Source organism: Diadema antillarum, unplaced genomic scaffold (assembly GCF_040938485.1).
Source record: "Diadema antillarum isolate AM-2024a unplaced genomic scaffold, OU_Dant_1.0 seq00001769_RagTag, whole genome shotgun sequence".
NCBI lineage: Eukaryota > Metazoa > Echinodermata > Echinoidea > Diadematoida > Diadematidae > Diadema > Diadema antillarum.
The window spans coordinates 66,075-208,579 of NW_027272450.1; the positions used below are offsets into that span (position 1 = coordinate 66,075).

Here is a 142,505-nt window from a genome sequence, read left to right on the forward strand (position 1 = left end):
TTGAAAATTTCGTCATGAAATGCAAGTTGGCGAGCGTTTGAGGTTGTTTTCTTTAATTAAAGTGTTTGGATTTGTGATTGTTTAGAGTGCTATGGCACTGTGGATTGAATTTTATGATACCCAGTGCTACAAATGGAAAGATATAAACACGCAAATTCTGGAGATATTCTTATTGCTCCCAAGGTCAGAGTTCAAATTGCTGACTGTTGTGGTAATCAGTCAAGCCACAAAATGCCAAAAATCTAGGGAAGTAACAAAAGTAGTCATCTACATTTAACTGCCAACACATATCATTGGTCTTATGCCAAAAGGGCCTTAAACCTCTTCCACTGTTATGCCAAAAGGCCCTTAACACTATAGACTTTGTACACTATTAGTGCCCTTTTAATTGGCACAACAGGGGAAGTTCTTTAAGGCCCTTTTGGCATAAGGCCGACGATATGCTTAACTGGGAAGCATTACAGATAAAACACAGTGTCTCCTGTACAAGTGAAGCAGTCACCTGCCCTATACAGACTTTTACTTCTGCTCTATTTTCTGTGCGGCTGCCATAGAAATGTTTGCAAACAACATTGCCTACATGGATGTCATAATTCGGGGGTACTGTGAACCCTGCAAGGAAGTAATAACTCAAGTTTCCCCCCAGTTTTTCCCCCCGTTTGATCTCATGCAAATTCAAAATCATACAACTTGTTAATCGTTCCTTCAGATTTTGATATTTGAAGGATGAGGAATGTGAATTGCATCCGTTTTCACATTTTGAATGATGCATCCCTTCATTTTCGTAATGTGCATGGTTCTACAATAGTGTCGAAGTCGATTTGGCAATGAATGAAAAAAAAAGATTGTGGTCTGCAAGTGTAATGCTTTAGGAAGCACCCCTTCCCCTCCCCATGGGCTACATTTGTAGGTAGTGATATTTTCTTCAACTAATGGACCCAGAAAAAATAAAACTGTCCATTCTTTTATATTCTTTCCCACAAAATTATAGAATCACTGAATAGCAGTCGTTGACTGAAAATTGATGATATTATGATGGCAGTGGTTGATCCTTGTTACGAATGTTTTTAGTTGTATATATTGCTGACAGTAGTGCCTTGTAACGTGATTAGAGGAGGGCCCGCATGTTTGAAATAGTCATATATTATATATTTTCAACTCATCTATTTATTGCACTCATCACAAATGTACCTCCTCTCACCTGATGTCATCTCACAAATGTACAGATATTGTACTTTTCAGAGTTATTTCTGTACAGAGACCAACAGTAGCTCTTTCAGTCAAAGTAAATTATTTTACAGATTATATGATCGACATGACAACTGTTTTATGTGTAAGTGTGTGTGTATATTTATATCTATATTAATTATCGTATGCTGTATGTGAGGACAAGCAATTTAGGAATTCCGACGTGATTAAGAGGAAGTTGCAAATTTAGAGATGCACTCATACTATGTTCATGTTTGATCTGAGATTACAAAACACTTTGGCCCGAATTCACGAAGGTTGTACAATTGAAACCATGGTTTAAACCATGGACAAAGACCGTAGTATTGTATGAGGCGCCAAGTGTCGCATGACCTATTTCGTTACGAAATCAGTCATTTCATTAACGAAATAATCATTTCATCGACGTAATGTTAACATTACGAAATGACTGATTTCATAACGAAATAGGCCATGCGACACTTGGCGCCCCATACAAAACTGCGGTCTTTGTCCATGGTTTAAACCATGGTTTCAATTGTACCACCTTCATGAATTTGGACTTAAAGGAGCATGGAAGGTTCTCATTCTGTGAATTATATTAGCCCGAGACTCATCGACGAATATGCTCTGGTGCAATTTTGTTTCTGATCAGTGAGAAACTCTTTCATACACACAAGAATTCTAAGATATGATGGATTCATATGAAAGCATTATTTTTATCTCTTTTTCCCTATATTGTATATTGTTTACTTTTACTGCATTTACTTTATAGGAAGGGCATTTGTCAGCTAACACTCATTTTGTTGTTTTGTTTTGTTTAATCAGAATTGTTATTATACTTTTGTTTGTGTATGGACTTGGTTGCATGACTTTTATGCAGAAAGCTAATTTCATATCAGCTGTACAATTGATGGAAAAGGTTTTGAGGTATTGTATTAGTGGACACACTGACTGCTCACAAAGTCACTGTAGTTCAAGGGTACTTCACTATCCACATTGTTTGTCATAATCCAATTCATGAAACGATGGTGAATATTGTGGTTTCGTGAGGACAGCGAAACTTGTGACGAAATATGATATGCTTTCTACATGCGAGACAAATTCATTATTTATGGACAGGTGAGATCTTGTTCAGCATTACTGACATTTTTTTTTGGTGTGTTTAATCATGACATGTGCACATGGAAAACCTAATGCCTTGAGAAGCAATGTACATTTCATGTACTCCAAACATTTTCTCATCCTGCAAGCAAGATTTTTGATGGGGTCTGAATATAATGCCGGAAAGCACAGTACAGCATAGCTGAGGATGCTTTGGTGTAGAAATTAAAATAAGATCACACTGGAGTAGAATGAATCAATACAATATTTGTTCAAAGAGTGCAGATTCTGAATGGTATAATGCATATGAACATGTCAAAAATTGTTTTGCAAATGTAATCATGTACTAGGCATGTTAGGGACATTCTTCTTAAACTGTAAGGGTGTTCCATATCTGATAATTGCAAAATGTACTGTCTGTCATAACCATTGGAATGATGTAAAGTGTGGTACTTTGATAGCAGTGATGATAAAGAGGATCGTCGATCAGTCCTGTGTCTCTACACCTGTCCCATTAGTGAGACATTCAGGTCCTTGCAGACCTTGTTCTGTTAATCTTTTCTGTGACAGGGACTTTTGATAGATGTGTGCAACGAAGGCTGTGAAGTTTTTTTTTTTTTTTTTTTGCCAATCAGCACTCAAAGCACACATAGGGTCATTACTTGAAGAAAAAAAAAAATCAGTTGTCTTGATGCCATCGGAATGACATACACTGTAATCATCTCATTCTTCTTCACCCCTCCCTTTATACTGGACAACAAAGTACATGCGTTTTACTCAAACCTTGACATTTTGAGTGTGAATGATGCAACTGATTTTTACTTTAGTTGCTCATAGAAGCTGTATGTGGAGGGTAATGATTTTTTTGAAAATAGTCCGGTCTGCTTAATCTTGTATGCCCATGCATCTGCAAGCTGTACCTTGCACGAGGAAAAGACGCATTTGGTTACTGTAATTGTTTATATCCGTCAGTTTTGTATGTGTTCTTCAAACATGCATAAACTCTGCGATTAGGTTATGAGAGTAACTACTAATTGTTGTATGTTACCCAGGAAGTACAGTTTATGGTCTGATATATTTAAGAGGAAAATGACAGGGACTTTTACCTACAGAGGAATCATGGGACATTTTTTCCGTCTTATATGTATAGTATTCTACACAGTCATACAAGCACACATTCACATCTTTGTTTTTCCTATTGACCTTTCGTACTACACGAGCCCAGACAACTACCAATATACCAGGTGATAGAGATTTGTATGTGTAATTTAAGTCTGTATAACTGATGTTAGAAGGAATGGTTATCTTTCAGAGTAGGAACAATCACCACCTATTTTGCACCATTTCTATTCTTACCTCCGAGTTAATTTCCATATCTTTGGCAAATTAGCATTTTCAAAGGACAGTGGTTGTAGGTTTGGGCCTCACGTGTGTAACACTGGTCTGTGGGAGATTATATGGTTTACCGGCATTCCACTTTGCAAATGAATTCTGCACTGTGTGATAACACAACAAAACACAAAACAGACAAATCTGCCCTGAAACATGTACAGTATTACACTGCAAGGTGATTAGTAGGTATTGCACTAGTATGCTTTTGCACTTCAGTATTCTAAGGTCATTGTATAGACTAATAAAAATACACTGTATGTCCCTTTTTTTTTGGTGTAAAATAGAATCACTCGATAACTGAAATTACTGTAGGTCATAGTCAAAGCTTGCATGCTTGTATTCATGTCCAAGAAAAGTACTTCACAGATCCCGTCTGATCAATAAATGTACATCGTATGTACGTACGCAGGTATACGCATCAAGTTGTGTGGTTGTCTTGCAACAGTCAGCATAGTAGCTTTTGAAAACAAGCAAGAGTATCAAAATGAGGAAAATTGTGATGTGTGTGTAGAAACAATCTTACATGCATTCCAAACAAAACAAAAAAGTGAAAAATGACTATGTGTGCATGGAAATATGTTAATGTGTGTATGTGTGAAAATAAGGTGTGTGCCCATGTATAAGGATACGGTAAATGGTGAATATAGTTATTAGCAAATTTTACTTTCTACTAAACTACTGCAAAAATAATGTACAAAGATATTGGAGAGATGTTGAAATATGAAAATTTATGATTAATCACCATCATAAATGCAACAATATTATAGCATCCAAACTGTCCTTATTATACAGGTAGTGCAAATTGGCCCTTGTAGCATCCAGACTCCCATCTTTTTGGTACATACACAGTATATAAGCACACACACACACACACTCCCTCGCTCTCTTGCAGGGCTATGTAACACAAGGAAGCATGTACAGTGGAACTTTGTAGAGATCAGATACGTATAAATATCAATCTGTAATAAAACTAGGTAATTTTGCAGGTCCAAACTCTTTATATTGCTTTGTCCTTGTGTGTGTGTGTGTGTGTGTGTGTGTGTGTGTGTGTGTGTTTTACCTGACATAGTGTGAAACTTGATATAACAAGGTAATTGTCATTGCTTTTAGATCTCTTTATAACAAAGTTCTCCCGTACAGCCAAACTGGAGAAAGACAAAGAGACTGTAAAACTCCATTCAATTCAAGAGATTTATTACAAACCATACAAATTATAAATTTACAATGTTTCTAAACTTCACTGGGTCATTTCACAAACAGTGAAGAATTTGGAATACTGGATTCAAGACATTTTTATGACCACAGACAATTCCTGTCTCCTCTTTATCTCTCCCTCAAGTTCACTTAGAGAGCATGTGTTCACAGTGACAATAAATTTATATACATGTACAGTATACACTCACACAGAAAGATGACTAGTCCCTGCTAATTTATTTACATTTCTATACATACCAACATATTTGTACACTGAAAAGTATCCCACTTCTTGTGCAACACAGTTTCCACAAGTACTGTACGTGTGATCTGGCAGAAATTTTTTTTTTTTCGGCTAAAATGTCTGGGAAATTTTGTGGAAGGAACTTGTATCAACCTTTAACATCTGCACAAATTTGCTTTCCGACAGGTGGTGAAATTCAAGATCGTAACGTAGAGCAATGGAAGGAAAAACGCTATCATTCACTCATTTTGAGGAAGAAGCATGCGCATCCATTCACACAGAAGGTAGGCCAAGACTTAGACCAACTGAACTGTGTTTTTTTTATGTACTGTGAACTGCGTAACAGTACACATGCATGTGCATGTTGCAGTCATTTAGGAAGCACAGATATCTTCGCATGTTGGTAAATTCGAGAATAGCGCCTGACATGCAAAATTTGTGAAATATATGGCGTACACAGTGGCATCTCTGCACAGAAGTAACATGCATCACATCTCAAGGAGGAAAATAATTTTTGTCCAGCTTCCAAATGTCACTCACTTCGAAAGAAGTTGCCCACGGCAAGGTGCTACAAAACCACTTGCCCACTGGCCCGGGGCAATGAAATTCACTGGCCTGGGGCAAGTAACATGAATTGACAGTTGCCTCTTAAAAACAAGCAGCCATGGCCAAAACGTCCATTTGGGCAAGTGGAAGAAATATTGTACGTAATACCCTGCATTACGTCAGAGGTTCCATATCATACAGGGGAAAACCCTTTCCAGTCACTATGATCATCTTGATGGCAATCATCTCGACGCTTGATACTCATCACGGTCCTCATAGTCTTCCTCATCTCCTTCCTCCTCGCTCTCCTCCATGTTGACGTCGCCATGGTAATGATGGATGTCATCCTCTCCCTGGCCCTGCACGTACTCCATCTCCGGGCGGGGCTTCATGACGTCCGCCTGCTGCCTCAGCTTCTCGATGTCGTACTCCAGCTCGAGGCAGGCTCGCTCGATCTCGTAGTTCTTGGTCACAAGACCGGCCCAGCTGCAAAAGGAGGGTCAGACTAGTGTCAGATTGGTTATCTATATATTACAAAGGTTACGCAGATACTCAGTGTCTTTTGTCCAGTCTAATTTCTCATTTTGGTCACATGTGTACAACATCCAATATACCACAAAGGTCACAACAATTTCTCTTGCTGTAAAAGCCCATTAAATAATTCCTGTACACAACAGCTATCTGTCTCATAGCACTAGCTGCAACCTTATCGTGATCCATAAATCAGTGAGTTTCTAACCACACATGATAGTGTATGAATGGGACCACTAAAATATATATATATGTGCAGAATAGCTACCAATACTGTGTACACTAGGTTCATCTTTCCATAATTGTCATTGTTATATTTTCCCTTCAATGGACTTTCTGTGCACATTTGACTGTTTATTAGTGAATCCATTTACTTGTAAGCAGTTATCATTTAATGAGTTTGATCAAAAGGCTTTTAGCCATTATGCCCAAGTATTTCACACTGTAGTACACTGTAATAACAGTACCAAGGGACAAGAAACAGACTCATAACTGTAATAATAAATCATGGGGTGTTTACCAGCAAATTTTGGGTCTAGGTAAATAGATGTAGTTATCAGGCATGCAAACATGGCTGTTTTACTGTATCAACATGATAGTGTTTGGCTTGATGATCATTAAAAACATACTTTTATCAGCTTAGAAGAGCTCGCAACTGAGACAGTTCAATCATGATTCCATCATCTGGACGCCATGATAACAAATACAACTTCTTATCTGCATTATTAGAAAATCATCTATGCCATCTTACCTCTCTTGCAGTCTTGTCAATTCAGGCCCAGATGCAGTCTAAACAACACAGAACGAGAAAAAAAAAAAGAGAAAAGGAAGAGAAAATGTCCTCAGTCAATTATCCTTGATATTTACATTGCTTTGTTCTTCTAAACCTCTTTGCTCAAGCTCTGCTTATCAATACAATCTGATTTATTCAGCAGTGACGATAATAGGAAGATTAAATGAGAACTTACCTGTTTGAAATTTAATTTTGATTTTATAAGTAAGTCGTAGAGAAGAGACTACATGTCTCATCGGGTGTAATATGAGATCCCGCTGGTCACGTGTGTGGCAATTTTTTAAAGTTGTACGAGACTACAGGATATATTGATAGGAAGATGAAGATGTTGAGAACTATACCTGCATAAGGCTACGTAAGTCGCAGGGTGGGAAGAGGAGGGATGTAGTCTCTTCTCTACGACTTACTTATAAAATCAAGATTAAATTTCAAACAGGTAAGTTCTCATTTAATCTTCCTATTTTATTACGTAAGTCTCCGATCGAGACTACATGTCTCATCGGGTGTAATATGAGATTTCAAAGCCCTGTAGTCACGTACAGAACAATACATCTGTAAGCCATCAACGGCATCACTACAGACAGACATACCTGTGCACTCTGTGCAGACTGCCATTCCATATGCAGACTGAAGTTGCCAAGTCACATTTTCAGTAAAGCCTGGGCAAATTGGTTAGTATCTTGTAAGGGCTTGCAATAAAACTTGCGGAATGTCTTCTCAGCCATCCATCCAGCCCTTGAGAGGATTTCTGACACAGGCACCTCACTCCTTTGTGCTGCTGACGTAGAGGCCGCCCTTGTGGAGTGAGCACTGAAGATCTGTGTATCGACACCAGCGTCATGTAGGACAGTCTTAATCCAACGTGCAATTGTTTGCTTTGATGCACGACGGTGAGGCTTCTTATAAGCTACTAACAAATGTCTCTCCATCCCTCTTAGATTCTGTGTCCGCTGCACATACTCTTTTATATAATTCACTATGCACAATCTCCTATCTGGAGGGTACGCATTTAGTGTGACACTGAATCCCGTATTTCCAGGCTTGTTTTGTTTCAGTGTGTTCTCAAAAGAAATCTCAACAGATGATTTTTTCCACCTCATCCTGTCCAGGTGGATAACATGAAGAGACTGCACCCTTTGTGCAGAAACAAGTGCTATCAGCATAGTCAATTTCTGAGTAAGTTGCTTCAGATTAAGTGCCTTGGATGGAGACAGCTTTCTGAGGTAGTCCAAGACGACTTTAACATCCCAGATAGAAGAGTAGCGAGGAGCAGGCGGCTTTAAATGAAAAACTCCTTTCATAAACCTATTTACAAGTGGGTGCGACCCAAGAGGCTGTCGTCCACCATCAACTATGAGAAACGTGGAAAGGGCACTCCTGGCTGTATTCAGGCTACTGTATCCAACTTTTTCTTTGTCTAACATATTTGTAAGAAATGCAAGGACATCACAAACTTGGACATTCAAATAATTAATGTGTCTCTCTGCACAAAATCTTTTCCATTTTCTGATGTACACCTGGTACTGTGCTTTAGTGGATCCTTTCCACGACGCAGCTATGATGTCTATTGTCCTTTGTGTGAGGCCCTGCTCTGCGTAAAGTCCCTTCCAAGCCTGCAACATAATAGAGACAAGTGATTATTCAAAGGATGTGGGGTGCCTGAAACTGGTTGACATAATAATGTCTTACTCTTTCGAATTAACATGGGTTCCTCAACCAGCATACTCTTAAGGATAGGGTACCAAACCTGTGTTGGCCAATTGGGCACCACTAAAATCCCACATTCCTTATCCTTCTGAATTTTCTGCAAGCACATTGGCACTAGATTGAATGGGGGAAAGGCATAAAACTCCCACTGACTCCAATCAACTGTGAAGGCATCTACTGCCCAGGCCTCTGGTTCAGGCCTCCAAGAAATATATCGGTCTACCTGTTTATTCAGGCGGGAGGCAAACATGTCAATTTCAGGCACACCAAATCTCCTGATTATTCGTTGAAATATGCTCTTATTCAACATCCATTCTGTGCTGTCCGAGAATTTTCGAGACATGCGATCTGCTTCAATATTCAATCGCCCAGGTAGGTGAGCAGCAGTAAGCCAGATGTCCTTACTAATACACCATTCCCAAATATCAATGGCCATTTGATTACATTCAGGAGATTTTGTGCCACCCATATTGTTCAGATATGCGACAGCCGTTATGTTATCTGCTCTAACAAGTACATGATTGCTCCTTTTCTCTGAGCAAAAGGCTTTTAGCCCATGACTAACTGCTACCATTTCTAGCAGGTTAATTTTATTCTGATTTGCCTCTTTCAACTCATCACTATTCCATCTGCCACCTGTTGAAGTGCACAGATTTGTTGCCCCCCAGCCTTTACCACTGGCATCTGTGTGGATTTCCACATCTGGTTTTGCCCTCTGCATTGGGCTAAACTGTGACTCAAGGTTCCATATCCACCACTGAATTTCATGGATGCTTTCTCTTGACAAGGTCATATGCCTATCGAAATGTCCCTTGTTCCTTGCAAGGGCAAGAATCTTGTCTTTCTCTAAGGCTCTATAATAGAGAGGGCCATATTGTACTGCTGGGAATGATGCCACTAGTTGTCCAATAACCTTTGCAACTGTTCTGATAACAGGTTTCTCAGTAGCCAACAGTTCTTTACAAGACTGCTTTATGTTCTCCTGTTTTTCTTTTGGAAGCCTAACACTCATATCCAGAGTGTTCAGATTGAAACCCAGAAAGGTAATCACATGAGTAGGCTCTAAAACTGATTTTTCAGGGTGAACAATAAAACCCCAAATTTGACAGCAACTTAGTAGTTGTGCTCACTGCTGCCTGCATTTCCTCGGCAGTTTTTGCAATGATAAGTGTATCATCTAGATATGCAATTACAATGTGGCCCTGCTCCCTGAGCGTTGCCAAAACAGGCTTTAGCAGTTTTGTAAAGAGCCTTGGTGCTGAACTAAGCCCATTGGGAAGTGCTTGAAATTGCCATAACCTTCCCTGCCATGTAAATCTCAGGAATTTTCGAGAATCTGGGTGGATAGGAACCGTGAAGTATGCGTCTCGGAGATCGACTGAAGCTAAATAATCTCCCGGAGAAATAAGAGGTAGAGCTGTCTTGATATTATCCATCTAAATGCTGATACAAAATACTCTTGTTTAATTCTGTCAAATCCAAGATGACCCTGAGGCCACCATTCTTCTTTGGCCTTGTGAAAATATTTGATATGAATTCCCCTTCTACATGTTCACATGCTTCTATGACATTTTTCTCAACCAGCTTGTTGATTTCTTCCTGAATCGAGGCCATTTCCTCAGAATTTCTTTTGAATTCATGAAGGGGTTTTTCCCTACAAGGGGGATATTTAGCTGGGTCAAATTCAAGCTTGTAGCCCTGTACAGCTTGCAAAATATATGTATCAGATGTAAGCTCTCCCCAGTTGTGCATATGTAGCTTCAGTCGACCTCCGACTGCAATATCATTGACATTAGATGTTATTGTCTCCCTTACCTCATCACTGTTTGGGAGTTGCTCTATTTCATCCTGCCCTGCCCTTGGCCGAGCTTCCGGTACTGTGGGGCTTGGCGTCCCTCTCTAGACGCTGTCGGGGTAAACGTATGGGGAGCTTGTTGTGGGGTCCTCTTCCTCCACTGGTTTCGTTGGCCTAAAAAAGGCCTAGATGTGCTCCCTGGCGAATCCGCGTAGGATGTCCGCGACACCCAACCAGCTTCCTTGTATCTGCGTTGAGACCCCTGGCTTGGGTAGGGGTGATAGGCCGGCTTGGGTCTTTTAAACCCGCCTCTCATCACTCCGGTCTTGCAAGTCCTTTTTACTTGCTTGCCCAAGTCATCCCCAAAGAGATACTTGGTTACAGGGTTTGTTGGTTTCCAGAGATGAGTAAATTTCGTGTTCAGGTCCGGCTTGATCAATTCTTTACGAAGAGCATTCATCTCAAAGTTTGCGTTGCACAACAAAGCTAGAACGTCTTGCTGTTCGGGAGATACGTTGCTTGGATCGAGCAGGCTGACATAAGCCGAGATACCTCTTGTTGGGGATTTTTGGACCCTCTGAAGTTTCACATCCTTCGTACGAACAGGGGCAGAGAGGTTTTCCCAGATCGTCTGATTCACTTTCAGGGTGTCGATCCCTCGACAGTTCGACGGCACTGGGTATTTGCTACTTGTCTCATCGAGCACTTTCTCTTCCAGATGATGGCTCATCAAGTAGTTGACAGAGCTTGCTAGCTCCTCATCAAGAGGCTGTCCAATATCTGATGCCACCGCAAATTTAGCAGCAAAAGCTGGTACTGTCTGTGCTTCTGCCCTATCCACGCACGACTCCAGCTCTGAGCTATGCCCTGCACTCAAGGCATGCACCATGTCATCATCCTCAATATCCATTTCTTCTGTATGTGCCAAGTCATAATCTGCACTAACGCTAGAAGTTGAAGCAGAGGCTGAATCACTTCCACTGCGATCAAGATGTCGGTCTGGCTGTGCATGTCCCATGCCTGCCACCCCTTCCCTTTTACTGGGAAGAGCCTCCATGAACTGACAGAGCAAGCCTTCGAGTCTATCAAGACGACTGTTTACGGTCCCAAAGTTATCATTTGTCAACTTTGACGAGTTGGATTTCGTAGCAATCCGAGGCCGAGTCGCCGCTACCGCCGCGCGGTCGCCAGCCTCCATCACCGCCGGTACTCCCCGTCCACGGCCCGTGTTGGCAGCCGTACCTTTCGCTGCCGCTGCGCGGTCAGCTTGGCTAGCACTCACCGCCTGTTGTGACTCCATTGCTGCTCTGTTTTCACCCGAAGATTCTGCCGCTGCGCGGTCAGTTTTCTTCTCTTTGTTTTCTTTTTCCGCGGCCACGCCAGCGGATCTTCTATCCTTCTGTTCTTTCATTATTCTGATAAGTCCGAAAGGAAGAATTTCCGCGAAATTCTTGAATATTCGAGGGTTGTGAAAAATACTTTTCACACACACAAAACGCGCCAACGAATTGCCACACACGTGACCAGCGGGATCTCATATTACACCCGATGAGACATGTAGTCTCGATCGGAGACTTACGTAATAAAATCACTATTATGAGTCTAGAAGAGTGCAGGAGGAATGTACACATAACACATAAAGTGAAAGTGATGCCCACCAAAGATCTCATGAGAAAGAATAGATTAGAATGGTATGGTCATGTATGCTGCTATGAAAGTGATGAAAACATCAGAAGAGTGTTCGAAATGAGAGTAGAAGCAGGGAGGTGGAAGACCAAATCAGAGGTGGTCTGATACTATAAACCCTGACATATGTTGGCCTGATCTGGACAGGAGAACTGTAAATGACAGAAGCAGATGGCACAGTCTGGTGAAACTGGGAATCAGGCAAAAACCCGCTACCCAAACAAGCTGTGGCAGTGAAAGGTGTGGAAAGGTGTGTAATGATACTCACTAACGAAACACAACAGAGGACTAGCACTGTAAAGAACACAGATTGAACAAATTCTTGTTATATCAACAATTATTTTTCTTGTCCATATGTTCAAAGCTTCTTTGTATGCAATTACTTCTCTGATGCTCTTTTGATATGTACAGAATAAATTCGCTGGTCCCAAGGAGTTTTTATAATAATACAAGTAGTCCACCTTACAACCAAGTAGCCAGCCATCTATAGTGACCATCTGCTTCATGCAGCCACTTAAAAAAAAACAACAGCAAAACAACAACAACAACAGCAACTGTGAGTTATTACAAGGTCACATCCCCATTTTCTATTAAGCATTGCTACAAGGCACACAAATAAATGAAGAAAAATCCAGAGTTAAAATGCATAAAAAGGTAGCCTGCATAAATCACCTGCTTATTTTTTCTCTTCCAGTTGACTTCTTGGATCTGTTTCCTGACATCTTGGAGCTGTCTCTGTGTGCTGTCCACCATCTTCACAAGTGTTCTGAGTAAAAATAAAATACCGCGGTAAACAAAACTAGAAATGTCGCTACAGTGACTGGTTATACCCCCGCCAAACAACATTTCATAAGCTTTGGTCAAAAAACTGAGGAAGTAGTTAAATCTGCAAGATCTTTCCTTGATCTTCTGCCATTAATATGCCGTTACCATGGCAACGTACTTTCGGGTACTGTCAAAAAATGCGTCTTGCACATCTACAACCAAAGGCACACATCTGTACCAAGTTTCATGGAAATTGGGCAAAAACTGAGGAAGTAGTTTGCAACACAAAATTTTCCATCATTTTGGCTCATAATATGTGAGCTGTTACCATGGCAACATACTTTTTGTCACTGTCAAGAAATGTGTCATGCTGACCTATATCCTAAGACAAACATTCAATATGAATTCCATGAGAATTGGAAGAACACTGATGAAGCAGTTTTGCCATGAAGCATTTTGCCCTATATTTTACCAATAACATGCCGTTACCATGGCAAAGCACTTTTTGCCACTGCGGAAATATGTGTCTTGCACATTAACATATTCAGATGAACATCTGTACCTAATTTCATAAAAATTGATCAAAAACTGTGGGAGGAGTTCGCGACGCAAGATTTGTACCCATTTTTGCCCATAATATGCCATTACCATGGCAACGTACTTTTGGGTACTGTCAAAAAATACGTCTTGCACATCTACAACCCAAGGCACACATCTGTGCCAAGTTTTATGGGAATCGGTTGAAAACTGAGGAAGTAGTTCGCGACGCAAGATTTGCAACGGACCGACCACCCGACCGCCTGACCGCCCGACCGCCCGACCGCCCGACCGCCCGACCGCCCGCTGATTCCTATATACCCCCTTCAAACTTCGTTTGGCGGGGGTATAATCATGGTATTCCACTGAAAAAAAAAGGAAGATGGAAGCATCATGTATACTGCAGTGCAGGAAAATACTACTGGGCAAAGCTAAAGTCCTTCTGCAGAAGAGACAGTTGCCATACAGCAGGTCGATTCCATTCAAATGCCTAACAGAAGCATTTGACTTCTTCTAAAATTCATTGAATATGAAGGTTTGTGCATCATGTTGCACATTAATTGCTATATTTCTCTCTTTTTAATTACCATATTTCTAGGTATCTCAGTTTTGACCCTATCTCCTTAGAATTTCAAAACCGTTTCATTTTTATTTATTTATTCATTTTATTCATTTTTTTTTTTGGGGGGGGTCCATTTTCTATAAAACTTTCAATGCTCTTGTTTGATTGACTACTTTATTTGATGAGTGAACAGTCAGCTTATACATGGAGATGGGTTTCATCCTTTAAAGGGGAAGGCCACCTTGAAAATTATTTAGCGTGAACAGACGAAAACTTAGAGGAACAAGTTAATAAAAGTTTGAGAATTATATCAAGGGTGACTGCACGGGACATAGTGGGATTTCCAACTTGTTTTTGATTGATTACAACTTCAAAAAAATCAAAGCTCTCTCAGATTTGATCAGTATTTGCTCAACTTCAACTGTGCTGTTCCTCTAATTCTCCTTCTATTCACACAAACTAAATTTCAGGTCGGGCTTCCCCTTTAAGGTTGTTCATGCACTGCATAGCCAGTGCCTCTTACTCGTTGTGTGCCCTCCAGGCGCGGCTCCCAAACTTCTGGAGCAGCTCCAGGTTGATGACTCTCTCTGCCTGGTGCTCCAGCTGTGCCATGGAGTTTTCCACACACTCCGTCCACGCAGTGATGTCATTCTGCCTACCAATGGGAGGGGGAGGCAGCTCATATCTAGCAGAAGTATAAACAAGCATTCCATTTAGTCTTAGCATCTTGGCAGACATCTTTTGATTTACCAGTAAAACATAATACCTGTACATAATGAAACAGATATCCCATAACAGGTTACATTCATAACATGCTATATTTGTATCATACAATGTTTAGAACATATAAAAGACTTAATAAACTTTCTCAAAACCATGTTAACAACATTTTTAGACCGGACATCAAATAAGCAGCACTAACATACATACACATACGCAAATTAAGATGTGCATGGGATTTACATCTCTTGCTTTAATCAATACAGGAAATTTGGCATCAGTCTGAAAGCAAAAGGAGCCTCAGTCCAAAGCACAAAGGGCATGATAAATTCATGCAAGAAACATTTAATAAAGTTTTCATAGTTACTAATTCTAAATCATCATGATGAGGATATGTACCTTGGACACATAAATGATGACTAGATGAGGATATGCATGTACACTTCACACAGGAAAAATCTTTCCCTTGATCTTCAGACAAATGGTATGCAATCACATGGCATGTAGGGTAACATGATATCCATTTCCATGTAAAAGACTCCCACACAATATTCATAATCTGTTCTCTCTGAGTAATTATTAATTTGGATAAGCATTGTGTAAATATTTCTTTGATCCCTTTTCTCATGTCCCTCTTTATAGATATTTTCTATTGCCTTTCTCAGCACCATGAGTACATATTCATGATGGATACTGGCACATTACAAGTGTTCATATTAACATTATCATCATCATAGACAGTCATATCTTTGAGATCACATACCTCTTCATGCTCAGCATGTCCATGGGTTGCCTCATGGCCATTCGCTCAAACTCGTTCTTGAGGACCTCGGTGACAAAAGGAGTGCTGTCGATGCCAGGCAGATGCTCAAGATAGTTTTTGGTAGGCCGGTAACGACGCGTTTCTTCCTCCACCAGAGCATATGCCTGCAGAAAACATTGGAGAGAGAGGTGGCCATGTGTTGTAGAATTACACTTCTAGTTTTGTCAATCAAGTATGGCCTCACAGTGTCTAAATTCTAAAGCTCAGCTCTTTGAGTTTGATCTCATTTTCTTCTTTCGAGTGCAAACTTGTGCTTGAAAATGGTCAATGCTAAGTAATAGAATGGATTTCAGATATGCTAATAGAATGGTTTTCATGAAAAGTTAATTCATGAATGGAAACTTACAAAACTTTTGCTATTGAGAATACATCACATATCTCATAATGGTGATATTCAAGTACAGTCCAACCTCAATTGCTCTTACTCAGACTTCTCTATTATCTGGACGCCTGAAAGCAGTGAAGAATAAAAAAAGTGATTTCGGACACAACTGAAACTCCTACAAAACTATGGAAGGCAATATACCTATGATATTCCTTACAGAAACACATGAAATTTACACTATTTATCAAAATCTACACTACAGTTACGGAGTACACAACTACATGTACCTGTACATACATGTATGTAGCGTAGCTACCATTGGGTCAGCAGCTTATTTGCACTCATTACCATGTATACATAAACACTGTTTCTCCCATATATATCCGGCCAAATCACTTACAAATATATCCGGGCGAGTGCCAGTCCCGACTCCCGACATGGCCATATAACAAAAGTTTGGACTGTATTGTATAAATCTTTCAATTTCTTCATGCCTCAATTCTCATCATAATAGTTGTCTACTATCTCCTTTGTCTACTGTAATTCTTCTTCTCTTTTTCTTTTTCTTGTTCCTATTATTCTTGGCTTTAGGGGTCTAAATTAGGCTGCCAGCTTGGCCTCTGGAGACTTGCCTGAATCTGCATGGAACACCTCTCCAGTAATGACATCAACTGAAATAAAAAATCCTACACACTAAAGATGGTCAACTCTCAGTCGAAAAGTGAAACGCTGCCGCTTGGAATTGTGGGATTTTTAAGAAGTGCGGCACTAGCGCTGAGCGGAGATAGTTTCTATATAAGCTGACTAGCTGTACTTTCCCCACTATGTTTGTGTAGGACCAAGAGATCTGGAGGCTACAAGAAAGAAGGAATTTTCTGTAAGAATCATGAGTAAACCCAAGAATTAGTACAGTGCATTTAACTGCATCAATAGCTATACACTAGCTACACCAAATCATCAGTAGATTTATCATTATTTCAATTTCCAAAAGACTGTGCACAGCGAGTTTTCATTTTACCTCCCTGGTCACAGCAAGCGGCAGAATCGCACACAGCTGGCTCAGCCTGAGCTCTGCTCGCAGGTTGCGACACTCGCTGTGACTGTGCACGTCCACAAATTATTGCAAGCTGCCTTTGCAAAAGGCTAACGTTTGTTCGATTTTGGTTATCAAGCGGTGGTCACGGACGCCGGACGTGTCCACCTCTAGCTCCGAACTTGGAATCTCTGTTATTTGGATAATTTGGATATTTTGATATTTTGGACTCACTTTGCATGTTTTTGGGCCATAGTTGAGGCATATGGAATATACGTCTTTCTAGAAGCACGCCGTCGAACAGTTTTAAGGTAAGCAAACATCCGGAATTTCGCACTTCGCACCAATATAGATATAACTCAACTTTCCCGCCAATTGGCGTCTTGTGAAACCATGGCGGTGGCTGCCGCCTCACGAGAATACGATAGAGCTGTAGACCCAAAAGGGGCTTTTGACCCCAAGGGGACAGACAGCGACACTAGCTATGATAAAGTTCATGAAGAAGATTACAGAGTTGTTTCAGGCAGGCGTAAGAAACGCAAGTACAGAGAAGGCTCAAGTACGGTGGAAGAGATAAGCACCAGAAGGGACTCTATGTCAAATTCCACAGATTCCGAAACGGACTATGACAATTACGAAAACGTCTTTCGTACGCCAAAAGCAAATCCTCCAGATCTGAAAGTGTTTATCACCCCCATCGAGCGTTCCAAATCTCTTCGCAACATAAGTTTACTGGTAATTGCCAAATCAATCCAAAATGTGTCAGGAAGCCCGCCAGAATTCATGAAAAGTATGAACGCAGGAATCTTAGTTAAATGCCGCAACGAAAAACAGCTCAGACAAATTTCCGATATTCAGCAAATCGGTAATGTCCCGGTCAAAACACAAAACCAAAGGAGTTATCTCAGGGGTACCCATAGAAATGGGAGAGGAAGAGATCAAGTCAGAACTAAAAAGACAAAAAGTGATTAATGTAAAGAGAATAACTAGAAAAACCTACAACCAGGAAAAGAAAGATACTCTCTACACCCCAACACGCAGTGTCATTTTAACATTTGACTCAAAACAAATCCCTGAAGAGGTAATTCTCTGCTTTCAATCATTTAATGTAAAACAGTGGATTCCACCTGTTGTAAGATGCTTTAAGTGTCAGCGTCACGGTCATACGGCAGCCAACTGCCGTTCAAAGACCCGATGTGTCAGATGTGGGGAATCTCACTCTTTTGAGGAATGTCCCAGAAAAGAAAATCCCAAATGTGCTAACTGTGGCGACGACCACTCGGCAGCTTACAATGGATGTAAGATTATAAAGAGAGCGAAAGAAATACAAAAGCTAAAGACGGTACTGTAGTTTGTCATACGCTGAGGCCGCAAGAACGTATCGGGCAAAAGAAGAACAAACAAAAGAAAAGACACAGAAAACTTCTCTTCCCAATCGAGTGAGCTACGCCTCCGCGGCAACCATGGCAACCAATAGTGGCAATCTGCCGGTAGCCGGTGCCGAAGGGTTGGCAAGAACAAAACCACAGAAACAAACGGCGCCACGCATTCTCCCATCTCTCCCTTCCAGTACTGTAAGCCAAGCTGTTGAAACTATCAGCAATCTGATGGTGGGAACAGACAGAAAAACAGATACAAATAAGGGTGATGTAGTGGAAAGCCAAACATCGAACTCAACTATTGACAAAACTGAACAAAAAGGAAATCCACCTGGAAGTAACTTTCTTGTGAATGCTTCAAACGAGGAAATAATTTCCTTTGTGGTCAAAATTGTTCTAATTTTCGTAAGTGAACAAACGGAACCAGAGATACTCGCACTCATTCGTTCTCTTGTGGAACAGGTATTGATCGAAAGATCAAAATGCAGCAGTTAAACAGAAACCATTTCATGACTGCGCTGGTCATTCTCCAGTGGAACGCCCAAGGGATGAATGCTCATGGAGGGGAATTGATTAGATATATAAATTCTGAACATGTAGGAGTAATTCATTTGATATGTATACAAGAATCTTGGTTTGCGGAAAATACTGAGTTAAATATTCCCCAATACACCACACTGTCAAGAAACAGAAAAAATGGACAACGTGGTGGAGGGGTAACTATATACGTTCATGACTCAGTAAGTTTTGAGGAGGTTCGAATTTACGAAGAAATAGAGATGCAACTGATTGATATATATTTGGACGATTATGTGTTGTCGGTAGTGAATTATTATAATCCTTGCAAGAAATTGAATGATGATACTCTGAATATGTTACTTTCGAAGGTGAGAGATGTATCGAAAGTATTAATAGTTGGTGATTTTAATTCTCATAATGTATTATGGGGTAGTTTACGAACAGATCTCAACGGTAAATTACTTGAAAAGTTTATGATGTGTAATAACTTAGTTGTTTTAAATGACGGTTCTGGAACAAGACTGGATAGTCACACCGGCAAGACATCTTGTTTAGATCTGTCTATCACATCGGCAACCCTGGCCGGTAAATGCATGTGGCAAGTGTTAACAGAATCACTTGGAAGTGATCATTATGTAGTGTGCACTCAGTTATACATTAGTGCAAACCCTTTTCATTTACGTGAAATCAACACAGGAGGCGAAAACCAATCTTTCAGAAAGATCAACTGGAAGAAATTTACCTCCTTATGTAATGATCAGTTAACTGTTGATTGTGTTGACAAATTCGAGAAAGATGCCTCTCCAACAACGTTGTTTGAAGAATTTATGGTACGCTTAACCAAAATATTAGGAATATCAAGCTACCGCCCAAAAGACACAAAGCGCAACCCTGTCCCATGGTGGACGAAGGATTGTACGGACAAAGTAAAACAGAGAAACAAAATACAGAGAAAGTTAAGGAGACAATGGTCAAAGGCTTTGCAAAACGAATTCAGACAAAGGAAAGCAGAAGCACAGAGGACCATCCGTAAAGCCAAACACGACTACTGGCAGTCCTTCAGTGCGAAACTAAACTGCTTCTCCTCAGTTTCAAAGGTATGGCAAACAATAAAGAGGATAAACGGAATACCTGTGAAACAAAAAAACATGCCTGCTTTACACTCCGAAGAGGACATTATCATCAACGATAAATGCAAAGCACATGTTTTAGGAAAATATTTCGGTAGTGTAGGCGGGAAAGAGGAAAATGATGAGAATTATAAGGATATATGTGAAGTTTGGGGATCGGTGAGGACAGATTCTGACAGCAGTCGTGAATTAGTTTATAATGAACCTTTTCAGTTCCGGGAATTAGAGAGAGCACTTAGTTCAAGAAAAGGCACTACGCCTGGATTGGATGGAATAGGATATGAGGTTTATTGCAACATGCCCATACATTCTAAAGAACTTTTATTATTAATTTACAATCGAATTTGGGAAACTGGTCTTATACCACAAGCATGCAAACACTCAATTTTGATCCCAATCCTGAAAGCAAATAAACCCCCCACAGAATTGAGTTCTTACCGACCAATTACATTATTACCCTGTTTTATGAAAATTATGGAAATTATGGTTAAAGAGAGGATAAACTTCTTGGTGGAAAAGAATGATTTATTATCTCCGATACAGAGTGGATTCCGTAAAGGCAGAAGCTGTGTGGATAATATAATTCACCTGGAAAATGAAATACAGAAAAATTTGAAAGTGAGTATTAAAACAGCCGCAGTATTTATTGATCTAGTTAAAGCATATGATAGACTGTGGCCCGAAGCCGTCCTCGTCAAACTGTGGAAGGCAAACTTTCGAGGGAATTTGCTACATTTTATAGCAAACATGCTGTCAAAGCGCACCTTTCAGGTGCGTGTGGGCAATGCACTATCTGAAACAATGGAGATGGTTAACGGATTACCCCAAGGAAGCCCTTTGAGCCCCATTTTGTTAAACCTGATGCTCAGGGATATTCCAGTTAGGCCTAACCCCAAAGTCCTATTATACGCCGACGATTGCGTAATATGGCAATCAGGTAACGACATCACCGAGGTTGTGTTATGCCTACAAGGATACTTGAATATACTTAACGAGTGGTTCAAAAGATGGGGCATGCTCATCTCATCCCCCAAAACAGTGCCAATACTGTTTTCACGATCCAACAAAGAAGAGCCCATTTTACTCTATCTAGACAAACAACCACTTATTCAGAGAAAAGAACACCGATATCTCGGAGTTATTTTAGACAAGAGGTTAACGTGGAAATCTCATATACAAGACTTAGCATGTAGAAGTAAAAAGAAAATAAATATACTTAAATGTTTGGCATATGCAAAATGGAGTGGTGGAATAAAGGATTTGATAACAGTATATAAATCCCTTATTCTTTCTTTATTGGATTATGCATGTGAAGCATATGAATCGGCATCTGATTTTGTCAAAAATATACTCAATTCAGTTCAATATCAGGCTCTGACAATATGTTTGGGTAGCAAAGTCGGAACCTCCCTGAGAACTCTCCAAACAGAGTCAGGAGAGATGCCCTTAGATATGCGGAGAAACTTGCTGAGTGCAAGGTATATCAAGAGAATTGAAACAACTCCCGACCACCCCTTGCTGGAAGATGTAGGGGACTGTTGGCAATATAGATTTTATGATACCAAAACTTGTTCAAGTAACTCCTTTGGAAACAGGATAAAGCAGATGAAAGAGGAAGTCTACCTTGATATGCCTGTTGAGCCGGTAACTCCTTTAACTATCCCACTTTGGCATATCCCAAAAGTGAATGTCTCAACTGAGTTAAGTGGATTAATATCGAAGTCAGATAATCCATTGTTTCAAAATCAAATGAGTTTAGAAATTACACAAAAGAAGTGGAGTCACTACTTGCATGTATACACGGACGGATCCAGAAGTCAAACAGGCATAGTGGGAGCTGCTTTTTTCGCACCCTATTACAAATACAGTGAATCGAAAAGACTGCAGGATTTCACGTCATCATATAGGTCGGAACTTGCTGCAATTTTTATGGCATTAACCTGGTTGAGACAACATAGTAATGTGTATACAGAAGTAGTAATTTTTACTGACAGTTTAAGTGCTCTCCAGGCCCTTGAAACATGTAATTTCGAGGATGCTTTTGTGAAAGAAATACACGTTCTTTCGATGCACCTGCTGTTCAGGGGTATGATAGTACACTTTGAATGGGTGCCCGGCCACTGTGGCATCACGGGCAATGAGACAGTAGATAAAGCGGCAAAAACAGCCCTACAAGAGAAACATATCGGAACGAGACATGAAAACTCGTCACATTGAGGACGAGTTAGGTGATACGCTTGTGGTCATGAGATGACAGTCATCTGTGATCGACAAAGAAAAGAATGTGATATAGGCACCTTGAAGTTATATTGAGCGTGCATGCGAAACCGTATCTGTAACCACTCGACCACGGGTCATCCACGGAAATGGTAAGACAAAAAAACAACAACAATGTATAGATATAACGGGGGGAAAGTCAATGCCCACTCAACTAACGTGGCCGTGTGAACATCTATTGCATTGCTAGACGGAAAAGCGGCCTTGTAACGACTGAGGTCGCTATGCCATTTCTGGCAACTTGGGAAAAATACGTCCCGCAGACATAAAACCTATAATCGGCTGGTTTTGATACCTTGCCTTTAATCACAATTTTCAGTGTAATGACGTCATCAAATTACAAAACAATGACATGGTCTTGAAAGAAAATTGTTCAAAGTACAACACCTCAGTCGTCGTCATTACATACTATGATCGGTTTGACAAAGTCAACCTGCAAAATGTTGCTGCAGTCGAAGCAATGTGGTCTCCAACACACAAAAAAGAGGGATATGGCGTGTGTGTGTGTCTGTGTGTGTGTATAGGTGCGTTTATATACGAACGTGATTTCTACATGGACGAATATGTAATACAAAATTGAAGAAAAAAAAACAGTAAAGTAGCTAATTATTTTGTTTCGTGATCTTGTGGGGTTCGAACCCGCAACCTCACGTCTCTGAGACGTCGCCTTTAACCACTCGGCGACACGTCTCGACGGGAAAATATGGGGAACGTTATGGACTTGAAAGACAGTTGTTCAATATATAACACATTCATCGTACGTTGTCAGTTTGCTATTGACATGACGATCTATCATTTGAATATGAGGCAGGCATTAGTACCTGTATGAAATTATTATAGGCATGGTTATCAAATTGCCCTAAAATATCCTTATAATTGCCTTATTTTTACACACAGTTACGCTATCCCTTTAAACTCGTCACAGTTTAATCAGAATCATTAACATCATACATTAGTACCATATTCAGTTCCATAGCTGATCACGTTTGCTAATCAATTAAGAGTAATTGTCTAGCATGTGTCATATGGCCAACCTGTATACACACGTATATACACACACACAATGCTAAATGTATGTATCAAACATCTGTAACACAGCTTTGAACTAACTATAGGAATTATCGCTGCACTTATCATCCATACTTTTTATCACTATCTGAAACTCCACAAAAACCACTCATTGACAAATAATCATCAATACAGAAGACTGAATACCTTTTTTACAATGTATAGCTTGTTACATGTATAAATCAGCACAAAGTAACCACGACTACATTGTCTTACTGAATTAATATGAACAAATTTCATGTTGTGACAGTATACTATATCAGTTTGAAAAGCCCAACCTGCAAAACTATAATTTTGCAGCAGTCGAAGTAATGCAGTCTCCAACGCAAAACAAAGGTATACTGTGTGAGTGTGTGCGTATAGGTGTGTTTACATGCAAACGTGATTTCTACATGGACGAAGGTGTAGTACTCTATTGAAGAAAAAAAGTAAAAAAAAATATATTATTTTCTTTCGTGCTCTTGTGAGGATCGAACCCGTACGTGTGCAACCTCACGTTTCTAAGACGACGCCTCTAACCACTCGACCATACGTCTCGACGAGAAAATTAGAGGAACGTAAGCTTATGTACGTGAAAGATGAATCAGGAATCGTTTGGTCCGCATTCCATTCTCATTTTCAGTTTTAAATTGCAAAATTGTCAACCTCATGAGGAGATTTCAAAGAATAAAATGCATGATTACTGCAGCTTATTGTCACAGCTACAACATAAATAAGTTTCAGAGGAAATGAAGCAAAATCAGCTGAGATAAAGGTGCTTAAACGTTGTCAAGTCAATGCATGGTTTCTAAAAAAATCACCTCCCATAGACATAACACGTAAACTTGTCCGATTTTGCGTCTTTACCTTTAAACACAATTTAAAGCATGATGACGTCATCAAATTTCAAAACCATGACATGGACTTGAAAGGTAAATGTTCAAAGTACAACATATCTGAATTTGGGATAATATTGAGCTTAAACAACAGAGATACGAGCAAATGAATGTCAGAAACAGTACCTCAAAAAAATTAATTCCACTTTTTTGATTTCAGATGACGATATGATGACGTCATAATGTAATTATGGAAATAATGATACTTGAAACGTCATGTCCAATTTATATGCTTTTGTAATATGCAATAAAAACATAGGGTCACCTGACGTTTTAAAGAGCTATGGCGAAATAAACAAAGACATGTTTTTTCACTATATTTGCACATAGACGCGCACGCGAAATTTGAACTTTGACGCAAGTGCATTGCTTTGTTATTTGTAGGAATCGATTAGAAATCAATGGATATTGTTGCTCAAAGTATCAGGAATCCAAATCTGTCAAAAAAAGTGTATTTTCATGTTGCTGACGCGCTGTGCGCGCGAAAATGCGCGGACGGACGCGCACGCGCAAAATTGTTTGAAACGCATAAAATTGTCTGAAACTTCGAGATTTCCCATTGGAAAGTTGTTTTGAGCCTTTTAAAATTTTGACGCGCGCTTACGCGCACTTAATGATGTCCTAGGTAATTAGCATCAAAAGAAGTAAGATAGAACGTGACCTGAACTTTATGTCCACAAAAAATGATACAGAAATGACCTTTAGTTATGAAGTTATGATCGATCATGTAACATGGTCCAAAAATCACAAAATGGCGCCTAGACGACGTCATAGATATGTTACTGTCATGAAAACCTTATTGTGGCTAGATATTGTCATGAGACATGTTCCCTGAAAATGTCATGTTATTCCGTAATGTCATTCTTGAGATATTGATGACACAAAATTGTCCAGAAAGAAAGAAGAATAAAAAGAAATAAAGAGAGATTTTGACAATCACAATAGGTGATACGCTGATAGCGTATCACCTAATCAATAATGGACTCAACTAGAACCGGAATTTGTCAACACTGACAAATTAGGTGATCCGATCTCTTCGAAAATCAATGATTTGAGTCATGATCCATATATTCATGACCACACAGGTTTCATCTGTGTTGACGGGACATTGGCCGAGTGATGTTTGGATTCTCATTTAGAAAAGGGAGTGAGACCTGCCATCTTAGGTACCGAATTCCGTATACACTAACGGAAATACAGAATGAAGTATATTTGACCTTTGACCTCACTTTGCACACCCAAGATGGCGTCTAAGCAAAAAGTGATTATTTTATGAAATGATTCTTGTAACATGGTCTTTGCGTGTGCAAAATATGGGAAAGATAGGACATGTATTCACCAAGATACAGGATGAAACATTTATGACCTTTGACCCTAATTTACATACCCAAGATGGTGTCCGATCAAGTAGTTGTTATTTTATGAAATAATGTATGTGACATGTACTACATGTAAACATGTGCAAAATATGGGATTGATAGCAATTGTTGTTGTTCATCTATTGCACAGAAAGTAGTAGAAAGAAAGAAAAATAAAGAAAAAATTATGTTATTTTATAGAAATTTGAAGGAGAAGCATAAAAAAATCAGAAAAAGATAAAGTAAGGAAAGGGAGATTAAGATTAACTAAAGAAAAAGAAGAAAAAAAGTGTTCAAAAAATTAAATAAAAAATATTGGCAGGGGTGAGCCTCGAACCAGGGACCTTAGGATTACGAGTCGGATGCGCTACGCAATGACCTATTTCATTCTCCATAGGCCCTGTGTATTAAGCAAAATGACGCTGCATCGAAGCCTAGTGCCATTTTCAACCAAGTTTTTCGACGTGATGCCGACATCGTATGAAAAAATGGAGGGCACATTACGATAGCCCAAAGTCTCAGCTACAACATACTAAAATCTGGGAGAAATTCACCGAAGCATAAGTGAGCTAGTGCTAAAAAAAGAGAGTCATGTCAATTTTAATTGCTAGAAAAACTGCTCTCCCATAGAGATAACACGTAAACTGGTCAAATTTGACAATATTACTTTCAATCCATTTTTATGAGGTGATGCCGTCATCCAATCAAAATGTTGTAATTTTATTAATGAAAGATCATTTAATAAGCTACAACATACTGAAATCTGGGAGTAAATTGGCAAAGGATAAGTGAGATACGCTCGAGTGAACTTGAAATTTGATGACGTCATTTTGAAAATTTATCTTTTTTACTTTATTAAGAAATTTGATATCTTTTCATCATTTTGCCAGCATCGCCAACCCATGAAATAACATGTCCAACTCATCAGCTTTCAGAATATGTAAAGAAAATGGGGGGTTACCGTCCATCCTGACGAGTAAAATCGGATTTAAAATTGGCGTTTTTTTGGCATTGTTGCACTGTATATCGCCATTGACGCGCGCGCGGAATTTCAACTTTGACGGGCCCATATGACGTCATATTGAGTCGGATTGACTTGGAACTTGGTAGAAATATTCCTTGACATTTTAGGCATCCGATAAATGTAAAAAAACGGGAAATTTCCATTGCATATGAGCTGTGTGTGCAAATATGTGCGCGCACGTACGCATCCGTCCAATTTTTTCAATTTTTCAAAAAATGCTCCAAATGGTCTGAAACGTGTGCAAAAAATTTTGAGCTCGATTTGAGCATACAAATATTTCAACGCGCGCGTACGCGCACGTTTTAAGAGAAAATATGAATTTTGAGAATATGAGTAAAATGCGCATAACTTGAAATGTATGTGACGTAAATTTCATTGCAAAATTCTATTCTATTAATGAGATATGAATGAAAATGTGTTTTCATATAATGACGTCATAGTGACGTCACGGTCGACTGATCACTATGATTTTACTTGATCTGTCGTCTTTGGGACATGATACATATATGGTATAAGTTTGACATTGAAAGGCAATGCACTTTCTGAGCTAACCACTGCACAAATTTTGCCCAGAAATAAAGAAGAATAAAAAGATGAAGAACAAAGAATCAGTACAGATACAGAAGGTGATCCGAGAGGATACTCGGATCACCTAATAAGATGGAAGTTAAATGTGTTTTGAGTAGTTATTTTAATAAGAAGTGGCAAAAAAGATGGGAAGAAACACAGTCCCCCTTAAAAGAAGTACAGAAGTATGTAAGTGGAAAATATGAATGCAGATTAAAAAACAGGAAAGAACAAATCCTTATTCATCAAGTCCGTATGGGTAATATTGGACTGAATTATGATAAGTGGAAAGTAAATTTGCATGAAACAGGCAACTGCCCTATTGCCCCGAAAAGGAAAATTTAAGTCATTTTTTATATGATTGTCCAAAATATTTGATAGAGAGAGCCATGTTGATCGCAGACATTGGAGGCAAATATCAACGGGATATCAGAAAAGTATTATCCACAAAAAATGTTGATCATTTGAGGGCATTAATCTCATATGTGAAGAGAACAAGGAGGTTTTCCAAAAGACTTATATAAGTCTTATAGAGTTATACAGATAATTATCTTTTGAGTTTTATTTAATTTAGATTTGCACACTGCACAACCGGATGTTTGCTTATTACATAATGAAAAAAAAATGAATTATTTGTAAATTATATGTTTATTTAATGGAAAGTATATATGAAATAATAATATAATTTTGATGTTTATATATCGCATTCGGGAGTCTGCTTGTGCACCATATATGCGTTGGGCAGAGGGTCCTGAGTGCGGCAAATGAGGGATCTAGGTCTGTGTGCGCGACCGAGAAGCCTGCTCAATGTAACAAGCCGGGCTGATCAGAGTTTGCCATCAGCATGCACCAGAACTTATTTGCCCCAACCGTATAACAGCAGACACATAGTGCGCATAAAAATGATAGTAAAGAGTTATTATTTTTCATTTATTTATTATATGTAAAATAATCATATTATAAAGATAAAGGTGTAAATATTCATATTTGAATGACGCGCCTCAAATACAAAAACAACAACATTGGTTATATCCGCTCAACGCTAGCGCGCAACAGCCACTTCTGTTTCACCAGCGGCTGTGTAAAATCTGGAGAGATGATCATCTTATGTAGAGTAGGATCTTCGCTGACATCATCAGACATTCCTTTCTGAATAAATCATGTGTAAGTTTTAACGTTAGATAGATCAGGATCCACGAAACTCTTTTGCACTCTCTGTGTTTCACTTAATTGTTTACAGTCTGCTTTTATCACAATCACATAAGACTCTAGACAATCTAGTGTCTCATAAGATAGTCATACGCCACTTGCTCTTCTTCTTCTTCTCCTCCTTTTTCTTCTTCGAGTTTCTCGTGGATTGATTGACAAGACACCATCTCTAACAGCAGCATGCATGCAGCACCAACAGCAACACTACAAATACACGGGTCCCATTCATTTATTTTCACGTTTGTCATGAAATTTCAATGGACTGTCAAAGTTAAACATTTTGAGCTCAACACAAAATATACTTACTGCTTCCCTCACGCCAGGCTCATCATATCCTTGATCAACATACGGTAAAGCATCGACAATTACTTCTCCGGCCATGCTTGTTGGCGTTTATGGATGTTTTTTTATAGGTTATTATATGAGAGAACTGTACTCAGCTCACACTCACACTACTCACTAGTCACAGGTATTTGTACACCGTTGTAACTAACTGTGTTACACGCACCGTGAACGCGTGCTCTGATCCTGTGCACTGCATGTGCACTGACAACGTTGACGAACGAACCGCCGCGGAGCTCGGAGCTAGGCGAGGTAGTACAGTGCATAGTACGCAACGCCAGAAAGAAGAAGCGGCTGCTTCTGCAATTTGAGTTGATCGCACACAGACCAAGTTGTTAGAGTGTCTCTATACTGGGCAAGTTCGTGCAGAATAACGTGATTCTACGTAAGATCCGAATCAGGAAGACATTTATTTGATACCAGTAATTTGCGGTAGTGTGTCGGGTGTGTGTTTTCATACAGACTATTTTTGCAGGCCCATACATTGCATTGGCCGTGGTGAAAACTGTGTGTGCGCTGTGCTGTGCTGTGCTAGTACTGTACTACTATGTCTGTAGAGTGTGGATGGATCATGGATACATACCACGGCACTGGCACTGACTGTACCAGTCAGTGCTGGTAGTGCACAAATATAGTGGATCACATGTGCAGAGTTTTGAGAGATATCCTGCCACTCTTCGCTCCTTAAATAGTCTTAATTGTAGAATGTAGCACCAAAATGAAACAATGACAATATGATATGACATGAATGATCAATATTAATGTCAATAATGAGACCTCTCAGTGCTTTTGATGTATTTGGGGTAGACCCTCTATGGGACATGACTTGGAGATCTACCTCTGTCGACTGTCATTTTGAAAAATAATGCCACTAGGTAAATTAACAACATGTAGGGTCCTAAATTTACACTCTTAAAGGCATATATAGGCCTACCCGGTGTATGCGGGGATGCTGTTGGATGATACTGCCAATCACCGTTAGCATTGATACGAAGATTGCCAAGGTTGAGCGGTCATCAAGAGTAAAGCGCGTAGGTGTTGCTAGGTAATGCGCCGTTACTTTCATTGTCATCTCTGTGCATCACACACTCACAGTCTGTAGTGATGCCATGCATGGTCATTGATAGTGCATGCTTATGTGCTTCTATTAGTATGACGTCACAAAAGAAGTTTGCTAAAGCTGGCTTTCATCCCCCTTAGGCCTTAGCTGAATCATGAGCCGGACTGTGATCGGACCACCACTGACTACAGTGGATCGGACTTCTTCGGACCTGTGGAAATGGGTCAAAGCGTACAAGCGCTAACGAGGAGTTGATAGGAAACTTGCGCTTTGCGAATGAGATTAAGTATACACCTCCATGTCACTGTACAAATACTAAATGTTGTGTGCACAGCACAGTGTCTGGTCCGGCTAAATAAAAAGATGAGAGAAATGTGTGATAAACATGTGATGCGTAGTTGTGTTACTAGTGTGGTAGTAGACTCATTACAGCAGATGTCAAACATGAAAAGACAGAGGACAGCCATCCAAACCCCTCATATACTATGGCAGGGGAACCTCCCAGAGATGTGTAGTTGCTGCATCAACAACCCCAGTGATCTTAATTAAAGTTCAGTGTATCATCATCATGAAGTTGCTGCTATATTCTTCCACAGTGTGTATCGAAGTCATTTAAAATTTTTAAGTTAATATTTTGGCCTCATACTTTAATTTTTTTTTTCTTTGAGTTTCATGCTTTGATAGCCAATGTTGCAATAATTAAAATGAATAGTTACATCCAAAATAGATGATCCATAAGCTGTGTCACAGATGTGAAAGTAAAGTAGGCCCCAACAAAGCCTCTAACAACAAAAATAAAATTATGTTTACCCCAACCTAGATATATATATTTTTAGGTTTCCTTTTTACAGTATTTCCTTTCAGTGATTGTACTTTTCTCCGTAATGTAGCTTTTGGCTTGCGTCATGGCTGTGGAGTCGGACCTGGCACGCATTGGTAGATTGAAAGAGGAGGAGGAAAAGGCACTCTTTGAGACGTTGGAGAAGGTTCGTCAGTGGGAAAAATTTGATGAGGATTACACCGCACTCAAGACCAGATTATCAACTCTGCCCGACAAGGTGTCACACCCAATCATGGTGGGTTACGGGTACTTGGGTAGTTTAATTGTTTCTCTTTAACACACACATACACAGTACAAGACACACACAGAGCAAGCAATGAGCTGAAAATTTGAAAATTTTGGTTTTATTATCACATTTTACAAGAATATGAATTCATTGCTAAAATGCAGTCATGTTGGAAAGGACTAGATGTTGGAAAGGACCAGATTATGCCTATTCTTATTCAAGTGTAGATTTTTAGATGGTAAAGGAATTCCTTTCTGTCCTCTTTTGGATTCCCAAGGTGTAGATTCTCAGATGACAAAATGCCTATCTGGACTACAGATTTATATCTCATTGTAAAATGATATTCCATGTTTTTATGATGGAAATGATATTGATAGCATTATCAGAACAAAACAGAGTTTTTGTGTTTTTCCATGAAGGAAATGAGGCTAAAATAACATGTTTTCATTTAGACAGCAATTATACACCTTTATTGTGTGATTATTGATTATCATTTTTTTTATTTTTATTTTTTTTTTAAGGGGCGGGTAGGGAGGGGAAATGATTATTAAACTTGACATTAAACTCCGCTATTGTTTCACTGACCCATAGTGTAATTGTTCAGCTACTAAAAGAACCAGTTCAATGTGCACTTATTAATACTGCTGAACGTATTTACTTCTCGTGCAGCACAGGCACCTGAAAACCTCTAAACTTGTTACAGCCAATGGTTCTTATAATCATGTCTAGGTACCCTTTGGGAAGCTTGCCTTTATGCCGGGCAAGCTTGTTCACACCAATGAGATACTAGTGCTACTTGGGGACAACTGGTTTGCCGAACGATCAGCCAAACAGGCATGCGATGTCATTGACCGGCGGAAAAAATGTAAGTTGGCAGTCGATAGCCCTTCCACCTACATGTATCTGTGCCACTCAATTTTTGAGTTATATGCATTCTTGCCACCAGATTTAAATTGCAGTTTCATATGTCTCTTCCACAGAGCTACCAAGTCTCACGCATTCTGCGTGAGACTCAAGCATTTAGGGGCCGTCTCACGATCTCACGCATGGCACCCATTTTTCTCACGAACCGCGCGAAATCGGCAACTTGGGCCTATAATAATGAGCATAGCTCAAAAGATTAAAGTGATAGTTGCCATTGAAGGTATATTTTCCTTTTGTCTTTCAAAATAAGTAAAAAATATTGCACAATTGAAAGCTAAAAATTGAAAAAGCACCCTACCGTGGGAGGCTACAGGGGGAAAAACCCCTCCCACACCCTCGCTCGTGCGCACATTCGCTCGCCGAGATGCCGAGTCATGAAAATCTCACTCATAAAAATTTTGTGAAATTGGCATCCCTGCTTCCATACTTGGTTGCTCACTCTCTCTCTCTCTTGCACTTTCTCTCCCCCTCCTCTCTTTCTGTCCTCCTTATCTATCCTCTCTGTTGTTGTTTTTTTTTTACTTACTTAATATTATGTTGATGCAAGGCATTCCTTGGCAAATATCTTCTCCAGGATATCTTTTTAATGCATTCCTCCCTATCAGGCTTTGTTGTTTGTCTGTCCGTCCATCCATGAGCAAGCATCCTGGTACCAGATGAAGCTCCTTATATCTTCAGCCCTATTCACTATGTAGAGGAAAAGGGCTCGTCAACGATCACTCCAAGAATTGTTAGCATTACCCATTTCTCACTCTTCTCCAGTTTAGTTCTTGACCCTCCACCCAAACAAAAGACATGTTTTGTTGTTTTATTAATCTGCTAGACAGTGATCTGTATTTATTATGGAATAGATATATAGCCTAAAATAATTGTGTTTCTCTTTTTCGCCCACCCTGTCCTATCCCGATGCCTGCGGATGTGATTCTGATAGACGTTGGAAAGATGATAGACGACCTCAAGAAACAGCAGTATCTCCTGGAGTCGAGACTAGGCTTTGTTTCGGACCTTAAGAGCACCACAGAAGGTCGGGGAGACGTGGTGGAGATCAGGGAGGACTATGATGCAGAGAAAGAGGCTAAATGGAGAGGTACATTGTGACAGCAGGATCCTAATTACCCATTGCTTTTAGAAACCATGTCAGGAAAGGATTTTAAATAGAGAATTTTTTGGTTGTCAAGCTATTTGTCATACTGCCAGTTTCTGGCCAGTACCAGTATTTTTATTCTCTCTCTTTATGATTTATTTCCCCGTGTAAGAAGAAATGATTAATGTACTCCTTTAAGTATCTTTGTAGTAAGATTGGTAGAAACATTCTGCTTATGTCCTGTAATCACTGTTTGGTGAACTCTAGAATATTGATATGCCCCTCATCATAACCGAAGATTTTACATTCATTGTGACAATCTGAGAATGCAGGTGTAGAAGTACAGTGTTTGCAAGTCTTGTATCATCAAATCGTCACCTGTTTTCAATGGCAGGCCTCGAATTAACCGACGGCCACCTCTCGTTGGCCGCAATGCCTTTTTTTCCTTGATCAAAGTTACGGCCAAAAATAATGTACCCTTTTTCTTGTGGCCGTGGTGCCCTTTTAGAATGAAAGTTATTATTTATGACGTATCTTCTATAATATACCCTTTCTCAAAGTCTACACTTTAATAAGCTTGAACAACTTTCCTGATCTCAAATATCATACCTTCAGTTCACTTGCGTCCCAATAATTATATCTGATTCAAACTCAAAGTATCTTTCCGAGATACGAGACGACGTGTAACGTTAGAAGTCTACGTACATGTACGCCCGACCGGCTTTTACCATCCCGACTGCCTCCGCAGCGCAGCGGCCATAGAGTTACTAGCTAGGCAGCGGCAGGCCGGAGCAAGTGGTCGCAAGCCATGCTAAAAAATGCCAGGCCTGTCGGACGGCTGCGAGCATTGCCATCTCTCTCGCTCTGCATTCATGCCCGCATGCTCAAAGCAAAATGGCACCGGAAGTGCTCCAAAGCGAGCGCGGTGTACGTGTTGAGAACGTACTGTATTACAGAACTTACATCGTATTGTGTATGGCCTACTGCCTAACATCGTCTGCTGCGGAGAGATCTTATGCGTGCGTGCGCTGCTGGAGTGTAGCAGCACGGTCAATAGCATACAGCTCTATGGGGCATTCACATCACGTATAAACACCCAACATGCCCTTTCCAATGTGGCCTTGGTGCCCCTCTGACAGACCTAAGTGCCCTGGCCTCTTGGAAAAAGTGCCCTTTTCTAAATGGCCTTGCCCCTCCAAAATCCTATTTCGAGGCCTGCAATGGTAATGATGCAAGACATCATTTTCATGATATAGCATTGTATGAAGTGCATTCACTCAGAGAGAAGATGCATCTTAATTCACCGATTTCCAGAAGTCTGTCCTTTTCTTCCAGTATTTACTGTAGGGATTGTTTTCCACCAAGTAACTATGGCCTTCGAAGTGCCAAAGCATAAAACTGAAGAGATTGGTTAGAATCAACTTCTGATGCTTTTATAGATTTGCCATCTGAATGGACATCTAGGTTTGGGAAAATTATCCTATAACCGTAGAGCCAAGGTAACTGTAAGCACTAACAAGTGGCACACCACTTTCATCTTTTCCTACATCTGGAAACTTCAGAGCAGAGGAGAGCAAACAAGAAGAAGAAGAAGGCTTCTGCGGAGCCGTCACCACCACCACAAACTACGGCAACAACCAAGCCATCTGGAGGCCACCAGAGTCTTGGGAGTGGAGGAGAGGAGGGGGCTGGGGAAAGTGGTGCAGACACCAAAGCGATGAGCGAGGAAGAGGAGCGCTTGTGGGCCAGACTGGATGAACTGGAGAGGCAGGAGGAAGAGCTGGATGAGATGGAGTAAGTGTATTATGCATTCCATTCATCACTCTGTCAAGATATTTTGTGTTGCTGACTTTGCTGAAGTTGCTTGGATGTTACTAGGATGTTGCTGAAGTTGCTGAAATTGCTGAGATGTTCTCCAAGTTGGGTTGTCAGACACCTGCAGTTTTAGCAGGGTCCCCTTTATCACAAGTGCTTCATTATGGTGCAATTTCTAATATCTGGGGGGCATTTCACGAAGCGTTTGGTCAGATATTTTTTCTGACAAACTGTTATAAGCTACTGAAATCCTTGCATCTAATTGGCTGAAAGCAAATTTGCCGCACAGATTTGTCGGACAAAACGCTTCATGAAATGCCCCCCTGATGTCAAAATTGTGGTTTTCAGATAGAAGGTAAGGAGAATGTAGGAGTGTATATGCGATGTGTTTTTTTTTTTTTTTTTCTTCAGTCTAAGGAGGTTTATCCATACTGAATTTGTACGTTAGGGGAGAAAGGTACAGGTTCGTTTCTCTTCACAATGCATGCATCATCTTCATTTCTATCTATGCAGCATGTTGGATGAAGATTATGAGGAGGAGACAGTAGCGTCACACAAACAAACCGCAGCAGCTGAAGAAGCTAAGCTCCCAACAGTGACGGGACCAAGTCAAAGGCACGTTCATTGGGGCGATGAGCAGACACCTCCCACGTCAGAAATGACTCTCAATCTCGGAGAAGATGACAGCGATGACGAGGATGAAGAGGATGGCGATGATGATGGACCAGGTTCGACATCGGTCATCCACTTCACACACAATAAGGGGCAGGACAAGCAGGTATTTGTGCTTTTCAATGTAATGTTAGTTAATGGTAGCAGCAGTAATGATAATGATGGTGATGATAATTACTGGTAATCATAATAATGATAATGATAATAATGATGATGATAATTATCATCATCATCTTCATCATATGAATGTTGTCTTATTCATCATAGTAGGGCAGATATGTAACAAAAATTGGTCGAAATGCTCACACCCGGCGGAGAGTATGAAATTTTGCATATAGGGGTATTTTGGGGCGCTGATTTCAAATATTGCGGGATCCAAGAGATCTGATCACGGGGTCGGCCGCCATTTTGAATTCCAATATGGCCGCCATCGCAAAACAAATTCAAAGATCCCTATCTTCAGTTCTGAATGACCTGTGGCACCAAAATTTGGTACACATGAGCGTTTTGACACATTGAATTTGATGACAGATTGATTTGGAGTGTCTGACAAACATCGAATGGCCGCCATTTTGAATTCCTATATGGCCGCCTCGACGAAATATTCAAAATCCCTATCTCGATTTCTTAGTGGTGAGTGACCCTGAAATTAGGGGTAAACAAGTATTTTAACATACTGAGTTAAAATATTAACTGATGTGATGTGTCTGACAAACGCAATACCTGCTATTTTGAATTCCAATGTGACTACGAAGACAAACATCATGACTAACATTCACGGGCATGTCAAAAAGTGCAGCAAAAAGGAAGCATAATGCACCTTTCACTGACGTCACAATGTAAATACAGCAGCGCGCACTCTATCAGTTACAAACGCGCTCTCAATCAGGTAGCCTAATTTACAAACCCGAGATAGAGATTTTCAACACTCCACCATGGCAAATATGTATAAAAATTCAAATTGACTGCTGTGCAGCTTGTCAGACAAATCAAATAAGTCTGTTATTGAAGTCATCATATCACCATGCTTTAATATATCAAATTCCAATGGCTAATGTCATTCAGAACTGAAGATAGATATCTTTGACGGCGGCCATATTGGAATTCAAAATGGCGGCCGACCCCGTTGTCAGACCTCTTGGATCCGGCAATTTTTGAAATCAGCGCCTCAAAATACCCCTATATGCAAAATTTCATACTTTCCGCCGGATGTGAGCATCTTTTTCATGTATCTGCCCCACTATCAGTCCTCTTCACTGCTGTATCAAAATTATCATTCCCTTGCGTCATGTACTTTGGTCAAGATGGACATTGTGGAGAAAACCTGAATGCCCTGGGTGGGATTCAGACCAAGTACTCCCCTCCCTGCTAGTAATTCTCCTGTGTGGAAGCATTGACCGTTACAAGTAACACATAAGATTGTTAGAATTAGGGGCTGCAATACTGCTATGAGTAATGGACACCAAAATGTGGTGCATTACAATGTTAAATGTCCATTTGAGTCACTAGATAGCACTTACTGTATGTGCAATGCATGATTTTGTTTCCTTCGCTGTTTAGGAACCACCCATGACGGAGAATGGCAAAGACATATCGCCCAGATCTCCCGGCGATATCTATGAGCTCTACCATTCCAAGAGCAGTGGTGAGGGTGGGAAGTCGTCAGAGGTGCAACCCAGGTCCATTCTCAAGCACTCGCGTGAGTCGTCAGAAGCACAACCCACGTCTGTTCTTAAGCAGACGTCTGTCCCACATCAGGCAGAATCTACATCCAAGAGGAAGGAAGAAGCTAAGGGAAAGCGTCAGCCTCTGCCTGCGCCTGTGTCTGTAAGTTTTTCTTTTCTCTTTTCACATCAATCAAATTAGTCCAATGCAGAAAACATGTCATTGCAACTAGGTGCTGAATAACAGCAGCAAGAGAAGTAATTTAGTATGGAGACAATAAAGTTGTACTGGCTGCTGTTCCTGCTTCATTATGTGAAATAAAAGTGGTTTATCATCAGTCTCCTCAAATGATACGATTTTCCAGACTCTGTGCTTCCCATGATGTAGAATTTGTGTCATTAAATTTCCAAATGTCAGCCACAGACACACTAAAAGATTTTGAAAAATTTTATTTTGAACTTAACCCTAAAATGACCAGGGGGTGGTATCAACCCCCTCGACATTAGTGTTCAGATTCATCAGGCATGCAGGAGATGTGGTATTCATACACAAACAGTCAATTCACAGCATATCAGCAACATGCTTCCCCAAACCTGACATATTTTGAAACTTTTCAATAGTCTGGACTTTAATAACAGGAGTTAGATAAGTTATCAGATATGTAATTTTCACCCCCCCCCCCAGCAAATATGACATTTTTAAAATGTTTAGCCAAATCACCTTATGTGGCAGTTTACCTAGCTTCAATAACTTTGACTCTGTCAGTATAATGTGATTATGGGTCATATAAATTGGATTCTTTCTTTCTTTCTTTCTTTCTTTCTTTAGGAGACAAAATGAATTGAAACAATGAAAAGGTAGCTTAAAAGGTCATGGGATAAAATGTACTGATGCTAAGGTGCACTGATGTTAGGTGGTTATCTAACATGTGGATGTATACCTGCTTCATATGATATTTGAAATTGGAGAATTTAGCCTAATTTGTGTTTTGATTGCATCAAAATACAACAAGAATCTTGCTTCATTTCCATTTTTCTTCTGCAGGCATTTACAGGAAACGTTGTTGAGCACAGCCATTCAGCAGTACCCAGTGCAGCTCCCGTTCCTTCAGAGCAGGGTCAAGGATCAAAGCGTGTGTCAAAGTTCAAAGCAGCCAGACAGGGGAAGAGATGATAGAGACCCTGGGAGGGATGTAAATGAACCGAGAGCATTGATGCATTCTAGGATCACGATTAACCCACAGCTTTGGGGCCAAGTCATGCACATTGCCGAAATCATCTAAGCCTGAGCCTAAGAGTGGCTTGCAGTAGGCTGTGTGGTCACTTCCTGATAGGGATGCACCCCCCTCCCTTCCCCTCTGCAATATGTGAGCAGCAGTGCCACCCTTCAATCATAGTCATATGCACCAGACAGCACTGTCACCATTCAATAGGTGTCTGCACCCATATATCTCATCGTGCGGGTGAACCTATATCACCGTGTTGTCAATTTCAGTGACTACCTGACTCACCTAGGCTTGAAGAGTGCCATGCTCATCTTTTGGTAGTCAATCTGTGGACGCCCATGGATTTGGCAATAATTTGATGCTTGATTTCCAGTTATAGATCTAAATTGCCGTCTTATGCATGTTGATATCTATCCAATGTGCAATCACAGCATTATGGTTGGGATTTGTCTCAAGGCCCTATAGTGATGGGCATAAGTGCCTAATAACTTAATCGTAGTTGTAAGATCTTGGAGAAAGAGAATATGATTTTTTGCATGGAATTTAACACAAAAACCTTTTTAACGTCAAGTAAATGAAAGCTGGCTGAATGAAAGAACATAATTGTGATAGAAAATATGAAATTCAGATATGAATCATGTGTTTAAGTGTTATCGTCCACTTTATTGTGTGTTTCCATGAAACGTTAGATCATGGGTATGAAAGGATAACATTGCAATTCATCTGGATGTAAAATGAGATACAACAATTGTAGGTAATCCTTGACATGAAAGCAGAAAGTTGAATGTAAGTATATAAACTGCTTGGCTTCCTTTAACCGTTCAAATCCCAGGGATATTTGCTGGAGAAAAAAAAACACCTTGTCATCACCAAATTGGCACATCTGAATTTCACAGCATATAGTATGTGGGAGAAAGATTAGATGGAAGTATTTAGATTCATTAAATCCACACAAAATCAGGAAAAAAACACAAACATTTGCAATTTGACACTGAAACAATAGCTTTTGCCTCAAATAAAAGGTAATGTTTTGTTGTACCTGATGAAATCCTAGCAGTGGATGATAGAAATTGTAGTTGAAAAAAAAAAATAGTGCAGCATCAAACCACTGAAATATTCTGTCTTTGTCTCGATGAGTTAAACAAATTCACTATTCAGACTTATTCACCAACATGAAGATGGTAACAACACTTACACAGTATCTTCATATGACAGCCTTGATGGTCTGTGTGTATGCATGTGTGAGGCTGTTTCTCTGTCTGTCTGTGTGAGTACATTTGTGTATTTGATTCATAGAGTTCCTCTTGTGTTCAAATCATATCTGGACATTAAAGACTACCAAAAAAAAAAGAAAAAAGAAAGAAATAAAACCTAAAACTTAATTTTGTTCTCTTGTTGAGTGTCTATGTTGTCTGTGTCTATGCCTGATTTATACAAACACACAGGAAAGGGTAACATGGTACACTTTTACAATCTTTCATTATACATTTTGTATTTCTTTTGCATTTGTGAAAGTGTGTAATATCTCCCTGTACTTACAGACAATTGCACTTGGACCTGAGAAATATGCCATGACAAGAAAGATGTAGGTAAACTAAAGTCATAAGTGGATGCTTGCTAGCACCAAACCTTATTCTTTTCATCCACTCAATTTTGAATTACATTGGTTCCTAATTATCTCCTTTTCTGAGAAAAAAAAATGCTAAGAAGCTGAGCACTAACAAAAATACCATGGGCATAGAAATTATGCATTGTTCCATTCATTTGCTGGTCAAGCAATTGAGACCTATTTTGTTTTGTCATGGTGAACTGCTATCCAGTTGGATCTGCATCATGTAGCTACTGATTCAAAATCCTACATGCATTTTCAATAACGCTCTGTAACCACAATATTTGATACAGTATCAAAGAACTTTTTTAAATTCCCCCAATCGTATTAGTGGCTTACTTTATTTTTTATCAGTTGCTTACTTTATTTTTTATCAGTTGTTCCAGGAATGCACACCTCTGTCTGTTCTTTTCATTTCTTCTGAAAGTAATACCTATCTGTAAATTGAAAAGTTCAAGACCAATGTGATTCATATTTATAGAGGTATACACTCATAGAAATATATGTACCACTCTCGAATAAGTACAGGTGATGCCTATAATAATCAGAGTCCCTTGGGACTGACTTTTTCTTTTGTTATAGCAAAATTTGTTGGAATTGAAGGGAATTATGCGTAATGACTATGGACATTAGTTGTATCAATTCGGGGACCTGGACCCTGTTTTATGAAGACTTACAATTGATTATATAGTTGATTTCTATTATAAGTCTATGGCAGCCTGTGTGGTGAGGAAATTTATAATCGATTATATCTGTGATGAAATGGGGCCCTGAATGTTTACTTCATTGTAATAAAATTGCATATAACCAAAGATCCTACTGTAGTGTGTAGGATCTTTGATATAACCATGTTCATTGTAATGGGAGCGCCCTGTATACAATGTATATCTCTATGGTTCCTAATACATTAGTGATAGCAGTAAATTGTGGATGAAAGGAATCTTGATTTTTATGGCATTGGGGATGATGGCAGAGATAGCCGACATGACAACTTTATCAGTCAAAGAACTGAACTGAGATATTTGTTAAATTTGGAGATTCCCTTGAAATATATGCATTTCCTACCGAACAGAGAAAAGGAATATGGAAAATGTTTTAACAATACATTGATGCATTGCTGTTTTGCAGTTTGGCGATACCATACATGTCATTGGATGCCTGTTGATTAGCTGAGGTCAGGCAGGATAGGCGTACGTAGCTACGCACCGTAGCGAAGTAATTAGACTACTACTACTGAAGTACATCGACCCTCGTTCATACGTACACACACTGATGAGCAATGCTAGCACACCGTCCCCGATCTCCCCCGATCCCACACACACGCACATCACACACTGAGCGGCTTGATACACACAGTACAATGTATTACCATATACACGGCGAAACTAGGTTTTTCAGTAGGAGCTCTGTGTGCGGCTAGTTACAAAACTACGAAAACACCGTCGAAAGCCAAGTCCTGCTTTGCATTTATCACATAATATCAAGCACCAATCATGACCGACACGAAGCAAGACCTAGTAGATCCAGCTGATGGCAAGAATGTGCAAGACTTGACGCAGTTTGTAAGTACATTTTATGATATCAATCATTCGCATTCGCCTCATCTCACCACCTCTCTCAATCGTTCGGTACCGTCCGTGTAGTGTCCGTGGCGGTCTGTACGTCTACGGCCGTGCAATACAGCAAGGTCCTGTATTCTGTAAACTCATTAATTTAGTTGATGGGGCAGAATTAATTTCAGGTAGATCATGTCTAGTTTATTCTGCAATAATCTAAGTAAAAGGTCTAGAGGCATTAAACGGACAAGGTTGCCAGGTACTAGTAATCACTCATTAAAACTTTATGTCAATTATGAACAGTGCAAACTCTCGAGCTCTCCTCCCCCCCCCACCCCCCCCCCCCCCCCCCGCCATCTCCATTCTTTATCGTCGCGTAGCTGCTACTCTTGTCTCTGCTCTGACTCACTGACACTGAGTGAGTGCAACTGTACTCCTGTAGTACTCGGTAGTAGCCTGTGGCTAGCTGTACAACGCTGTTCTAAATTTCTAGTATGACCATGATGGATATGGGGAGGGGTGCTCCGTTGTAAACTTGATTGTAGTTGTACACATGTATTCCACGTTGTCTATCTCTGACTCTTAAACTTGTAGGGTCTATAACTATGAAGTATAGGCGGTGTATGATCCATGATGTTGATTAGACAGAAAAATTTGTTTGAAGGTTTTGCTTTGACACTTCTCTGAGGTTTGCAAGGAGATAGACGGAAGCCTCTCATGCACTGGCACTGGCCACTGCGGATACTCATCGCAATTGGGTGAGGTACAAACTACCCCACGGCCCATCGGCCATAGCCCATCCGCCTTGATTATGTCTAATTCACAGTCCTACTCCTACACATTGTATTTGTAGATCAACAAATTTAAACTTACATAGTAGAATTAACATCTAATAAATATATTGCACTCACCAGCTGTTTGACATTTTAGGGCAAGTGTACTTTCGCACCTGTTTGTCAAATGATCTCTAAACATGCACAAACTCACTCTAAACATCCAACAGCCTCAAATATTTGCATCTGAGTGAGATTCAAGGCCCGTGGAAAAGGAATTTTTACCGTTTTGATACTTTTACACTTGTCAGAATATGTCGATCACAGCTAGTTTTCTCTGCGATAACTGTGTTGTATAGGAGCAGACAGCACAGCACGGTGTGCAAAACACATTCACAGCAGCGAGCAGCGCCTTGATTGATCTGAATGTAGCTATTTCATAGCGATCTGAGCAAGTTCTGTGGTATCTGTAAAAAGATAATACTTTTTCTGCCTTTCTCAGCTTGTACCGAGTCGTGGTACTAGCGATTGATTGAGGAATGGGTTTTTTTTGTGTGTGTGTGTGTGTGTGTGTGTATGTGTATGTGTGTGAATGAAAGAAGATCGTGAAAAATGTGGTTAGAAGACAAGGGTGAAAGAATGTAAAGCCTATACGGCAAGGATTTTTAGTAGGAAAAGGGGGAAGGAAATGAAAGAAAACATAAAAAACCTAGAAAAAATTGAAACAAGTTTTACAAAAGAGAGAGTACACTAAAAGATGATGGAAGGAAAGAAAGAAGAGAAACTTGCATCATAAAGCAAAGCAAGGGATACGTTTGAAAAGAAATGAGGGAAGCAAAGAGAAAATATAGATTGAAAACAGAAAAGCACTAGGTAGATTAATAGAATGAGAGATGAATCAAAACTTGATGAAAGCAAAGATGAATAGGAAGGAAAGAAAGAATTATCCAGGTTGAAAAGGAAATAAAGAAAATGATTCATTAGAACGACACATTGGAGAGGATAGAAAGGAAAGACCCTTGTAGTTGGAGGGAAAAACCCATGAAGGAACCACACAGCAATTAGGCAGAAGTACAGTAAATAGGAAATTTGAGAAAGTTAGACCAGAGGGAAACCACAAAGAAATGATTGATTGGAAGGAAAGGGAAATTTAGATATAGATTCTACCTGTTCAAAAATGAGAGAAAGAGAAAGATATTGTGGCAGCACACACTCGCGCACGCACTCAACTGCTTTGAAGCTACAACAGCTAATGCAGGACTTGGCTGAGGATAAGAGATAAACAAATTTTAGCAATTAAACAACACCATAGAAAAAGTCACTGTGTGGCTACATTCAGACCAAATGATCAACCCTTAATGCATGCGCTGAACCTATTCATACTGTGCTTGTGTACAGAGCAGCATTTCAAGTGATCAAGATTTTCCAACGATTTTACGACACTCGTAAATACTAAAAGTGTTAAACCTTAACTTCCATTCGACTTTGGAGACTCAGAAACAAGTATTGTACATTACTGAATAACAGGGGTGAGTTTGTGCATGTTTGGAGATCATTTGACAAACAGGTGCAAAAGTACACTAACGCCGACATATCAAAGATTTGGGTGAAATTTTCATGAGAAAAATGAAAAAGAAAAAACACAGCTACAGTACCACTACCAGCTTGTCGACATGTTAATGTGTAATTACCTAACACTGGTGATAACCAAAGAGTATAGGATCTACAGTAGAAGCGCATGAACCGCATGCACTTCTAATACTGTGGTGATAACTGATTGGCGGTAAATTGGTTTCCATGCGTGAGCATCCCCCCCACCCCCAACACTGCCACACTATCACGTATGAGAGCCTTCAGTGTCTATAGGAGAGGGATTCTGTGAAGCCAGACGTATGGTAGTCTCAGACTCTCCGTGGAACAAACCCCTGGCAGATCTTTTGGTTTAGCTGTTGATATGCTGTCATTTTGCAGTGAATTCATTACAAACCTCACTCAATTGAATTAATCAGCTTCAAGTTCTACTTACAATAAAAAATTACAAATACATGGAGGTTGTAGAGCCTATATATGAATTTACTTTGTATTCAGGTCTTCATTGTGTGTCTGAAGGTGCACATGTACATTTGTAGTTTAGGTTCTACAATGTAAGTACTACATGTATGACAATGTTTTATATTTAAATGTACGTAGACCACATGATTGCACATGTATGTACAAGTGTGCATGTACTATAAACACAATTTTTGTGGTGCATTAATTTTCGCTTATTTCGCTCTACTTTTGGCTAGCGCCAATTCTAAAACCTGCAAAAACACCTGCACAATTTTCTCTGCATAGTTTAATGGGTTGACAATCGTGCAGTGCGAATTCAAGAACCCGCGAATATGTTTTTGAGTCGCTCAGTGGGAAAAATGAATCGTGCAAAAATATGGATGTTTACAGTACTTGTACATGTACATTGTAGGTGCCATCATCAATCTACAGCCATCACTCATCAGTTCAATCTACACTGTATGTGTAGAAATGGTCTCGCTTATTTTATGTAAAAACTATCAAAATACAATCATGGTATATCATATTATTATCCTTTTTTGTTCCCAAGTAGATATATCTGTATATCAAATTTGAATAATTCATGTAAAAGTTGAACCACATTTGATTTAGATTTTTCGTCCTCACCCAGTATGGCATGATATGCAAAAATTTACCAAATCTTGAAAATGTTTTAAGTGTTTCTCAAAGGGCACAAAATACTGATGGCAACTTTTTTTTTTTTTTTTTTTTGCTTCTTTAGAGTTGATGACTTCTTCCATTTTATATTAAGCAATGCTCATCAATATTGTTTGGATTGTGAAGTGCTATCAAGTGCACTATTCATACATTGGGAGAATAAAGTAGTCTAGAGGAGGAAGGGATGAGTACTGTTCAATGCTTCAAAGCATGTAAAACTGATGTACAAATAGTCGGGGGAGACACAAAACTAACCAGTAACTCTGAGGGGGGGGGGGGGGGGGGGGATGTTGTTAGAAGATACAAGGAGGAAAAAAAAACTACTGTATAAGCTGTTATTTTCACGTACAAATATTTCCGCGAATGCGGAGGTCACAGCCATTTTCGCGAGATGTTGTTTTCGCGAATTGACACCGACACTATCATTAATGCGTAGCATCAACCCAGTGCATGGAGATATTTTCATGTGTTCCTAAATTCGCGATCAAACTGTGATTCGCGAAATACGCGAAAATTACACCCTCGCGAAAATAACAGCTTATGCAGTACATGCTGACTTAGTATTTTATACAATAGCTTGTTAATGTCTGTTTTGCATCCTTTGACTCTAAGTATGTTTTGAGTTTGGTAAAAAGGGATGAAATGGAATGCAACCTGAAGACCAGCTATACTTTTAGTGCATGTTGTACTCTACTGCATGATATTCAATGTGGATTTGTATCAGACTGACAGCAATGGGTATAAAGTCCTCTAGCTAAAAATCTGTATAATTTGTAATTTATCCAGTTTTGGAAATCCTACTGTACTTGCCTTTTGAGGACTGGTGAATGCGCTTGGTATCACTTTCATTCATTCAACTTTTTGAAATACAGGAACAGTGAAGTAATTCTCAAGAATTCTCTGCTTGTCTCTCCCTTACAGGTCCAACAACTTCTGGAACAAATGCAGAACAATTTTCAGGCAATGTCTGACCGCATCATTGGACGGAATATCCTTTTGCAAAGAGTTGACTTTGAAAAAAAATATATATATTGGACATATTTCTAAGCACAACAAATTTTAAGCCAGAAGTCTACAGATACCCAACATGTAAAGCATTCATATTGTTTGCCCAGCTGTGCTTTTAGTTGCCCCAAGCAATGGGACAAGGGGATTTGTGGTACCCTACATTAGCATTCTAGACAGCTGTTCTTGAGATGAGCTCAGAATTGGTACCTGTGTGCTGTTTGCAATATATGTACAGTGGATATTGCAACTGAATTTTGACCATTCCCAGCTCCCGTTTCATCAGGAGTTTCCTACTTTTCTTGATAATTTTACTACATTCTCCTATGGGAACTGCTCTTTCTTTCCTACATTGTACTATTAAGCCAAATCATCCCCCCTTTTACAGGTCATAAAGGTTGGGATGTCTGGTGTAGTCATCTACTGTAGATGAAACTACTCTACAATCCACTTATTTACAAAAGTACTACAGGGATACTTCTGTATTGGAATTTGCTCAAGGTCGCGCTGCTGTTAAACAAGATGAATTCAGCAGTTTTCTAGTTTTGTGTTTATTAGCGGGTCTCATATTCAGTACATTTACAATGGAGTAATGGTTAAAATGAGATGAAATCGGCAGTCCCGATAACCTTGTTATAACAGGGTTTCTTTGCACTGCATTTATGCAATCTGCCTTCTTCCTTGACCCACAAGTTTTCACTAGACGAAATGGGGAACAGGATTGACGACCTGGAGAAGAGCGTGGCTGACCTCATGATGCAGGCAGGCGTGGACGAGCCGGAGAAGACTGACAAGTAGGTTCCGTCGTCCACCGTCTCGGGGAGGAGAATGCATCGCTGTCCATTGCACAGTTTCAGGAGTCCAGACGGTGTGCTTCAAACCTCTTTATGACCAAGTCACTGTCACATTACTCCTCTGCCCCCTTGTCCTAATCCCTCAATTTCACAGAGGTGTGAATCCATCACACCAGGTTTTACAGTTTCCACTGAACAACTATCGTTCCGTTCAAGGTACATGCATCGCATTTGTGTTTTATGAACGTTGTAAGTGCCCATGGTACATATGTTTTTCCAATTCCCACCATTAGTAGTCAGGAATGGCCACATGCCCGCCATCAAAGGCCCTCTGCACAACAAATATGAGCCAAAGAGAAAGGCAGGCAGCTATATTTCTGCATCTCGTTGATATGAGAAGTATCAGGTTTCTGGCAGACTTACATGAATACCTATGTGTCTTCTGGCATAGAGTGTGTACACAGTATGCAGTACAACAGTCAGTGCCATCAATTGTCCATAATAAGCAGTGTTGTACCAACACAGTTTTGTGTGCTCAGCTTCTAATAATTAAATGAATTTAAATACAAAAAATAAATAAATAAATAACATTATTTGAAATACTGGGGTCGTGCCCAAGTTTTTAGTAAAGTCCATTTTTCAAAAGTTACTGAATTTCAATATTCCTTTTGTGTGCCCCTGCCCCCTATTTTAAATCCCTGCCAACAGTATTTCACAGTGCTTCTTATTTACATGCCTGTGAATGTGACAGTGTCATGCTGCTAAAGCATGCATCAGTGATACATCAGTGATACTTTGTGTCAGTACCTGGTGGAATTTTTCTCCATGAGCCATGTGCCAGTCAACCCACATATGCATTATTTGTTTACCATCCCGTAATTCTTGTTTATAATGCTCCATTTAAGGAAAGTCAAAATTGTGCATTGTTCCCAAATGATTCTCTTGACGTTATTATGATATGACTGAGAGTTTGATGTCTAACCGTTGCAGGGAACATTAGAATTTTGTGTGCCTTGAAATTGATTAACCATTTGTTATCTCTGAATGTTCTGTGGTGATGATATGGACATTTAAAGAGAGAAAGACGTTTTTGGACTGGAGTCATAATAATCGTGCATTGCCAAGTCGCGTTGTTAAGTCTGTAGTGTTTGGTTTGTTTTTGCTTTTGGGTGGCAGAAGAGTTTTAGTCCGTGTTCCCTACAGTTTGTATGTCCAAGTATTGGCAATAATAACAGGAAGCATCAGTCTTTCTACCAACAGTCTGTGCTAACCCTCCTTGTTGACTTCTGGACCCCTCCCTGGCAGGCATTCTGTGCTATTTCCTAGCTGTTTGTAAATGTGTGAATACATAGTACATGTACCTGTGTGCTTAGTTTATGTTAGTCATGTGTGCCTTCATTCAATTTGGTCCTAGCTGAGGAAAGTTGTTACTTAATCGTGTCAATCTCTGAGAATAGATAGCTCCACTTCCCTGCATGAAAGCGAGAAAGATTGTATGCGACATACAAATAATTCGTAAAATGTGGTCTGCCAAAATAGAATGGTATACTAGTTAGTTGTTTTGCCTAGCAGTTGTCAAGCGTTGCTGTGTACAGAGATGTTGTCAATGATTCAGAATTTGTTTTGTGTGTGTTTATGTCTATATGTGTACATTGAGCCAACATGTTTTCTATTTATTTTTTGCTTCTGTAGATTTTATCATTGAATCTGTACATGAAATAGGTGTAAAGAATATAAATAATCATTCTAAGAGACCATGGTTAATGATCATGTGTGAAAAATTTGAAGTGTTTGTGACAATGCTGTTAATTTGTCCAAGAATAATAATTGTACAATACAATCAAAAAGTTGCCACATGCATAATTGATTATGAAATCATAGTGTTTTTAAATAGGTCTCATGTTGATTCTTAGCTCATCTAATATTGAACTAAACAATGGAAAATACAGAATGCAGGAAGAAAATAATACACTCCGTACATTGTAGATGTGAAAATACAATACAGTGTATATTGCCACATCCCCTTGGACAGAATCTGTTTTGCATCCATACTACAGTTGTTGAAAAACAGTGCTGCTGTAACTTTTTTTTTTTTAATGAACTGACAGCGTACAGTGTAGGGTGTTCTTCATCATTGTTGGGGAGGAAAAAAAGGGTTGTTGATTCAAGATGAGAGAAATTGGTCTCATGTGCAGTGTTTTTCACATAATTTCATCTTCATGTGCATCTAAGGTTGCCCTCATTCCATGACCAATTTGCTTGAGCCAGTCTCATTGAAGAGCACATCTGTTGCTTCTCTTTAGTGTCTGATACTCAGCAAGAACATCATCATTTTCATCACACATGTTGGCAATGAGTGTTGCTTTATTACAGAATAGGTACAGAACTCCCAACATTTTGCAGGTAGAGATATTATTGTATTATACGGATATTGTGTATTGGAAGTGTAATCAACACTTGGCATTCCCACAAGTTATATTTTCACCAAAAGATTACCAGTATATCTTTCCCTGCACCCTGCAGCAATGTGGGAAAATAGTCTTGTAGGGAAAATATAACTCCTAAGGGACTTTCAGGTGTCTTACTGTATGACAATAGACAAGGTAATATTTGTTGTATTATAATGGTCACCATAAGTATGCAGCATTTCATTTGAGCCCCATCAGCAGACAGTCAAATTCTGAAATTATCTCATGATGTGACGTCATTGCTTGCAGTACATGGGTGATTAATTTCGACCCTCATTGAATGAGTCATGATTGAATTATGTCCAATTGCTGACCAATATTTGTGTAGACCATTTGATATTTCATCAGATGTGAAGGGAAAAGGGATATGTACATGTACATGTATGTCTAGTTTTCATTCCTCCCGATGTACATTGTGTGAGCTGTAACTTCCAGAAACAATCGACCCACTGAATGCTTATTGTAAAAGCTTGACAACACACTGCCGTAAAAGACCCCTTACGAGTAAGACTACTTAAAGGACAAGTTCACCTTCATAGACATGTGGGTTGAGTGAATGCAGCTATATTAGTAGAACACATCAATGAGAGTTTGAGGAAAATCGGACAATCCGTTCAAAAGTTATGAATTTCTGAAGTTTCTGCTCAGTCACGGCTGGATGAGAAGACTACTATAGCTTGTGATGTCATATGAGTACAACTATATAAAGAAAATTCAAGATATTCTCACTTTTCTCACATAATAAAAGAACACTCGACTTCTCTCTTTCAGAAGTCAGGGGGAATAATATTACCCCTAACATAAGTGAGTAACAAGTCGAGGAAGTGCGCACTTTATTCAAAAAGTCAAGTTTTGTGAAATCCTCCTTTTATTTTCCTTATATCGTTGTACGCATGTGACATCATACTCTGTAGTAGTCTTCTCCTCCAGCAGTGTTTGCACAGATATTTTAAAAATTCATAACTTTTGAATGGATTGTCGGATTTTCCCTAAACTTTCACTGATGTGTTCTACTAACATTGTTGACTTCACTCAATCCACATGTATTATGAAGGTGAACTTGTCCTTTAATAATGCATGTATCATTTTGTCATGCATTGGTGCAATTGAAAATGATCATTTTAGTTGATAGACGTTTGTGTAAACATACATGTCATCCTCATGCAGTGTCCATGGAGCTCAATACAGTATTGCTCTTGAATCTAAAAGTTTTACTATACATAGGTCAATTGCTGCTGTTAGAATGATTTGAAGAACATTCATCACCATACTTTATTCACAAAGCTATCAATGGGTCCATGCTGGCTGGATTATAGACCCAATCAATAACTGTCTCTGTCCTGTAGTGCCGACCAGTTCTTTTTAGTCATTCATGCATTTGAGTTGGTTTTTTTTTTGTTTTTTTGTTTTGTTTTTTTAATGCAGTGTACAGCTTGTATGATACAACTATATTCGTTATTTCTACACAGTGGCAGTCATTAACTTGAGTAGATGAACTACAGGATTATTCTGCATGTTGAAGAGTGCAACTTTGGAGTGATACATATGCAAGTTGAAATAAACGCAGTGTATGACACTTGGATTGGAATATTACCTTTGTGTATATTTTTATTGATCAGTGTATCAAGTAGGCCCTACATGTACAGTAGAAAAAACAAAGTTGCTGTTCGTGAATATAAGTCGGTACAAAGTAAAAGTAGGCAGTGAATTATGTGTGTGTGCGTCCATGTGTGTGTGTGTGTGTGTGTGGGTATGTTCATTTGTATGTGTCTGTGTTTCCATGTGTGCATAATATGCATATACATGTATTATATGATGTATGTTGATATACATTCAATACATGAAGAAACAGATATAAAACATGGATGGATGGATATAAAGGGATGTGTGGCGTGCTGCTCTGATGCTCGTGATTCAAATACCCTGGTAGTCTACCTACCATGTCATTTGTACAGAGTACATGTACATGTATTTCATTTTCTTGCCTACCCCCATGATATGTTTCAGTTTACCTAGTATATTGTACCATGATTTACACTCCCGTTATAATGAAGTCCTCAGGACCAGCAGTTTTCTTTCGTTATATCGAAATTTTGTTATAACTGAACAATAAACAATAAAAATACATGGAGCTGATAATGTTGCGGCCTGAATTTTTACAGTGCACTCCCGTTATAACGAAATGCTCGGGACCGGCAGTTTTCTTTCGTTATAACGAAATTTCGCTATAACCGAACAAATACAATATATAACGAAAACAAGGAAATCACGTATATATATCATATTCTGTTTGCCGAATACTCATCGTACACTGGAAAGCTATGTGAAAGGTGATGGGATAACTGTATCACAGTAATAAATGCAAGTTCCCTCAGAATCTGTGCGTGACACAAGGAGCGAACACACAGTGGTGTGAAGCATGCAGAGATGTTATAAATGCTTGTTCCGCTACGTATTTTTGAAAGCAATTCGCATTTCGTTATAACAGCACATTTCTTTTGTTTTTCTTTGTCTGTGGCGCTCGGAAAAGACTTCGTTATAACGGAAATTTCGCTATAACCGTGTTCGTTATAAGCGAATGTTGTACCATAGACTTTAATGGTGATAATTTTGGGACCAGAAGATTTACTTCGTTATAACGAAATTTCGTTATAACCGTGTTCGTTGTAACGGGAGTGCACTGTACTTCGTTGTAACCGGAATTTCGTTATAACTGTGTTCGTTATAACGGGAGTGCACTGTACAACAAATCTGCAATAGAAAATAAAAGAAATCAACAACATCACATCTCATGTACTGTATGTTTGTCTTCACATAGTTTATTCAGCAGAATCTTTTTAGACTTCCCTGCCAATGTTCTCTAATCTGTCTCTCTCATTTTCACTCTTGTAATTTATTTGTGCAACGATATTTCTTCATACGAGCAATGGAGCACGAGCTCACAGGTCCGAACAACTAAGATACAAGTATATCTTTCTCCCTTTCAGTAATACATTCACTTCAAATCTGCACATACAAATACCTTCAGAATTACTTAAAGTAGCAATACATTGTAGTTGCCAATTTGCTTGAGTACAAGATGATCATGCTGCAGCCAAATAACTCCAGAATGAGATAAATTGGGTTCCAGTTGTCACTCCCAGGGACAGCTAACATGTAACTTCAGTGGAAACTTGATACAATGTATAAAGAGATCTGACATAACAAAATACACGTACCAGACATATCAAACTAATTTCTCTGGATCTAAAGAAACATTTTGCTTTATTTTGATTTGTTTATTAACAACTGATAATAACAAATTCCTCTGGTCCCAAATAAAATTTTGCTTTATTTTGTCTTGTTTATTGACACAACTGATATGACAAAGCATCTGATATGACAAACAAAATTTTCTGGTCCGAAAGACCTCGTTTAACAAGTTTCCAGTGCAGTATTACAGCATAGTGGTCCTGGGAGGAGTAAAGTATGGAATCATCCCACGATTTCAGCATGCATCCAGCAAGAGTGGGTGGCAAGCAAGCCCATCATTTGGGCCCCTCTGTCTTTGTCAGCTTTGGAGTCCATTGCATTTCTGTCTTATAGATACAGTGTAGTAGCTGTATCATCATTTGCAGAAGACATGTGGGGCTGTAGTAGCTCAGTCTCCACTTGCCACTCACGGAGATAAATCTAAGTCTACACTTCTGCCATCTGGTACCGTTTCCATGACGGCAGCCGTTGTAACATTTGCAAGAGGATCGATGAGTGCACTTGGGGAGAACTTCCAACATCTGTGTTTAAAAATTCTCCCTGGTCATCCGAGTGGGAAAACAAATTTTTTGCAGCCACTCTTGCAGTGGATATCCTTCACATCTGCCTCCGTTTCCATGACTGCAGCCGTTGCAACATCCGCAAGAGGATTGACACAAGCGTTTCTGGAGAATTCCTAGCATCAGTTTTATAAGTTCTCCCGGGTCATCCGAGTGGGAAAACAAATTTTTTGCAGCCACTCTTGCAGTGGATCTCCTTCGCATCCACAGTCAAGCTGCCATCATAACTGAGAAGCTTATCCTGTCATGGACAAAAATATTAATCAAGGCTTAGGATGAGCAGATGGGAGAGGATTACCGCAAGAGTAGCGTGCATTCAGCGTATAAATATGTATCAATACGCAATATAAAAGAGATGTGTCATATGATCTGCCACTTATTACTGACACAGACAACCCAACGAGGAGAATATCGTCGCTGGGGTGACAAGACCTCGTATCTACAAAATGTCAAATGTTCAGGAGAGAAAAAAAACATGGTGGCCCAAAGCACTATAGTGAATGGGATAGCCTTTCCTTTGACATACCATGGTGGCTTCATTTTTGGAGTAAGACAGGTGGGATTTGGCCAGGACATTACTTAACCCATTATTTGACCATTAATCAAAAAAAGTCATTTTCACCAAAATTTCAGATACAAGGTCTTGTCACCCCAGCGACGATATGTATTGCTTTTAGTTATCAAGTGTTTTTTATCAGCATCAACTCAATCTGTCCACAAATGTTTCACACATCTTCAAACTGGCTTCAGCCTTTTTCCATGATAATTTGGAGAAGATATGGAGTGGAGAAGGCTACAAAATGATAACATAATACATGTACATGTACATCAGATAAATGCAGATTTATCCCTGAAATAGGGAGCTGATATACAGACTAAACACTTTCTATGAAATGGCAGTGACATTCATACGAAAAGCATGCCACTATACTCTTTGACACCAAATATTTCCCACCTGTAGACTGCGTAAGCTGGCTGTATCAAACTTGGCCGACACGTCTCCAACACTCCAGCAGAAACTTATATGAAAGGATGGATTCTGTCAAAGCAATGTTGAAAGTTCAAAAAAATATTGATAACACTTTGGACAGAAAATATGTCATACTGGAATACATATCTCATCACAAATATGACCCACAGTTCAACTGAAATGAATGAAGATGATTAAACACATCTAGTTTTGTAGCATAATAAAGTCTGTGTATCCATACATAATGTATACATACATCACATACTTATATCATAAGACTCTCATGGGTATTTTCAAAATCAAACATTGCAGAAAAACTGTCTCTTGGTCTCACTCATACTGAAAATGACATGCAGTCAACCTTGCAAAAGTCAAATGCAAAGGGAATTGAAGAAATAATTTGACTTGTGTGGTTTTGAATTACCTGGCACACAATAGAATAAGGACATGTTCATCGGTATATCCACCCATGGTTGAATTTTGACCTGTGCATGGTCAAACTACATGAGGTTAACTGTATATTCATTTATAGATAATGTATCATATCAAATAGATTTGGAATATAGCAATCTTCTGACTTTACCCACTCATGACTGCATTTTACAATACCACTGACATTGTTCAGAAACAGGTTGCCAATGGAAACTGAAAAGTAAAGCAGGAGCACCTTGTAGAAGCAAGGCAGGGAGAATTCCGAGAGACATTCGTCGGAGAGGGCCACCAGATCGCAAAGTGTGTCATGGCCTGCACCGACTTTCAAACCCAGGAACGTCCTGGATGTAAGATTCAAAACAAACCACTGCACTGTTTGTGTTATGACCATTTATCTTATGCAAAATATCATTCAATATGACAGGAAAATTAACACCCTTCCCTTATTTTGATATGACATAATCTACAAACATATCTCAACCTACCTGTTTAGCAGGTACAATGTACATGTACATCAATACCATGCAATAATGCAGTTTTCTCTATTTTACTTCATACACATGACCCACATATTTTGCTACACATGCCTTAAGTGCCCCTTTCAAACACCACTTACTAACAGTTGCTAAAAGTATACCCTTTGGTAAATATTTTATAAGCTATTGTAAAGGCAAAACCTTTCTAGAATTTTACCATGTCCCTTAAGTTAAACTGGATACTGTCAAAGATGATAAGTCAGCCACCTGCCCTCACAAACTTCATCCATACCTTAAAGATATAGATCCTTGAATTACACCTTGTACTCGAAAACTCCATAAATGCTATGGGCCTCCTAATGGCTCAAGTATAATCCCAACTGACAAAAATATAATATCAACGGATGCCTGACCTGGTTTTCTCGTCATTGGTGTAGATGTCTACCCTCTCTAAATGGCACTTGAAGGAACGTGTAGCAGCAATCAGACCAGACAGCGACTTGGTGAAGGGCTCGATCCAGTGGTGCTGCAAACAGACAGTGCGCGATAGGCTGACGTGAAGGTCATCGCTGGGTTCAAAGGTTGTCCCTTTCGGCAGATGAGTCATGAGCAACTCTGCCAAATTACGTAGATTGGAGCTCTCAGCTGTAAAGTTTTCAGGTATATAATTGCAAATTCTGTGATAAAACCAAACACTAAGCAAAGAATAATGCTGGGTTCTTGGTGACTAGACAGTTACAGATTGATTATTCCAGCTACAACAGCATTAATGTTATCAGCTGTTTGTATTCTCAGTGGCAAGCAACCAAAGATATTTGTGTGTATGTGTAGTAAATATACTGTCAGACATTTTCATTGTCTTTTTTTTTTTTCAAACAATTGCAGTGTATCAGTCTCAAGACTGGCAAAGTTCCAGACATCAGTTCTCACAGTTTCTGAAGCTCAGTGAGATGTTTCTAGATATTCTTGACTCACTGGTGATCTGCTCTCAAATAATTTTACACAAGAATCATAATAATAGTTAATATCAATCATGCTGATTGAACATGTTGCCAATAGCGAAGGGAATAATAGCATCTAAAGTGTAATTTAGAGTGTACATAATACACCTATGGAAAAAAGCCTGAACTTTAGAGAATAAATGCTACATGTACCACTCCTGTTATATACCTATTTTTCATTTTGATGAATGACGGACGATTTCTACAAATCTTTTGCCAGTGAATCTTAAATCATTGAGGATGGACTGATTCTGCTACAACTCGCATTTCCCATAGACACCTGCCCGAGCATACTCGGGACTCATCCTCAACAGGCTGATTTCCTGCAAGTGCAAATCAAAATACTTTTGAAACATCAATGTAGCAAAAACAAATCATAACCCATAGTAGCAGCAAAGTTGGTCTGGCACACTTGATCTTACCAGGAATGTAGACATATGTGGCCCAGTTGCCTGGAACGTGATCAAAGCTTCGAATCCTGCCTTGGTGATTGCTTGGATCACTAGCCTCAGCCGGGTGCCTGGATGATCCAAACATCGACAGGATTTCGGGAGGGAGTTCCAGCGTTGGCTGAGGGATGTCACCAGTCTTCGAACAGTCATTCAGCTCTTGAGGCAAATAACATGAAATAAGTACCAGTAAATACAAGCACATATGGACAATAATACTGCCATTATGTCACTCTTCACATAATTTTGGACCATTAATTCACTGTACCCACATCCTCTCCTCGTATGCAAATTGTCTTTTATCAAAATTGCTGAACTGTGTTTTTCTCCCTTTAATTCACAGTCAGGTGCAGCTTACATCTTTCCCCAAAATATTAGCTTGGTGCTCGTGGTGTCATTTCCCCAATTAGAGACAAAGTTACTCTTTTCAGAGCTTTCTGTTAGATTTGAATATGGATTATTGCGTAAGTTCAATATTTTACATATTGACGGGTGAGAATGATAAGGGCATTAAGTTGCCACTAAACCCTCAGGCCCAAATTCACGAAGATGGGACAATCTTTGTCCATGGTTTAAACCATGGACAAAAGTATGGGGCACCAATTGTCGCATGGCCTATTTTGTTATGAAATCAGTCCTTCTGTCGACAAAATATTAACAAAATAATAATTTTGTCGACAAAATTTTAACATTTTGGGTCGACAAAACGACTGATTTTGTAACAAAATAGGCCATGCGACACTTGGCGCCCCATACGTTTGTCCATGGTTTAAACCATGGACAAAGAGTGTACCACCTTCATGAATTCAGGCCATAGTGTTTGAGGCAATTTACCGCCCTTCTAATTCTCAACCGATGATATAAGAATATTTGAACATGTTTGAAAAGCAATCACAAAAACAAAAATGATTGAAGTTGAGAGGAAGTGTAATGATATATGTATCTTTGAAGACACTAAAGTGATAAGAATGCAAAGTTATAAATCCCCAAACTACATACATTGTATTGTAATGTATGTTTTCTCATGATATAAAGACACTGGTACCGGTACTTAAGGATATGACAGTGCCCCAGAAAAGTAGCTTCACGATCATCACGTCTACTGATCTTTAAACAGTGTTTTATTTGATGTTTACTTTCCCCTGTACATGACTGATTCAAAGCATGATCCTTGCATCCATGCTCAGCTTGAAAGTGACTAAAAATTGTTTCTTGGGTTTGTCTCATTTTTTTTTTCAAACACAGACTACTAGAACAATTTGCAACTGGATGTTCACATGTAACTGATCAAATAACATCATCACAGAGACTACAACCCCAAGCACCTTCTGATCTGGAGATTCTCCCGCCCAAAACCCCTAGCAAACGGGAGACCTCAAGTTGATGTGTGCGAAGCGCAAAGTTCCAAGGGTTCTAGATGTTCTCTGGTGCTATCTAAGGCTTATTTTTTTCAACATACGATAGCAATGAGTAAGAAATCCTTTCCACCGGGAGACACAGAGCCAGGGCGGGAGAAATCAAATCTCAAGCGGGAGAACGGGAGATTTTGCAAAAATGGGCTTTCGGCGGGAGATCTCCCGTCGAAAACGGGAGAGTTGGAGTCTCTGTCATCACCTGACCTTCACTTAATGAATCATTTGTTAAATATTGACTCCTTTTCAGCCTCGATAGTACTATTATGTCTGATTTCCAATGGCAAATAAACTGACAAAAAAGTTAAAACTAGGATTTAGGGCAAATAGTTGTACAGGGCACCCAACAAACGATCAACTACGTCGCTTGTTAGGACGTGGACATTTGTTTCATTTCTTAAATTCTATTCAGGCTTAAAACATTATGGACAGAAAGATCCGTCTGTCCAGAGGAGTCTTTTATTTTTTTGACGTTATTGCTGGAGGGGATCTGTGAAGCCAGACGCAGTCTCCTCGGAACATATCCCTGACGACCAGATACAGACCGATCTTTCGGTCAAAAAACATTACTGTTTTTTTTACACAGGTGATATTTCATATTCAGAGAATAAAGGCCTAGAACGCGAACGTGCCTAGATCTAGATCTACATCCATTTGTTCTACTAGTAAACTGCTTGCACTCCATGATATATATATAGTGAGGTGCCCGCACCTCGTCAGGGGCCCAAATACCGTCACCCCGCTTAAAATTGTTTTAAGCGCACTAAACAAAAATTTATGCCCGGGACTGTGTTCATTAAGCTTGAAACTTGGCAGGGCTACCACAACCAAGCAAATTGTGGTGAAAACCGAACAGTTTTTCACGAAAATCTGAAATTTAATTGAAATACGTGTTATAAGTATCACCACTGTCCCCGCACGAATCTTTTACGTGTATGTCTATGGGAGCATCACGGTCACCCGCACACGTCTTTTACGTACTTTGTCTATGGGAGCGCGGGTGACAAGTTGCGGGCCCCTTCCTTAGCGCGCACTTTTTTCGCATTGTTCCCGTTTGACGACGATAGCAGTAAATTTTCGATATCGATCAGTGAAATTTAGGTTCCATTGGAATTTTCAGCATTTTTCCTGTATGTGAGTTGGATTTCAAAGAATTTCAGTGGCGAAATGTGATTCAAATATGCGCAAACATTAACTATGACGAGGTGCGGGTCACCCAAATATATATATATATAGATCTATATATATAATATGTTGTAAATACACTACTTTGTGGAATTTGACTGGTGGAACACACATATGGTTGCACTCTCACACACCAAGTGCATACCTGGGGCACTGGTAGTGCTAGTGCAGGGGTAGGTCCTATTAACTAATCTTCACAAGCATGAAGCTGTACTTCACGCCAATAACGGAAGAAGAAGCTTCGAGTGTGAGTTCGATAGACAAGTTGTAAATGTGTTAGATAGACACTAGACATATGCAAACAGTAAACTAGAGTTAGGGAATCACTAAGAGAGTTAAAATTACAGGTAAAGTTTATAGAATGCGCACAAGCAATATAGTAATACTAAGACAGCGATTGAGAAGAACAGTAGGTGACATCAATTAAAGCACATGGGACTTAGCTGAGTCGATCCACTTCAGGCTGATTAAAAATAATGATAAAAAATACACGGCATGAACATTTAGACGTCTATGTCTCTTTCATACTTCGCTTCTTTATCTGATGATGAATGACGCCATGCTCGCTGTCATCATCGCTAGAACTGCTTTCACTCTCGTAAGATCTCAGCGCCTTTAGTCCAGCCATTTTGTACAACTACATTCGGCTTCCAGCGCGGCTGGTAATGGCAGTGCCCAACCTGCATGCCCGCGCCCGCGCCAGGCGCCCCGGCCGGCCGGGCGGGTGAGGGCCACAGTGTCCTGCCCTGCACCGAGCTTGCCTGGCGTGCGTGGGTCGGTGCTAGTACCCTGTACTTATCATCAAAGTGCGATTTTATTTTGATTGGTCCACTTCCCTGATTGGTCCGAAGTTCATTCAGGATCATGCATCCTCGTCCTCCCACCTTTCTCTCGCTCTTATTTTTTTTCTCGCTCCCTCTCTTCATCCCTTTAATTTAATCCCTTCAATTTTGATCCATCCATCCCATGCATCGACAGATTGTCTATAAACATCAATCTCCTCTGTCCCGCTTTCCATTCATCTCCGCGATTCATCTATATTCATCTATCTTTCCATTCAGCATTACTGAGTAATACATGTCTGTCTACCCATCTATTACAATACCTATCTACATATCCACCCATCTATCTATCCATCTATCCGTCTGTCTATCTATCTACCCATATCTACAAATACTAGTACCTGTCGACTATCTCTCTCTCTAAATCGATATGAGTAATAGATCGATCTACCTATTGATTTTATATTTTCTATTGACACATTTCTTAGAGTATTCCCCCCCCCCCAAAAAAAGCCAAAAAACAAAACCCCCAAACAAAACAAAACTGTTTTCTGATTTATAACAAAGACATGTTATCAGCAATATTTTTTTTTAATAAAACATAAATTAAAAAAACAAAACATTGTCACTAACGTCCCCTGGGGCCCGTTGCATAAGACTTACCGATGAATTTCAATGGTAACTACCGTCAAAATTAGGCGTCACAGCCAATAAGCATCAAGGATTATAAAATTTACCTCCCTCTCTCTCTCCCTCTCTCTCCAACTCTCCCCCTCCCTCCCTCCCTCTCTCTCTCTCTCTCTCTCTCTTGTCAATGTCGAACTGGTGGGCTGTATGACTCGTGGGTGTCGGCCATAACCTCGATGGGATTGTGGTTTGATTTGAAACGGATGAAAAGGATTGATAGATGAAGATTTTTGATTTGATTGGGAGTCAAGGATTTCGTTTTTTATTTGTATGATGCATTTTTTAATGATTATGATTTTGTATAATGTTTCCTTCCAAGTGGAATATGATCTAAATTATCAAACATACTCTTCAACGGGAATATGAAAGCTTATGTGAATTATCTTCTTGCTAGTACAGTGGATCGACCAGCTGGATTGATCATAAGTGATTTACTATCATTACCGATGTTGAGAGAGATTCTTGCAGTATACACAAATCAAAATTAAAACTCTTAATCAGGCTTTAACAAGAGACTAATACGTAGAGGTTATACTTCGGTTGCTGTCTTGCAGTTATGATGTCCCAAATCTCCACTCACAAGTTGAGGTTTGTGGGTAAAACGGATTCCGTCACAGATGACGGGTCAAAACAATAGCAGGACATGGGTTTGTTTACCTAATGTCGAGTTATTAGTGTGTGTGTTTTTTTAATCCCGTTGAGGACGGGCTGATTTTGTTACAACACGCATTTCCCATGCATAGACACTTGCCCGAGTATATACTCGGGACACGTCCTCAACGGGTTAACCCCATTACCCACCTATATTAATGGAATATAGAGAATATAATATAATACATAGTTATTGTGTGTTCATGTTCTTGCTACTTTTTCTGTGAGGTCCTATTATAGATAAAGAGTTATTACATCACACAATGCAATTTAGTAGTTGGATTGCAGGCGCTTTGTATGCATTGGTCATTGCTATGATTATATCGGGCTCGCCTCGGACAAGCTTTCTATAGTCGTCGTAATGTCGGACGCCTTTCCAACATAACATTATAGTCAAAAGGGATATTATTTTACGTGAATGTGCTTGATATGTTGATCAGTTCTCATGAAGAAAGACCTTGAACATTATCAGTGAAAGTTTCAAAGAAAGAAAGAAAGAAAAAACTAGAAATATCACTGAAGGTGATTAATACCCCCGCCCCGTGACGACAGTCTTACCCAAGGAAATTACAGCACTTGGTGAAAACATGCATTGAAGACAGTATATGACATGACATAACACACACTGAGATAACTTATTTCAAAAACAGAATACATGCAATAACAGAGGTTAATGTGTATTGGTAGCCTGCTACGCAAGATTTTTCCAAGATTTACTTCAATAATTTGATGTCACGATGGAAGTAGTTCAATCTGCAAGGGTTTTTCCAGATTTATTGCTATTAAAATGTTGTCACCATTGCAACACAGTTTCTGACACGTCGAAAAATATGCGTTGCACTTCTTCGCTCCAAGACCAATGTGTGTGCCACATTTCATGAGCTTCAGTTGAATACAGAGGAAGTAGTTCAATCCGCAAGATCTTTCCTTGATCTTCTGCCATTTAAATGCCGTTACCATGGCAACGCAGCTTCCGACACGTCCGAAAAATATGTCTTGCACATCTTCCCACCAAGACTATTGTGTGTGCCACATTTCATAAGCTTTTGTCAAAAACTGAGGAAGTAGTTCAATCCACAAGATCTTTCCTTGATCTTCCGCCATTAATATGCCGTTACCATGGCAACGCAGCTTCCGACACGTCCAAAAAATATGTCTTCCACATCTTCCCACCAAGACCAATGTGTGTGCCACATTTCATGAGCTTCAGTCGAATACAGAGGAAGTAGTTCAATCCACAAGATCTTTCCTTGATCTTCTGCCATTTATATGCCGTTACCATGGCAACACAGCTTCCGACACGTCCGAAAAATATGTCTTCCACATCTTCCCACCAAGATCAAGGTGTGTGCCACATTTCATAAGCTTTGGTCAAAAAACTGAGGAAGTAGTTAAATCCGCAAGATCTTTCCTTGATCTTCTGCCATTAATATGCCGTTACCATGGCAACGTACTTTCGGGTACTGTCGAAAAATGCGTCTTGCACACCTACAACCAAAGGCACACATCTGTACCAAGTTTCATGGAAATTGGGCAAAAACTGAGGAAGTAGTTTGCAACACAAAATTTTCCATAAATTTTGGCTCATAATATGTGAGCTGTTACCATGGCAACATACATTTTGTCACTGTCAAGAAATGTGTCATGCTGACCTATATCCTAAGACAAACATTCAATATGAATTCCATGAGAATTGGAAGAACACTGATGAAGCAGTTTTGCCATGAAGCATTTTGCCCTATATTTTACCAATAATATGCCGTTACCATGGCCACGCACTTTTTGCCACTGCGGAAATATGTGCCTTGCACATTAACATATTCAGATGAACATCTGTACCTAATTTCATACAAATTGATCAAAAACTGTGGGAGGAATTCGCGACGCAAGATTTGTACCCATTTTTGCCCATAATATGCCGTTACCATGGCAACGTACTTTTGGGTACTGTCAAAAAATACGTCTTGCACATCTACAACCCAAGGCACACATCTGTGCCAAGTTTTATGGGAATCGGTTGAAAACTGAGGAAGTAGTTCGCGACGCAAGATTTGCAACGGACCGACCGCCCGACCGACCGCCCGACCGACCGCCCGACCGACCGCCCGACCGACCGCCCGACCGACCGCCCGACCGACCGCCCGCCCGACCACCCGACCGACCGCCCGACCGACCGCCCGACCGTCCGCTGATTCCTATATACCCCCTTCAAACTTCGTTTGGCGGGGATATAATGAATAAAATAAACGAAGGAAGGAAGGAAGGAAGAAAAAAGGCATCCAGCAGGACAAACAATCCAAATTCAATATGTTGTGAAATTTCATCAAGATTTCATGTGGCGCCCTCTCTTGATAGAACTCTACAACAGTTTTGAACGTCACGAATGTACCCACAAAAAAAAAAGTGTAAAAGAAAAAAGAGAGAGAATATTATCAAAATGCGTTTTCTAGGCAATTCAAGTTTACTTAATTCCTTCAGAAGACATCAAGAATGAGGTTAGCTACTTTATGACTTCCAATAACAACCCGTTAGGAAATGAATTACAGTTGTAGGCCCTATTATGTTTACCGAAGAATATACGTAGAGCACAACTCTCTGCGTGTATGAGTGTATTTCCTTTCTCTTCTTTCTCTCCCCCCCCCCCTCCCGCATTCTGGATTGTTTTGCTATTCTGAACTGTTTTATCGTTGACCTAAACTCTTAAATTCACTATAGGTCCCGCAGAAACATGAATTGGCGGCACCGATGAACAATTTCTTTTCATTTAAGGAAGCCTACCAGCATCAACAACAACTGCTACGCCTTTGTTAAAGTAAGTAAAAATCCGTCTCTTGCCAAAAACACTGAGATTGAAGTTGATCGATGAAAAAGCATTGTCCTACATCATCATTGGATTAAAGAAAAGTAGATTAGCTAAGTAAAATGATGTGGTGGTCAAAGGTATCCTATACTTTAACATAAAAACATAAACGGGCAATTCATCTCTCCTTACATCCTAGCTCACGCAGTATTTGTGGTTCACTTTGAAGGGGAATCTACTCCTTGAACAGAGTTTATGACAGAGGAGGCCTGCTCTAAAGCAGAGAGAATATTGAAAGTTTTATCTGATCAAGGAAAATACAGAAATTACTTCTGAAGTTTCGCATGTTTTTACCCAGCATGAACAAGAACATCCTACCACTTAAGTGTTTGCTTTATTATTTATTTCGTTCACAGTACGTGATAAGAAATTAGTTGCAGTCGTGATAGTATAGGCTCTATCATAATGCAAAGTAGACACAATTCTCCTGTTGGTTGTTCATAGAACCTCCCACCCCGTCTTTTGTTTGGTTGTTGTAGCACAATAACAACCCGTCCCCTTTAAAGGTTATCATTAATTGCTGTTAACGAATATCATTGAAACTCTATACCAGCTTAACTATGATAGATGCAAAGGATATGCTACCTAGTTCGTTACAATGATTAGATAATTGAGACTACTAACGATTTGTAAGTAAGCTGATTAGGTGATGACTTGGTCAAGTTATCAAATATGTGCATTATGCGATTGTAGATCCTATCACTATTCCCTGAAACGAGTAAATTTGCAATCTTGTAATTTATTGTCCTACTACGATGAAACTGTCAGCATCTCTGTTTGAGTAATCATAGGCCTGCTATAGTTTATATTCAAGTTCAGTCACCAACGCTAATTCAGTCACTGAGTTTCGATATACCTAGCACTGCACCTTTGATCCCAATTGGTTTGCAACCAAAGAGGTTCTCTACCTCTTTGTTTGTAACGCATCCGCGCGCGTATCCCATCTACAACTCTTTCCTGGTACATGGTGCGGCAGCTAGCTGCCGTTGGGGATTCCCCTACAATCCTTTTGCCAAACGTCACGTATTCATTCTTGCATAATTTTACTCGGTAGGTTCATTCTTAGCTTTTGCTATTGCTCTGTCTGTTTGTTGTTGTTGTTGTTGTTTTAAAGTTGTGATGGGAGTACAGATCACCTTAAATGATCAATCCATAGAAATTACTGACTGATTAATACTTGTAAAAACTAGTAAGAATTTTTGTGTTACATATTGTTTCATTTTACATCATGAAATCCCATTGTCAATTATCTAACCATTTACGATCACTACTTCCTTCGACACTTAGTAGATAGGCAACACCAACGATTACACGGGGACCTTCCCTATTTTAACTCGTCTGAAAAGACACTGCTAATGGTAAGTGTAGTGAAGTAAAAATGTTCAAAAGTATTAACACTTTATAAAATATGATAACGTTGGGTGGTTAGGGTTTGTAGAGGATCTCATCGAATGAAAACAGATTACTTTGGTGGTCTTTCTGGAACGCAGCATAAAACTCAATATATGGGACTAACACAACCAGAATGAACCCGCTGTCCACATTCGAATCAATGTCTGAAATGAGCCTGGGCTCCGGCCTTCTGCCTGCTGCCCAACCTGCCAGTCGGGTAGCAGCTTTTACTAGCCGCATGCCGCATTTGTTACATGCCAAACAACAATCACTGCTTACACTATTGTTAATTTTGAATCATCAATCATGATTTTATAAAGAGGATTGTACACGAAATTCAGACAATAAATGACAACGGCAACGGAAACTAAATCTAAAAATTACCATGGCTCCATGCTTTTCAAAAGCATTCATGAATAGATATTGAATTAATAGGGAAACTGAAGTCTAGTGAAGGCCCATCCAGCCCAGTCATGAAGTTTAAAACCTATAAAGTCTAACTAGGCTCAGCTCAGACAAGAGTAGAGAACTTAAAACTACTTAAAATGTAACCGTGGAGTCATTTAGTGATTTACGGTACTCATTGTTTTGCAGACAGATATTTTGTCAAATAGAGTCTAGCTCTAGACCACAACTAGGATCTAGTCTAGATAGCAAATCTAAACCCTGTCCCAAGTCTAAATTCATCTTCAAATGATAAGAGAACTGCCTATTTTGGCAGCCTGGGTGGGGAAGTAGATTTAAAATAGCCATTGAATAGGCATGAAAAAGAATTGGTTCTGGATCTGTTAAGTGTTACTCTAAGTCTGAAAAGCTCGGGTTGAGCATCACTCAGAACGTGACTGAATGGAGTGCCGCTTAGTCCAAATGCAAATGCTTTTGTAGAGCTGTTTTGAAAACATTTGTGCTTACTATTGATGTAAGCTCTTCAGGCAATTTGTTCCACTCATGTGCCATTTGGGGAAAATATGAGAATAAATGAGGTTGAGAGTTCGATCGTGGAATCACCAGTTGTTTAGGTTTACAGCTCCTAGTTCTTATCCGGTTGTTTATAAAAGAGTTCTGGAAACTCAAAAAAGTATTAATATCATTGACATGGTCATGAATGATTTTGTGGAACATGAGCAGGCTCTTGTATTGTCTTCTGTGCTGGAGGAGGGATAGCTTGAGATTCCTTAGCATGGTAGAAACGGAACTGTGACTATGATTATGTGAGCTGCTCGACGTTGAACGGCCTCAATCTTATCGATGTTTTTCTTTGTGTGGGGGAACCATGCAGAACTGCAGTATGGTACTCCACGTGGGGTCGAACCAAGCTCTTATAGGCTTGGGTTTTTACATGAGTTGGGGCATTGCTGAGATTTCTTTGGATAAACCCATTACTGTTTAACACTGTTGGCCTTTGCCGAGACTGTATCTACAATTTGTATGTGACTGTTCCACTTCATATCTGACGAGAGGGTGACTCCTAGGTATTTATGCTGATTTGTTTCTCTAAGGGTGTGACCCGAGAGTTTACCAGGTATAGCGTTGGAGGACAGGTGACCGTTTCCTTGAAAACTGCATGACGTTACACTTCTCTGGCTTAAAGTTGAATGGAAAAAAAAAATGCCTGCAGAACTGGACACTACAGTAGTTGTAGTGGACTGGGTACAAGGTTTTTTGAGCTAGCAAAATAGTCTGAACGATGCCTTCTGTGCTTTATTTTGATGGTGAAGCTCACCCTCGTTTTGTCTAACCAGGGGATGTATACAATGTAGATAGTAAGTCTACTACCGGTACTCATTGACCACCTATTTTTAGATTGACCACCCTAGCGCAATGGCTTTCTCACGTATAAAATCAAAAGTACGCGTGGGACGGGGCGCAATACGCTTGAACATTCAAACATGAATACAAATCAAGAGAAGTTTGGGGGAGACAGGTAAATAAGCTGAGGAAACGGAAGGAAAAAGAATTGAAGAAAATCCTCATTTGACATTAGTACGTAATACACATATTTCATTGTTGACACATATTTGCCCATTCACTTGATTTACATGCTTTTCAACGGGAAAACGGGCAGTCAGTTAAAATGATGAGCTTCCACCGGTGTAGTATAGTAAAAAGTGTCAATTGCGTTTGTCGTTGATAATTCCGCGCATATGGTACAAGTCAACAATCTGAGCCTGGGATATGAATCTGCAGTATTTTCTGCCTCAAGTGGAAACTGAGGGATACTGTATTAAAAACGAGGAATTTTCGCGTGCATTTTAATTTCGCGAATTTTGCAACGCCAAGATTCGTGAAATTAAAATGCACGCGAAAGTTTTTGTCTACACTACATGCATTGAATGCCAGTGGCAGTTTGCGAAAATTTCATGCCGCAAAAAAGGCCGTCGGCTCCAATTCGCGAAAAATTCATGCCGCGAATATATCATGTTTTACAGTACTTTCTAAGATACAAGGTATTTAATAAAAAAGTGGTCGATGAGTAGTAGGACCAACTATACAAAGTTTGTATTTCTAAAGACTAAATTTGACTGAAGATGGACTTGTATTATGGATGATTAATGCCTCTGTGCATGTGCCAGGCCACTCGTACCATACCACCTGTTGTGTAGTTATACTTCAGCTAAGGAGGATTTTCCAATCTTCCGTGGGCAGTGATAGCCAGCTACATAGCTTGAGTGCAATTTGACTCATGAGTTGAACTTACAGCTAAGGCATCCTTGTGATACAGCCCCCTGAGTAGGGTAATGTGCCACCATACACAACTTTCATTGCAATTAGTCCAGACCATGTTCATATCAGCAGTAATGAACAAAGTAAGATCAGAAGAGCAGAATATCAGAAGTTTCAAGAAAGTTGGCAATGAAGAAATAACTTTTGTTGTAAAGCTGAATAGAGTTTTAATGATGTATCTTTATCAAATAGTAATTAGTCACAACTATGCCCACATACAATTGAGAGAGCTGAAGATGTCATCACCCTACAACTCTTTCACTTGTTTATATTGGTACAATGTATATGGAATAAATGATAACAAAATTATGTTTCTTGTCAATGAATTCATAATTGCTGCAACCTCATTTGCCCTAAATATTATTGTTACTTGGTTGTTATTTATACACAAACACACCAATTTGATGAGGAAGACACGTCTTGTTATTGACTTTCTGTTAAATTAGAAAATAGTTAAGATTTGTGTGCAGTTCTTCTCAGCCACTTTGAATATCGATGTGACTAATATCAGTTTATTCATGGAAACATTTGAAATCCATTCCATGATTATCTTATGATAGGTCTTATTTGTAAGTGAAACCTTCACCATTCTCTTCATCTCATGTTATGCAAATTAATATAAGCCAACATAAAGATGATGTGAAATTGCATCATGAAAAAACAAACAAAGACAAAACTGAATGATAAAATTACATCCAGCAGTGATTACATCAATTGTGCAACAGTGCTACTGTCAATGGTGGACTGTGCAGAGCACTAATAATAATAATAATTCACAACATTTATATAGCTCGTTATTACATAAAATGTCTCTAAGCACTATGGGAAAAAGAAAACAATAGAAAGGGAAGAAGAGGAAAGAAAAGAGAGAAAGAAGAAGAAGGTACAGTTTCAGAAACGGTATAAGACATGAGACACAGTCATAATACTACTCAATAAACAAATACGTTTTTAACATGGTTTTAAATTTGTCTATTGAGTCTGTTTGTTTCAAGCATTTAGGTAAACTGTTCCAGAGTCGAGGTGATACTGACTAAAAAGCTCTAGAACCATAAGATTATGTATTGACAGGAGGAGGTATTAAAAGTGATTTGTTGTTAGACCGCAAGTTCCGGGAGGGTAGGTATTTAGTTATCAACTGTTGAAGATAAACCGGTGCAATATTTCGCAAACATTTAAAAGTTAACAAAAGAATCTTGAAGTTAATTTGTTCACGGATTCTTGACATGATGCAGTTCTCTCAGTAGTGGGGTAACCGACTCACGTGAAAGACGTTTAGCAATAAGCCTGGCAACTGTATTTTGAACTCTCTGCAGTTTGTTGATTTGCACATCAGGCAGACTATACAAGAGACTGTTGAATGCGAGACATAACCAGTGCCTGAGCGGGTCTCTGGGTTGTCTTTTTCGTCAGAAATTGGCGGATGCTGCCAATTTTATGTAGGGCAAATGAGGCTGATCTGCACACATTGTTCACATGAGTCTTCAAAGACAGATTGTGATCAAATATGACACCCAAGTTCCTTGCATCTGTGCAGCATTGTATAGTAGTATCATCTTAAGAAATCATACTAATCGGGCTTGAAATCCTGTGCCTGCTTGTGAAATGTATGCATTCTGTTTTGCTTTCATTTAGCTTCAAACCATATTGTATTGACCAACTCTTGATATCTGAGACACATGCACTGAGTCTTTGTATAGCAGTAGACTGATGCTGCTTCTTGAAGACAAGGTAAATTTGAGTATCATCTGGATAGGTCATACACCTTATGTCATGGTGCTTGATGACATCCTTTAATGGAGATGAGAAGAGTGTAAACCAATCAGCATTACCAATAAATGAATTGTTATTCTTCCTTTGTTCAGGGAAGTGCTTCCCCCGTACAGGACACCACTTTTTGGCTCCACTTGCCCCTCAGAATGAGAGAAAGTACTTTTTATGGGATTCATCTTATTCCAAATTTATCTAAAAACTTAGATTATAAAACTATGTGAGAAATGTCAAATCTTGTTTTACATTCAGTTTAGATGAAGCTGCTGTGTTGGGCTTGCTGTTTTGTTGCTCACTATGAAATATGCTGGTGACAATACTTTTGTAGTTAGCAAACCCGATTTATCTGGCATAGGGTAATAGGACCTGTCGTTACATTAGTGATATGATAAGGAGGGTTATCTTGCATATTGACGCAATTACATTTTCTGTATGTTAATTCATACGAGTCACTGTTTGCCTCGCACTTGGCTTGTGGTCATAGAACTGCCAGAAAATTAAAGCTGCTACCGTAAATTTTATGTATCATGTTGTTGCAATGGCAGTCAATGTTGCACAAGTGAGGTCTATGTGAACTGATGGAATTTCTTCCATCATCAAACGCTGATGCTAAGATCACTTGGAACTTTCATATACACATACCAGGGGCGGATCCAGGGAGGACCGCAACCGGCGCACGCCCCTTCCCCCCTTTATTTTTTTGTTGAAACAAAAGAAATAAAAAAGAAAAAATGGGGGGAGGGGTGCGTGCGCCCCCCTTTAATTTTGTAAACGCGCCCCCTCTTTACGAAATTCCTGGATCCGCCCCTGCATGCAGTGTATATATGTATAGGGTTATTGACGTACAGAATACCAGAACTTTAATTTGCAGGCATGTGAGGAACATTTGCTGTATTTCCATTATGGAAAATCAAGTAATTAATATGTAAGTTTGTAGTCATTTTCTTGTGTTGTAGTTTGCCATATGTACAATATGCATGAGATTATTTGCTTAAATGTTTTTTTTAATGAATTTATAAGTGCCAGAACTTCAACATCTGATACTTTCATGGTCCACTTGTGTGATGGCCCATATTTGTCATAAGATATGAATGCAATGCATTAAAAATATCCTGAACTTCACTGTTTTCGTCAATTTTTTTTTTTCAATACACATTTACTGAAAGAGGTCTTTACCTTTTGGTAAGATGATGAAACCTAAATGGAGAATTTATACTGAAGAGAAGAGATATTGTTGCATTGAGAATTGCTGGTGGTTTGTAACTTGACTCTCATCTTTTGCCTCTGTCTTCTTTGTCAAACAGGTACTTTATAAGAGAGCTCGTGGACTGGAATTATAATGTGCAGGCAGTCTACTTGACCGCGGACGTGCAGTGTCCATCAAGCTGGGGTGAGACATTGTGGGGAATGAAGACCAAAGTGCTTTGGAACGGACCAGGAATCAAGATCTGACCTACGGCTGCATCATGGCAAGGCCTGTGTCGAGACAGCTGTCAGGCGTATTCTACATGTTGAATTGTGATTTACATAAGGAAGTACTTCAAGATTTTTCAACGTCCCACTCGCGTAAGGTGGCTGGACCTGCTGTCACTTGGAGAGAATTCCCAAAGGGGACACTACTGGAGAGAGTTTTGGAGGCACCACTCTATGGGCGCATAGTTAAAGATGGCACATATATCATGCGTTCACTCGACGACGAAAATGGCGAATTCGCATGCTCGTCATCTTATGTGTCCCCTCTCAGTAGAAAGGAAATGAACTTGCTTCAAGCCTTGAGCAAGAGACAAGAACGCTATGAGATCTACTGGTATTTCAAGGACTTGCTGAGATTCGCCCAAACGGTTCAAATTGGTACACAGGTCTTTGTCAAGTTGAAAATCCAAAATATGCCTGAAGATGTTGCTGGTACCGTGAGATATGTAGGGGAACTGCCTGATCAGCAAGGAATTCAATTTGGAGTTGAACTAGAGGTACATTTTACAATCTAATGTTATGAGAAGATTTTATGATTGTTGAACGAAATTAACCAGATCTGAAAAGATATTTTATTAACTCAACTGTGTAAAAAACATTTTAAAAATGAATGTAAATCATCTTCTGCTGTTTTTCACAGAGGGCCCTAAATGGAGAGGCCCATGAGGACTGAAGCATTGCTGATAAAGACATCTACAACAATATTTACAACAATATAAAGAAGAAAAAAAGAGAATTCCACAGAGGTGTTCTTTTAATGAAAAGTACACTTTCCTTTGACTTGTTACTGACATATGTTAAGGATGTTAAGGGTAGTGTTATTCCCTCTGCTTCCTGAAAAAAGGTATAAAGTCAAGTGCTCTTTCACTGTGAGTGTGCTAGAAAAGTAAAAATGAATTTTATATTTTATAATTTCTCTATATTTGTGTGCATATCATTGTACATACGTGATGTCACAAACTGTAGTAGTCTTCTCATCAAGCGATGGCAGCACCAGAACTTTGAAAATTCATAACTTTTTCAACAGATGGTCTGATTTTCCTCTAACTTTGCTGATGTGTTTGACTACATGGTAATATTGCCGCATTCACATACATCTTGAATATTTAGTTTCATTCTCCTTGAGGTTGATGACATACCTTCATGGGGTGCAACAGAGAGATTGCATCATAGTCAAATTTATTAATAAAGCTCAGATGAGTGCTCAGCATCGGTGGGCCATTATTTTTTCCCCTTTTAACAGCACCTTTTATTGTTTTTTTCCCCAACTTCAAGGAATGCAGAGGTTATGGCACAACGGATGGTGTTTTTAGGCACCAAAGACTCTTCCATTGCGACCAGGACTGCGGCGTGTTTGTCAAGATGAACAGGCTGAGGCAGCGCTACAATCCACCCAAACCTGAGAAGAGAGAAGCCCCGCCCAGTCCAGCGGGAATATACATAGGGCAGAGGGTGTCAATATTCATAGAAGAACAAGACCAGAGACAAGGAGAGGTCATATACTATGGAAAGCCAAAGACTGCCAATGAAGAATATGTTGGCATACACCTGGTAAGAATATGCTGATAGGTCTAGTAGATGTGGTGTTTGGGATTGATATACATAGCATTTACATTATTTCTTCTTTTTTTTTCTTTCTTTTTTCTTTTAGTGATATCTACCTGGAATTTATTCTGTGAGGTTGTTGACTGTGCAATGAATGCACTTTGATTTAGCTAAGCGTTTCTGTAAGGTAGGAAAGCACATGTAGTAATTCTGTGTGTCTTTATAGATAGTCAACACAAATTCAGGGGTTTGTTCAATTTGTATTGCATTTAAATTGTTGAAACTAGTTTGCAAAGTATATGATTATTTTCAAACATATTTAACTTTTTTTAAGGGGTCTAAAAACAGTGTTGCTTATATAATTTTTGGGGCTGATGGACCAATAGAAATTATATAGCATTTCACGCGACGTGAAGCTAACATGGATCGTATAGAAGCAGACAAATTTGTTGTGTGTTTGTTATGTGTAATCCTTTTTTATATTTTGACTCTGTAGATGATAAAAACAGACAAATTTCACCTTACCCTGTCGAATGCGAAAAATTACTAACACAAAAATGTCCACTTTTACTATTCTCCGTTCAGCTAATGATGCGTGCATGGCTGATGCTGTGATTCTCGCCAAATTCATTTGCAACACACTCTTGTTATAAGAGAACCTGAATGGTGAATTCCAATCCGACCTCTCCTATCCGGCCTCCCTTTATCTGGATCTCTCTATTATGCGGATGTGATCTTGACATGATTTTTTAAAATTTTTTTAATCTAATGATTACCTTACAGGAAATAGCGGGATTTCAAACTCCCCAAATTCCTACTGAAACTCAAAGTAATTACATAGTATTCCAAACGTAATTATATATAATTATATATGTATTCACATCTAATTTTCATATAAATATCATGCATCCACACATTCACTACCCCCCAAATCATTGTGTTGTGTACGCTGTGGTCCTGCAATAGGTTACTTGTAGGCCTATAACTGCAGTTGGAGAGGCAGCTGCTTGTATTAAACATAGAGCCTCCCATATCCGGCCAAATCGCTTATCCGGATGAGAGTCGATCCTGACATGTCCGGATAGGAGAGGTCAGACAGTACAGTGACACTTGTCATGAGGTAAAGCTTTTGAGTCCCATACTCTCCATTCCTCCTCCTCCAATCACTGTTCATGTCATGACTGATGTCACCCCTCTGGAAAAATTCTCCATACTACCAGGATTCAGCCTGCAAAGAACGTGAAAGAAACAACGGCGTGTACAAGAACAAGGAGAGGCTGTTTACTCCACGAGACGTCGCTCGCACCGTTCTGGTACCTGCATTCAGTGTCTTTCCTACTGGCTGTTTAGAGGATCATACAGGTGATGGCTGTCATTTTTTTTTTGCACGACACTGAACATACCAAAGAACTGGATATTGCCAACTACATATCCGCAGTCAATCAATATTTTCAATATATTGAAACTTCAGTCGGGGACGTGTTAGTGTTCCTAATATGGTTTGAAATTCAAAACAATCTATGCCTCTGAGTTGAAGAGTTTTGTGAATGTTTTGTAATTTGGCTGTCTACATGCATATAGGATAAACTCTCAAGAAGTTTTTCAGAAGGCCAATGCCATCTACAACCACTGAAAAATCTAGAATCAATCTTTTGGGAAAAAATTGATGTGATATCTTGAGATGTGTTCATAAACACTTAAAATATTCAGGTGTTTTGTTCAAATTTTGTTGAAAATTGTGAGTCATATGTCATATGTATTAACAGTATTAAGTGCTGGTACCTTTTCAGTCAAAACTACACCAAAGTTTTATACTCTTCTTGAGTGTAAATTTCATGCAACCTAATTAATGAATCTACGATTAGCTCTCTTTTTGACCCTCCCCCCCCCCCCCCCACCCTACTTCTGCATCTTGGCAGATGGTCAAAAGATTCACCTATTCTGGCATATACCAGGCACCCGATATTCTCACAATGTTCAGTGTTCAGTTTTCGATGTTGCATACTATATCAATCTACTTTGAGGAGACTTCCCCTCCTCGAAAAAAAAAGAAGAAACAAATATAAAAATAAAGAGAGAGAGGGAGAGAGAGAGAGAAGGAAACGAAAAATAAAATAGAGAAACTGTTTGCTTTGCGATACTCTGCGTAGCCATGTAGATGGTTAGATTGTTAAATGCAACGTATGTTTGACTTATCTTTTTTAGTTCCAGGTGCAGAGTTAGAGGACAGCTTTGAGGACCTGTCGGATTACGATATCGGCGACTATGTCACCATATTCACCCAGGAGGGGGAGAAAGAGGGCGTGGTACTCTGGAAGGGTGTCCCAATGGAGGGCCGAGAGCCATATGTAGGAATCGAATTGGTGAGTGACAGGAGCAGAAATCCTAGCTGGATCAACAGCAGTGTGAGTTATCACACTGCATCCCTAGCGACTCTCGACTAACCAGTGGCTGGACTTCCATAAAAGCTGTTATTTTTCATGAGGGTTTAATTTTCACAAATTTCATGAATCACTATTGGGGCTGAATCAAACAACATGCATCAATGTCACTACCTGATCTTGATCACATAATATTCACGGACGGGCATTAGTGCCGCTATGATGGTTTTGGTGTCAAATCGTAAAAACAACATCTTGCATAAAATGTTTGTGACCTCTGTTGTCATGAAAATATCTGTACGTGAAAATAACAGAAGCAAGGAATAGTATGTGTATTCAGGTGTTTGTTTGTTTGTTTTTTTATTTAGTACTAAGTATTTTGTATTGTTGTCCCTGCCGAACGAGTTCGAGCAGGGGACTATGAAACGGGCGCCGTACGTGTGTGTGTCCGTGTGTCCGTGTGTGTGTCCGTGTGTGATCAAAATGTTCAATTTGCTACTTCTCTGTCATTTATGAGCCAATTTTGATTCTGTTTGCTTTATATGATAGCACTACATAGGAGCTTTGAAACTTCTACACAGAATTTCAGTTGTGACCTTTGACCTTGACCTTTGACCTATATTGTACATTTTGCTACAAAATGCTACTCCTTCGCCATTTCTAACCTGATTTCGATTCCGTTTGCTTTTGATGGCACTAGGTGAGGGCTTCAAAACTTCTACACAGAATTTTGACCTTTGACTTCTTTGACCTTTGACCTTGATTTTTGACCTATATTGTACATTTTGCTACAAAATGCTACTCCTTCGCCATTTCTAACCCGATTTCGATTCCGTTTGCTTTATGTGATGGCACTAGGTGAGGGCTTCAAAACTTTCACGCAGAATTTTGACCTTTGACTTCTTTGACCTTTGACCTTGATTTTTGACCTACATGTACATGTATATTGTACATTTTGCTACAAAATGCTACTCCTTCGCCATTTCTAACCCGATTTCGATTCCGTTTGCTTTATGTGATGGCACTAGGTGAGGGCTTCAAAACTTCTACACAGAATTTTGACCTTTGACTTCTTTGACCTTTGACCTTAATTTTTGACCTACATTTTGTTGTACATTGGCTACAAAATGCTACTCCTTCGCCATTTCTAACCCAATTTCGATTCCGTTTGCTTTATGTGATGGCACTAGGTGACGGCTTCAAAACTTCTACACAGAATTTTGACCTTTGACTTCTTCGACCTTTGACCTTGATTTTTTACCTATATTGTACATTTTGCTACAAAATGCTACTTCCGGCGGGGACATATATTATGCACTGCGTAATTTCTACTTTTCCATGTTTTGTTTTGTTTTTCCAGGGGCACAGTGGATGTCATACTATTTTCTTTAATTTACTGAAACACGAATAATGTGTTAGGTGCTTGGCTTGTGTGTGCAAGTGTAATGGATGTATCACATTGACTTGTCAAGGGTTTTAGCCAGTAGCAAAACTATGCAATGCAGGAGTTAACTATGGGAATTAGACTAAACCCATTCTCCTGCACCTCATGAATTAAACAATTCCATAGTTCCCCTCTGCACAAAGTTCCTACTGGAGCACTCGGGCCTACTGTAAAACGTGATATATTAGCGGCATGAAATTTTCGCAAATTGGAGCCAACGGCCTTTTTCGTGCCATGAAATTTTGGCGAATTGCCACTGGCATTCAATGCATATAGTGTAGACAAGAACTTTCGCATGCATTTTAATATCGTGAATCTTGGCGCTCGCAAAATTAAAATGCATGCAAACATTCCTCGTTGTACAGTATGCATCATTTGACTGTTGACTGTCTTCTGATATGCTAGATAAATCATTTTTTAGCTATGGGTACCACCTGTAGTTAAATGGCCGCATAACTTCAAGGCATGACTTCGAAGGAAAGCGGTAGTTCTTTCTACGTCTCTAACACCTCCCTGCTACAAGATTGTATGTGTACTGCTTGTACAATTGTATAACACCATTGCTTTTTGCACTTGTTTTATGTTTTCAGCCTATTTAGCAAGTGAATTGATATCTGCAAAAGTGATGACACACTAAATGTTGCCTCTTGGCTAACAAACACAATGTGTATATATCTCTTAAAGGGGAAATCTTTTAACATTGAATCTTGAAATGGAAAATGCTTATTTCTGACATTCCATCGCTGTGGTTCTCAATCTCGAATCAAATCACCTCCAAAAGTTGATTTACGAGTTTTGATGCATATAATGTTATACTTGAGAAATACCTTGGTGCATACGGAAGATGCACACTGCTTTAATGTCTATACCCTGCCATGTGCAGTACTGCCCTATTAATGTGCCCCCAACTGTGTATTGTATGTATGGGAACAATGCTCTATACATTGTTTGAGTTTGACTCTGAATTTATTTTATGTTACCATCACATTCTTCTGTGAGTCCATGTAGTTATAATCCTATAAAAACAGAAATGTTAACTTATTAAACATAGAAAAGGAAACAAAGAAAGAGCAACAGCAATGCATACTAAATTATGTAGCAGAACCCCTCCCCCCCCCCAAAAAAAAACCCAAACAATTATAGATTAAAGTTCCTGAATACAACCAGAAGATAGTATAAAATGATTAAGTGATCTTATAATTCAATGCAGAAGATTTCTACATTTTCTGTTTACCTTGTTTATGATGATGGAGAGAGAAACATTGTCTTACATTGTCCTTTACATTGCACATAAACACTTGTTTTTTGTTTCTGTCAATATGGGATGTGCAGAGCAAGCAGTGTGAGCAGTTCAGTGACGGGACTTACAGAGGCAACAGATTGTTTTTCCCTAAAAACCCTGACAGAACGATCTTGGTTCCAGCCTCTTCAGTTGTCAAGGCTCTCACACCAGGTAGGGATGGAAGTGTGATGTTAAGATGGCATTTAGATTTAAAGGGATGGTAAAGTTTTGGTTGAGATGGGACCTCAGGTTTCCAACTTTTGTGTATGTGTGTAAGATAGTAAGAAACCTCTTAAAATATTAAAGAGCATATGAGGAATTCAGTAAGTTTATTATACCCCCGCCAAACGAAGTTTGAAGGGGGTATATAGGAATCAGCGGACGGTCGGTCGGGCGGTCGGTCGGGCGGTCGGGCGGTCGGTCGGGCGGTCGGTCGGGCGGTCGGGCGGTCGGTCGGGCGGTCGGTCCGTTGCAAATCTTGCGTCGCGAACTACTTCCTCAGTTTTCAACCGATTCCCATAAAACTTGGCACAGATGTGTGCCTTCGGTTGTAGATGTGCAAGACGTATTTTTTGACAGTACCCAAAAGTACGTTGCCATGGTAACGGCATATTATGGGCAAAAATGGGTACAAATCTTGCGTCGCGAACTCCTCCCACAGTTTTTGATCAATTTTTATGAAATTAGGTACAGATGTTCATCTGAATATGTTAATGTGCAAGACACATATTTCCGCAGTGGCAAAAAGTGCGTTGCCATGGTAACGGCATGTTATTGGTAAAATATAGGGCAAAATGCTTCATGGCAAAACTGCTTCATCAGTGTTCTTCCAATTCTCATGGAATTCATATTGAATGTTTGTCTTAGGATATAGGTCAGCATGACACATTTCTTGACAGTGACAAAAAGTATGTTGCCATGGTAACAGCTCACATATTATGAGCCAAAATGATGGAAAATTTTGTGTTGCAAACTACTTCCTCAGTTTTTGCCCAATTTCCATGAAACTTGGTACAAATGTGTGCCTTTGGTTGTAGATGTGCAAGACGCATTTTTCGACAGTACCCGAAAGTACGTTGCCATGGTAACGGCATATTAATGGCAGAAGATCAAGGAAAGATCTTGCGGATTTAACTACTTCCTCAGTTTTTTGACCAAAGCTTATGAAATGTTGTTTTGACCAAAGCTTATGAAATGTTGTTTGGCGGGGGTATAACCAGTCGCTGTAGCGACATTTCTAGTTTGATTAAAATTGATTTTGAAATGGGTGAGATATCCAAACAAATTGATACTAATAAAAGGTGGGAACCACCTTTTATTAGGATTGCTTTGTTTTCCTTTGTTCTTGGATATCTTGGCCACTTCAAAACCAATTTTCCTCAAATGAACTATTAATTCCTTTTCAAATTGTGTGCTCTTTTAACATTTCATAAAGTGGTTTCTAAGTATCTCACAAAAAAAGTTAAAAACTGAATCCTCATCTCAACCAATACTACACAGTTGTATATCATCCCTTCAACATCGGTGTAGACAGAGAATCTCGTCAACTGCAAAGTGCCCTCAAGCTAACATGGAAATATGGACAAATTCTCCAGAAATATGTTGCAACTGCCACTACAAAAAATGCTGTAAAGTTTGATGCAGTCAACACACGGCTCCTACAACAAAGAGAAGAGCTGCGAGGGTACATAATACAAATTTGCTGTGATAAGCAGTGAATACAATGGACATTTGAGAGAATGTTGCCAAGAATTCTGCCTAAAAAGATAAAACCAACAAATCTCATTGTGACTCAGGGTAAAGCATAACACAGAGAAGAATACAGTGTATCAGTACACTTACAACAGGAATGCTAGCATGTTTTCAAAATATGGCCAAGTCAAGTGCTGCCTACACCTGTTGTAGATGCTCGCATTCTGTCTGTTTTTCCTCCTGTGATGTGGGGCATCATTGAAGCACTCATGGTGAAAAGGGTCAAAGATCACAGTCTAAGGTCATTATTAAAGGACAAGTTCACCTTCATACACATGTGGATTGAGTGAAGGCAACAATGTTAGTAGAACACATCAGTGAAAGTTTGGGGAAAATCCGACAATCCGTTCAAAAGTTATGAATTTTTAAAATATCTGTACAATCACTGCTGGAGGAGAAGACTACTACAGTGTATGATGTCACATGCGTACAACGATATAACGAAAATAAAAAGAGAATTTCACAAAACTTGACTTTTTGAATAAAGTGCACATTTCCTCGACTTGTTACTGACTTATGTTAGGGGTAATATTATTCCCCCTGACTTCTGAAAGAGAGAAGTCAAGGGTTCTTTTATTATGTGAGAAAAGTGAGAATATCTTGAATTTTCTTTATACTTTCTTTATATAGTTGTACTCATATGACATCACAAGCTATAGTAGTCTTCTCATCCAGTCGTGACTGAGCAGAAACTTCAAAAATTCATAACTTTTGAACGGATTGTCCGATTTTCCTCAAACTCTCATTGATGTGTTCTACTAATATTGCTGCATTCACTCAACCCTCATGTCTATGAAGGTGAACTTGTCCTTTAAGTTCTGCTGGTATTTGTAAAGGGATGGCCATTTACCTGAATGAACGAGGAATGTTCCATGGCGCTAAGTGAAATATTTCAAACAAAGACACATATTAAATGTATACTGTATGACCTTGAAACATCCGTGGCGTGAAACTTGTGCAAAGTGGAGTTGACAGCCTTTTTTCATGGCATGAAACATTTGCAAATTGCCACTGACATTGAATGCATTGTGTAAACAAAAACTATAAATCTAATTTTTGTGAATCTTGGCTTACAAAATTCACAAATGTTTCATGCATGCAAAAATTTCTTGTCATACAGTATATATATGTGTAAATATTCTGCCTATTCCTTTTTTTTTTTTTTTTCGTCTCCCGTTCAAGACACAGTCAAAGATTCTCTGGAGCCCCATCCAGAGAACTTGTACAAAGTGGTGAGAGTTTCGGAGAAACCCAGTGCGCCTCGGCAAATACCCCGCCCACCTCCAGACAAGGTACCTGTCCAGACTCTGCACTCTTGGAGCAGAGACCATAGCGATGAGCTCAAACCTGGCTTTGTCACGCCAATAAGTGAGCCACAGAGACCAGCGAGTGGTCTACCAAGTGAGTATGAATCGGGGGAAACCTCATCTATGTTTTTTTGTGTGTGTGTGTGTCACTTGTTCAGTGTTTGATGTGATGATACCAACTGGAAAATTCTTTGGAAATCCTGTTTGGAAAATTTCTGCCATTCTGTTTTGTGTGATTTTACTGTACTTGTATATGGTGTTGAAAAGCACATCTGATGAATGGTTTCTGGCTATTGCATGATATGCATGATGCAGAAATGTGCACCTGTGTCCTTTAGTTCAGCTGAAATGTTTACTTATCTATCTATTTCTTTGTCTATCAAAAATCAGTGTATTCATCTCTATATCTATCATCTGTCTATTTATTTTGATATTTATTTATTTAATTATTTATTGATTCATCTATCTATTTATCTATCTATCTATCCATCCATCCATCCATCCATCTATCTATCTATCTAGTATCTATCTATCTAACTATCTATCTATCTATCTATCTATCTATCTATCTATTTATCTGTCTGTCAATTAATCTAACTATCTGTAGATCACTATATTTCTATCTATATGTGTATAAATCTTTGTCATCATTTGTATCAGTAGGTATTGTCACATGTAGTATTGATTGAGATGATTTAAATCTATCAAACTCTTTTGATGGTAAAAGCTGAAAATTCTCCTCCTTCTACCCCCCCCCCCCCCCCCAACAATCATTATCCATCTATCCTGGATGTACACTGACTGGTCATATGTTTCTGTTTCCAAGTTTTCCCCCTCTCTTTGCAAGATTCTATGAATGAGAAAGAGGCGAGGTAGTTTGAATGTGAGCAATTGCGTTAGAACACATTATAAAATGGGTTCAAGAATGTAGCCAATAGGAAGCGCTGAAATGAGTCACGTGTGCTTTGGTTATTCTAGTCCCATTGCACTGCGTGTTAAATCCTATTGCCGATCGTCTGTGCGCACGGCGGCTCCTTTGAATTGCATGCATACGCGCTGTCAATCCTGTAAACAACTTCTAGTTCGGGCTGCCGGCCGGCCGGCCTTTCTTCCCTTGTGCATAACATGTGTGGCGTACATATACTCTTATACGTACAGTACAGTGCAGTAGACCAAGCGTTGTGGGACCGGACGCGTACATGGAGTCACTTTGAAGGGCAAATCCAACGATTTAGCAGGTTAATTCTCATGCCGTTTTCAAAGTATGTTGTCTAGTAGGCCTATATGAGGAGTCTATATCAAGTCTTTAAGGTAAAGGGTGCATATTCTATGTAAAATAAGTAAGTTTTCATGCGGGAACTTAAGTGTCCGGAAACCCAACCCCCCATGTTGTACTTATATGTGCGGGATTTCCGAGTGCGACGTGCGTAAATGTGTTTGGGACGAACATCTTCGGACGTCTTGACCCACAAAGGTACGTGAAAAACGCTGAAAAATGCTGTTAGTTTTCGAATTTTCGACCCATTTTATAAAACAAATGATGCACAGGATTATTTTGTGGCGTGTGCATGTTTCACAATTGTAAATACCCTCGAGTGCGCTATACGCCTCCACTAACGCACTCTATCCTGTGCATCATTTGTATAATGAATCATGCATGTTCACATATTGTAAATGATTTATGCCTGATTTGTTAGGCTGAAAAAAATCAGAACCAAAGTCATTAAGTATAAACACAAAAGCTGTAGAGTAATGACAGAGTAAAGAATTCCTGAAAAAGGGGGGGGGGGGGGACTCTGCATTGTGTTTACTAGCCCTTTCTAATTTTGCAGCTTTTGTTTTAGTTTTTGTTTGATTTTGTTTTTATATATGCATTCGAACTTTAGTTTGGGCATGAAGTCAGTTTTTGCATGTAGAGTGTGTGTCTGTTTGTTTGTAAGTGTTGTGCTATTTTTGTTATTCAATTTGAAAAAGTAGATACCGCTGCAAAGAAATCTGGTAGAAAGAGCAAAGTGAGTGCAAAGGAGCCTCCTTTCATCACCAAAGGATCTGCTCACAGAGAGAATGATGTGAGCAAGGCGGGAGCGCCCAAGGAATTCCTTGAAGTTCACCGCCTCAAATTGCAGGACAAAAAACTGACAGCCGGCAAACGGACTAAGAGTGATCCAGAGACCAGTCAGAGTGGGATTTGGACCACGCCCAAATTTCTCAGCCTCGGCAGATCCAAGGGCAGAAATTAGCGGAGGACCCCTCGCTTGGGAGAGAGGTTGAAAAGGATGACAAAAAGCATGGTGGCAAGAGGCACCCATTGAGGCGTGCTGATGCCTCAGCCTCAGATGACTGTGAGTCTTACACAATGTAACTTTGATACCGTTCCCTTTTTAAACACCCTGCCAATTCAACAGGGAGGAGAACAACATTTTTTGAAGAACCCTTCAAGGGTACCACAGGGCAAGGTCTTTGCTTTTGCTAATTTGGCAGATCAACCACTCATAAATATATACAGTATATCACAACAATTTCCATCTCAAAATTGCTTCTAATTCCACAGAAGGACCACATTTTGTGCATTTTTTAAAAAGATTTTTGGAGGGGGGGGGGGGGAGGCGTTGATGCTCTGTACTGATACACCACTCAATGCCATGGATGGGACATAGAGTGATACCCTGCTTGCATGCAGTTGCAACCACCTCTCATGTGATACTGTAAAATTTAGTTTCTTGAAACTTAGAACTTTCGTATGCTATATCCAATTTCACAGAAAATTGTAGACTTCTTTTCTTTTTTTTTAATCGATCAGAGCTAACTTGGGCGTGGGTGTGAAATTGTGTTGCATGGCCTCATTTCACTTTTAGATTTGTCCCCTAGCCCAACTAGGGTTGCAACTCTGTACTGCGATTCTTGCCAACAATGCCACAATGGCTTTCTTCTTTCCAAAATGTGTGTACATCACAATGATTGTGCATTGAAAATTACCCCCCCCCCCCCCCCATCACATTCTGTCATATGAGAAATTTAAAAACCAGGAGGAACAGCATTGTTTCAATCGTTACAATTGACGCGACAATGCTACAAATGAGTTTGCTTGAGGCAGAGGGTGACCTCTTGCGGTGGTCTGCACACTTGAACACCTGAGTTCGGAATCTGCAGAATTGCCCAGCATGTCGAAATGAGACAGCATACGTCATCATAGTCACAAAAAAAAAAAGATAAGAATAGTTTCTTGGGTATCACCCAGGCATGCTTGTTTTCAGGGTTTTTGTTTCCTCTAATACAGTAGCTTGAGGACTGGTTACTATTCATCAGAGTATCACCTCATTTTTGAATGCAAATTTTGATTTTGATTAAGTTCATAGAGTAGTTGAATATTTGCGAATCTGATATGTCATGCATATAATGTATATTCCTCAAATAGTATGTCAACATGGATGCTGAATACACACATTTCCATCACTATTTATGTAACATGATCTAAATAAGCATTATTAAAAAAAAAAAAAAAAAACAAGCCCAAACAAACATTGGTATGGAGTGCTTACTGAATATGCATGAGAATGAGAAGCCCCATATGTTTATTTGTGGTACAGGTTGTTTCCTTGTTGATACAATGTCCAAAGCACTCAGCAGTTTTCATCTTACTTAATCTCTTATTCATTCCAGAATATACTTTCTCAAGTACCTAATTTTCTGTTTAATTCATAGATTTATATTTGTGCAGTTTGTGTTTCTTCTTGAATTTTTTTTTTTTTTTTTTTTTTTGTGATTGTGTGATTTTTGTGAACATTGTGCACTTTCCTTTTTTTTTTTCACATTCACTCTTTTAATTATTCCATGGTGGTCTCGGTTACCAGGCTGTGATCAGTGTGGTTAATGATGATCCAAACTGCGATTGTTTAAGGGCAATGCATGAAGAAAAGTTTCCACTTTGAAAAATATGAGCTACATGCCACAGATTTCTGTACTATTTTATGAATACTCTGCCTTCCTTGATGTTTTGCGCAATAATTCTGCAACGCATGAAGGCATTGTCATGCAGTTTCCTGACATTTTTTTGTCCATGTCTCAAACAATTTTTGAGACCAAATTAGCAACTGTCGCATGTACTGTTACAAAGCCACGCCCATTTTCATGGGTTCTGCATGTCAACCCAAAAGAGGCAAAATTTGCGATTTTGTGTACAATATTTGTACATTTCCTTTGGAAAACAGTGTTCTGTCATGAAACTCATTAAAACTTGACTATTTTTATCATTAATCACTTTGATAAATTACTTTTCTGCCAATTGAGGTAGAAATGGTCAGTGACAATTTCCAGTGAAAAACAAAGAAAAATACAAGTTGAAATTAAAGAAATACAAAACAAATTTCAAAAACAAGAAAATGCAAAGTGAATTCAATGCTTGTAGTGCTTAACAGGCTTAAATATAAATTTGGTCTTAATTTGTATATTAGTAATTATCAAAATTAGAAATGGATAATTTCATGAAATCTTAAGAAAAAATCTTGTTGATTACAATGTAGGTGTTGTGTGTGCCAAATTTCTTCGTAGTTATTCCACTGATGGCTGAGATAGGAGGGGGGGGGGGGGGGGGGGGGGAGCTGGGTATGGAATCCGTACCCCTCCGGACTTAGCATAGCCAATAAAGCCTGGCCTGATTAGGGTCAAACAAGAATTTAAAAAAAAAAAAAATCCCTCAGAAATTTGCCGAGGCGGAGTCGATATGATAAATATTCTTCTGGAATGATTGAATTTCAGTTTTGTTATACATAGAGATGTGTTGATGTACATATTAATTTATGTGAGATTTATGATATTTTTATGCCTCTGCCACGAAGTGGTGCCGGAGGCATTATGTTTTCGGGTTGTCCGTCTGTCCTTCCGTCCGTCCGTAATTAATTTTGTGGACAGCGTAACTTAAAAACCTTTTATGATATCCTAATGAAACTTGGCATGTATGTGTATTAGGGGGTGAAGTTGTGCCTATCAACTTTTGGGTGCACATGCTCAAGGTCAAAGGTCAAAAGGTCAAGGTCAAATATGTAAAATTTCACTATTTCCACCATATCTATGCAATGCCTGAAGATATTTTCTTGAAACTTAGTGTATACATGTATTACCCAATTTAGATTCTATGGTGAAAGTTTGGGGTCATGAGGTCAAAGGTCAAAGGTCAAAAGGTCAAGTAAAACTATTAAAACTTCACTTTTTTCTCCGTACCTTGGAAATTGTTCAAGGTATCTTCATGGAACATAGTAGATATACATGTACTGACTGGCAGTGATTATCTAGAGAATTTAGGGTTCTTGGAGTCAAAGGTCAAGGGTCAAAGGTCAAAGGCAACACTTCAAAATTTTACTATTTCCTTCATATTTATGCAATGTCAGCAGGATTATTTTTTTTACACTTGGTGTATGCATATATAACCTAATAGAGATTCTCTGGAAAGTTTCTTTTTTTTCTTTTTTGCCTCAAAGGTCAAAAGGTCAAAGATCAAGTGAAAGTGCTGAACTAGCTTTTTCCTCCATATCTTGGAAGTGGCTCAAGTTATCTTGAAACTTACTACATATTTATCCATGTTCTGCCTGACAGTGATTATCGTATGAATCTTAGGGTCAAAGGCCAGATGAAAATGGTAACAATTTACCATTCAATACAGAAATTGCACTTTTTCTCCCTATCTTGAAAATTACTCAATGCATAAACTTATGAATGGGTCAAAGTCAAATTAAAGTCCTTAAATCCCCAAATACATGCTCTCCTATTCATCCAATTAAACCTAGGTCAAGCAAGGTGAACATTCAACACATTTGTGACAAACGTCATTTTAACATTTTGCCAATTTTGTGAAAATGTAATTACACATTGTCCACATGTACTAGAGACCTATTAGGAGAATCATGCATTATGGCGGAGGCATACCAGTCGCCATAACGACATTTCTAGTTAGCTGTCTGTAATAGGGAGAGTCTAGAATATATCAGCTAGGCTAACAGTGCTTGCTATGAGCTCATGTGATTGCTTGTTTGCTTGTTTCTTTGTTTTTCCGAAGGATATTGAAGTTTTATGTCAAACACGTGAGTACAGACCTACCAGACACAATACATATGAAATAAATGAAATAATTTGTCATCATATTTTGTGTTTTAAGCAGCAAAAAATGAAAAAGAAAAAAAAATAGAGAATAAGAAGCAAACTCCTGACTGTATCGTTTGTGTCTTTGAATTGTCCCAGACACTCTGGATAATGATGTCCTACGTACTGTTGCTGCGCACGTGGCCCCTATCTGGAAGAAATTTGCCAAGGATCTCAAACTCACCGACAGTGAGGTGAAGAGCATTTCTCTCCTCCATGTCAGGGACAAGGACTGCACAATGGACATGCTGCATAGGTGGCGGGAACAGATGGCATGCTCGCGGGACAAGCTGCGGCCACTGATCCTGGCGTGCCGCAAAGCGGAGTTGGATGGCCTTGCAAACGAGATCGAGCAGGGTGAGGATGGAGGCAGTGGTTTGCCACGGAGGATACAAATGTAGGAGTCAGCACTTATTTGTCACCAAAGGAGTGCATCTATAGTAATGCAGCATTTCAAGACCAGCAAATTGCAACAAATGTCAAACTAGAAAAACACTCAGAGAGCACAGACCTCTGCTAAGCAGCTAATTTCCACCCATATAATACACATGCTAAAAATCTCTCATTGATAAAGAATCCTTTCTAGTGTCTCTACCTTAGCATCTTGCTGCACCTCAAGTGCGGGCTCAGTGCATGCATGCGCACCTCAAACATGCACTTCTTGAATTCGTTAATTTGTTGTTGGCCCCATTTCCCAATGATAAAAAATCTTTTAAAAAACATCCTGGATTCAACGATGAGCTGGATCACTACCAAAATGTAATTGTTCCTGATGTCATTATCAATTTTTCCTTTATTTTCATAACCTCCTTGGCAGGAGTCACAAAGTGATAACCTTTCCAACATCATTATGTTATAATTGTGGTGTTGTGTAGGAACCATTGAGGACCTGCAAGAGAACTTATGCTTACCTATAGGAGAATCTGAGAAAACAGATGGGTGAACCTATGAATGACTATACAAAAATTTATGAGAACCTGTGGAAGGAGAACAATAGGAATAACCTGTGAGACTGTGACAGTGAGAACCTATAGAGTACAAGTGAGAGCCTATGAATTAATCTGTAAGAACATATGATATAACCTGTGAGACTTGAGAACCCAGAGAGTTCCAATGAAAATAGTGTAGGAATTAGCCTGTAAGAACCTATGATGGAACCTTTGAGAACAAATAGAGTTTCAGTGAGAACCTGTGAAATAGCTTCTAAGAACCTGCAATATTATAGAGTTTCTGTGAGAACTTGTGAATCACTGTAAGAACCTATAAGGGTTTCAGTGAGATCCTGTGAATTAGCCTGTAAGAACCTATAAGAGTTCCAATGAGAACCTTGCAGGAATTAGCCTGTATGAACCTATGATGGAACCTTTGAGAACCAATAGACTTTCAGTGAGAACCTGTGAAAGAACTTGTAATAACCTATGATCAAACCTTTGAGAACATGTATGAAAGAGCTTGTAAGGACCTAAAGAGTTCCAGTGAGATGCTATGAATCAGCCTGTAAGAACCTATCAGGGTCCCAGTGAGAACCCTGTAGGAATAAGCCTGTAAGAACCTATGATGGAACCTTTGAGAACCAATAGACTTTCAGTGAGAACCTGTGAAAGAGCTTGTAATAACCTATGATAGAGCATTTGAGAACATGTATGAAAGAGCTGGTAAGGACCTAAAGACTTCCAGTGAGAACTTATGGTAGAATTAGTGAGAATCTGTTAGAGGACAGGTGAGAATCTTTAATAAGAACCTTGGAGAATGTTTGAAAGAACCTGTGAACCTTCTTGTCGCCCACTCATGGGCATTCATGTCCGTTTGCTCTCTCTCCCCAGGGCTGGATGACGAGGACATGCTGCCCTACATCGCCAGACAGGTGGATGCTGACGTGTGGAAGCTGCTTGGCCAGCGCCTGGGCCTGGCACCAGAGTACCTATCACAGCTGGAGCTGGAGGAGCATGACCTCACCCAGAGGGTCTACCACATGCTGCTGGACTGGCGGGTCATCCAGCCATTTGAGGCGGACAAACAGCTGGTGCTGGCGGAAGCATTGCGTAGCTTCGGCCTGAATGACCTTGGGCTGGAGGTCTGCCGAGGTACCTGTTTAGTGGTTGTCAATTGGTACATTCGAGCGTTGTCCTAAAGCATACTATACCGTACCATGCCCGTACCAAGAAGTGCTGAAGCTCTCCTGAAGTGTATCGTATTGTTCTATACAATTGACCACTTCCCGATATGCTGCAAAAAACGTACCATAATTGTGACAGAGGTTGGCATGAGCAGCATGCATGCTTCACGCACATACATCATAATGCAAAGACTTCATTCGCTTTGCTTGGGACACCTGCAAGTAATGACCCTGTCGCAATAATGGTGTGAACCCCTCTGAAATTAACTCATGTGGTACAACATACGTTTTCTCCACAGAGCACATGAATGCTCCAAGCCTGGCGTGGTATGGTACAGAATGCATTAGATTGGTTCATTGTGGTTCTCCTTTGAGTGCTTGAACATGGCCAGTGACGTTTGAAAAAAGTAGTATTCTATGACTCCATTCCTTTAATGGCGCTGGAGGCATCATGCATTTCCTCTCTCCTTCAATCCATTTGGCTGTAGACTCCACAAAGTTGTAAAAGTGTTTTGATATAACCCTTTGGTAGTTTCCCTTGATTTGATACTTGGAGGTGGCGTGCACATGAGGTTATATCATTCATAGAGACTTTGAGCGAAATCTTATAAATGCCAAGGTCAGAAGTCACAGAACTCTGGCTGCAAATTTTGCTCTCCAGCCGTAAGTTCAGCAAGAAATGTCCAATGCTGTTGTTGTATGTAAGGCAGGATGGGAACACACCCAGGTATATTTAATTCAAAGGGGCTATTAGAACGTTCTGTCCTCAAGCTGTAATGTTAAGATCAGTAAACTTCTATTTTGATATACTATGAAGGACCACGCTGTTTGTAGGATTTAGTGATTGCAGAAGAAGGAAGAGGTTTCCAAGTCTGCTTTAAAGGGGATGGCTAGTAACTGATCAGTGGGAATCAGTGGGAATTCTGGATGATTGTTCCAATCCTTGTGGGATTCATTTAAGAGTACATCATATATCTATTGTTGTGTGCAAATTATTTGCTTCAGAATGGTCTCCTATTCAAGTGATGTGCAGTTAAATGTTTCCAGGTTAGCGTGCCTGGTCAGTAACGGTGCATTAATCTGCACATTACTTGAATATGAGACCAAATATGAGACCAAATAATTTTCACACAACAGTAGATATATAATGTACTCTTAAATGAATCCCACAAGGATTGGAACAATCATCCCTCAGCATTCCCACTGATTCCCACTGATCAGTTACTAGCCATCCCCTTTAAGCAGCGGTTGAATCAGTTTAGTTCTAAAATTATCTGAATACCAGAAAATGAATTGTTCATCTCGCGTACATTGCCATAAAAAAGTGAAGATTCATGGTTGAAGTGAATTGAGTGATGAGAACTGATCATCTTTTTATAGTGGGAATGATAATAGAGAAATTATGATGTGATGAATCCCTGTGAATACCCGGTAACTTTCCGTTTTTGCAGCCTTTGGGATTCTCAAATTGGCAGTGTTGTCATAGCAGGTCATCCTTTGACTGATTTTTCATCATATTTCTAGGACTCTCCCTGCGTATCCTTGACCATGTCAGCAAAAGTATTGGGAAAAGCTGGAAGCTCTTCGGCCAAAAGCTCGGGCTTTCCGATGAAGACATTGGCCGTGTGACTGACAGGGGGAACGATACCAACACTGCACGCAGCATCCTTGACAAGTGGAAGAGACGCCAAGATAGGAGTGTGGACCTCCTTGGGGTGCTATCTGAAGCCCTCTCAGCATGCAAGAAACCCAAATTAGCTCAGATGGTCATCAAAGGTAAATTTTCTCCCTTGTCCTCATTCTCATTTTTTTTCTTCTTCATGTCTATTTCTTTCTTCTTTTTTTGTTCAATAGGTCAAAGGTATCATTGGAACGGCATCTGAATGATTTTTTTATCTCTTTTTGAGTTTTTGTCAGAGCAAACTATCATTTTACCATCGAACAGTTGTACAATGCTCTAGAAACTAGAAACAATACATTTGCTGAGCACCAATTAACAAGTCACACAGAGCAACTGATTTATCAGTGACCTTTGATCAAAGCATGTTTTGATAACAAATTGTTTCTGGCAGTAATTGTGTCTTCAGTTTCTATTGCTTAGCAATGTTCAGCTCTGTGTATCTTATATGTCTACTATAGTGACTTAGTTATATCTATTCCTGGGTTCTATCCAATCGTGAATAAAGCCAAACATTGACTAAATGCAATTGTCTAAAATCTTTGAAGCTTACACCGAGCCTAATACCAACTTTGTCCACAAATTCTCTCCTAATTCTATAAAGAGTTACGACCAGTAACTGGAGAGGAGTTTCAACATATAGATTACTAAACTTATGTTTCCCTCTTGATTTTAGTTGATTTCACTTTCTGCAACCCATTGTTTGCAGATGAAATGCTTAGCAGTAATAAAATCAGAAAACTTTTTTGAAACTACACTTTTGCTCTCAAGAAGTTAGATGGCATGTATAGGGGCCAGCCATCCTTGTCAATCTTACAAGTATCAGAAAAATAGTGGTATACTAGGTGGTGTCAATGGGAACCTTGCAACAAAGTCTCTGTATGCAGCGACAGTATTTAGCTTGTGCAAAGTGACTCTTTCTACACTCATTGCATGACACTGGAGTGGGCCTGATTAAGAGTGTTTAAAGGGGAATGTATTCCATTATCATTTCTTTGCTATATTCCATTTGAAAGGGATGGATGACGACGTTTTGGAGATCATCGCTAACATGATGGAGCACAAACTGGATGACATTCTTATGGCTCTCAGGGTGCCAGAGCGGGTGCGTTTCGGCACCAAGGACCGCGGCCCGCCCACCACCGTGGAGCTCCTGAAGTGGTGGAGGGCGTGTCGTTTGGACGGTGCCTCCAATGGCCGCGAGCTCCTGCACAGCGTGCTCCAGAGGTACGGCTGCCACGACGCAGCCACCCTGCTCTGGCCCTGCTCCACCCCGACGAGCGAGGCTGCAGCAGCAGGAGAGGCAGAAGACCTGTGGCAGCCTAAATGGCCACCAGCACCGGCACCAGCAACAGCACCACCTCAGCTCATTCCACAAGGTAATTAAGAATCATTGTTTCTGATGCACATCTCTGTTAAAGGTGGAAATCCCTCTCACCCAAACTGGGTGGGGAAAAAAACCCAGGTTTCAAAAGGCCTCGTGGCTGCGCCACTCGGTCTTGCGTTCAACCCTTTCTCGCAGTGCTCGGTGTGGCAAGTTAGTCTCAATCTTCAGCCACGAGGCCTTGTCAAAAGGCTAGATTAAACCAGGAACTTGAAATTAGGCAAAGTTTTATGTTTTGTATTTTAGATCAAAAACTTTACAACAAAAAAGGGGAAATTATGAGGCAAAAAGTATTGTGGTGGATGCGATGTTGTGGATGGAGTCCACAGTGACTGTATGAAGCAGGGCGGGATGTCACTAGTGCTGTGTGATATTTTATGAAGTAACCGTATGAAGCAGCACATTTGTCAAAATTGCTTTGCTATGTCACTATTGCTTTGTTACATTTCACAAAGTGACCATACAGAGCAGCATGCGATGCCACAAATCCTTTCTGATATCACAGTTGCTTTGTGACATCATTTTCCAACAACTATTAAGAAAAAAGTCATCATAAAGTGATGCCATTTTCCAAATAGTTCAAAATATTGTGGAGTGTCAAACATGCAAACATTCTGAAATAGTCAGAAAATGTATAAACATATGAGAGTCTTTCAACTAATTACTGGAGAATGAATTTTTTAAATCCAAAATATGATGCAGCTATGCTAACCTGTATCTGACCTTTGCACTTAATGAGGACGAAGAGAGGTGTACTTTATGTACAGTATCATGTGATTTTATATATTTGGTGTCTTTTAAGGAATCTTACAGTATACCATGATAACTAAAATGTTCATATACAGATACTTTTATGAATTGCTACTTGATGGGTATTTCCATGTGTTGTTAATTTTGCCGTTATTAGGATGTAGTAATTTTCACTTCACCTTTCACGAAATGAAAAAAGTGCATTAAAAGAAAGAGCACCAGTACTGTGATATTTTTACTTGATGATTCCCTGCACATAAACAAGTAGTGTGTTCTTCATTCAAAGTACTGTACTAGTGTATTGCTATTCCTCAGATATTACAACATCATGGTCCTCACAAAATGCTTGGCACATGCATGGCTTTTTTTTTTCTTCAGTTCTTTGGAAATGGTATCTTCACACATTGTCATCATCATGATTTTAAGAAAATATTTGCACATTGTTTGCGATATGATTCAAGAAAATGAAAATACAGTGAAAAATCATGAAAAATCCAGCTTGTGTAGTATGCTGAGCATCATGTAAAAGACCAAGGGTTGTTTTGAGCTTCAATGCACTAGAGTGCCTATCTGATATCAACTACCATTCAAGTGTAAATTTGTGTTGAAGATAATGATGGGTAATATTGGCCTTACGAAAGGGTCAGCAACATCCAAAGCCACAAACAAATTTGATGTTAATCTGATGCATTTGTATCTGTGTTGGTACTACTGGCATTCTCTCTTTGTTAGTATTTATGATCTTATCCAAAGTTTGGCAGTAAGCATGATTGCAAACATGTGAGAAATTGCATAATGAGGGATTATGTTGAACTGCAATTCAACAAACACTTTGTGAAATGTGTTTTAATCAACAAAAATTCAGGAAAACCAGGGAAGCCTGTGGGTTTTTAATGAAGGCATATCTATTGCAGTGCTTGATGTGGACTCACCCAGTGAATACATTGTGTATTGTTAAATTGTGGTTGAAATACAATGTGGATATAGGAGACTGAATGTGGCTGTATATGTGTCTGCATCTATTTTTCCCTTTCAGATGTTACAACTGCTGTTGTCTTAGCAGAAATTGGGAAAGTACCTTGCCAACCCATCAACCTGGCGGCCATACTCGACGTCCCTAAGGCCAAGCGTGACAAGATTTTCAAAAGTTGGAATGATATGAGCAGGAAGAATATCTTCCTGCTAAAGGACTGGGTGGACAGGAACAAGGGTGTGTACACTGGACATAACCTTGGGATGCAGCTTTGTAAGATCCTATTGGAGGCAGACTTGGTGGAACATGCCGAACTGACTGTCTCAGGTATGTACATAGCCTTATCCTCGCAGAGTTTTTCCTCATTGTCCATCTGGGGTTTTGAATGTTGGACAATTTTGCTGCTGAGTGCATGGCATACAGCATACCCGATCGTCCATATTGTGCTTTTTGCATCGCATAGCGTTAATATTATGTGGAGAAATCTTGAAAGTACGACTCGGGGACTACACAGAACGTGATTGTGTGATAGTGGAACAGTTTGTAAAATCAAATGACAGATATTGTTATACCACGGAACTATGATATGTACAGGGCCGCAGTGGATACAATAAAATCTTTTCATCTTTGCAATGCAACAAACAAACAAACTAACAAATACACATCCTTGAGGACAGATTTTTATGTAATACATGCAGAAATATCACTCAAAAGCTTGTCAGAAAAAGAAAATATATGTATGATTCTACACGCCATACACCAGGGTACCATCATACCTGGGGTACAGTGTTGTGTAGCGCCATCTCGTGTCCATTATACTTCGTAATTCCGTCAGGGATTACGTTGACAAGAGAGACCCGCTGACGCATGCGCAGATTCCCCAATTCGTTGACGGCGCATTTGCACTGAAGCACGGCTTCGGATGCCCGTTTTTTCCCCTGAAAATATCGGCGCGATCCTCAAGAATAGGTTAGCGCTTTAGTGGAATATTGAAACTTAAAGTCTCTTAGTCGAAGTGTAAGTCACTTTCGAGACTATATTTCACGTTTCCGTTATCAAAAAATTAACGATCGGTATGGAGGCGAGCACGGCTGCCTCTCCCAAAACCCCAGCGGCGCCCGCTAAAGCTGGCCCGCTGGTTCCGGGCACCGGCAAGGTCGGTATCCCGGTTGAAAAACACGCAAGCGGTAAGGCCGCAGTAGCTATCAGTAACACCGCGAAGAAGACGATCGCTTCGTCGGTCAGTAATACGAAGGTGAAGAAAGGTACTGCCAAAACCGTAGCGGGATCTTCACAGCAAAAAACTTCTGCTCATATGACTGAATTCGCCGAAAGGCTTGACAAAATGGAAAGTTTGCTTTCCAAAGTTATCGAAGCTCTACCACAAGCGACCGCAAATTCATCGCGTTCGCCGGCCAACATGGCGACCGCCACGGGTAGTGGCGAGCAAGATATGAGTACGCGGGGTGCATACTATCCAACCGCGCCACACGCGGACATGAACTTGCCGGATAACTCGCCCACTGGGCAACTGGATATGTACATGATAGATCATGACGACGATACTGCGTCTGGATTCGACCACGCAGAGCAGATCCCGCAGTCCCAAGTGGAACAGTTTGAGATCCCCACCATAGCAGCTAAATTCGCGATGCCCACTGACATTGGGGATCCAATAGACGATGAAGTGGCAAAGTCGACTACCTATCTCATGACTCACCAACTCGAACTGAAAGTTCTGGAGGATGTGGTTGGAAAGTATCCCTCTCCAAACAATTGTCAGCTCATCGATGTTCCAAAAGTGAATCCGCCTATCTAGGATTTTCTGCCACCAGCGACCAAGAGTCGGGATTTAAAGCTACAACGGGTGCAAAAATCGCTTACAAAGGGATTAAATGCGTTCACAAGATCGCTCTCAGCAGGTCGCATGTCTGATACGCAGCAAGATGCCCTCGCTCTGATTTGCAACGCGAATTTCGAGCTCAACTGTCTCCGTAAGGAGCTGATCAAACCAGACATAAACTCTAGATTTGCACATTTGTGTAAGCCATCACTCCCTGCTACCCGTCTACTGTTTGGAGACGATCTAGGAAAACAAGTCAAGGACTTGAAAGATCAACAGCTAGCGGCAGCTGGAGTCATGAAATCGCAAGGGAGGGCGAGACCAATCGCGGCGTATCAGCGCTCGCTCAGTAGGCCGTATCCACAGAGAGGACGCGGTTTTCAGCATGCGGCATATAACAGACCGGTAGCTGGATCTACTGCTGGACCTTTTTTAGGCCAGAATTACAACAGGAGGGGCAGGCAGCCACCACCTCACACACAAACGCTGAGCTCGTCGAGCCAGGCAACTCAACAGACAGCCCAGCGAGGGGGGCACTCCCATCGGAGGAAGTAGGAGCTGATACCGCCGAAACGGTGAGTAATCTCTGCTTACCTAATCACACTAGACTTGGCACTAGATCTAGTACATTGAAACATGATAGGCCTATTGGAGGTCGACTGAGGCTATTTAGAAATAACTGGAGGACAGTGACACATGATCAATTCATTCTGAACTCAATTTCTGGCATGAAATTGGAATTTAAGGAGGGAAAATTCCCCCCTACAAGCACAAGAAATCCTCACTCCTTTCGGAGAAATTCAATTGACAATGCTCGTGTGCATGAAGAAATCAGAAATCTGCAGACAAAAAATGTTATTGAGCAATGCAGTCATGTGGAAGGAGAGTTCATCTCCAATGTATTCCCACGCCCCAAAAAGAATGGGGGCATACGGTTAATTCTGGACTTGTCAGAGTTAAACAAGTATCTTGTGTATCGTCATTTCAAGATGGACAATATTCACAAAGTACTGGAATTGATATCTCCAAACAATTTCTTAGCCTCAGTCGACCTTCGAGATGCCTACTATTCAGTCCCAGTACATGATGGAGACAGAAAATTCCTACGTTTCACTTTCAGTGACCAGTGTTGGCAATTCAAAGCAATGCCAAATGGGCTTAGCTCAGCCCCCCGTTTGTTCACTAAAATACTGAAACCAGTGTTTGCAACACTGAGAAGATTGGGCCACATCGTTATTGGATATCTTGACGATACCATACTGATCAGTGAAAGTGAAGCGAAACTGAAGGAATCCATAGCTACAACAGTAAGCCTTCTCACACATCTTGGGTTTGTGGTGCACCCAGAAAAATCAGTGCTCTATCCGACCAGGAAAATAAAATTCCTTGGTTTTATGCTTGACACTGTAGAAATGTCTATCAGTCTGCCAGAAGAAAAAATGACAGAAATCAGAGATCTGTGCGCTAACTTGCTACATATGAATAGACCTTCAATTAGGCAAGTAGCACGAGTGATCGGAAAGATTGTAGCAAGCTTTCCGGCAGTACAGTATGGTCCATTGTTCTATCGTGAACTGGAAAAAGACAAAATTCAAGCTCTGAAGGCAAACAAAGGTCACTTTGATAGAAAAATGGAACTATCCACCGAAGCAAAACAGGAGCTTCAGTGGTGGGTAGAGAACATTCACACTGCCTTCGCACCAATCCAAAGAAAGAAAGCAGATCTAGAATTGCGCTCAGATGCCAGTGGGGCAGGATGGGGCGCCACAAACCTCCACAGTAGTACTGGGGGAAGATGGAGTGAGAAGGAACTACATAATGCAAAGCATAGTGGCATCAATTATCTTGAATTAGTTGCGGCTGGGCATGGTCTCAAGTCGTACTGCAAAGAACTAAGAGATGTGCATGTTTTGCTACGTGTAGACAACACTACAGCTGTAGCATACCTAAACAACATGGGAGGCGTTAAGTCCCCTAACTGTAATGATGCCGCAAAAGAAATTTGGAAATGGTGCATACATAAGCACATTTGGATCACTGCGTCCCACATTCCTGGAAAATTAAATGTAGAAGCGGACCACAGGTCAAGACAGTTTAATGATGGGTCTGAATGGATGCTAAATCCAGCAAAATTCCAGGAAATTGCCAGTCACTATGGTACCCCAGAAATCGACTTGTTTGCATCAAGGCTAAATAAACAAGTAGAAAGATATGTAGCATGGCAGCCAGACCCAGAGGCAGAAAATGTAGATGCCTTCACACTCGATTGGGGTCCATTGGATTTCTATGCCTTTCCTCCCTTCTGTCTTATCTCAAGATGCCTACAAAAAATTAGGCAGGACAAAGCAAAAGGCATCGTAGTTGTACCAAACTGGCCCACCCAACCATGGTTCCCTGTATTAATGTCCTTGACCACTGAAAGACCAATGTTATTAAGACATAGTGCAGAGTTGCTTACGCTCCCGGGAACGGGAGAACCTCACCCCCTGCATGACAGACTTGATCTGCTCTGTTTCAGGTGCTGCGAAAACCCCTAAGCAGAGATGGACTGAATTCAAGAACAGTTGACATCATCGCAGCATCGTGGCGAAAATCTACAAAAAAGCAGTATGGGGTTTACATCAGGAAATGGAAGTCCTTTTGTACAAAGCGTAGTTTGAACTATCTAACAGCACAAGCAAAGGACGTGCTGGAATTTTTAAGTGTTCTTTTTTATGATGAAAGTTGTAGTTACAGTGTTATCAACAGTGCACGTAGTGCACTTTCTTCGTTTTTGATATTGGAGGATAATTGTCCAGTTGGAAAACATCCACTCATTTCGCGTTTCGTTAAAGGTGTTTTTCATCTTCGCCCACCGTTACCCAGATATCGTGAGATTTGGGATGTGAACATAGTGTTTAATAAACTTCGTAGGTGGGCACCTGCAAAGACACTTTCTTTGAAAGTGTTGACCTGGAAACTGTGCACATTAATGGCCTTAGTTTCTGCGCAGAGAGTACAGTCGCTGCACAATCTTCACCTCGACCACATGCAGCTAAAAACCAGCGGTGCGCAATTTGTTTTCAAGGACCTCTTAAAGCACAGCAGGCCAGGAAACGCTAACCTCAATTTGTCGATGAGGGCCTTCCCACCAGACAGACGACTGTGTGTGGTGAACTATCTGCAGCACTACATCAAGCGAACAAGCACATTACGAGGCAAGGAGCGCTACCTGTTCATTAGCTTCAAGAAGCCTCATCATCGCGTGACATCACAAACCATAGCCAGGTGGATCAAGAGCACGCTTTCAGCTGCAGGGATAAATACTCAGGTTTACGCAGCCCACTCTACCCGAGCAGCTACGACATCAGCCGCAAGGTGTGCGGATTTGCCCATCAGTCAAATTCTGGCACAAGCAGGCTGGGCTGGAGAAAGGACATTTAGAAATTTCTACAACAAACCACTGGAAACGAGGAGAAGTTATGCTGCAGCTGTGATCCTGAGCAAAAGCAATCCACAGCTGTACCATCAGAATTAATGGCAGCCAGCCCCACATTGACTACAGGGCCATTTAATGCAGGTAAATACCTACTGCATAGATAAGCCATTAATTTACATAGGCCGTTCATGGCTAACGGCTTTAAAATCTCTTGTCAACGTAATCCCTGACGGAATTACGAAGTATAATTGATAGATTAAACGAGAACTTACCTGTTTGTAGTTTGATCTCAATTATATGAGTAATATTACGGAAGGGATTACGTCCCTCCCTTCCCTCCCTGTGTATTCAAACTACAGTGGAAAGTTCTCGTTGATCTATGTTTTCGTTAGCCATGACCGGTTTTCTACGAATATTGGGGAATCTGCGCATGCGTCAGCGGGTCTCTCTTGTCAACGTAATCCCTTCCGTAATATTACTCATATAATTGAGATCAAACTACAAACAGGTAAGTTCTCGTTTAATCTATCAATTATCACACAGTTGGACAATGTTGTCAATGCAACTATTTTCTCATAATCAGCACCGGCATAAATCGGCATGGGGATAACGATCTCAATGCCGATTTTCCTTCCATGTAAATATTTAAACAGTAAAGATTACAAAAGGACATGCAAATGAGGAAAAAAAGATTAGTTTCATGCATTAATTGTTGCATAATCATAAACAAGAAAACATTCTTGTGCATAATAGTACTAAAGGTTATTTTTACACAATTTTTTTTTTTTAACCCAGGGTACAGTGCTGAAAAAAAAAATCAAAAAAATGGCAAATTTTCATTTGGTACCCCAGGGTATCAAATATTGCATCGTATATTGGTCAGTGCAGTTCAGAAGTCTAGGCCATTTGTAAATTTTGCAATCCTAGAATTTTGCTGACATGATGCATTTGTAGATTCAGCCATTGTAAATGATACCGAGTCATAGGATTAAGAACAAAGAACATATTTCACAGCATAGTGAACAGTTCCCATTCTGCATTAGATAGTGTGATATTGAATGCCTTGCAAAATCATACACAATGTACAAGTATACCCAATTCATAAATACATTAATAGTCTTTGAACTTTGCTAGGTTAGTGTGTGAAATCATCTTTAATAAGCTTGATGTTGACCAGAATCATATGAAGTCAATGTCAATTAAAAAAAAATAATAATTTATTGTTGTTAGTGTAATGATCTGTGCGAGTCATGTGAGAGAAATGTGCTTGTTTATAAAATGTAGTGAGATTGCTTACATGATTGATTTCCAGTTTTCTACATTAAAGTGCTGGTATAGTTTTGGTTGAGATGGCGCTTCAGGTTTCCAACTTCTTTTGTTGGATAATGAAAAACCTCTGATGAAATCTAAAAGCCCATGCTGCACACTGGCACTGGTCCAATAGTCCAGGACCAGTAGAAATCATTGTTGGACCAGAAACTTTTTCAGGAATGGACTAGAAAAACATGGAAAAACTGGGTACCTACTAGTCTGACAGACAGGTCAGACCAGTAGAAAAAATGGGTTATTGTGCAGCCCTGTAAAAGCACATGCATTCTCAGAAAAATTCAAAGTTAAATTGATGAAAATTGGTTTGAAATGGTTGAGATATATCCAAAAACAAAGAAGTCCTAATGAAAGGGGTACCCACCTTTTATTAGGACTGCTTTTTTTTGTACTTTTTTATATCTCAACCATTTCAAAACCAATTTTCATCGAATAAACTGTGAATTCCTCTCAGAATTGCATTGTATTGCTCTTTAATATTTCTTAAAGAGGTTTCTTATTATCCCACACAGAGTTTAAATCTGAATCGCTATCTCGGCCAAAACTATGCCATCCCTTTAATGAGAAATTTCAGTGCAGTTGAAAGTTAATCTGAAAAGAAGGAGTAAATTTTTATGGCACTACAATGAAAATTTGATCAAAGTCGAATGAAAAAATAAGGAAGTTAAGAAATTTTGAAGTTACACTATTTCTTTCAGGAAACAGTTCTTGAACAGTCAATGTGAATATGCATGCAAATAGTGATTAATGATGCCATCCCCTCACAACTTGCCACTTTATTGTTTGTACATGATGTTGAAATTTCCAGTTTTCCATTCAAGTGCCATTGATTCTCCAGTCTTAAATCCTGATATGTAACTGATCAATATTATGGAGTCATTTAACCCGGAATCACATATTTCATACTTTAATAACAGAAACATTGGATTTTCATCATTTTTTCTTGTACACGATCAAGGGAAGACTGAGAGGTGATGAAATGGTCACTTCACTCATTTGCATATTCATAGCAACTGTATGAGAACTTATGCAGAAATTAGTGAAACTTCACATTTTCATAACTTCCCTTAGTTTCGTCCAATTTTGTTCGAATTTGGACTCTTGTACTTGTAAGATCTAACTCTTTCTTATCAGACTACCGTGTAATTGGACTGGAATTCCTCCTAAAAAACTACTGGCGGCTGAGGATTATGTGTGTACAACAGAGAGGGTAAACTTTTGGTGCTTAACCTAGGTCAAATGATTGACCTGGCAAGGTGCAGCTAAAAATGCTATAGTCACACAAAGGTTAAAGAAGAAATCCACTCCAGAATTATATCAATGTAGTAAAGAAAAAGAAAAAGAAATCCCTCAAAACAGTGCCAAAATGATTGAAGTAGGATAAGAAATAAGGAAGTTATGACATTTTAAAATTTCATGTTTTTTTTTTGAAGACACCTCTTTATCAGTTTTTATGAATATTCCAATCAGCAAGTTGATGATGTCATTCTCTCAACTTGGGAACAAATGTTGACTGTGATATATATTTTGGTATGGGAATATGCTTTTATCTATATTACCTGAAATTAACAATTTTTCTGAATTTCATATTTCAAATAACATACATGAAAAAATTGTAAGGGCATGACATCATCAACTCACACATTTGAATATTAATAAGGACTGGGGAAGAAATGCCCCCCCCCCCCATGTGAAATATCAAAATGTCATATCTTCCTTATTTCTTATCCACTTTTTATTATTTTTTGAACGTTTTATAGGGATTCTTTAATCTTTCTTTTAGAATGTATTTATTTTTGGGATGGATTTCCTCTTTAAGTTGTTCCAGAATTCCCTAGTGCTTTGCAGATTACCCAATGTGAGTGAATGTGTATATGGTTTACTTGAACTAAATGGAAATAGAAAAGGAACTACAATGACAACTTGAACTTTCTGCTTCATTGTGGAGCTGTTACCTACACTGTGTATATACAGTTGTAATTGTGTGTACACCTTGTAGTCATACCGTCCCCTCTAGTAGATGTAAGAGGCAAAATGCTCTGTCCCATGGATAGGACATAAAATGGAGGTCCCGTGTTTGAGAGAGTCACAACTCATGCATGTAAAAAATCCGGCTTCATCCATTCATTTTAAAGAGCAGGGTGCATAACCCGGTGAAATAGTCTTGATCTCCTCACATCCAACTGGACCAAATGGAAGACCAGATAGTGCAGCTGCTTATACTGATAGGCTATCCACTCATCCTTTCAGATGGAAAATGAAACAAACAAAACAAGCAAAGTATAGTAAATAAGCTCTTGGCTGTATGACTATCCATATTTGCATTGTGCATGGAAAATTTCCAGTTAGAATTGGTAAATGACAGATAGAGAGAGATAGAGAGATTAAAACGAAACAATAACTCTGTGGTAAACAAAATAGTCTTTTCCCTGTTACAGCTGTTGCCTATTTAGGCAGTGCTGTTTTTGCCTGTTCCACTCCGATGATTTTCAGTATGCACTTTTGGAATGGAGCACTTTGTATGACTGACAACAATGTATCTGTTGAGTTTATGTCTGAAAAAAAAAAGAATATCATAAAGGGAAGTTTTATCTAAAGGGGATATATTTGATTCCCTGTATGGTTTCGGCAGCTTTTTAAAATGGGTTACATTTGTCCTGGCGCTTCTAGAGTATTCTAAAAGAAATTCCAGGATGAGGGGTATCTGTGCCCCCAGGACTGTCCCATTCATCCAATGAAGGGGATATTTACTGCCATGCAAAAAAAAAAAATGAAAAAAAAGTGTATGTTTTGGTGTGCCTGAAAAATGGGACATAGTGGGGATGTAGGGTTTTCCCCTCATTTTATGCCTCCGCCAACGAAGTGGCCAGAGGCATTATGTTTTATCATCATGAAACCTACATATTTATGCATGTTCTACCTAACAGTGATTTCTTTGGAACTGTGAGGTCAAAGGTCAAAGGCCAGGTTTAGATAATACTATTTTACCATTTGATACTGAAATTATACTTTTTCTCAAAACCTTGAAAATTACTCAATGCATAAACTTATAAAAGGGTCAAAAGTCAAGTAAAAATCATCAGTTCCCCAAATACCTGCACTCTGACGTTTTAATCATTCATCCAATTGAACCTAGCTCTAGGAAAGTGAACATTCAGCACATATGTGGCAAACCTGTCATTTTAATATTTTGCCAATTGTGTGAAACTGTCATCACACATTGTCAAGACATTGTCCTATAGACCTATTAGGAGAACCATGCATTATGGCGGAGGCATACCAGTCACCGTAGTGACATTTCTAGTATTCGTTATAGTATATGTCTCATTGAAATTTAGAAACTAGTGGTAAAACTCACATTTTAAAGCAAATTTTGATTTGAATTCCGATCAAAGTCTGTTTAAGAACAGATAAATATGTTAAAAACATTAAACATGTGAACAAAATGTAGAAGAACATATCATATGGACTGTCAGACAACATTTTTAGGTTTCTTATATCAGAATTCCCCCAAACTATCATTTAGTTGGCATATCCTCATAGGATTGAAATAGCATTATATGTGCCAATATAAATACACTGTACATTGTATTAAAGATTTATGAAAGATTTTAAAGATGTTAAAATTCAAAGTCGTAATAGTCGATTCCCTGGGCTGCCCTCTGTAGCTGAAGCTCTGCCACGATTTACGATGTCTCACTGTTACAATGACGTAAAGGAAATATGAACGAAATTTCATCGCAAAGGAAAATCAAACAGAACTTCAGAGAATTTTTTTTTTTTTTGTAGGACATTAAATGAGCACTCATCATGAAGAATAATATTTGCCTGAAACATATCTCAGTGACAAGTTAAGATGATAGGAAGGAACTTGTCAAAAAGAATGAAAATTGGTAAACTTTTATAGTCCATTTGCATGATGTTGGTATACTATTCCCTCTCCTCCTACCCCTCCCCATCTCACCCCCACCCCTCCCCCCCCCCCACACACACACACACACACCGATACTGGCACACAACTGCCTCCCACTCATATTTTCACCCACACCATTGCACATTCCTGTTGAATGTGTCATGCTTTTTTGTGCATTTGTTGTTGTCTTTCCAAGTGTGCATTTATGGTTGACCCCACACCAAGGGTGTATACAAATATCCTTTTACTTTTGCTGCCCTTTTATGACCCCATTTGCGACATGGTATGCCGTCATTGAGTCTCGAATGGATATCATGGCTTCCTGTTTGTTGCATAAAATGACACGTAATGTTTACCATGGTGCCATACCCCATTATTATCTACATGAGGCATTTTAGCAGTGCATTAAAACCACATATTTTTATCTGCGTGATTTTCTTGTGCAATATCATATTCAATTCAGAGCATATTCAATAAAACACATAATGTAAGAATGGATATTTTGGTGCATCTAATTTTTCCCGCTCAGCCGGGTAGAAAGAGTTTACCATGTTTTTAATGTTGTGGAATCAAGACATCAACTACCGGAGCATATGGGAAGCAAAAATATTTGTGTGCTTTCACAAAATTTCAACACCGCGAACATTTCCACTTTTACAGTAGGCATGTAGGTAACTGTAGTAAAGTGGCCGTGCACTAATACACCATAATTTTTTTTTCTCATCTCTTGCATGAACGCTTGCAAAAACATCACAATTGCCAAGTGCACGAATTCTTGTTACAAGTGCAAGTCACTTTTTTTTTTAACTGCACAGTCTACTTCAAAGCGTAGTAACCACAAATGTAGGACCTACGTTTTCCTGTTTTTGCCTTCTGTAGATGATCATTTTGAAAATAGTCAATAATGATGATTATGTTATAGACCGATTCTGTGACGCGCTATGTGTATTTTTGGCATGGGCAGCGCCATTAACGAGGTGTCTTTCAATAGCCGACCCCCTCTCCTCTCTCCCCCACTCCCTTCAGCGCACGGAATGAAAAACTGATGCATGGTCATTTTAGCCAATAGGCGTCTCGTACTGAGTGCGCGAATGCTTGCTTAATGCGCGAACCTTTGTTACAAGTGCGTGATAAACATGTTGCCCTGGGGTGGGGGAGAGGAGGGGGGGGGGTCGGCTAAGACACCTCCAAATGAGCTCATGGCTGCGCCCAGTGCCACAAATTGTCTGCTGCCCTCAACGAACCCGAATCAGTCTATATGACCTTATTTCATGGAATACCAGGGTTTTTTTTGAGAGTCATTGTTTTTGCCCAAGAATAAATTTTTTCATTGTCTTAACATATTTTGCATGAAATTGTGCATGAAAACACCCCAAGACTTGCATAAACCAGTGAGCAGTAATATCGGTATGTTGAAATTTCCTTGCCTAAAATTATGTTCGATATATACTTTGTATGCCAAGGTTTAGAACGATCTGATGATTCCATCATATTAGGTGCTATTTATAGACTTAGAAATCCCCCGTTTGTGTCCTATGCACAAAGGTACAAGTTAATGTGCTTCAATAGCCCCCAACTGCACAGTACAGTGCCCTTACACTGTTTAGAGTACCTGCCTTTCCCAATTTTTTGACTGACTGTCACATCTACCAAATGTGTAAAAAAGGACAGATTTTGACAGTATCAAGTACCTCTGATGTTAGAAATCTGTATCTGATGACTTGTGTTGGCTCTTTTCGCGTGACCACAAATGTAAGTTGTGTGATACAATTGTACATGAAAGCTTCATTTATTGTGTATAATATGTTGTCAAATCAGTAATTTACTGGCAACACTCTCAAAATCTTCTGCTTAAAAAAAGATAAAATAGATTTGAAAAATAGAAAAAATATTATCTCATAACAATACAAATAAAAAAAGACTGAAATTGCTTGATTCATACAAATTTCCAAAAAAAATGTTTAAAAAAAATAAATCTTGTTTATTTGCATGCAGATAAAATTAACTTATATACACATGTATGTATCCTTCAAGAGCTATTGCATTCTTTGTGCTCCAGTCTTTGGCTGTTTGCATAATATCACCCTAGCTTTTCCTGTTCATATAAATCATCTAGTTTGTTGATACACCTGTATCCTGCTTATAATCACGCAGTGGAATAGTCCCCTCCATTGCACCTTTGAATTATTTCTAATTTTGCTTGATACAAAAAAACCTCTGAAGTTTACTTTTGCTTTTGTAATTTTGTCTCCCTCCCAAGGGTATTTACCATCCCTCCAAGACACCAAGTATAGAATATACGCCAAGCATCTTATGTTGTAAGAGCAGAACTGATTGTTTTCTTCTATGGTGGAGGTACAATGTATCTCCTTAGCAGAGTTGGACATTTAAATCGGCTGCCAGAGACTGATTTTACATTTGTTGTTGGACTGACATAAGTGTCATCATAGATAGTGATAAAGATGGCATGTTTCAAAAGTATGTAGGCCTAGTTGTGGCATGAGAATGTAGCAAGTACTTCTCCTCTCACTGTAGTTATGCTGTGGGCGGTCTAAAAATATATCAAATTGACGTGTATACCAACAGAATTCTCAAAACTGTAGTTTAGACCAAGGCCGATCATTGCGCTTCTTTGAAATCAAAGGGCAACATTTTATTCTGCCCTCCTCGTCGCAATTAATGCTTAAAGGTATTAGCCCACATTTGTAAACCTGCAGCAATTGGTCTCATAGTCAGCATGGAGTTTGGGTATGATTGCAGTAACGCCTGTGCAAAATTTTGTTCCAATTAGTCCATTACTTTCATAAAAATAAATGAAAATGCACCGTATGCATGCGTATAACGCTCGCTAGCTCCGGTCCATGTACGTACTACATGCATGCGATACATGTGTAAGTTACATGTACGTAGCTAGCCGGCGCTCGTAATTCGATTTTGGGTCGGGTTGACCCGGTTTGAAAATTGATTTTAAAACGATGATTTTCTCTCTTTTATCGAATGGTATAGACAAAGAGCAACAGGTGAGGTATGTTACTGTTATAACTTGTACTTGAAGTCATATTGGACCTGTTTTATGCAGTTTTGATTTTCCTGGGTTTGCAAATGTGGGCTAGTACCTTGAAGTTTGAAATTGGACTTTAGTCACTGTGGTTTAGAGTTGCTGATCTGAGCTGGGATATACAGGGATTACATGAGATTAAGACCTTTGTCCCAATTCAGTGACAATCTAAATTAGAAGACACCAGAAATTGAGTCACCTGTATGATAAATAAAGTTCAACACATTGGCTCTTGCCTTGATAACTTGCTCACACATTTCATTCATCATATCAACATACCAGTAAGCAGACGAACAAGCGAATGTACCAATGAATGAAAAGCTGAAACATAATGGACAAAGGTAGCTTATACATCATTGGTTACAAATTTAGTGAGATCGTTGGTAACACAGAGTGAGCGAATGATTGACAGATACAGATCTCCATTGATGTGCACCTATATCTTCATTTTTTGTCCTTTTTTTTTATATGAAAGTAATGAGAATATTAAAGTTGTATTCTTTTTACTGGATTACTGTAGTCTTTGAGTAAGTATAAACCTAGCAATGATGACTTTTAGGCAGAAAGGGGTTTATGATTGCTAGATTATTGACTAAATACATGTATGTGATTTTTGTAACAATTTTGTATGTACAGTTGTGAGCTATTGGCATCATTTCCTCTTCTAGATTATGCCTGTGGTTTGCACTGAAATTTTCTTTGTGGGAACATATGAAACTTCAAAAATTTTGTAACTTCCTTCTTCTGTGTCCAATTTCATTGAAGCAATTTCACTCTAGTGATCTCTTCATGTTCAAGTTGATGTGAATATGGTGCAGAAAAGCACATTTTTCGACTGTACTGTCTTTTTTTTTTACACCAAAGTTTGTACATTGAAGTAATATTCATCTGTTATCATGTCACATTGATATCATTTTTATTCTTATTGCTACTGATTGGCAAATAGTCCTTCTTCGATGTGAATAAACACTGATTATTCAGCGTTTTAGTAGCAGCCATGACAAAAAAAAAAATCATGGGCATGCATACTGTATATGCTGTAATTTTCGTGTGCAGATATTTTCCCGAATGACGAGGTCATAGACATTTTCACGAGGTGTTGTTTTTCGCGAATTGACGCCGACACTTACATTAATGCTCTATTAACACAGCGCATGGAGACATTTTCGCATGTTGTTAAATTTGCGATCCGACTGTGATTTGCGAAATTTGCTGAAATTAAACCCTCCCGAATATGACAGCTTATACAGTATTTGAATTGGACTTGAACAAATGACCTCCTAATTGCTAGACAGGCATCATATCCACTCGACTACTTAGCATCCTTCCCATAGCTAGTGATGGCTCTAATCCCTTGTAGGAACATGTACTGCATGCATATTTATGCAAATGAATAATTTTTGCATCACAGTGTTTTTTATTGCAACTGATTGACAAAGTGCCCTTCTGGAATAAACACTGATTATTCAATTGCCAATGAAATAATAGCCATGATAAATCATAGGCATACATTGATCTTGTGGATATGATGCCTGACTATCAATCAGGAGGTCTTGGGTTTGAATTGCACCCAAATGTGTATGCCCTAGATTTTTTATCATGACTATTAGTAATTCCTCAGACACTGAATAATCAGTTTTTGGTAATGTCAAAGAAGGGCAATTTGTCTATCTTTTGCGAAGAAAAAAAACTTAGCTCAAGAATCATTGATATTTTTGTTGTTGTTGAATGAAGACATAAAGCATACTAGCAGTGACTGAAATAGTTAATTCAAACATCCTAATTGTAGTCCAGCTTTAATCCTTGAGGATACGTGCCATGAAAAGGAATTCCCCGTTCTTGTGACTTACAGTGTTTTCTTCCAGGATATACAAACTTAAGCAGATGAGAGGTACACATGACTTGAATAGGAATTGCATTCGTCCAAGTAAAGGAACAGTATACACTGACTAGTTCTTCGGATTGGATGGTACCCAAGTCCCAAAAGCTGTTCATCATTCTCAGGATTAGAGAGAGCGAGAGAGCAAAAAAGAAAGTATAATTGTGAGACTCTTGCAAAATACGAAGGTGGACAGGACAAGGTCTGTTGTAAATAAAAAATATCACCAAATTTAAGATACTATACTAATGTTTTACCTCTCCATTCACATTGAAAAATTAAGGGGGGGGGGAATCAAGATCTTATGGCACCAAAAAAAATGTCATCATTTGCCAGAGCAGAGTGTGTGTGTTGAAGAAAAACTCTTTTTTTTCTGTTCTTTTTTTTTCATCATTTGCCTGCTTTTTATGGGTAACATATCAATAGCTAGCCTGGTTGCTAAATTGAAAATGTGTTTGTCTCCTGTAATTTGAGCAATGTAGTATGTACAAGTCTAAAGTCATGAACTCAAAAAGGTTGACAAGGTCTACTAATACTGATACATATGATTGTCGGAATGATGGGATGGGTAGGGATTTATACGAGGCATGCTTCAGGCAGAGACATAGTATTTGATATGTGGGACTATGATGTGCTATCATATATGTACATATAAGTGAAAAAAAAAATGTCTGCGCATGGTTCACTGGATTTTTGCTAACTTGGTAGGACACAAGGACAACTGTCTATGTGTACTAAAGATTATTGGAATCTGTCCCCAGTGGGATGAGTAAAACAGCTACTGGTATATTCGGTGGCACTCCAAGACTTGGGCTCATGGAACATATGGCTATGTTTACCCATGTTACTAAAGAATGTCAGTTGCTTACGGAGGAGGAATGTTGTGTGAACATGTCCCCATAGTTGTACTTTGGAGTGATAGGATGAAGCGGTAGTGAGTTGCTAGTATCGCTTCTCAATTTGGACATGAAATGCACTCCGGACCCAGCCTGGATAGATTAATTGCTGCAAAATAGCAACTCAGTATTATATTTGAGTCAATTTTTACCAAAGAGCCGGTTCCAAAAGTAAACTTGTTGTGGGATATGGTGCATCTTGTCCGGGCATTACATAATGCCATTCCGGGACACTTCTACTTTTATTTCCCAAACCTATTAAAGTGCAATTTGATACCATGGTCAACTTTGCTCTATTCATATGAGTAAAATCAAATAAACAACATGAAGAGATTTGGTCTTGAAAGACAGTTGAAGTCTGTTACTTTCTTATTTTAGATTTGATTATGATAAAGACAAGTTTGATCTGATTTTACTCTCTTGGTCATAGTCAACTTGAATGACAAATATCATCATATGGTAAGGAAATGTGGAACTTGAAAATTAATTTTGAATCTGATTTTTGGTCAGATTTCATTCTGTTTATCAAAGTGATGTGGACATGGTGTGGTCTTCTCTTGTGTTTTCTGAAGCTGCCAGTCCCCCATTTCCCCCTTCATCTCCTTTCCCCTCCCCTTCCCTTCCCCCTTCCCGTCCCCTCCCCCTTCCCCTCCCCTCCTATCCCTCCCTTTATTGCGTACTGCCAGACTCACATAGGGATTTTCTGACAGTTCAGTTTTAAATGCAGTATGGCATGATTGACTTATTTGGTACTGCAGTATCCTTGTATTTCAGCATGGCTTACATGGGGAATTCCCTCTTTAGAATGACATCACCCCTATTGCCCCCACCCTCTTATGAATATTCATGAGTTAGGCACTCATACAGCCAATGTCACTGCAGCTGACTGAATATTCATACCTCCATGGCTGGGTGCTCCATGCTCCTTGATGAAGTGGGGGATGGGGGCGGGGCTTCTGCTACACTGAGACCACTGCTTGTTGACACATGACCATACATGAGCACACTTCACGTGGAGACCGTTGGCTGAGGTCCAATTAGTCGTTTCATCAGGGAGGTGGGAGAGGTTTCTGTCGTTTTCCAGAACATGGGACTCGTGCCAAATATAGAATGGTACTTTGCACTGTGTGATGTGCAATCAGCTGATCGCTGATTCATAACATCTCATGTGCAGTTGGAGTGCTGAGTATTTGTTTTAGGCCAGCTAGACCTTATTGGGCACTATTTATAAGCCGCCCACTGCAGTCACATTTTAGTAGTCTACCTTTTTCAAGGCATCAAGCACAACATTACAACTTACTGGACTCTAGTGGTTTTACAATGAGAGTGGTTTTGCCAGCGCCGTCGCAAACGAATATCGATGATCGTCAAGACTGTCTTGCCATGTACAATTTCTTTGGCGGATGGCAGAGCCTCGCTATTTCGCTACCGTCATTCCCCTTCCCTCTCCTGTCTCAAGGTATGTGCGACATAATGTGCATCCTTGCGTATCATTTACGATTCAAGTTGCGTTTTTATTCATTGATGTAATGTACACATCATACTGATACACGTGTATTATGTTATGCACTGTGTTGTTAATATGCCGCTATCCCTCTTTCCAAGTATGATACGTTGTATGCACACATGACAGTTCTCTATCTCTTTCTTATTCATCTGTACTGGTATATACATTTACGTGCACACACCTCTTACTTTCTTGTGGTGTGAGTGTGTGTGTGTGTTTGTTTGTTTGTGTGTGTGCATGCTTGTCCTTCATGTATCTCCACTGCTCCTTTCAAAACTTCAAGATCTAAGATCTGAAATGCCGATTAAAGTTTGTATGTGACCACATTGGTGGCATTTTATTGATTGTGTGAAATATACTGTCACTGAGGAATGAAGGAAGAATGCTCTTAGTACCATTCACTTCTTGAGATCAGTCACGTTAGGTTGGAGAAAAAAAAAAGGAAAGCAAAATGTGAAAACCAAAATAATTTCACAGGAAATCCCGAAAGGAAGTATTGTATATACAGTATAGGATTGATTTCAGTTGTTTTCAAGATGTATGTATACATGTTAAGTATGTAGGAAACCATAATCTTTCTCTAAAAGAAAACTGTTTTGTAAGTGACAACAGTGACAGGAAAAAAATCAACAACAACAACAACAACACAAACACATCAGTCTAGATTGGAGTGAAATCACAGAAATGATGCGGGACTTTTTTTTTTTTTTTAGATATTAGTAATGGGATGTCTGGCATGACGTACACAGTGTATTCCAAAATAGCAGCACTAGCTCCGTGACAATAATATCCCTTGTGTAATACTCCTCAATTACTTTTTGCGCTTTGAGGGGAATGATACCGAAATGTACTGTGTGTGGATTGAGGGAATGCAGCAATATTAGTAGAACACACCAATAAAGTTTGAGGAAAATCAGACAGTCCATTCAACGCTGTGAATGTTTCACACACGCAAAAAGTATTCTTTATACATTTTTCCCCTTTGAAGGGAAATGATATCCAAAGACATGTTTATATGTGGATTGAATGAATGCAGCAATATAAGTAGAGCACATAAGTGAAGTTTGAGGAAAATTGGACAATCTGTTGAAAAGATTTGAAACTTTTAATGTTTTGGTGCCGCCATTGCTGGATGAGAAGACTGCAACAATTCATCATATTTTTCATTCTATATAACAAAAAAGTGCACATTTCCTTGACTTCCTTCTCTGATATAATAAGGGTAATGTTATTTCCCCTGATTTTTGAAAGAGGTATGTCAAGTGCTCTTTCCTTATGCTATAAATATGAAAATAATATGTTGAATTCTCTTAATATTTTCTTTGTTTCATTGTCGCTCAGTGACGTCATGAACTGTTTTTGTCTCTTGATCCAGTGATGGTAATGCCAAAACATTACAAATTCAAAACTTTTGAAGTGATTGTCCAATTTTCCTCAAACTTCACTGATATGTTCTGTTTATATCATTGCATGCACTCAATCCACATGTAAACATTTGTTTGGATATCATTTCCGTTCAAGAGGAGAAATATTTAAGCATACTTTTTTGTGAAAAAAAAACCAATTGTATAGCACGTAAAGTTGGTTGCAACTTTCTTTTTCTGTGTTAATGTATTGCCAGGCAGGACATCCTGGTGTTTCAGAGAAAAGCTGCACTAATTGTGGGACTGTGATGTTTCTTGCGTAACTCAGTCTGACCTCAGTTAAACCAGCCGTCATCACTCTTCTGGATCTCTCTGTTATCCGGACTTGGGCTGGCACTTGATTGCCATTGCATTTTCACAAAATTTTCACAAAATCTGTAATACTGAAAACCAAACACGAAATTTGACCATCTCTTGCAAACACTAGACAAAAAAAGAAGAAGAAGAAGTTTTAGCATAAATGTGTATCGCTATGGCACTATGTACATTTCTAACGGCCACAAACAATGCTGCTTATATGATCCTCGTCTGAACAGAGAAAAGGGAGAGAGAGAGACAGAGACTCCGATGTTTGATTTTATACTGAAGAGCAAGATATTTTTGGGCATGAAATGTGTGAATTGGAGTCAACGACCTTTTTTTGTGACAATCATTTTTCGTGAATTGTCACTGGCATTCAGTGCATGTAGTGTAGACAAGAAGTTTTGCATGCATTTTGATTTCACAAATCTTGGCTCTCAAGAAATCAGCCAAATCAAAATGAACACGAACATTCCTTGTTTTACAGTCTTATGCTTGATTGCCAACTCAGATATAAAGACATTTTTTTTTTTTTTGCATTTTTCATTTCATGTGAATTATGAAAAGTACTCTAAAAATGGGCAAATGTATGAATGTCTTGAAGTGAATTTCTGTGAAGGAAATTAAATAAAAGGGAGGTAAAATAATTGACATATAATGTATTAAAGAAGTGACAAAGAAGAAGCTCTGAAACAAAATCCCAATTCTCACCCAAAATAGCTTGTGATGCCTCAGTAAAGCATGCCACTTTGGGACTCATCGGTATGTGGATTTGCTGTTAGAACCTTCTTTTTAGAGTGTCTGATTTTGTTAACAAAATTTCACACTCGTCCTTTCTCCATTGATTCCGCATTCCATAGCCACACTGTTCGCCGACTTCGTTTTTCTTCTCTTGGTTTCATGAATCTTCACTGCTCTCCCCTATCTCCATGATTCTCCAACATTCAACACCTTCCTCTTCCTCTTCCCTTCTATTTCACCTTTCCCCTTCTAACGATGTCCGAACATCCTACTTGATTCTCATACTATTCTTCCTTACCACTCTCTGTGTTCCTTTCTCTACCATCTCCACTAGTGCAACTTCAACCTCTAGCCCATTACTGTCTCCCACTCTTCACTTTTTGCCCATCTCACAACCCCCATATGTCGCTTCCCTCTTCGTTTCTCCTCTTTCTAGGCTCTTCTGCCAAACAACGATCCGGTTAAGGACTACATACACATGGTGTCACCACAAATCTTTCTTCCTCAAAATTTCACACTAATTTGTGTCCTGTGTTAAACTGCTGAGTTGCACAACTTACAATCAAATCTTGAGCACCAAAGTACCCCCAACCTCCACCAAGCCATGTAATGCCAATGATACCCATGGACCATGTTGTGTGGTTGCAAAAATCGCAGAGAGCATATCATTGATCTACAACATCCTCTCCCAGACTTTGATGTGCAAATATTGGCAGTCCCGACACCATGCAGCTTATCTGGGGGAAAAGACAAAAAATAAATTATGAGTGGTTGAATAAACAAAGAAACTCAACCCGAAAGGGGGGAAAGATCAATTTATAAATTCATACAGGTGTACACATCTGTTGATATGATCTGATATCATTGGTACAATTGCTTTGATTACAATCATGCATGAACAACAGCCAGAAATATTGTTGTTTCAGTGTGCCACTTCTTATTCAAGTTACTTCGTCAAAAGAAAAAAATAAAGTAAAAATCAAACCAATATAGCTTAAAAATTTAATCAACTTTTAGACAAAAATGAGAAAATCATCAGAAAATATGAGTTGATTTTCACAAAACAGTAATATATCACTTTTATCTACATGATATGTGCCATAGATGACAAGATATTATCCTTGAACGGAACAACTCTGCCGTTGATTTTAGCCATAAAAGTCCTCTATATACATGAATCATGTTCCTGGTTAATGAATTAGCTACCGTAACCGCATTGCTGAATTTCAACTTCTTTGCAATTGTTCATGCAACTGATACAATTCCCCGTGTTTGATTTGTCATGAAAAAAAAAAAAGACAATTTATGAAGATTTCCATCACTGGGAGACTTAATTCTTGAGACAATGGTAACACAATCGGAATCATTTGCACCTTATGATTATCAGCAGTATTTAGTGTCTCATGAAAGCATGTGAATTTTTTAAATTCGTAGAACTCTCAATTTTTTTTTTTCTAACCCGGAACTATTCTCTTCATATCATTTTGTCATGTTTGTCAGTTAATTCATCAATTCAATTTAAGTTAATTTTTCATTTTTTTTTTCTTTTTTGCATGCATTGCATGTGTGGTCATGGAGTGTCAAACTAGCAGAAGTAATGCTTTTATCTAGGGCCACTTGAAATCACTATGCACATTAACTGAAAAAAAAAGAAGGAAATTCTCACAAAATATGGGAAGATGAATTAACTGATATCATATCACTGTTGATTTCAGATCTTTTTCTTCTCAATGTTGCTATTCATAATAATGAGCTTTCTTACAAATTGAGGCTATGACTTACACTGTACATGTATGTTTACCTGCTGTAAATTCTTTCGTCATAAGTAATGACAAACAGTGACATCAGTTGTGGGGTCTTATCTTATAACTTTTTTTCCCCAAGTGATTCATCCTCCCTGCAAACAGACTGAGTGTAATCTGATCTGAACATGTAGCTCATGCTTTCCTGAAAGTGAGAAGGGATATCCACACTTGGTTTTGGGTTTTCAAGAATTTAGAGAGATTGATTGCATGAGTTAATGTACATCGTATCTGCCCCACGTCATGGTAGACATGTGGTGCGCATGAGTGAATGTAGCGGAAGAGTGTTTCGTCATGCACCGTGCAATCGGCGATGGCATTGTGCAAGAGTACAAACCTCACTTGACCTGTGTCAGGGGTCGCACTTAACTTTTTTTTTAACTAGCCAGGCGGACTACTTAGAATCAATTGTGACACTGAAGCAATATTTTGGCTAGCCAGACGGACTAGTTACTTCAGAATTTTATGATTTTTAGCTAGTCCGACATGATTTTGGGTGGCCAATGGCCAGCGGACCATCGCCAATTTCGAACCCTGCCTGTGTGCTATTCAACCCTGAACTCGTCTCCGTACCACGCTCTCCCCTTCCAGAAGTGCAAAAATGTGCTGTCAGGCCTTGCATCGGGGAAAGCCAGCACCAAAATGTTTGGTGTGATCATGAACCCTAGGTCCATGGTATGATTATCACAACCTTTCAGATTGAGGGTGTACTTTTTTTTGCAGGTTTATGTTGATGTTCATGGTCAGGTCAGGTCAGCTTGCCCTGGAGATTTTAATGATAGCTGTGCACACACAAAAAAAATAATAAAAATGAAAATGAATAGATGATCACTGAAGTCTGCCTGAATTAAGATTTGCTGTGCCTAGTGCTGTGATGAAAATGGCTTTTTTTGCTCTTCCAGGATGGGAACACTGTCTCTAAAAACAAATCAAAGCAGGAAAAACATTGCAACAGGTGAATACACATTTGAGCAGGATGCCTCATATTACAGGAAAGTTTTTCCCTTGAGGCAAGTTTGCAGTTCAAAATAGGTTGTGCTTGTACTGCTTCCTGTGACCATAACAAATAAGATCTATGATTTTGAGTACTTTAACAGCTGTATGACATGACATTTATTTTTAGCTGCCCATTCTGGCATCTTATTTTAATGTTTTGGTAGCAGTTACACTGCTCCAACTTTGTTTTGAATCATGCAGTTATTAATATCAACAGTGTTTTTCCAGGCATGCTACCATTTTGCAATCACATTCATCTCCGTGGTAATTCCCCTCAAAGTGTGATGTTGCATTCATTGCATCTACAATAAATATTGATTCTTCGTCCGAGAGTAAGGCTTTTGAGCTGTTATGATGTTTTTAATGTGTTTCCTGAGACGATTTCCCATGATTGACCTCGCCCAGCATGAGTCATGTTACATGTCTATGTAGCTTCCCATATCTCTTCCCATATACACGCAAAAAGGTAACCTCCCCCCGGCCATTTCTACACTTTTTGCTGAACTTCTGTGTGAAAATGAAAATGATGAGTACAGTTTTGCATGAGTGAGCACACATTAAAGACAAAATGGTCACTTTTCAAAAGTCACAAGAGTTTTTCTTTCTTTCTTTCTTTTTTTATTTTTATATATTTTTTTTTTTTTTTTGGGGGGGGGGTTGTGAGACATTCTGTTTCTTGTTTATGTTTAAATGTTGTTGTTTTATTATCTACCCCGTAACCCCCCTCACACCTATCCTGACACTTTTTTTTTTTTTTTTAATGGTTTGGTAAGTAGAAGTGTAGGGGAAATTGCTGTGTTCAGCCCTCTTATAACTGCAAAATGTATTACAATTATTGAAAGAATTTATATCAGACATTATTATCAATATACTACTGCATGTGTTTGTGAACATAAGAGTGAGCACATTGTAAAGATGTCCAGAGCAAGAAAGGCTACTTAGAATGTACTGATAATATGTCATGGGGGGGGGGGGGGGGTCAAACAATGAATGATATTACAACAATATTACTTAAACATTCACCAGCAAGAGACTGTTTCACAGACCTCGCCAAAATGACTTAAATTGTGACTTTTGACAAGTGACAATTTTTTTCTTGAAAGGGGAATCCAGGACAAATAAAAAGTTAGTGTGAAAAGAAAGAATAAAACTCTTCAAGTTCAACAGTGAAAGTTTGATCAAAATTGGATGAAAATTAAGAAAATTATGAAATTATGAAGTTTTACTAATTTTCAGAAAACAGAACATTTTTTTGATTAGTCAATATAAATGCAAGTAGTAAATCGATGTCATCCCCTCACAATTTGCCATATAGTATGTACATAAAATCATGAAATTTCCAGTTTTCTTATCAAATGCATTAGCTTATGTCCCAGTCTCAAAACCTGTTAAAATCTGACTGATCATTATTTTGAAGGTAGTCGGCCAGGAATAGCATTTTCATTTTCAAATTTTCATTGTTGTGCTTGTTAGATTTTACTCTTTGTTATCAGACTAACTTACATTGTACACCTGGCCTGGAATTCCCCGTTAATGTGCACTCACTCATGCGTATAAACATATCAGTCTCATTTTCACACAAAACTTTATTATAAAGTAAGTTTAGGAATACCCCCTGCCATTTTTTTTTTTTTCTGGTGGTGGTGCTCAAAACCTATTCATTCAAAAAATATGCCATTGTGATTAAGGGGGGGGGGGGGTACTTTTTTGTTGTGTAATGTGTGTATCGATATAATATAAATATATATATATATATATATATATATATATATATATATATATATATATATATATATATATGGAATGGTTGAGAGCACAGAAAAAGCATATTTGTGAATAAGATTAAAGAGAATCATAGGCAGGCGGTGGCAATTGTAATAGTGTGTGGGGAGTCGCAATCTGTAAAGTAGTTTACAATGTAGGGAATTTTTTTTTATTGTCTACATGTTCTTTTCTTATCTTTTTCCACTCGACAGCTGATTGGCAGATGAGAATTATAGGATTTCAAAGCGTGATGAGTGTGTGGCCATTGGTACGTGGCACATGGGGTAGTTTCAGTTTCTCTACGTCTCTGCCTCATTGATCTAGCTATTTAGAATTACTTCCTTAATCCATGGCGACCAAGAGACAACACAACTGGATTCCCCTTAATAACCCTTTTAGGGCTGGGGACTTTGGACAGCGTGTATAATGCTATGGGGGTTTCTAAGTCAGTCAACGCTCAAAACACGTAAAGGGTTAGAATGTAACCCTTGAGTGGAATGCCTTCTCTGTGTTGACTGAAATGCTTGGCATGATTTTAATAGGTCGTGTCAAGGTCAAATCCCAACGTGTGTATGCATCATTATTCACTTCATTAATTTTGTTCCTCATTTGATAGCAAAAAATTTATTTCGGGATAGTGGAAATTAGTGCTATGGCAGATATTGGTTTCTTGTCTTGTTAAAGTGTAAAAGTGTAGAAATATTGAGATAAAAACTGTGCAGATGGTCAAGCTTTGCAATTAATTTCCCACAAAGTTGTGTAATTTTCATCAGGAGTCATGGTACTGAGTGTACATTCAGAGAATCAAGTTGGAATGTCATTTTTGAATGTCATCGGTAGTCTAACACTCTTAATAAAATTTCTGCCAATATCTGAATTTAAACTAAAAAAATTTTGTGTATATTGTTACGGTGCCTCTAAAATTCCTTGAGTAAAAATATGACAGTACAGAGAAGTTATCTTTCCTTTGTACAATGTCGCTGCTGTACCAGCTGTACAAAGTGCACTTTCAAGATGTGTTTTGGTTCTTCATTTGCCACGCCCACTATCTTTCCAAAGTGAAAAGATGATTTACAATGTACTTGTAATTGACAAACCAATGTGCAATCAGAGACATAAATATATATTCAGAATTTCAGATATCGACGATACAAAAAAACCCTATTTGAAATAGTAGGGCGATGATGACATACATTAATTGAAATGAGACTCCCACTGCGTGCTAAAAAGGCATTCAGAGCTGCAAGTGACTTCAGAACTTTGTTGCGTAGGTCACTTTGTCATGTGCCTTGCCTATTGAAAATCTGATGTGTGGGTGTACCATTGATACCATTAGCTTTAAAGTGCAGCACCCAACCATTTCAATTCTTCTTACCCCTTTCTGTGCTGAGGACTTTGGACATTTGTGTACGGGGCTATGAGGTTTTCTTTGCCAGTTGGAATTCAAAACACACAATGGGTTGAACAAATCGAGGAAAGTCACGAAATGTAATGAATGACGGTCATCAAACTTAGACATTAAATACAAGACAGTTAAAGAAGTGTAGGAGTATCATTTTTTTTAGTTTTTTTAGTTACTGTGACCGGGGCAGGGGCACAGTTGATGTAAATAGGTTTGGAGACAGTCGCGACCCCGTACACATAGATCGCTCATATGTACGCACCAATGATACGACCGCCGCGCATTCGATCAGCGTGCTGTAAAAGAGACTAGCTGTCACTGTGCCCTGTAAATAGGTTTGGAGACAGTCGCAACCCCGTACACTAGAACTGTACACATACTGTAGATGATCACTCATATAGGTACGCACCAATGATACCACCGCCGCGCTGCGCTGTCGATCAGCATTGATTACGAGTGCTGTAAAAGAGACTAGAATCTATATTTTCGGTATCTATATTTCGGAATCTATATTTTATGTATATAAAACAAATAATGACTGCTTGATATTCGGGGCACAGTTAAAATTATGTAGGCCCTCGGTGATGTGAAAACCATAACCATGCCCTCAGCCTCGCTTCGGGCATAGTTACGGTTTTCACATCACCTTGGGCCCGTAATTTTAACTGTGCCCCTCATAGCAGTCACTATTTGTATACTAGAACCTCCTGTCCCTACAAGTTATCATGGAAAGGTTATCATACTAGTCTACATAATGAAGAAAGATTCTTCCTTCAGTTCTCACTAAAGAATTGAAATTTTATGAAAATTTATGTACAGGTCAGCGGGAGACTTGCAAGATGATGACGTCACCACTTCCAATTTGCTTTTTTTTTTGTGACAAAAATCACTGTTTCATGAAAATATGATTGTGATACCACAACTCTGAAAATTCATTTGCTTCTTATTTCAGATGGGATGCGATGAAACCTCTATCGATCTGTTTGTCTATCTTTACTCTAGTTATCTAAGCAACATGTATCCTAAACTTGATGTGGAATTGTAACTTTAAAGCCACTCAGAGATAGGAAGGCTGTCATGCCATATGTCTGCTTAAACCAAGGCGAGTGAGATTGATGACTGTTATTCATCAAAGGCAATCTATTAGACATTGAGACAACTTTCAATGTGTCTACGATATTTCACTTTCCCTTCCCATGGTGAAAGCACCTCAGTTTATGGGAGCGAGAGAGGGAGGGACATTTGTTGAGGGGAATTTTACTTGGGGAGGACAGCATATACACAATAGTGCAGTTCAGCATAATGAAGCATAAGAGTCTGTATCAGTGGCTTAGTGGTCACCACAGTTGTCATCGTAGTCGGACCTCAACTGACGTAGGACCACACATGTCCACATGCAGTATAACAAATTATCGAAATTGTCAAAAGTCCGTCTGCCACCAAGCCTGGACTGTTGAACAGTGGAGAAATGTGCATGTCAGCGTGGGAGCAATCATTCACCGAGGATACTCTTTGCCGAGACATCCTTTCTGTGTTTGTCATTGAGCTTTTCTGAGACTGAATCAAATATTGCAGAAGTCTATGCATATGTTAGATTAGTGTCTTGCAATGTGGCAACACAAGCAAGAGAAATGCTCACCCGCCCATAATGCTGACATAATTGCAGGTGCCTCCGCCAACAAGGAATTCTTTGAGCAGACCGATTTCCAGTCCACTGCCCCTGGGGAGGACGAAGATGTCTACTACCAGGCCCAGACTGACGTGCACCGCAGCCCCGTGGGCTACGACAAGGATCTCATCGTCGCCGACCCCACCACTGAGGACGGGGGACTCTTGCTCGACGTAGACTCAGTTGTTGAAGTCCGGCTGCGTGGGAACTCATACTCGGGACTCATACGGTCGATTGAGAAAGTACCCGAATGGCTGGATGGCGAGATCGCTGGCATCGAACTTGTGAGTCTTTTGAACACTATGTCTAACTGCAATGTGATCATGCAATCAATGATTCAGATAACGCATCTTATTCCATCTTAAGTTTTAGCAAAATTTTTATTACCACCACGTTTGGTGGGACTGATAGGAGCAGCAGGAACTAAACATTATTTCTTACTTAATCCTCAAAAATTCTCTAAGTAATTGTTTGCATTACTTGTTTTCTGTTGCTTGGGATGTTTGGACATTCCATATTCTGATTGTCATTGTAGGTCTTCTTTTTGTTTTAAATCTTGCATGGCTTTATCATTTGGTGGTTGGAAGTGCTAAAAATATTTGATATTTCATACTGTAGAAATTTTTAGCACTCTGCTAAACTATAGAATAGTATAGACAATATCACTCAACTGAACTAAAACAAAGTAAAACCAGCAATATCTTAAGAGATGTTAAAATATGAACAGAAACTCACATCTTAAATGAAATTATAGACAAGTGATTGTCATGGTGTAAGCTGTGAGATATGCAAGGATCGAGGCATGCAGTGATTTTGCTCCAATGTCTGCCCTATATTTCAATTCAATGTTATGAACTGAAGCACCTCATGAAGTTCAAAGCTCCCTTGATGCTTTCTGCAACTTTGGCCATCATTTGAAAAAAAATCATAAGGCTCATGATTACATTTGTTATATTTGGTGTATTTTTTCATTAGAAAATATGAAAATGAATTGAAATTGAAATTGAAAAAAAAAGAAGATATGCAGTAGATATTTAGCGATTAAGGTGTTAGAACAATTCATGCAAGTATTACAAGATACAAAGCGAGCCTGACACAGGTAGTAAAAGAAAATAAAACAAAACAAAATCTAACAAATGCGGACTGTATGTTACGACTGCTGCAGGAGGATCCCATCGTTGGAGGGACGGATGGGAGCTTCGAAGGCAAACAGTACTTTAACTGCCGCCCCGGGAGGGCGGTATTCCTCTACCTGTCCCAGTGTCGGCCCGATTCGCGGTTTCCGACCGGCGAGGCCACGTACCGATACTACCGTAGGGAGACCAGCCAAGGTTTGTGCAGCATTTGTCGTCTTTGTTGAACATGTGACAATCAAGAACATTTCCTGTCCAACAACCAAAAATCATTTAAAAAAAGAGCAATAAACAAAGAATCAATGCAATAAGAAATAATGTAATAAAACCAGAAATGCACGAGGAATGTATTGCCATAGGATGCATGTGTGTGTTGGTGAGTCGTATTGTTGTTGTTGTTTTTTCCCTTAATTTCAAATGTGCATTGTCTTTTCAAGGTCAAGGAAAGTGAAGAGAGTGCAGCTGAGATGCTTTTTGAAAGAACAAAAATGATGCTGTCTTTGTGAAAAATTACCATCTTTTGAATTCATAATTCATTTCCAGTTTTCATTACTTCCAAACAATATCTACAATCAAGTGAGATGACATTCAGTGCAGGAATGCACATCTACGTGTATGTATAACCAAAGCAATTAAAATTTGTGGTGTTTTTCCCCCATTCGTCTAATGATTCATGGATGGATAAATATCTGATATCCGTTACTCCCAAACAATATCTGCGCTCAAATGAGATTACATTCAGTGCAGGAATGCACATCTGTGTAAAACCAAAACAAACAAAATCTTTAATTTTTCCTCTATTTGTGTAATGATTCATGGATGAATATATATGAAATTCTATGCTTTCCTTCTTGTGAAATTTGTTCTTTATATGAATGTGTGATTCCCCCCCCCCCCCCCATCATGCTGCATCTCTCCACAGACTTTGGTGGGGTAGACTCTCCCATTGAACCCGGCTACATCTCGCCCCAGAGGTTCGACAGGGGGAGTGTGGGCCGCAACAAGGGCATCCAGGGGGACCAGAACTCCTGCTACCTCGACGTCACTCTCTACAGCATGTTCTCCTTCAACGAGACCTTCGACAGGATGCTCCTCAGAGATGGGGATGCGGCCGATCTCCCCCAGTTTTGCGCGATCCAGAACATTCTGAAAGAAGCGATCGTCAATCCTCTCAGGAAGTAAGATGCATCACATGCTACAAATTAATTTGTTATGACTATGTATTTGTACATACATATACGTATACTGTAAAACAGGAAATATTCTTAACATGAGATTATCACGAATAGGAGCTGTCAGCCTTTTAAGCAGCATGAAATTTTTGCAAATTGCCACTGGCATTCAGTGCATATACATATAGTGTAGACAAGAACTTTTGTGTGCATTTTAATTTCACAAATCTGGGCTCTCGCTAATTTTGCACAATTAAAATGCCCCCCCCCCCAAAAAAAAAAAAAAAAAAAAGTTCTGGTTTTACAGTATACATGTACGCACTAATGTAAGCATAAACATAGATATATATATTCATATATTTATGCATACATATGTATGTATGAGTGTATGAATGGTATTGTTAAATTCCTGAGTGTCCAGCTCACTTTTATTACTGAACACAGGAAATATCCAAGGTTGGGTACATGTATGTCCCTCTTCATCGTTAACAGGAAAATCTGGAATGCTGGCATTGTGTATAAATGTATGATTGTGTAAAGAAAAGATATTCATTTTCAATTTCATACCAAACTTGCCATTCCGAAAACTCAACTCATAAGTATTACATCTTATTGTATTATTATTGTTATGCTGTGAAAGTCATGATTTAAAGCAACATTAAATTGGTAGATATGACTACAAAAAAGATTTGAATTACATCATAAGATTGTCAGAGTCAAGTCAATTTTATCTTCATGTGTAGGATGCAATACAGGTTCTAGAGATTTGTTCAATATATGCTTTGTGCATGGCATGCCATTTTTGTTAAGGGGCTCTGCTGTCCACAAAACAACATGCCACTCTTTGGCTACACACTCAAATGAGATGTGTGATTTTGGACTACTGTAAAAGTGGTTTCTTTCGCGTACAGAAACTTTCACGGTTTCCATCGGTGCGGACTTTTTCGCGTGTGTTTAAATTCGCGGTCGGTAATGATAGCGTTGTACAACCGACGAGTTCAAAACATTTTTGCGTGATGTTAAATTCGTGGTTCAACCTCAAAGCGCGAAAAGCGTGAAAATAAAACCACTGCGAAAGAAACCACTTTTACAGTATGAGTTATCATTGACGGAGATTTTATGATTGTATCCCTTGCCTCGCGGCTTATGAACTGTTCTCAACCGTTGTCTTTTACATGGGCCTCTCTTTTTCCTGTAACACAGTTATTTTGAACATTAGTTTCACATGTATTACGTATATGTATCTATTGGGTGATTTCAAGTTCGGTGCTAGTGCTAGTGCTAGTGCTATCTCAGCACTAGCACCAGCGATAAAACCGAACGTGAAATCACGTCGGTGTTGGGAGTTGACCTCAAAATTATGACGTATTTCCGGTTGCTGGTGCTGGGCTCGGTGTTGAATGTCGTCTGCTGAACCGAGCTCCACCGTTTGTGTTAGCGATTTACGTGCTTTTTCCCCGTTGACTAACACTAGCCCCTAGGGATTATCATTTTCGTCATTTCAAGTTCGGTGCTGGTGTTAAGCGTTGCTGTGCGAAACCCACATTAACATCCATAAGTAGGTATTCGTTTTACGTGCAAAGTCTATGCTAATGCAGTGCTCACCCACGTAAACGTAAACGAACACTCTAGACATGGCTACATAAATCTGAGCCCTGGAGCAAAATAAAGATAGTTGTATTTTGGGGAATGGGTGAAATTTGTGGCATTTTGATCCGTCTTTCTCACTATGTGTCTAAAACTAAGCAGTTTTGGCTACATCTTTTAATATTTGACTGTAATCACGCGCCATCACTTTTTTTCGTCGGGCAATTTCCGCGGAGCTTGCGGTGCTGTGATTCCAACACCAAGTGCTGGTAATCGATAATTTTGATCGGTATTGCCTTGTTAATCTGACCGTCGGTGTTAGAGCTCGATTTAACGCTGTCATTTGGGAGCTAGCACTAGCACTAGCACCGAACTTGAAATCACCCATTGTTGTATACATTCTATTTTTCCTTGAACTTGTATCAACCAAAATGTGCTGTTGGAAATAAAGTCTTATTTGAACTGAATGGAGTTGAATGATCCCGTTCTTCCCTCCAAGGCATGGCTTTGTGAGAGCAGACCGTGTCCGGAACCTGCGCCTCAAACTGGACGAGCTGAACCTTCTGCCGGGGCTGACCAACGAGGAGAAGGACCCCGAGGAATTCATCCACACCCTGCTGAAGGATGTCTTCAAGTCACAGCCTCTCTTCAAAACCAGGTAACCATTGGAACTGCAAATGCAGTGCTGATGAGGGATTTGATGCAGATGGAAGTGATGAAGATGAGAATGATGATGAGAATGATGATGATGATGACGATGACGATGATGATGATGATGATGATGATGACGATGACGATGATGATGATGATGATGATGAATAATCAATCCATTGATGCAGATGGAAGTGATGAAGATGATGAAATGATGAAGATGAGAACAAGGGTGAGAATGATGATGATGATGATGATGGTGAATCACTCCAATATCACAGCCCTGTAACATGATTGCTTTTGTTTGCACACAGTCTGTACACGTAATCATATGAGGAAGATGAATTGCATCTCTATGTAGAAGAGGATAGGTATAAATTCAGCTTAGTTCATTAAAATGCCATAATGATATACGTGAATCTATAATCAAAGATACCAATCAATGTTATTTCTATCAGTAGTCTTTGCCTCTCTCTCTGTTCTGATCTCATTGTGTGTCTGTCTGACTATCTGACTATTCTTCAATCTTTGTCTTTTTACTGGGTCCCTCCATTTTTTTGAAAATTGCGTATTGTTATTACATTTAGATACACTTTAGATTTCATGACAACGTATAACTACCACAAGGTTCCACAATTGTTTTATACTCTTCACACTGTACTTTGTTTTACTTGTGAAACCTTATTTTCTGTTACCAAAGGAAGTGAAATGTGTATGTTCTTTCCCAAAAATGAAATAAAGTTTGAATTGAATTGAAAATCTCCTCCCTCACAGACATGGCGACACTAAAGAGATCGACACCCACTATCTCTACCAGATCTTCATGGACAAGAATGACTCCCTTGATCTGCCTCGCGTGGAGCAGCTCCTGCACCAATCCTTTCTGGACAATGAGCTCAAGTTTGTGGAGGTAACCATGGCAACATAAATGATGCTTACTCTAACTCCCATCCGTCTTCTCTCCACTAAGAAAAACTTATAAGTGACTTCTTTCCTTCTGTATTTTTCTATACCTTGTTTTCTGGTTTTATTTGTGAGCTTCTAACATTTTCAGAACATCGGATGCGGCACACAATAAAGACCTACTTGATTCCACAGAAAAAGAGAAATGAATATGAGTAACCATGGAGTCAAATCAGGAATTTATCAAAGAAAAGAAATTGTTTCATAGACCCAACTTCCTAGAAAATGCATATCATGCTTGGTAAAAAGGAAGTGACCAAACAATCTTGCAGCAGTTAGTAATATATGGGTACTCCTGCAACAGCCTCTAAAAGAGACTTAAAAGATTTACTCTGAGAATATGATATACACATGAAAAGCCTTTTAACTTTCTGTAGCATTCAGGGCATTGCCAACGGCAACAACTGATTGCATGGCTCGCATATTATACAGTTCCATTTGTACACATGAGGTACACATACACATGTTGTATGTCCCTATACATATGCTTGACTTTGCCATCTGTTAAATCTTTTTTGCACTTTCTGTCTGCCTTCTCTGGTCCCAGATTCCAGACTGCCTGATAGTCCAGATGCCCCGGTTCGGCAAGGACTACAAGATGTACCAGCGCATCCTGCCCAGTCTCACCATCAACATCACAGACTTGCTGGAAAACTGTAAGTGGAAAGGCTTACCCTTTGTTAGATTGTTAGATAGGTGATTAGATTGTTTGTTTGTCTGTTTGGTTGTCTGTTTGGTTGTTTGTTTGTTTGTTGTTTGTTTGTCTTTTTAGTGTTTTTGCTTGCGTGAATCAATGAAACAAAAATTTCCTGTGTGTATATTTGCCTTCATTTATTCAGAGCTTAATTTTGCCTGAGAAAAACAGTAGTATCTGTTAGATCAAACAGACAGAGGTACAGAATTTGAAGAAAAAACTGTAACTCAAATTCATGAAATTCTTCCATCGAGATGTTTTCATGGCAACTGATTGAAAAATTGCCCTACATCGACATAAATAAGCACTGATTTGATCAGTGTTTCAGTAGTAGCCATGATAAAAAATCATGGGCGTACATACTCGAGCAGGATTCGAACCTACAACCTCCTGATCACCGGACAGGCGTCATCTCCACTAGACCACCGAGCTTTCGCCCAACAGCAAGTGTTTGTTCTAATCCTTATAGCAGGCAGCGGGTACTGCTTTATTATTCAAATTCATTAAATTCTTCCGTCGAGATTTTACGTTAGATGTAGGGCAATTTGTCAATCAGTTGCAAAACTGTAACTGTTGAGATAAAGTGATAAAAGTGATATTTCATTTTGATGCAAAATAATTAACATGAGGAGAACTGAACGAGGAGCATCACTTTTCTGTGTGAATTCTGCAGCTTTTCCATAGTTTGCAACATCATCTCTGGTTGAATTACCGAACGGTCTTCACATTTTACATATATCTCATTTTGCCTGAAATGTGAATAGGATGGTTGCCCTCTGTTTCCGACAAAAATGTATTTGTCTTTTAGAGAGATATCTCCCTTGAGATAAAGGGATGACACTTGCTATGAATATGACACATTTTGATGAGTTTTTATGCCTCCGCCACGAAGTGGTGCCGGAGGCATTGTGTTTTCGGGTTGTCCGTCCGTCCGTCCGTCCGTCCGTCCTTCCGTCCGTCCGTCCGTCCGTCCTTCCGTCTGTCCGTCCTTCCGTCCGTCCGTAATAAATTTTGTGGACAGGGTAACTATCAAAACCTTTTAAGGTATCCTAATGAAACTTGGCATGTATGTGTATTAGGGGGTGAAGTTGTGCCTATCAACTTTTGGGTGCACGTGGTCAAGGTCAAAGGTCAAAAGGTCAAGGTCAAATACGTAAAATTTCACTATTTCCTCCATATCTATGCAATGCCTGAAGATATTTTCTTGAAACTTAGTGTATACATGTATTACCCAATTAAGATTCTCTGGTGAAAGTTTTTGGGTCATGAGGTCAAAGGTCAAAGGTCAAAAGGTCAAGTTAAAATATTAAAACTTCGCTTTTTTTCTCCGTACCTTGGAAATTGTTCAAGGTATCTTCATGGCACATAGTATATAAACATGTACTGACTGGCAGTTATTATCTAGAGAATCTAGGGTTCATAGGTCAAAGGTCAGGGGTCAAAGGTCAAGTGCAACACTTCAAATTGTTACCATTTCCCTCATATTTATGTAATGCCAGCATTTTTTTTTTTTTACACTTGGTATATGCATGTATAACCTAGATTATCTGGAAAGTTTCTTTTTCTCTCTTTTTTTTTTTGGGGGGGGGGGGGTTTGCCTCAAAGGTCAAAAGGTCAAAGATCAAGGGAAAGTGCTGAACTAACTTTTTCCTCCATATCTCAGAAGTGGCTCAAGTTATCTTGAAACTTACTACATATTTATGCATGTTCTGCCTGACAGTGATTATCCTATGAATTTTAGGGTCAAAGACCAAAAGAAAATGGTAACAGTGTACTTTTCAATACAGAAATTACACTTTTTCTCCATACCTTGAAAATTACAGTATTCATACACTTATGAATGGGTCAAAGTCAAGTTAAAGTCCTTGAATCCCCAAATACATGCTCTCCTATTCATCTAATTAAACCTAGGTAAAGGAAGGTGAACATTCAACACATTTGTGACAAACATGTAATTTCAATATTTTGCCAATATTGTGAAAATGTAATTATGCATTGTCCACATGTACTATAGACCTATTAGGAGAATCATGCATTATGGCGGAGGCATAGCAGTCGCCTTAGCGACATTTCTAGTTTTTTTCTTCTTCTTCATCATTCTGTCACTCTACTTGTCATTCATGAATTTAACCTTTTTTTTATGACGTTGTACAAGTCCTGAATAAGAAAACATTACGCTGGTGATCAAGAGGGCCAATGCAGAAAAGTTGTTTAAATGTCAAATCTTGTTGAATAATGTGATCATACTTCTTACTTTCTCTCAGACCCACGTCAGTGCACAATCTGCGGGCAGCTGGCGACCCTGGAGTGCCGGGACTGTCGGCCGGATGTCGGCATTTGTGAGGAATTCATCAAATCTTTCTGCGAATCCTGCTTCATTATGGTGAGTGAGATGAGAGCTTAAGAGGCATCATACTACTCCATTTGAAGTTAACGTGCCCATTGCTTGTTCTTCACGGTATTGCATCCTGCCTAGTGTATTGGTATTCAATTTAAACAGATTAAAAATCTCTCCCTGTTGTAATGCAGCTCTTTTAGAAATTGTCCATCACATGTGTTCATGATCTGTACAATACTTTTTCCCTGTCATAGTTCATTTCTTTTGTCTTGTTTTGCATATCATGTGACTTTGAACTGCCAAAAAACAAGCCCTCACAGATAACATTTGTGAGTGAAGGTCAAATTCCAAAGGAGGAAGTACTGTCTGCTAAATCTCTCTTGCAACTGGTTGTCAGGGTGATGAGTTAGTGAGCATACTCTATTTGATTTTTAATGTCTCTCAGACTCACGAGCGCAGTAAGCCACATCACAAGAAGAAGGCGTTGACTGTGAGTGAAGAGATTCGGTCACTGAGTCAAGAGTTGGAGTCCCATGAGCCGTTATTCCAGCCCCAGATGATGGAACTGTTTGCCGTGGTCTGCATACAGACCAGCCACTACGTGGCCTTTGTCAGGGCGGAGCCCCAGTCGGACCAATGGGTCTTCTTTGACAGCATGGCTGATAGAGATGGTAAGAAAGGACCTGGTCTAGCATTGTCTCTCAGTCAACATTGATGTATTCACATTTGATGTTGATCTTGCTGTGTATGCGCAATATTTACACTGATATTCATTTAGTAGTAGTAGTAGTAGTAGTAGTACAATGTAGTAGTAGTAGTAGTAGTAGTAGTAGTAGTAGTAATTATAATAGTAATTATAATAATATTATTAATAATAGTGTTCATATTGATATTGTTATCCATAGCATGCTGATGTTGATATTTATTAATATGTATATTTAATTTTATATTATTTTAATGTTAATATTCATCAATATTTGTTTGCCAAAATGTGTGGAAGCTACTTGCTGTGAAGAATGAATTGACCTGTTCATTGATTGGGCAAATGGATGTGTACAAATAAATTTGTTTGAGGGTTTTTTTCCTAGTTCTCATTCTCCTTTTTCTTCATATGTTTTAGTCGCAGTGTCTCAACATCTTGGATTTTTTGTATATTTGATGTCTGCTTGTTTGAATGCCATTTGAAGTTGCCTCTTTATCTCTTTCTGTCCTTATCAATTTTGCATTATGCATTGTATAACAGGAGTATATTTTTACTGTTACCAAGTTGCGTTAGCTCCAAAACCATAATGCCCAAGTCAATGAAGTGAAACGTGGGAAGATTGCATGGAGTACAGACAACCAGTACAACTTTGTACTGTATGTCCCAAAAGAAATTACAATCAAATTTTCGCATTTATAACACCCTATATGATTAAACTGTCTAAATGCTACTTCATGGTCTTAAAATATAACATCCTAGCTCTATTTTGCAGAAAACCTCATTCAATTTGGTTAAGCGGTCACAGAGAAATGTGGAATGTTGTAAAGCATGTCATGAGTCTTCCAAGTTTAGCACTTCGGTGCTTTTATGTGTGAATACAATAGACAGAACTTGGAGGGAAGAGATTCTTGACATCCTCTACAAAATTCCTTATTTCTCTTTGACCACTGAAGCAAATCAAATGGGGTTTTCTGTAAGATGTGGGCAGTGAGTTATAGTTTCATATCCTGAATTTGTATTGGGATTGATTCCCTACTTTTAAAGATATCATTGCGGAGGGTTCCGTCGTAGTTCTTTTTGGGACATACGGTACTGTTTCAGCTGATAAGGGTGCTTAGGTTGCCCTTCCTATTGTGCAGTTTAGCAGATTCTGTCACCTGCAGTTTTTCACGTAAATGTCACTAAGTGGATGCTGAATTTGTGCTGTGTCATCGGCATTCTCTCTGTCTTCCTCCACAGCTTCCCACACTCCGGGCTTTAACATCCCAATCATCACCCACCTACCGGGCTTTGAGAAGCAGGTGCAGGACGAGGCCCGCATCAAGGGCACGCCCGACGACAAGAAGCTCCCCGAGCATCTGCGGAGGCTCCTGGCCGACTCCTACATCTGTTTCTACCGCCGGATCGACAGCAAACGGAGGGACCCGCCCAAGGAGTGGGTGTCCGGAGCCACAAACTACTGATGCGGTCCATCGCACGACGCCGACTTTCCGGGGCGCTAGAGTGGCATTCGAGACGAGGGAGAGATGAATGAAGGATTACGGCATTTCGAGAACATCATCCTTTGAATGCATCCTGGGTATGGGGCAGGAGCAAGAGCGCACAGAATGTCTTGAAGATGGAAAAGAGTAACGGGGTCGGGATTCGCAGTTTGCCGGCACTTCCTGGCGTGGAGGGATGCGCTCGCCGTTGCCATCGGTTGCTCGCAAAGCGGAGGAGAGTGCGAGGCATCTCTTGAGCTGGAGGGCTCCTGTCCAGCTCCTTCCGTCTTCTCTCGACGAGACTGCTGCCGGCGCTATCGACGAGGCACAGCAACAATGTTTGCTGTCTTGCAGACCGCTGGCAATGCCCCACCCACAGCTCACTTTCTCTGGCTCTTTTCACGTCATGCTCTATCTCTCTCTCTCTCTCTCTTCCCACCCTTCTGTTTCTCCTCATGTCTTCACTCTTCTTTCTGTCTAAAACAAAAGCACCCATCAGGAGTACTTCAGCGCTATACTAGAAATGCAGATGAATATTAGTATACAAAACTGTATCCCTCCCAGCAAACAGCCAACTAATATTATTATAAGTTGAGGATATAGCTTACGATTAGACTGCATTGCTGTCAATACAATTGTTGGATGATTTATTTGATCAACAATTCGCCATTGCAAACTTATTCTGTGAGGTAGAAGATAATAAGTGTTCTTTTCAATAGTGTCCGTGTGATTGTGTGGCCTTATATGTGCAGGTGGTCATGTAAAATCTGAGCGTGTTGACAAGAAGGTCTTTTTGAGTGAATGCTAGATCTTTATACATTCATTTGGATTCTTATCCAGAAGAAAGATGTAACCGCAAAGCCTTTTCAATGAATGAGTAGCAAGTCAATTGCTCTGACCAGTGGCATTGCTGGATTCATGTTGGCCTTCAGTTCACTAACATTTATGGTGTGAGTTGACAAAAATGCTGTGTTTCTTGATCAAATGGCATCAAAATACTTGACTAATATTTTGCCCAGTGAAGTTTGCACCTTTTGTAATGTTCTGAAGACCCCTTTTCATAGCATGACACAGTACTGCCTAAAACTAGTTGAATCTGCCTTTGTAAAAACTTCTACCACCTAATTAACCCATTCAATACTGAATTCTGAAATCTCCGTAGACTTAATACATGGGCCACCAGGTTCCCGTATGGAACGGGTTAAAAGAGTGAGCACGGCCAGGTCAGCTTCTGGTATTGTACAAGTAATAGTCTCACTATTAAGGCTCTTTATCACATTAACATAAGTTTGAAAACACATTATGTAAGTGCATCACAATTCCACTTTGTGAGATTTATTATCTACAGAGACAAATATATTCCCATTTATTTATGTTGGCATCAACAGAAGTTGTGTATTCAGCATACTGTATATAATTATGTTTATGAGCTTCTTCAGTATAAGGTTTGCTCACAAACTCTTTTTCATTTTTATGGGACAGCTAGTAAGAAGTTTTGTAAGACAAAGTCAAGGAAATAAGGAAAGGCCTTCAAAGGCCCACTTGGCAAGCTTGGCTGTGGCTTTACTCTACTACCCCTACTTGCTTTGCTCACCATAAATACAGCAAAATACATTGACAAAGGCTATATGCATTTAAACAAGACCAATGAGGAAATTGTAGAAACTTTAGCTTATGAAATTGACATATGCACTTGCCGCACGCATTCTGCAAGGTGCATGTTGATGCATGAAAGGAGAACTCAAAGGGAATTAAGCGGTTGAAACTTGTAGACATGGGCCGTTTGATTTCTCTGAATTAGAATGGCTACTTGTAGGAGGAGTGTGTGTTTAGTGCCACGCAAATACAAATGCATAATTAAGGTTTGCAAGAGCAGTCAGTGTAATTCAGTATGTGGCGTTTATACGACCATGATATCCATTAGGTATGGCATGTTTCGATATGCTGGCAGACATTGTGTCTTATTGGGTTTCCAGTGGAAAGGTTCATTTTCTAGTATGTGCTATGAATTAAGAGAGGGTACTTGAAATTCAGTGATATCATATATTGAAAGACGTACTTAATATTCAGTTTCTTCTCTCACAGCTGTGATAAGTGGGAGGGGAATGGTGGAAAGGAGAAAGATTGTGAGAAGATGAAAGTAATCAACAATTTATGAAATGAGATTCAAAACAAAGTGAAAGAGGAAGCGGGGAGATACAGTCCTGTTGCAACAACTATAACTCGAGTGAGAAACTGAGAAAAACATTGTGCAATAGAAAGTATTCAACAGAGATGGGGAAATAACCGACTTAGCCATAGAATGTGGCAAGGTGCATTCAAGGGAAAGGTTACAATGTACAGTTTATGCTTTTTGTCGCATTGTCTTTGCTTGTGCACAATTTTGCCGAAAGAGAGAAGAGCAGGACGAGAGAGGCAGCCATGTATGCCATGCCTGCCCATTACAAGTAACGTTTCACTTACACAGCCGAAGTCAATGTTGAAACCTGTCACATCACGATCATGTATATAATCACCCATTAGCCCGTTTGCCTTCAGGGGAACATAATGAGAAGTTAATTGAGAGACTGATGGGTTTGTATACTCTGTGTGTAGGCTCTGTAAATATCTAGTACCCATGGGTTACATCACATTGTACATGTATATTTCAGTTTTACACTTGCAGTGGTATGAGAAATTGGTTTTAACGTCATGCATTGCATAATGATATGATTTCAGGCGTTGATGCAAGTACGGTGGGAGTCAGTATGATGTTTCTTGCCAGTTAAAAAAAGGATTCATCATAGATTGTTTTTTTGGTTGCCGCTGCTTCCGTATGCACGGGAGTGGGTGTGTTCACCTTTTTTTTCTGTATGATTATGCAGCATGTATTTTATTTTTCATAAGAATGGTAGTGATTAAAGTAGGGGTTTTGTTGAGTAGACAACAGCTATTTTGTCTTTTGTTGGGTTAGAATATAGAGATAAGACATAATTGAATATCAACTCACTTGAGACTGAAATTAGCATTTCACAGTGCAAAGAAAGAAGTTACCATATGCTATGGAAGTCACTATCTGTCATAACAATGTGGGAAAATTGCAATTAAAGTCCACAGAATTTATTAATCTGTTTCAGTTGTAAATCATTTGAAATTGCTGATTTCAAACACTGAAATTCATCTTTGGTGATCAAATTAAGTGTAATATGTTTGTCCACTTTGTTCATACACTTCGCACAAAGGATTTATTTCTCACCAGTTGCAAGGGTAAGTTAAGCTTCCTAATCCAAAAAAAAATTAATCCATAAATCAAGTTACCCTTTGACTTGTTGCATCAGAGATTTGGCCTTGGAGTGTGTAGCCACTAAAATCATACCTTCAGTTTTGCTTTCCTTTGCTACATGTACGCTGCAGCTGATCATAATGTCATTGGCTGGTAAAAGAAATGTAGCTTGTGTTATCTCATAATAACACATTGCTGTATTTTTTATTGTTGTTGTTGTTGCTTTGTTGTCCATGAAGAAAGTTATTTGATATTTCAAGAGATGAAAAAAATGAGTGCCAAAGACATTGTTGTTTATTCTGTTTGTGTCTCCTTCCTTCACTGCGTGTCTTGGAATTGACGGGGAGACAAAGTTTGGGTACGGAACAAGAACTCTGCTCTGCTGTAGTCTTGGAGGACACATTTTGTAATGATCAGTGGTGGTGTTTATTTGCATATCTGAAACCTATTGGGCGTGAATTATCCTATTTTTGAAGAGATGGATCCCGACTCCGTCTCCAGAAATTAGACAATTTGCGCATGATGATGGAGGAACTATCTCTTTCAGGATTTCGCCTTGAGTTATACTTGCACTTGAACATAAACTAGGGCTCAACATAGGCAGTGGCCAGGTTATCTCAGAACACTGAAAATTGATGTCAAGTCACCACATCTTTCTAAAAAGTTATCTTTTGGTGGCCAGATTGAACAACTGAGATTCAAAATTGACTGTCATGTTTCCTTTTATTTTAGACCACCAGATTTGAGATTGAAAGATTTCAGTGGCCACCAGAGAGAAAAAAAAAGTTAGTGTCGAGCTCTGCACTAACTTTAATACGAAATGTTCACTTACAAGGTAATGCTAATTAGGAATGCATCAGCATCACAAAATCCAGATCAAGGCTGAAAGAGTATGAGTACATGTATATACTTTATTATACACATCTTTTGCTTAGAGTTTGGTTCATTGAAATAAGAAAGCTTGAAAAAAGTAAAAGAATAAATGAATGATTGAAGACTGTAGATGTTTGGTGCAATACATCGTCATAACAAACAAAACAAAAAATCTTTGTGAGGCCAATCACAAATGACTTTTTGTGATCCAGGAATTGGAGTTGTAATATGCAAACTTGAACTCGTAAACGAGTTGTTTGCTGCTTTGATGGGAGAAGCCTCTGCCATTACTTTACTCCTTGTTATTTTTGTGCAAGATTTCAAGGAATATTCAGTGGAAAATGTATGCTACTGTATGTATGATTTCTTTTTAATAGTTTCATTTTTCAATGCATGCTTAGTAATAGTAAGATACACAGCTGAAAATCACATAAGCAAATGAGTAAAGCTGCGTGCAAGTCGGATTGAGAGTGTGCTGTCTTGTAAAGTGCTAATTGAGTATGTGGTCAGGCTGTTTTATGTCTTCTTTTAAAAACAGAAGATGGATGTATGGGGGGGGGGGCTTTCACAGCTTCTAGTAATATGTCTTTGTGAATATACAAATAAATTCTTCTTTTTTTAACACACATTCTAAATGCCTACTTTAATGGCTACATCAAGCATAAAGATTTATGGGTGATGACTTAAACCTTTCAACATACCCTTTACAGATAATCTTCCTGAGGTATAAAGTAATAGAAGGCTATTATTGACAAGTAAATGTATGTGAATGTACCATAGTTATGGCCTTTTTACCTCTGCCAAATACTGTAAGTCATGTGTTTGCTGGTATTTGTGTATTAATTTGGTTGTTTGTTTGTCTGTCATGAACAAGATTTTGATGAAGATTTTAGGCTTAGGTCCATTGTGGTCAAAGGAACAGGTAATTATCTTTTGATGATGATTTGAATTTGATTTGTTTGTTTGTTTGTTTTTTGTAAGAATCCGTGCGCGGTTCTCTGGCCTTGGCGGAGGTTTGCTCCTTTCAAGTGTTTCTAGTTTAACTCAATTGTTTTGAGTTTCAGGATGAAAATGTGCTGGTACAGTGTACATGTCCCATATTACAGTCAGTTCTGTGTGGTTGTGGACCACTGTTTTTTTTTTTTGGGGGGGGGGGGAGGGAGGGGAGGGGCAGGAGGTGGGGCAGGAGGAGGGGCAGGGGGAGATTGGGATCGCCAAATGCGAAAGCTCATGAATTTATCCCAACAAGTCTTAATTTTGTGGAATTTCCTGCGCACAATATGCGATAGTTATGTCAGTTATTGTTCCAGCTAAGTGGTGGTCAGTGTATACCTCCTCAAACTTAAACTATAATACCAGTAGTTGAAGCAAAATATCGCTTTCATTGGAGTAATTGTCATAATGATGTGATGTTGTAATTGTGTTCTATGTGTAAAATAAGCCAAAAAAACACATACATATTTAAAATTTATTTTTGTATGAGTTACTATTTATGATGATAGATGTACAATTGATTTGTAGTGTAACGCTGATATGTTTGTGACATTCAAGTTGAAAAACATTGCAAAATTTGTGATTCTGTTGAGAAAGGGATAAGGAATTCATTAATCATTTTACTGTACTTAGTATATACAGCTATATTTTAGTTGTTTTTCCATGTTTCAAAGTGACAACTCCCTCAAGCAAAAAAATAGAAAAACCTTATTAGAACAAACCTGTGTTGTGTGATAATCATACATGAGTGATGAATATTGAATTGAATTGAATTGAAATGGTTTATTGATATCAACATCGTCGCATCCAAAGGCCGAATTGTGATGGTTTACAGCAAATGATATAAAATAATACATAAAAAAAGCTCAAAAGAGGAATACATGCACAAACAGATGGACTACACACATAAATATCCATAACAAACTCAAATGAAGTGTACGACTTATTCTATAAAATATTGAATATTACAGTTGAAAAAAGAATCGCGAGATTTATATTGCACAATATCATCATATACGTTTCAGATTGCAAAAAAAATCAATCTTTTTTGTTATCTTACTTCCCATTTCCTCTCTCTCTCTCTTTCTGTCTTTCTCCCTCACTCCCTCCCTATCCCTCTTTCCTAGGTATGTTTCACTGTGTTTATATTTCCCTCCTTTTCTCCCTCTCTCCCTCTCCTCTCATCTCCCTCTCACTCCCTCCCTCTCTCTCTCTATAAATAACTCAATGTTCATATCAAATTAAAATCATTCGATATCATCCAATATGGTAATTCTTCTAATACTTACACACACACATATATATAACAATCAAAAATATTTTGTATATTATATACATTATCATAGATATCTTATAACTTTAAATATTTCAAAAGATACACAAACCATTATCAAAATCAGTGACAAGGACCCGAAAGTGTGAAATAATAATAATAATATGATCACAGATATATTTATCATTTGTATGCATTCAAGATCTTGGTAGATGAAGTGTCCCATAAGCATATAGCATTGTTTTGTTTGTTATAATGTTCATTTGCCTGTGTTTATTCCAGTTTAGTTGCTATGTCGGGCCAAATCAGATCCAGCTCTGTGGCTGGAAAGAGAGTATGGAAGGATTACACATAAGATTTGGGGAATTGTTGTACCGATAGTTGTGTTGAAATCAGTCTAAATCAAAGTATCATTGCACACACAGCACATGTCTATTCCATTCGAAGAAAAAAAATAATCCCCCAAATGGTTTTAATGCCCGGTCACACAGCACTTTACGGCTTAATCACGGCCAAAACATGTCAAAAAGTGGTCTCCTGTGAAGCAGATGATGTTGTTTGCGTTGATGTCGAGTTTAAGACGAGCTACGGTCGATTTATAGACGTGGCAGGACGTGGGGTGAAAATCGGAACAGCATCGGATGCAGTAAAAAGTTTTGAACTACTCAAAATTTTATTCCGCAGACAACCACGGGCGGCACACGTGGTAAAGACGTGCAACACATGTGAAACATACGTGATAATCCGTGTTCCGGCAGTGATTAAAACTTGGGGAGACGCGGTAAGACGCGAAAGTTTAGCGGTCTGTCATGGGCAGAGCACGGTCATCTGACGCGTGTTACGCGTTGGTATCACGGGAAATAGCGTGGGTTTAGCGGCTTATCACTGACAAATGGATTTTTCCGCGTACATGCATGTGGCTGAACGTGGTTAGCCGTGCTTAGGCAGTGCTTCAGCAGTGGAACAGCCGCCAAAGGCCATACCCCGTACAAAGCACGGCCAAACCAAAATTGACCAAAAAATTACCACTTACAACCACGTCCACCAAATTTTCATAACTTTTTGTACGTGATTTAGATGTGGAGTGCTGTGTGACCGGGGCTTTACATTCATGGTGTAAGCACACTTTGTGTATTAATTTGTAGTATATTGATATGTGTATCACATAAACACAGAGGATGAAGAGTGTAAGATATTAATATGTATCATACTTTATGTACGTTGACAAGATAATGACATGCATAGTCTGTACAAAGGGAAGTTGATGTAAGTGAATTGTTCAGGTCTCAGAATATGAGCATTTTGTTGTTGTTGGCTTTGAAGTCAATAAAACGATGCAGAACTGCAATACATGGTGACTGATATGTTTGGAACCACTTGCCTTATGTTTGTGATGAAAATGTGCGTAAAGGATGGCTGCATCATTATGTACTGAATAACTCTATTTAGTTTATTTTATTGATAATATACACTTATTACCCTTTTAGAGGTGTAATTTAACACTTAGCATCCCCATGTGAGTTATATTTTCCCCAAAAAATTATATTTTCCTGAGGTTTTCTGCTATGAGGGAAAATATTACCTCAAGGGAAGAATATAACTCCCAAAGGAATGTCAAGTATCGTATTACAATAGACAAAGCAATTTTTTTTTTTTTTTTTTTTTTTTTTTTGTATACTACATGGTCTACATACATACACACACTCACCATTTCATTCTAACCCTGATGGCAACCAGTAAAATTCTGGTATGAAAATACTTGACCTGACGTCACTGTTCCCAACATAACAATATCGATCCTTGCTCCATTAGTCACATGATTGCATTGTGACCAATCACTGACCAGTACTTAGATTTGATATAGTGATTAATATGGTCTTGTAGTCAGCTTGGGTAGCCATTCCAGTGTTGACCCTGCTCTACCAGTGGGCCTTGCCACTGTACACAACCCAGCATTTCCGAGTACCCTTCATTTTTTATGCCTGGGTCAAGAGAGACGTTGTGGGTGAAATAGTCCATTACATTTCATTGTCCCCACCGAACGAGTTCGAGCAGGGGACTATGAAACGGGCTCCCTACGTGTGTGTGTGTCCGTGTGTCTGTCCGTCTGTCTGTGTGTGCGTCCGTGTGTGATCAAAATCTTCAATTTGCTACTTCTCTGTCATTTATGAGCCAATTTTGATTCTGTTTGCTTTATATGATAGCACTACATGGGAGCTTTGAAATTTGTTCACAGAATTTCAGTTGTGACCTTTGACCTTGACCTTTGACCTATATTGTACATTTTGCTACAAAATGCTACTCCTTCGCCATTTCTAACCCGATTTCGATTCCGTTTGCTTTAAGTGATGGCACTAGGTGAGGGCTTCAAAACTTCTACACAGAATTTTGACCTTTGACCTTGATTTTTTACCTATATTGTACATTTTGCTACAAAATGCTACTTCCGGAGGGGACATATATTACGCACTCCGTAATTTCTACTTTTCCTTATTATTCTACAGATTTGTCATTACGAAGGTACGTCAATCTCAAAACAAAGCAAGGTTCATAATTCAGAGCGCCCATAGAATTAGTTCAGATCTTTTTCATTTTCAGATTCATGGACCTTTGGAATAATGGACCTTGTTTGTTTTTGGATTAATTTCATTGTCAAAGTAACAAACCTTGGGAATAATGAACCTGCACAAATGTTCAGTAACAAATCCTATAAAGGGAATTTGTGTGTTTAATAATAACGATAATAATACAGGGTACTTATAATGCGCCAGTTCCACATAGTTAACGTGCTCAAGGCGCAGTAGAAGAAGTAAGTTATGAAATACAAAAATCCTTACACAAACATGCACATGAAAATGAATGACAATAATGATAATGAAAAAATATACATCATAATATACAATTCTACTGGAAAATGGTCATGAACAAATGAGTCTTGAGGGCAACTTTAAAGGAGTCAACATTCGAAATGTGACGGATAGCTTGAGGCATCTGATTCCACAGGTAAGGTCCAGCATGTGCAAATGACCGATCCCCCCATGATTTCTTCGTTTCAGAGTATACAATGAAGCTTCAGAATAGTAACAAACTTATTTCATTTTCAGATAAATGAATCTTCAGAATAACAAACCTTATATCATTTTTCGATAAATGAACCTTTGAAGTAACAAACATCACCCCAAACATTCTAGCTTGATTATGATCCCGGATGTGGAATGCGATATTAATATGCAAATAAGAATTACTGCATACACACTATTCACCCTGTTCGTTTGTTTGTTTTTCGAAAGGACATGCCCAATGGGAACTCGTCTTGTTTTACTTCAACAAATCTTGGCAATGTAAAAAAAAAATCAGTTGAATAGTGCAGAATACTACCCAACAGGGTGTATATTGAGATGTACATGAATACAATTATAGAGCCTATATGTACACATGTATATGTAACACATATACCATGTTCATT

General features: G+C 39.2%; 5 protein-coding genes and 1 long non-coding RNA gene across 6 annotated transcripts; 4 read left to right on the top strand and 2 right to left on the bottom strand.

Moving 5' to 3' along the window:
* Positions 1–5,928: 5,928 nt before the first annotated feature.
* LOC139712183 (pre-mRNA-splicing factor SPF27-like) lies at positions 5,929–28,782 on the bottom strand. Its single transcript, XM_071624021.1, has 6 exons — positions 28,676–28,782; positions 15,546–15,709; positions 14,586–14,747; positions 12,871–12,964; positions 6,969–7,006; positions 5,929–6,172 (listed from the first exon to the last, which is right to left on the bottom strand). Exons 1-6 carry the CDS (start codon positions 28,748–28,750, stop codon positions 5,929–5,931), a joined length of 777 nt encoding a protein of 258 aa, XP_071480122.1. The 5' UTR covers positions 28,751–28,782.
* A 1,894-nt stretch (positions 28,783–30,676) lies between these two features.
* LOC139712179 (uncharacterized) lies at positions 30,677–38,171 on the top strand. The gene is made up of 7 exons (XM_071624018.1): positions 30,677–30,847; positions 31,568–31,703; positions 32,694–32,849; positions 34,409–34,640; positions 35,175–35,439; positions 36,894–37,160; positions 38,043–38,171. The coding sequence occupies exons 1-7, from the start codon at positions 30,677–30,679 to the stop codon at positions 38,169–38,171; spliced, it is 1,356 nt and encodes a 451-aa protein (XP_071480119.1).
* Positions 38,172–41,254: 3,083 nt separating this feature from the next.
* On the top strand, positions 41,255–48,435 carry LOC139712182 (uncharacterized). Its single transcript, XM_071624020.1, has 3 exons — positions 41,255–41,394; positions 45,813–45,879; positions 46,597–48,435. Exons 1-3 carry the CDS (start codon positions 41,326–41,328, stop codon positions 46,692–46,694), a joined length of 234 nt encoding a protein of 77 aa, XP_071480121.1. The 5' UTR covers positions 41,255–41,325; the 3' UTR covers positions 46,695–48,435.
* A 3,684-nt stretch (positions 48,436–52,119) lies between these two features.
* On the bottom strand, positions 52,120–59,530 carry LOC139712177 (U6 snRNA phosphodiesterase 1-like). The gene is made up of 6 exons (XM_071624016.1): positions 59,424–59,530; positions 56,272–56,457; positions 55,262–55,493; positions 54,608–54,713; positions 53,926–54,009; positions 52,120–53,211 (listed from the first exon to the last, which is right to left on the bottom strand). Exons 1-6 carry the CDS (start codon positions 59,521–59,523, stop codon positions 53,116–53,118), a joined length of 804 nt encoding a protein of 267 aa, XP_071480117.1. The 5' UTR covers positions 59,524–59,530; the 3' UTR covers positions 52,120–53,115.
* Positions 59,531–65,169: 5,639 nt separating this feature from the next.
* LOC139712176 (uncharacterized) lies at positions 65,170–72,743 on the top strand. Its single transcript, XR_011709557.1, has 3 exons — positions 65,170–65,233; positions 71,066–71,731; positions 72,510–72,743. It is a non-coding gene; the product is annotated as an uncharacterized lncRNA (long non-coding RNA).
* Positions 72,744–111,502: 38,759 nt separating this feature from the next.
* Positions 111,503–133,046, top strand: LOC139712175 (ubiquitin carboxyl-terminal hydrolase CYLD-like). The gene is made up of 10 exons (XM_071624015.1): positions 111,503–111,770; positions 121,914–122,200; positions 123,082–123,247; positions 123,972–124,227; positions 126,308–126,466; positions 127,234–127,369; positions 127,970–128,078; positions 130,381–130,499; positions 130,900–131,125; positions 132,397–133,046. Exons 1-10 carry the CDS (start codon positions 111,632–111,634, stop codon positions 132,618–132,620), a joined length of 1,821 nt encoding a protein of 606 aa, XP_071480116.1. The 5' UTR covers positions 111,503–111,631; the 3' UTR covers positions 132,621–133,046.
* Positions 133,047–142,505: the final 9,459 nt, after the last annotated feature.

What these genes read in the sequence shown, in the direction of transcription:
- LOC139712183 (XM_071624021.1), bottom strand. Translation starts at nt 28,750, where the DNA reads ATGGCCGGAGAAGTAATTGTCGATGCTTTACCGTATGTTGATCAAGGA. An exon ending in GGAAGAGAAAAAATAAGCAG is followed by an intron (nt 7,007 to 12,870) that starts GTGATTTATGCA and finishes TGTGTTGTTTAG; the next exon opens with ACTGCATCTGGGCCTGAATT. An exon ending in TTGACAAGACTGCAAGAGAG is followed by an intron (nt 6,173 to 6,968) that starts GTAAGATGGCAT and finishes CTCCTTTTGCAG; the next exon opens with CTGGGCCGGTCTTGTGACCA.
- LOC139712179 (XM_071624018.1), top strand. Translation starts at nt 30,677, where the DNA reads ATGGCTGTGGAGTCGGACCTGGCACGCATTGGTAGATTGAAAGAGGAG. An exon ending in CATTGACCGGCGGAAAAAAT is followed by an intron (nt 31,704 to 32,693) that starts GTAAGTTGGCAG and finishes TGATTCTGATAG; the next exon opens with ACGTTGGAAAGATGATAGAC. An exon ending in CTCTGCCTGCGCCTGTGTCT is followed by an intron (nt 37,161 to 38,042) that starts GTAAGTTTTTCT and finishes TTTCTTCTGCAG; the next exon opens with GCATTTACAGGAAACGTTGT.
- LOC139712182 (XM_071624020.1), top strand. Translation starts at nt 41,326, where the DNA reads ATGACCGACACGAAGCAAGACCTAGTAGATCCAGCTGATGGCAAGAAT. An exon ending in TGCAAGACTTGACGCAGTTT is followed by an intron (nt 41,395 to 45,812) that starts GTAAGTACATTT and finishes TCTCCCTTACAG; the next exon opens with GTCCAACAACTTCTGGAACA. An exon ending in TGACCGCATCATTGGACGGA is followed by an intron (nt 45,880 to 46,596) that starts ATATCCTTTTGC and finishes ACAAGTTTTCAC; the next exon opens with TAGACGAAATGGGGAACAGG.
- LOC139712177 (XM_071624016.1), bottom strand. Translation starts at nt 59,523, where the DNA reads ATGGCTGGACTAAAGGCGCTGAGATCTTACGAGAGTGAAAGCAGTTCT. An exon ending in TCATCAGATAAAGAAGCGAA is followed by an intron (nt 56,458 to 59,423) that starts GTATGAAAGAGA and finishes ATTTGCCTCAAG; the next exon opens with AGCTGAATGACTGTTCGAAG. An exon ending in CCAGCTTACGCAGTCTACAG is followed by an intron (nt 53,212 to 53,925) that starts GTGGGAAATATT and finishes TGTCCATGACAG; the next exon opens with GATAAGCTTCTCAGTTATGA.
- LOC139712175 (XM_071624015.1), top strand. Translation starts at nt 111,632, where the DNA reads ATGAGAGTGGTTTTGCCAGCGCCGTCGCAAACGAATATCGATGATCGT. An exon ending in AGATCGCTGGCATCGAACTT is followed by an intron (nt 122,201 to 123,081) that starts GTGAGTCTTTTG and finishes CGACTGCTGCAG; the next exon opens with GAGGATCCCATCGTTGGAGG. An exon ending in ATCGTCAATCCTCTCAGGAA is followed by an intron (nt 124,228 to 126,307) that starts GTAAGATGCATC and finishes CTTCCCTCCAAG; the next exon opens with GCATGGCTTTGTGAGAGCAG.